This window comes from Mus caroli, chromosome 2 (genome assembly GCF_900094665.2).
Source record: "Mus caroli chromosome 2, CAROLI_EIJ_v1.1, whole genome shotgun sequence".
Taxonomy (NCBI): domain Eukaryota; kingdom Metazoa; phylum Chordata; class Mammalia; order Rodentia; family Muridae; genus Mus; species Mus caroli.
In genome coordinates, this window is record NC_034571.1 from 109,915,659 (window position 1) to 110,032,607 (window position 116,949).

Here is a 116,949-nt window from a genome sequence, read left to right on the forward strand (position 1 = left end):
TTCTGAGTTCGAGGCCAGCCTGGTCTACAAAGTGAGTGCCAGGACAGCCAGGGCTACACAGAGAAACCCTGTCTCGAAAAAACCAAAAAAAAAAATAAATAAATAAAACAGCATTTGCTAAGGTGCCCCGTGTGTATGTGTGTGTGGGGGGGGGGGGGGGAGGATGTGGGAGGGAATTACATCTTGAAACTGAATCCCCATTTTCAAGTAGGAGGCCTAAAGAATTCAAGTGAAAGTAAGATTTCACTAGAAGTGGTAAAGCTTCAGTACCAGTAAACTATGCTAAATTACCTGTGTCTGTTGGCATACTCTGAGGGGGGAGAACAACAAACAAACAAACAAACAAACAAACAAACATGAAAACATGCATTAAAAATACTACAGATAAAGCAAATCATATGCTTTAACGTTGTTAAATAATATACAAGAAGTCAAAGAAAATGAAAACTACGAGAGTCATAAATTCAGAAAAGCTAGAACTAGCCCAAACATTCTTTAGTAACCATGGTGCATCCATAACCACAGGAGGTTCCTGGGGTGGGGGATGGAGTGCGGGTCTGTACAGGTTATCCAGTGCTTAAGAGCAGACATAGCTCCTGCAGCAGACCCGGCTTTCATCCTCAGCAGCACAGTGCACCTCAGGAGCTTCTGTAACTCCTGTTCCAGGGGAGCCAATGGCCTCTTCTGTCCTCCAAGGGTGCCTGACGCATACATATTGCATACCCACAAGCATAGGTAAAATACTCATATACATAAAACAGCAATAAATAAATATCTTTTTAAACGTTGTTTTAAATAATGTTTTTAAAGAAAAAAACTGTTGGTACACACAGTTTGCAGGAAATTATGTTAGATTACAGAATCCAAACTGGTTTCATAGTCTGGATTTCATAGCTATATGTTGTCAAAATAACAAAATGCTATTTTTAAATTAATTAGTCTTTATATATTTGTATACAATATATTTTGATCATGTTCTTTACCTTGCCTGTCTCATCCAAAGTCTTCTCCACTTCCCTACCCTTCCAACTTTGTATTATCTATCTATCTATCTATCTATCTATCTATCTATCTATCTATCTATCTATCATATATCTATGTCTTAAAAAATTAAAAACAAAAGACGAAAGTAAAACAAAAAAACTAATAAATAACAAAAAAGAAAAAACCCAAACAACACATACATACAAACCATGGAGGCTATTTTGTTGGCCAACTATTCCTGGATACAGCTCCTGCACTGGAGTGATTGATAGACCTGGTGAAAACTGACTTTCCCTTTTCTAGAATGTATCAATTGCAAACTGTTTCTTAGTTAGGAGTGGAATCCTATACAACCCCTTCTCAGTGCTGGGAAGTTGTATGGTTTGAACCCATGCAGGTCTTGTGTGTGTATCGGCACAGTCTCTGCGAGTCTATATGTGTATCAACTCTGTCCTGTCTGGAAGACTCCAATTTTCTAGTCATCCCCGACTTCTGGCTTTCAAAATCTTTTTACTTCCTCTTTGAAATAAAGCCCTGAGCCTTGAGGGGAAGAGTTTGATAAAGGCGTGCCATTTAGGGCTGAATGCTTCAATGTCTCTCATTCTCTGAACATTTCTGGTTATCTCCTACTTCAAGAAGATGTTCCTTGGCTGAGGCTTGAACAATGCCCTCTGGTCTATGGGTATAGAAATATATCTTTAGGAGTCATTTCATTGCCAAGTTCCTTTAGCAGAAGAGGAATAGTAGCTTGTTCCCTAGAGCCCACGTCTGTGTCGTCTCAGCCTAGAGTGGGCCTCAAGTCTGATCAAAAAGTGGTTGATCATTTCTATAACCTTTTGCTCTGCTGTTGTACCAGTATGTCTCACAGCAAGTTGCTGTTGTAGGTTGAAGGGTTTGTAGCTGGGTAATACTGATACTCACTTTCCTCCTCTGGAAGCATGCTAAACATCAGTAGGGCTGACACATCTAGCTCAGCACCACCTTCATTTCTCCATATTCAGTGAAATTATTGGTTGACATGGGACAGGATGGTGGATGGGGGTGAAGTGGAGGGCATATTGTAAGGATTTGAATTTTTTTATCTACATATCTTGAGTATAATAATGGACTATGATGGTGACTATCTCTATTTATACATCATAAAATTGCATATAATTAAAGATATACATGTATATATGTATCTATATATACAAAGGAGTACATGTAAAATTGTGGAAATCAGAATAAAAGACTACAATAGGAATCAATGTCATCTTCCTTGTTGTGATAATGTACTGCAGTCACACAAGGCAGAGAAACCACGTGGAATGTGTGAGGACCCTCTACTATTCTCTCCAACTATGTGTGAATCTGCAATTATCTCAAAATTTTAAATTTTCTCAAAAATAAAAGTTTATGCATTCACACTTTAAATATTACCTATTGTGTTGGCATTTGCCTTTCACATATAATAGATGTTTATTATTTTAATAACACCTATGGAGACAAAGTTTTTATCTTAGCTACCAACGGTTGCCTTTCAGTGTTGGTGACAGAGCCAAGGGAAAGATATTTTGGGGCAGACAAGTGTCCTGATAATGTTCACATCTCATGATACTGGTAGGTGTCTGCTCCACCTAAACTACCTTCCTTCAGTAAATCAAAAGTAAAAGTCAATTCTTATTCATGTTGGCCTTATCCAACTTGTTACCTTTTTGTACATTTATCTGAGCTATGCCACTGAATGAGGCAAATAGAAAACCCTTATATTCTAATTTTCCCAATTTGTTTAATCAATCATAAGATGGGGAAAAAGGTCTATTTTTTTGTTTTGTTTTGGGTTTTTGTTTGTTTGTTTGTTTGAGACAGGATCTCTCTGTGTAGCCCTGGCTGTCCTGGAACTCACTTTGTAGGCCAGGCTGGTCTCGAACTCAGAAATCCACCTGCCTCTGCCTCCTGAGTGCTGGGATTAAAGGGTGCGCCACCACGCCCAGCGAAAAGGTCTATTCTTAAAAAGCTCTGTGTGTGTGTGTGTGTGTGTGTGTGTGTGCATGCGCACGTGTGTGCATTTGTGTGTCTGTCCCAAACATGAGACATAAATAGGAAGATTGAAAAGGTTTGTAAACCTTCCTGCCTCCCCTTCCTCCTAGCCACTCTGAAGGAGTCAAATTCCTTTTCTCTATTAACAATCAATCAACAAACATTTACAGCCTTTCCATCGAGCTTTCTGCCATTACTAGATCCTTCAGGTGAACCTCAGACACTCGAGCTCTTAAAGGGCATGAGGGATTTAGCTGAAGAAAGTAAAGATGAAACCACACACAGTAATGGAGTCCCACTCTGCTTCCAGACTGCAACTGTGGGTAGTTTTTAAAAATCAATTTGTGGTTCTGGACAAGTGGTCTAGACTAGCATAGGGGCTCAGAGCAGAGGCTCCTGGAAGGAGACCAGCAATTAGAACGTCCTTGTTATTGTTAGAATACTACTGGGCTATAATAGACCTCTTTTAAACTAGAAAATCAAAATGCTGAACTGGGAAATGAACATTCATCATCACTTAGGATTCTCGTTTGAGTGACTGAAAGTTTTCTGCAATTAGCACACTTGATAAACCTTCCAGGATGACACATGATCTATTCAGGATGACGAATTTATTAATTGCTTTGCATGCCTCTTAGTAATTCCACAAGTTAGAAATGTACTCACAAGTTTACATATATTTATCTCAAAGTCCTTGCATTTCCAAACAGGGACTTAGCTCATGATCTATATAAAGGAGGGCAGGGACTATATAAAGTATAGAGGAACTCTCTCTATTGTCTCTTCAATCCTATATAAATCTATTTTTTCTGTAACAGTTTATTAATTACAAAGCCTGAATAATTAACAAAGTTTGCCTATAATGTAAAGGGCTGAGTGGAAAGACCATAAGTTCAAGGCTTCACAGACCTACATATTAAGACTCTATCTCAAATAATAATGTAATGCATGAGAATATAACCACATCATAAACTGCCTTGTGGAAAGCCAGAGACAAGGCTACATGCAGATGTCAGTCCTTTCATTCAAATCCCACACTGTCTACCCTAAAACACAACTCCAGCAAAATCCATTCATTCAAGCTCGGGATAAATTCCTGAAATACAAAGCAATAACTAGAGGGAAAGGTCCTGAGACTGTCAGAATGGGGAAAGGAGACAAGCCAAGATGATTCTCCCTCAAGAGGAGAATAAGATGGGGTGGGCTGGCTGAGATGGATTATTCCAGAAGAGAACCCCAGTAGTGATCCTTAGGTACAGTGCCCTTTTGCTTTTTGTAGAAATGGTCATGTCTACTGGAATAAAGAAAGGGGGGAGCATTCTGTACTGGTATGTGGAACATTTTGTATCAGAAAGAGGGTAGACAAGACTGGCAGATGGTTCTGTGGCCCAAGGCCAGGTCCGGAAATACTGGTGTTGCCAGACAGAGATGAATGTGTGGGAATGACTGTAGTCCCTAAGTGCCCACCCCCAAAGGCTCTCCTTCATCAGAACAGAGGAAGGGATTGGGTAAGATGGATGTTCCCACAGGTCACGGGCAAGGGGGGGAGGGCAGAACAATCAATTCGCTACAGTAGGGCATCCCAGCTCTATCTCATGACTAGGGTAGCCCGAGGGAAATACCTGTTATGTAAGGAGTCACTGACATGATTCACCAAATCACACAGGATTATTAAAATGCTGCCTCCTTTGTCAGAAAATTCCTTACTGATTGTTTTCTTTAAGTAAATATACTTTCAGCAAGTCAGAAGATTCAAGTCACATTGGAAAGCGTTAAAACTTTAAGAAGGCTGAGGTCTAGCTTCCTTTCTTACAGTGCTGGAAAGGCTTTTTAGGACAGCAAACCACTTGCAAATCAAATCCTGAGATACACTGCCTTCTGGCTTCCACAAGGAGGGCCCTCAAAGGTTGGATAACCATGAACTGGAGATAATATGCCTGCAGAAACAGCCCCTACATCTCTGCTCCACTGTCGGCATTTTCTGAGCTGTGTAAATACAAAGAAAGAGAACTCCCAACTTCACAGAATACAGCTGAGAAGACAAGATGGTGATCTATAATAATAAAAGCAATTTTTAGAGTGATTCACATGGGACTTCTCAGAAATGCCAGTTCATTGTATTTCCCAAATCCAAAAAAGCCTAGAAGGGTAATTTCCTTTCACAGATCCGGGTAGAGGAAGCAGCATCTGGGGGTTTCCACAGTTCCTTCACAGTTCAAGGGTGCCACGACAATGCTCGGATTCCTAGCACCAAGATTCGGTAGCTGACTTTCTGTATTCTCGATGGTGGGTCATGTAGGAGTACTAATAGCCCTTCCAAGTAGAGGAAACAATGCCAAGACCCGGTTGCGTGTGTCTATGCTGTATCTCTGGATAGACTTTCAGTTACAGCTCATACCAAAGTCTTAGCACAACACAGACCTCTCCTTTAGGGTTTCCCGTGGTGCCCAAAAGATGGCTCTTAGTCTTCTCATCCTGTTGCCTCTAGATGAACCCAGCTCACCTACGCAAGTGCTGGGAGCAACAGGAAGTGCCCTTTGGCCATGGGCACGCACCTCTGGAATTCGTCTAGACTATTTCCCTTAGTGAGATTAAGAAATTTGCTTAAGGTCAGTGCCAGAAGCTGGCAAGACTGGGCTTCACATCTGGGGGGTGGGGGGGAGGTGCCAACCGCATAGCCTACATGTTCATGGATGATGGATTTGTCACCAGGTTCCCAACACCCACTTTCAGGGAAAAACTGTTCTGCCAGTGTGATTTGACAAGTGACTGGTCCAAGACAAGAATGACTCTATTCAAGAGCCCAAGTATAGACCACGAGAGACTCTCCAGCATGCAAGAGTTTGCGTTTCAATTGCTCTTCTCCAGAAGACATCTTGCAAATGGTGCATGCCTCTGGTTACTGAAGATCTGTCCTGAAACCAGTTACTGTGTTCATGGCAATTGCCTTGAGATCAAAGTGTAATAAACAGATTTCCTGTTTTCTAGCAACTCAAGCTTAGGGGGCTGGGGGTGGGAGTTCAGACATGAAAAATGAATCCGAAATGCAAGTGTGTGCTTCTCTGGCCAGGATAAGGTAAATGCCATGGGACAAAATCACCAATCTGTAGAAGGATAGGTACTACTAAAAGGATATTTTCTAAAGTCCCTAAATCTTTGAGCCCTAAGTTCATCTAAGATCATGCAATAATAACTCATATAACGGTTACTTTACCTCAGAATGACTTCCCTGGAAAAAGTCATGACTTGCTACTCCCATAAGCCCCTCATCATCCTATTTTTGAAAATTTCCCCACCACTGGTTTTTGTTGGATTTTTTTTTCTCCCTCAGAGTATTCTTGACATGTTAAGACTTAGCTCCGATCTTTTTTGAGAACGACATAATTGGCAGGAATGTGATCAAGGGCCCTATTCACTCACAACACACACATGCTGCATGGCTGAGTAGTGTTGGTTTCAGAGTCACATAGATGCAGCTTAAAGACACACACACACATGCAGAGAGAGAGAGAGAGAGAGAGAGAGAGAGAGAGAAAGAGAGAGAGATTGATTTCCAGATTTGCTGATTGTTACAATATGACTATTCTGAGCATGTGTCAGCACACCCAATCTATGCTGTTTAATCTTGTCTTTCAGAGCTGACTTTGAGGCATCCTATAGGTCTGATGATACTCAGAAGACAGACTGTAAGGCTGTTTGTTTTGATTCAAGTTTTGCAGTCACCATAGTCCCTGTGCTGTCTGCCCATCACCTGATAACCAAGGAAAGTCTCACAATCCTTTAGCTGTTGTGTTTTTGAAACAAAATAGAACTATCTTCCTGTCAAATACAACAGGGCTGCATACTGCTATTTAAAGATCATTTAAAAATAAGTTGGTCTGATCCTTTGTATCTGAAACTCACTGAAGTCACATACAAATAGAAAGTACAAGACTTTAATCTCCATTTTCATGAAATATGAAGATGCCAAACATTTTATCTGACTCCCTCTTTCTTGTGGTCAAGTGTCAAAGTCCTCCCTGAAATTTCAAACTAAAGAAAATTCTGCACCCACATATTCCCACCTTCAAGAAGCATGGGTCATTCAGGAACCCTGTTACTCAGAGGAATATGGGTCACCACTTCCAAATCATAAGATTGGCTCCAGTCTAAGCCAGGCAGTGGTGGCATATGCCTTAAATCACAGCACTTAGGAGACAGAAGTAGGTAGATCTCTGGGTTTAACTCCAGCCTTGTCTACAGAATGAGTTGCAAGACAGCCAGGCCTACACAGAGAAACCCTGTCTCAAACAAAACAAAACATAGACATAAACAAGCAAACAACAAAAAGATTGGTTCTAGTCAAAGGTGCAGAGGATTTCTTAATAATTTTAAGACTGGGTGTGTTTGTGGATTTTGATTAGTCATAATGAAAAAGAAAAGTATGCAATTTTTCAGAAAATAGGTTAAACTGGAGATTACTATGTTAAACAAAATGAGCCAGACTCACAAGAGCACATGTCAGGCTTTCTCTCTTGCGCATGGTACACATACACACATCCATACATACACATACACATACATGTATGAGTTTTCCAAGCAGATACAGTACCATGTGCAGTAGGAGGAAGGATGGTATCTAAGATGAGGGGAGGACATGAAGTTAGGGATGCTGAGATGGGGACAGAAATGGGTAGTGTGATGCAAATACTAATCCTCTTACTAAGAGCATTCCCCATGTCTCTCAAACACTTGGTTAATTCTAGGATCGTATTATCACAGGCCTGGTTAATCATTTTGACTCTTTTATTGGAAACAGTAAAGAACATTAACCATGGAATATCACCTTAAAGTATGGCTTCACAAATGAGACTGAATTAGATCTACCTATGTCAACATACATCCTGCCAGCCCCCTGTGGAAGAGAAGGGCAGCACTGGCAGTTTATCCAGCTGTGAGCGGGCATCAAATAAACATCAATGACCAACTCTAAGTTATGTTCAGAGTACCATTCCCTAGAGGTCTCCAGAGAAGCAGAACAAATGTCTATACATCAAGAAAGAGTGTAGCCGGGCGTGGTGGCGCACGCCTTTAATCCCAGCACTTGGGAGGCAGAGGCAGGCGGATTTCTGAGTTCGAGGCCAGCCTGGTCTACAAAGTGAGTGCCAGGACAGCCAGGGCTACACAGAGAAACCCTGTCTCGAAAAACCAAAAAAAAAAAAAAAAAAAAAAGAAAGAGTGTATGGTCAGGATGAGGTAGATTGATTTTTAAGGTTCATATGAATATGAAGCTGAGCAAGCACTTGCAGTCCAGTCTGAAGAGAGTCTTCTGGAAGAACTCCATCTTCTCTGGGGAAGATCAGTTTTTCTATTCAGGCCTTCACCTGGTAGAATGAAGCACACCCACACTACAGTGTCTGTAAACCTCAATACTGATTGCAACCAAAAATAATTCCGCAGAAACATTCAGAATAAGATCTGACCGTATTCTGGCTACTACGGACAAGACAAACGAACACCTTCAATGATCCATTCCAAGACTCTAGTGGTCCAAGTGGATGGGATGTCTTTCTACTTTTCATTGTAAGGAGGAGGTTTGTTTCTTAATCCTGAGGACAGAGCATCCACTGCTGTATATTGTCATAGCTTCTCTGGGTGGGAACACAACCCCCCTCCCAGATGCTTTCTGAACACACAAATCAAAGCTCATGTGCACCACAGTTCAGAATGGAAGGGTAGCAGTTTCTGGAAGCAGCATGTTTGGAAGTCTTCCCTCTGTCAATACTGTTGTTCTTGGAGGAACAGGGCAAGAACTGTTTTCTTGTCAAGGACATTTTATCAGGGAAATAAATACCTTTAGAACTTGACAGTTCTAAGAAGCCATAAACGCCAACAAAGGAGCTGAAAGTCTTCCTCTCCCACTTATTAAAAAAGAAAGAGGAAACACCTCATGGAAGAGGTTTGCCTGGTAGCTCTGTGCTTTTCTGAAGAGGTGTGAGTCATAAGGTGTAAACAAGGAGCGGATGCCGCAAGGTCAGTCGGGTGGGCTGCACAGAGCCTCCTTGCGTTTGTGATACCTAGTAAGTTCTCATCAGTATGACCACTTGGGACTCTAATTCACAAACCTCTTCATTAATACTCAAAAGGGAAGGGTCATTTCCTATCTGTTTGTCCAGTTGCCCCTTATTCAAGAAAATAGGTAAGGAGATTAAAAACAAAAAAATTCCAGAGAGTATAAGAAACTTTCTGAAGACATTCTGTCTAAGGCCATATCTGTTTTGTTGCCTTCTTTCTTAGACACTTATAGCTCAGAGAAGTCCAGTGTACTTAGTAAAGGTAAAAGAAAGTTCTCAAAGTCAAAAATTGTAGAGACTATTTGATTCTGCACTTTCCTCTAGATAGAGCAAGAGATAATAGATGTAGGCTCAGCAAGCCTTAGAGTCCAACAAGGACTCCTGTGTACACAGTAAAAGAAGCAAGAAAAGGTTGGAGCAGAAAAGTCTGCCAGTATCAGCTCACGTAGGCAGCTCTCAAAGCCAAGACACAACACACATTGCAAGTCCAGTGCAGAGGGCTCAGGGATAGCTCACTACCAGAAAGCCATAGCATTATCACCTGGTTGGATCCAGATCAAGAACTGACTGCTCTCTGTTCTAAGAAGCCTTGTTGTTAAGGATGTATGAACAAGTCATCATGGGGGCAGAAAACAGATGGCTCACTCAAGGCAGAGGGATGATGGCAAAGGAAAGCCAACAAAAGATGGAAAAACTAAGCTTACTTTAAAAAGTAAAAGTAACCAGCAATGGCAACCAGAAATCCAAAGCACAAGGGAAGGGAGTGAGGGCTGAGTCCTACTGCAGCCTGCACTATGGGAAGGGACCCCAATGGGAGCCACTGACAAGCTAAGACCTGGAGGGAAGAGGGCAGTGAAAATACTTTATTCATCTCTTTTTCCTTCTGCTCTCTGACTTCTTGCCAACCCTGACCACTAGCCAGACCAAAGCAAAAGCCAGAGGCAAGGAACTCAGTTGATCAAGTCCAAAGCAGTCATCTTCACAGAGCCCAGAGTGGAGAAGGGTAGTAAATAAGTCATCAGGGACACACAGAGTACACAGTGAAGCTGGCCAAGGACAAACAATATATACTATCACCCAGAATAAGGTGGAGGTCTTAGGGGATCTGATTTTAGAATTGAGCCTGAGTCTTTTTTGGGGGGCAGGGGGATTCAAGCCAAGTACACACTCATTAAGAAAAGAGCAAGCTAAGAATTCTTTTGTGTTTTCAGGTTCTTGAAGGTACCCTCCCTTGCTCCTTTATCCCAAACACATCATGTCTTCTGGTTATACTCCTCATGTGCATGCTTGCTGGGGTGGCTTCTCTTTTCACCTTCATCTGTGTGGGTTATTAAGTTATTTTTCTAGAAGTCTTCTTTCCATGTGAGCTTCAATGAATATACTCAACTATATCTAGGGGAAGGTTTCATTAAAATGTTTTAATACCTATGTATTATGTTTACATATATAAACATAATCCAGAGAGAAGAAAACACAACCCGGAAATATTCAGTTTTATCTTTACCCTGAGGATGGAATGCTCCAGTTTGTTTTCTGCTATAGTCGTTGAAGAGTAATGAGACTTTGATCGTTTTCATCTTGGAATGTATTGCAAAGATGTTGACTTTGGGATCTAGTCCTCTTGCCTCCACCCCACCGGATATGGTCTCATAAGTTTTGTTGACATGAATGAATAGTTTTGTGTGCACAGCACAAGGATAAGAGAGACAACTGAGGGATCAGAGTGGTTATTTCCTCCCTAGAAGCACGAGGAATAAACTTCGTCCAACAAAGCAATCAGTAGTGTAACGATGTGTGCTGTTGCTTTTTTCTTCATTCTATAGGGACCTGTTGTAAGTTCACTTAATTAATAGAATCTTTTGTGTATCGCATTCAGAAGAGCCTTCCCCTTTCAAGGAGGAATCTAACAGCACAGCAAACATATGCATTTCTGGCTGCATTTCAAGACGTGTTTATTAACTAAGTGCTAGGGTGGAGGAGGGTTTTCTTGCCAACAGGATTCATAGGACAGCACTTGAAAGCAGATCAAGGAAGGAAGCAGTTCTGCGACAAGCATAATCCTCGCTTATAACTCCAATGGAGTCAAGACTCTCTGCACTGACCGCATAAACCACAAGCTAGCTGAAGAACTCAAGGCACCTGAGTTTAAACACAGTCTCCCAGTATATGAGGTGCTGGGACCAATCCCCAAAGCCACTTGAGTTTAGAGAAAATAGCAGCTGGTCAGATGGAGGCCATTTCCGACTTTCCCCCACCATTTTGGGCACTGAATTTGGAGCTGAGCACTTTCATATCCTGTTGCTGGCAAGGAATAGTCTATTCACCAGTAGACCTACTTCACTTCACACACCCTTTGCAAAACAACATTTTTGGAAGAAATCCAATGACCTATGAAACCAACACAGGGAATATGCCAGGTAATTAAGACACAGGCAGGTTTTCTTTGGTGCCTTTCTGCCCCTGCCACACTCCCTCCTACCTCTCTCAGCTTCCAAAATCAGAATCTCTCTCTCTCTCTCTCTCTCTCTCTCTCTCTCTCTCTCTCTCTCTCTCTCAGCACTCCCCCTCCCTTCCACTCCTTGCTGAGTGTGTGAAGACTAGGAGATTGGAATAAAAAGGGTTCATGTCAGGTGACAAAGCTGGCACATGTTAAACACTTAGCATTATACAGCCGCCCCTTCAGAGTGCTCCAAATCCATCAGTCATCATGGAAAAATTAGAAGCTTTACTGGGTTCCTGCCTCTCCAAACAGATCTTCTCAGCTCCTTAATGCACTCCATAATTCAGCATTTGAGAACAGAGCCTCAGACCAACAAGACTGTGTCTGTAACACACTGTCAGGCAACTTGGAAAAGACAGAGGGGAACAAGTCAAAACCATCAGCAATTTCATTAAGGGGATAAGATTAATCTTGAATGATGCCCAAGTCTGACTCACATTGTCAATTATATATGATCTCTGCAAGCAGGCCATTTCTCAACTCACTGAAACATCTGCACATTTCAATGGGCTGAGCATTACCCTATCCACAGCCTCTGGCTGTTTTTGTTGTGGATTATGTAATTTACTGAGTGAGCAGTAAGGAGAAGAATGCTTTCTACCTGCACTTTCTACATGAGAATATCCAACGATTAGGGCAATCGGCTAAATAGCCCAGAACCTTGGATTTCAACACCCTAATTTGCTCTGTGACCTTAGGCCTATTACTTCCCCTCTCCGGCATCTGCTATAAAATTGATGTGAAACAACTCTATTTGCCTCTGTCATCACTGGATCTGAAACAAACTGTAACTGCCATTCAAACATGGACTGGTCCCTGAAACAAATACCCAGAAGATTTGGGCTAAGATTCCTGGAAAGTGCACAATGGATATTATCTCAAACAACAAAATGTTACCACTATGATTTATCTTTTCATTTATGTGTAAGAAGCTATATTTAAAATGGGAACTTAGAGGTAGATATAGAAGAAGGAGGTGGAGGAGTTCAAAGCCAGTCTCAACTGAATTGCCAGCTCAAGAACAGCCTGGGCTCTATGAGACTCTGTCTCAAAAAAAAAAAAAAGTTGTAAAATAAAAGGAAACTTACATTTTTATCTACCAGTGTCAAGTAGAGCAAAAGAAATTAGAGATCCTGGGTCTGTTAAATGCTAATAAAAGTCACTTAAAAAAAAACCCATGATATATTCCACAAGATTAAAAATTATGTCATAAAGATACTAGAAGGAAGTAGGTTAATATTTTTATAACTTTATAGCTTTCCTATGATACCATAAAATTCAGATGCCACAGAAGGAAATCTGATAAGTTCACTACAGAAAACAGAAAAACTTCTTTGAGAAACCAAATACATATAAAGCCAACATATCAAAGAACGCGAGGCAACATTCGCATTTGACATGCCAGAAAAGACAAATGTCTCTAACATATGACATCTTTTAAAAATCTATACAAAAATTAGGAATACAAAAATCAAACAAAAGATATAAACAGGCCAACGGAAGAGAGAGAGAGAGAGAAGCAAAAACTGACCAACATGTGGGAAGACCCCCATCCTTGTTCCCAGTGCCTACAAAAGGAAGGTTAAATCAGTTATGTCTTCTTGCTTGTTAGACAGACTAATACTTCAATGCTTCTGCAACTCCTGACTAGTATAGTGTGGACAATGGCCTTTCTATATCCTAATGGCTTGTGTGGACACTCAAACGATAAACAGGCAGGATATATTAAATTTCACTTAAAAATTTAGTAATTCCTTTTCAAGATTTTGTTCTGCCGACATAATTCCATATATATATATATATATATATATATATATATATATATATAATTTACTTTAGCATTGTTGGCAATAAAACCTGGGAGCATCCACATGGTACAATACTGATTCTAGATCATCAGAATTATAGTGGGCCTATATATAACATGACCCAAGCTGTTGCAAGTGTGCCTTTAAGAGAATAAAATAATGTCCAAATTAATGAATATAGTACACATCATGTAAAATTAAGAAAAGGATGATATATAGTGTACTGGTTAGTTTTGTGTCAACTTGACACAGCTGGAGTTANCACAGAGAAAGGAGCTTCAGTTGAGGAAATGCCTCCATGAGATTCATCTGTAAGGCATCTTCTCAATTAGTGATCAAGGGGGAAAGGCCCCTTCTCTGGGCTGGTAGTCTTGGTTTTTATAAGAGAGTAGGCTGAGCAAGCCAGGAGAAGCAAGCCAGTAAGGAACATCCCTCCATGGCCTCTGCATCAGCTCCTGCTTTCTGACCTGCTTGAGTTCCAGTCCTGACTTTCTTTGGTGATGAACAGCAATATGGAAGTGTAAGCTGAATAAACCCTTTCCTCCCCATCTTGCTTCTTGGTCATGATGTTTGTGCAGGAATAGGAACCCTGACTAAGACATATAGTATGAGAGTGAGGGCAGAGTTGTATAAATGAACTTTTGCTGTTGTCTTAGGATCTTGGTTGTTTCAACACTTACAATAGTAAGTGATATTCACCCAGCATTCTAAATAGCAGTCTTTTATATTATCATCCAAACCTTCCTTTCAGAGAAAGAAACCCTATGTAGTGTCTCTTAGCACATCCTCCACCTTCACTCTGAGAAGGTATTGGAGACTGGCTGATCAGAGAAGGAGAGGGGAGGCTAGAGAGGTGCCATTCTCATAATGGACTTAGTGCTCCATGGAGGTTCTTACATCCAGAGAGAGGCTGAATAGAGAGAAAGAAAAAGCTCACTTGGGAGAGGATGGAGGCTCACCAGAGGGAGACAAGGCAGTTCTCCCACCTCTTTGTCTTTGACAGTCTCTGAACACTCAGAGCTTGCTGCCTGCTACTGCTGCAACAGCATGGTGAAAAAATACACTAGTGCTGGAGGTTGACCAGTTGTTCCCTAGAACTTGGCGCACTTATGGGTTCATACACTGTCTAGAAAGAGGCTAAAAGCCCCACAGAAGACATTTTAATTACTTTCCTTGTTGCTGGGACAAAATACTGACAAAAGCAACTTAAGGAAGAGGTTTCTTTTGACTCATAGTTCAAAGGATGTGGTCCATCCTGACAGGGAAGGTGTGGCTTCACCACTATGAAAGTGACTGGTCACATTGTATCCACCACCAGGAAGCAGAGAGCAATGGGGATTGACACTCAAATCCTTTCTTCCTCTGTATTCAGTCTAGGACCTCAGCCCAGAAACTTGTGCTGCCCACATGTAGAGTCTTTCCACCTCAATTAACCAAATCTACACACTCACTCACAGCCATGGCCAGAGATTTGTTTCCAATTCTAAATGTCATCAAGTTGACAATCGTGACTGGGCACCGCGACGCCATTCCTTGTCAACTTGACACCCAAACATTTCACCTTTAAGGCATAACCTTGCACTCCTCGTCAGTACTATCACTGGGGCTGTTAGCAATGACCTGCTGTGATAGAACAAAGAATAGGGACCCTGGTGGAAACAAGGACTATGGAGCAAAGTCTCCAAGCCTTTCCAAAGAGCCAAATGATCATCCCAGAAAGTAGTCACATCTATACTGTAGAAAATTCCTTGCTTCAGTTTGTGGCTTGTGTTAGCAGGGCTATCTCGGGAGGAATTGTGTGGGAGCTGGAGAAGTGTAAAAATCTATTTGGAGAGAGTCCTTAGAGGCTTGGAAATCTCCTAAAACAAACAGTTCAAGAGAACTGAAAGCACTCCCTGGATCTCTGGAGTCCATGAGAAACCCACAGACCCACCCCTTGCAGGCAAAAGCCAGAGCACATAATAGGTCTCCAATTATGGCCACTTTTGGGTGAGGCCTTATCCTTTTCTTTATGTTTTGTTTGGCTTTGTTTCTGTTTTGTTTTGTTTGAGAAGATGTTTCACTCTAGCCCAAGCTGGCCTGGACCTTGCAGCTATCCTCCTGCCTCAGCCTCCTAACTCTGGGATTATGGGCATGAGATACTTTGTTTCAGTAAGACCTTTTCTTTTTTCACTTTGTCTCCTGCCCCTCCCTCTGTCCTGAAGGATCCTGGGATCAGTATGGGTACAGTCATGTGGAAAAGCAAGGTTAAGAAGAGGAAAGCCAGACGCTACAGTTCCTTTCTCCCTTTCTCCCTGAAGGTTTCTAAATCAAGCCAGACCTAACCTCTGGCTATAAACAGGAGGTAGGAAGGTCCCTAGAATTTTATTTTATTTTTATTTTTAATCAAGAAAAGGGCAAGTGTTTGAACATCCGAACTAGTTGGAAAAGCTTCAGGAACTGACTGAGGTACTTACAACTCAGGGCCAGTGCCAAGAGGAGTGCAGAGTGAATTTGAAAGGTTGGATTAGAGAAGGAAAAAAAGGTGACCTTCCTTGTCCTCTCTTTCAGCTTCATTTAATGTCCAATTTAGGCCTGTGCTAAACATTCCTAAAAGGGCCAACAAGAAGTAGTTAACTGTGCTTCAAGGTACAGGATTAGAGTGTCACACAGGAAGCCTTTTTAAAATGCAGACTTTGGGCACCTTTTAAAAAATGACTCACTATTTAAGATAGGATAGCTTTAATATGGAGCTAATACATATCTTGTAGCCAAAATAATTTTCCTGGGGCATTTTAATATCATCCTTCCCAGAATCTTCTCCTTCAACTTTTACACCATCAACTACCACCTACTTGGCCTAACTGACTAGTACTAAGTAGACGTCTCTGGCTGTCTAGCTGCCCTTACAAGGCACTAGAACCTTTTGGCATCTATCCCTGCAGTGTGCTAAAAAATATATATATATAAAATTCTCAAGAGGGAGGTCCCAGACAGCCAGAGCTGTGGATAGCCAGACTTACCTAACCAAGGGCATTGTAGAGCATTCCTGAAGTCTTCAACTGTTGTCAGGGCTCCTGACACATTTATGAAGTCTATGCATTCCAGTACATTTCTTAAGCCTTGACTGACAGTTGCTGTCAGGGCTCCTAACACATATGTCACACAGCAGAAGGAGGTCCTGGTATGAACAAGGCCAGGTCTAGAGAGTTCAATGGCTGTCACTAGGATGCTCATTAATTCGCTTATCACTGTCAGTCAATAGCTAGTATTTTGATTGATTATTATTACCATGCCATGAAGTAGAGAAAAAAAAGAAAGAAAAAAAGAAAAAAAAATCTGGCAACGCTGAGGAAAGAAAAAACGGCCTTGGGTGGTTCTTTTGCCTATGAGCGATGTGGTTGCTAAGGTGTGCTTATCTCCATGTCTAGACAGTTGGGATCCAGAAACAGCCAAGCTCTAAGGCCTATGTCACAGCTTCAGGTCTCATGCAGCCATATAGCACCTCTAGATGAGTGCATCTTTGTTCCTGCTTTCCACTGAGGAAAACCTTGTTGTTCTCATTCTCTCAACTTCTCTAAAAGCTGTAGCTAGGGAGAGAGTTACATTCTCTAGGCTGGGGAGAAACAGCCAAAGAACTTTCCATTTAGCCCATGAAGAAAAGAAAGGCCTACGCTGCCATTCTGCCTGGCTTCTAGCTATGAGGTGATCTTTTTGGGGCCTTCACCTCAATGTTACCAGGGTTTTTCTGTTTTGTTTTATTTTATTTTTTATTTGTTTTATTTTTTTAATCCCAAATTGAGCCACCCTTCCTCCAGAATCACCCAATGAAAACATCCAGCATCTATTGAGTAGTGAAGTCAAACACAGAAGTCAGAGGCATTCTTGCATATCATCTCTCATCCTGTTGGGGTCATGAGGTTATGAGATACAGTGTAAAACAAAAAAGATAAGGGTCTGAGTAAGCTAAAAGGGGAGGAACATTCATGTCTCTTCTGAAAACTGATAGAGATGTATGTCTTTTTGATATTTTCCTGGTTCTTTTAATGCCAACTGCCATGGTGCTTGCAGGAGGAGTCATTTGTGAACACAGAATTACAAGGAATTTAGAGGTTGTCTGGCAGTCATTGTGGTGGCCATCTTTGTTCTAATCAGTTTTTGGCTAGCCCACCCAAAGAGGAACTTATGGCATTCAACCAACCTGTCCTCAAAGATAATCATGATTAGGACAAGGTACCAGGACACTGCCTGGGCTTTGTCACAGCCAGCCACCTCTCCAAAGCACCTACCAAGTTAACTTCTTAGCAGCTGTCATCAGGGCTTCAGTTACAGCAAGATGACAGCCATCAAAGCACCATCGATAAGGAGAGCCAGTTAGGACCACCTAGGAGTAAGCAGTACAGGCTGAAAAGAGCATACTGTGGGTCTTCTGGCTTTAAGCAAACGACAGCAGGAATGGTCAGGAACCAGGATGACACAGATCATTAAGTCAGGGTCAAGCAGCAGGAGGAATAAAGACAGAGAAAGGAGCAGTTCAGTAACTTGACTACTTAAAAAAACAAGATGGGGGAGGGGAGCTGAAACAAGGAACTGTATTTCCAGCAGACAAAAAAGCTAGCTTCACTTCTGGTAGAATGTTAGGGTATGTAGGACCTTAATCAGCTGGGCCATGCCACGGGGCTCTGGAAAGTTAAATGACTGACAGGAAAATTAACCTGGATTTTGGAATGTGCAAGTGAAGATAACTCTCTCTGGCCAGTTACCACAAGACTGCCAGGAAAGGAAGTTGCACAAGACAGAAATGTAACAATTAATTAACAATGCAAAAGAGCCGGCTCTGAAAGGGAAGGACAGGAAGCTCTCACAAACCTATAAATTATTCCTGCTTATTGAGTGCTAAAAGCACAAGTTCTAGATGTATATAAATAATATATCCCTGTAAATAATTGAAAACACAAGGCAAATTACATAAGCAGAAGCCAACTCTAAATTTAGCAAGGCCAGTGGCTCTTAGATCCCTTACACATTCTCTAAGGCCCAGCACCTTGGCTGGAGGTGGGGAGGTGGGAATGGGGGGGAGGTTAGGATCCTACCCTATCATAGAGAAATGACTACAGTATTTTCTTTCTTGGACTTTGTAGCTGCTATATCTTTTTTTTTTTTTAATATGGACAAATGAGCTGTAAAATCTCTTCCAGACTTGGCTTTCTGTTTCTGTGTTTTGTGCAGATACTAATGTCTTGGAGCATCCCAAACACCTCTGAGTTTCAAGTTTGTAATTTATGTTGGGATTGGTCCTTAAAGCAGCGCTTCCTCTAGTGACTTGGAAATCTCGACTTGCTGGTTGTGAACTAAAAAATGACTGTCTTCAGCAAACTGTTCTGTAGCTACCACTTTTGTTCATGAATTAGCTAATTGTTGTTCTCTCCTTGGGAAGTTAGCTTGTTGTCTGTTTCCTTTGGAGGAAGGCTCCACCTGGAGCCAAGAGCACTGGTATCAATTAAAGAAATAGGCTTCAGTTCCTTCATTGTGCAAAGTACATGGGGAACAAGAAGACCCCATGCTGCAGTTTCCTCTAGTTCTGACTGCGGTCTGCCTTAGGGGCAACTTATCAAATTGCCACCTGATTAATGAGAAAGGGAAAAGTTAGATGCAGGAGGAGTTTGGCAAAGCTTCCTTTATCCTCAATTGTTTAGATACAGAGGTAATGACTTAATCACAACAGCTGTTATTTAGTATTTAGGGACCCGGTGATAAGCACACACATTATCTCTGGTCTTGTAACCACTGAGGGAAATAGATATTATCATGAAACTCAGTCTCAAAGGTTAAGTAAATTGTTTGTGACCACATAAGAGACAGAAATAAGAACCAACCAGGCTCTCATCTGACCTTAAACCCCGTGTTTGGTTAATCACATTGATTCTGAGTCAAACAACACACAATGTCTTAGCCTACCACGGTGGTACAGTTACTCCCCAAGTTCCAATATTGTAAGCTTATATGAAGACATTATTTCAGAATCTTGGACACTTCTCTCTTATTGTCCTGAGTTTACACTTGTTTTTACCCAGTACTGCAGCTTGAATGTTTGTATCCCTCCACAATTTATGTTGAAACTTAATCTCCAATGGGGCATGGCCTTGAGGAACTGACCAGGTCATGAAGGATCCTCCATTCTGAATGGGATAAAGGGCCTAGAATGGAGATCAAGAGAACATTGAAATTTTGTTCTGGCATCTTATACCAAATGAAGGGACAATGTTTAACAAGCCTCTTTGGAAGCAGAAATCAGAGACCAAATGTATCTTGATTTTGAAATTTACAGCCTCCAACTGTAAGAAAAAACTTCCAGCTATTCATAAATTACTCGGGCTCAGATGTTTGTATCTGAGAGCAAATGGATGAAGACACCTAGTAGTACAGAGTTGTACTTAACCACAATTTAGGATGTCTCTGCTATCATAAAAGCATTTTCATGTTATAGAAGAGGAATACACTAAGCTATGAATCTTACATCTTATCCTCATTTGTATCTCTCAGCAATTTATATACTCCCTTAAGTTGATCATAGTTATTAATCAGTGCAAATTTATATGACCATTAGCCATGCATATATACAACTTAGAAACCAGATATAGATATGTAACTTCTTGTTTAATAAAATAAAATACAAAACTTCAAAACAAGGGGAAATGCCTGCTTGAAGATTTCTCTCAGAAGTCAGTTCTGTTATCCCAATTGTAAATAGTCTAATCTAGCCTGGGGTGAACACTAAATCAAAGGGATCTCAAAAAGTGAGTGTTTTCCAAATGAGAAGCAGGCATTTAAAGCTACCAACCACAGATCGAAAACTACTGGAAAAACTGAACGGCTATTTCCCTGTTGGAGTTTCCTTTTAGTATAGAATGACTTTGCAGAATTGAACAAAGTCTTTGGGGCACCAAAAATTGTTTAAATTTCAGGCATTGAAACAGGATGAAGTGTGTTTGGTGTGTGATAGTAAAAGAAATAATTCTTAAAGAAGAAGGATGCTGCACACTAGTATCAAAATCTGCAGCCCCTGCTGGTCATCAGCACTGTGATTTACTGATCTATGACCCCTTTGTCTCCAACTCCATCCTCTGATTGCAACTGTCACTGAGTCACACAGCCTGCTCTAGGAACCATGCCAATTTGATTACAACAACTGCTTGTGTGACAGAGAAAGTTAGTTTTCAGGGTCCTAGCAAATGGTTCACCCAGGCTCCTGGTTCTAGGACATAAAGTTTGGCTGTCATTCATAAGATGAAAAGTTAATGGCGCCTAACCTGATAAACCAGCGATCTGAAAAGTCTGTGTAAGCCCAGACTTTTATAGACAGACAGACAGACTGATGAGACCCTTGGCTCTAGGAACCAGATATGAGCACAGTGACATTTCTCAAACGCTCAGTGACCAGGAGCTCAACACCTTTACAATCCGGTTTTTACTCTCCATGGTTACAGTGTGACTTGCTCATTTTTGAATCCCAGATGTCTAGTGCCTGGTATATGTACACACGATATTTATTTAGCTAAAGTGGAATAATTAAGTCACCTAGTTACCCTCTAGCTTTATTCATTCCCAAGTCTGTTTGTGATTGGGGAACAGACCCCTGAGAATTTTCATATACCTTTAGTCTTTACAACTGAACTAAGTCACTTCATATTCAACCAAGTTTTTTTCTCTCTGTAGAAACCAAATTTTCAAGAGGAAGAACAAAGCCAGGCCTAGTAGCACATTCCTTTAGTCACAGCACTAAGGGGGCAGAGACAGGTAAATCTCTGTGAGTTTGAGGATAGCCTGGTCTACATAGTGAGTTCCAGGGCAGCCAGAGCTACATAGTGAGACCCTGCTGAAAATAAATAAATAAATAAGTAAATAAATAACAAAATCTTAGTAAATAATATCATGTTCTATTAAGGAAAAAAACCACATACATATGCATGTAAATAAGTCGGGCTACCACTATAGCAGCGCTATTAAGTACATTACTTCATTTTCATGTTTATGTGCTGATGTTGGTTTTTATTTAAAACATAAGTTAGGACACTAAAATTATCCAAGCCCCAGGAAAGCAACATGCCTCTATTTGATCTACTACCCCCGTCCCATGCCACTACCTGATTGATAGTATACTTGTTTCATTTAAATAGCTTACCCAATAAATTCTTATTAAGTTGCATAAACAGGTAATTATAGGAGTAAAAAAATAAATAAGCAATGATATCAGCTGCAATGCAATTAACATTTCTTTGTTAATATGTGGGCATACATTAGCTCACTTGGTTATCACAGTAAAACTCTGTGGTGTCACTGGTAATCTTCAAATGTGAGGAACCTTAGAGAGATAAGGGATGTGTTCAAGGTCATTGTCTAATGAGTAGCTCAGCTGAAGTTCAGCCCAGAGCTCTTAGGCTCTGGGGCTTAGTTAATACAGAGACAGAATCAACAATATGGATAGTCAATGGGATTTCGGAGCCTGACACTACTTGTAGAGTCCTAATGGAGAAAAAGACAGACTGGGCCAAGAGCCCCGCTTTGGTGAGGACAGCAATGACCACACAAGCAAAGTCCAACTTGGCAAATCCCAGTAAGTATGCTCCCAGTAAGAGTCTGTGCTTTGTAGTCATCACCACACTTCCTTCGTCTAGAACATTCTTCTCCCTGTTCTGCCACTATCTCTCTTTCTGTTTTGTAGCTGGGGTGTTCGCCACAACATCCTGCACACTATAGATTTTTTTGCTCTCTTCCTCTTGGTCTGAGTCAAAGCTGAGATTTTTTTTTTTTTTTCAAAAGCTGTTCTATGAAGAAACAAAGGGACAGAGGCTTGGGAGATGGCTCAGTAAGCAAAATGCCTCCCATGTACTATGAGGACCTGAGTTTGATCTCTAGTGAAGGAGCTGGCCTCTAATCCTGGGCACTGCAGAGTTGAAGATAAGAGCATGTTTGAGGTTTGCTGCCCAGCCCGATTGGCCAAACGAGTGAATTCCAGGCTCAGAGAAACACCCTGTTTCTAAATATAAGGGTGTGTGTCGGGGGGAGACTTGAGGAAGACAGCTGACAACAACCTCTGCCCTCTACATATATGTCCACCTGCAAGTAGAATCCATGGAAATACCAGGTAGGTGTGAGAACCTATAATTCCAACTTCAGAAGACGGAGACAACTGGCTAGTCAGACTAACGCTATCAGTGAGCTCTGGGTTTGACTGAGACTTTGCCTCCATGAATCAGTTGGAAGAGCAATGGAGGATGGTTCCAGACATCAACCTTGGGCTTCACATGCCTAGACACACATGTACATATACCTACATACAAAACAGAAAAGTCAATTAACCAAGCTGGGTGACTATTATTACTTTACAGAGAAGCAAATCACTCAGTACTAAGGGAAAATGATAGAGCCACCCCTGCTTGGCACAAACAAACATTACATTCTTGTCTGTTTCAGTTGTTGGAGAAGCTCTTCCCTGAAGAAGGATAAGAAACTAGGATTTCAGCACACTTCCTAAGATGCAGTATATGAACGTTCCCACTGAGTCAGGCTATATTGGCCCTATCTGTGACCTCAGGCAACAGTGGTAAATACTGGGAACACAAAAGAAAAAGGAGAATCTCTCCGAATCCCCCATGTTAATGCACCCAGATGGTCATGGTGCTCTCTGAGGTAGGTGTGTCATCTGGAAAGGAACCAGGGCTGTCAGTCACTTCTGAATCGCAGAACTGCAGATTAACAGTTAGGGCTGGAACAGCAGGAACAACCTCCAGAGATGGATGGGACGTGCTTTTGCAATGCTCACCTGCAGTCCGTCTGCTGCCTTCAATGCACTCACTGTGCAAACAGCCCCCAAAGTGAAATCTTTTCCAAACAGACCCTTTCTTTGGAAGAAATACCACTTGTATATTAAAGCAAGTTCTATAAGGAGATGGATAAGAAGTAGCAAGAACAATCCCAGAGGAGAAGAGAGGGGATGAAATGATTAGAAGATGAAGGAGACTTTTATAATGATACCGTTGGTGTGGGGGAACTACCTCATTGAATAACATATAGATAGTAATCAAAACTGGCTCCAGTGACCTGAAGGATCCACAATGGCCTTTTAAAACAAGACTGTTCGGAACATAAAAGTTGATTAAACACAAAACTATTGATGGGTACCAGTTCCCTCCTTCCCTTTCGTCCTTCTTGTTCTTTTCTGTGGCACGTAGGATCAGACCCACAGTCTTCACTGCCTAAGCAATATCACATTACTAAGTTACATATGTAGACCAGCTCTTCAATGGTAAGTTAAGAAAAACTGGCACGTATTTGACTTTAAAGGATCACACTATAAGCAAAATTAATGTTTCCCTTACTAAGTTCATATGAGCGCTAGCCTCTTCTATTATGGATCTTTCTAGCAATAGTTACAATATCTTGGGTGGAACTTGATTATTTTACCTTCAGCAGGTTCTTTGGTTTATCCTGATGCACCTCCAAACCCAACAACTGTTGGCACTTTGTTTAATCACTACCTACCAGCGTATTATAGATACTGATATGTATAGAGATATACCTCTCTGGGGCATTTAATGTATGTTTTCACTATTATAAATCATGATACACAGTCCACCTTCATAAATCATAATCACCTTCATAATCAGCATTCATTGAGAGTTTCCTATGTGCTAGCTAAGTTTATGCGGTCTGGACAAATTGTTAAGATTTACTGAGATAAAAATCTGTGTATTGTAAGGGTTTTGATGCTTATTTCCAACCGGCTACAGCAAAAGATTAGCTCTATGGACATTCCACACTTTTTATGATGGAAAAACACTGATGGTTATGTTGCATGGTGACTAGCATTCAGCTTTCCACTCGGTAAGCACCCTCAAACAGCTGCTTATTCGAGAGACTTAGAAAAGATAAGGCCCCGTGTCCTGGCTCCCACTTTGGATCTTAGCTGCTATTGTTTCTAAAAGTAGCACTCCTGAGTGGTTGCTTCCAGGAATGTCTACCCAGACTGAGCCGCAGAGACGGTTGGCTGTCTCTGGGAACTGGCACACTTCACATGCTGCCTCATCCAGGACCCACCAAGGAATATAGCTGCAGTCAAGGGAAAGCAGTAGTGTGGAATTACTGGGTTCAAGATTTTTTTTTCCCAAATAAAATCTGATAGCAGATTGAAAAGTGCTCTGATATGAGAAAAAATTGTAATGACCTAAATAAATGGCCAAGCGATGAAGAAGTTAATGCAAGCCAAGAAAATGTAGCAGTCAGGCACAGAGGAGTTATCCAATAAGGGAAAAGATATTTTTTCTTCTGTAGTGGTTTGAATAAGAATGGCCCCATGGGCTCATAGGTGTGAATACTTGGTCCTCAGTTAATGGAACTGTTTGGAAAGAATTGGGAGGTGTTGCCTTGTTGGAGGATGTATGTCATTAAGATTGGCTTCCCATACTACTTCCAGTCATCTGCCTTAGGGACCACTGCTCCGCACCACTCCGGTCTGCCTGCTGCCATGCTTCCTACCACAGCAGCCACGGACTAACCCGCTTCAGCAATGAGCCCAGATTAAACACTTTCTTTTATAAGTTGCTTTGGTGCTTTTTCGTAGAAACTGAGTTACTTTTTTCTTTTCTCTTCCTTTCTTTTCTTTTCTTTTCTTTTCTTTTCTTTTCTTTTCTTTTCTTTCTTTCTTTCTTTTTTTTTTTTTTTTTTTTTTTTTTTTTTTTTGGTAAGACATCTTCTTATCTTATTTGTAAATTTCTGTTGTGCATCATTTATGGAGAACTTCGGTTTCTGTTTATCTCATATTTACAATACCAGAGCCATGAGGTGGGCCAGAGAAGTCACTTTGAGGTGTGGTGTTTACCTATGTAAAGTCAATGGAAGGTAAGTTTTAGTCACCTAAAAAGACATTCTTATTTGATAGGGGCAAAACCTTACAATATTTATTCAGAGACAAAGCCACCACATTTTCAAAGAAATCATGAAGGATTTGGTGCAGAGAGTAAAGTGTGGGTTATATTTCACTTCGACTTGGAGCAATGCTATGAAAAGGAATTTTTTTTTTGAAACCTGGATAAAATGTCTACTTACAGGACTTCTGAAAACCGTCAGTGAACACAGTAAAAGCTAAGGCACCAAGAAGCTGGGAACTGAAAGCTATGACATCTGACTGTCACCCAAAAGCTGATTGCCTACATGACGTTCTTCTCTTTCTCTCTTAGCCCTTATAATCAACTCTCTAAGAACTTGCAATCTCTAAATAGAAATGTTCTTTCTTTGAGGCAAAGTACTAGATGGGATATATAATAATTACTAAGTAAAAGTGTATTCTCCTCCTGGATGCCTATAATGTGCCTACAACTGGATGCAATATAATACTTACTGCTAAAAGGTACATTTTCCTCTGCTCTGCCTACAATATGCCTCTCACATTGTGTAAATGCCCTCATCTTTCCAAAGGTTAAAAAAAAAAAAAACAAACCTCAGCTGTAGGTGTTTACTGTTGGTCTCATGGCTTGCTTGTCAGAGCAGTCTGATGTTGGAATCAGTTGACATGTGGGGACACAATAGAGAGGCAAGGGAACAGGGTGCTTCCTGACATTTCCAATAAGGAAGGTTATGAACCATGACAAAGATATATATGTGTATATGTATGAAGCTGGCTAGCATTGAGGCTACAAGACTCATTAGACTAAGCATGTATGAGGTGCTGGCTTGAGTGCCTACTGCTGCAGTGGCCCAGTGGAGACGATGGAACGATTATGAATATGGGGAATCAGAAGAGCACTGGTTTGATCTAAGGAGCAGTACAGGCAGGATCAGACATTCTGCTGCTGGTGGTTTGTTTTGTTTTGTTTTGTTTTGTTTTGTTTGTTTTGTTTTGTTTTGTTTTGTTTTGTTTTGTTTTGTTTTACTGCAGCCACCTTGCCCACCTGAAACCAGGATGTGGTCCTCAGTGAATGTTCATGGTGGCTACTGAACAAAGACACATGTACCTGAACCTCAGGACACCTTCGATCCAGTTCTGCCTTTCACTCTCACTGGCCTCGGGGAACCCACTCTCCTGAGACTCTTCCATCACTGGGACAGGTAGGGCATGGACCAAGTGATGTCTTTGGCAAGTATGAATGCTTACGTTTGCCCAGCTCTGGCTCAGCACGGGAACTGCCCCTGTCCAATTCTAGCATCCATGGAATTACAGTGAGACCACACAACTTACCACCACGTTGGTCAGGCAGAGGCATTCCTAAGCTGAGCCAATGGGAGAGCTTTGTTTTTCTCAAGGAGTTTCAGAACTGGAGAGAAAAGGATTCTGTTGGCCTCTTTCTGAAGCTGAGACTATACAGACCAGCAACTTGTTGGTTGCCACCTTCAGCGATTTGATATGAGTGGTAAACAGAACTGGGAAGGAAGGGAGGAGGGAAAGAGGGAAGGAGGGGAGGAGGGCATAGTCATTAGATAAAATAGGAAGACAGATGACTTTCAGATCCGTGATCCCAGTTAAGTCTGAGAGCTGATGCATCCCCAGTCTTTATGTAACATAATACTACAGAATCCTTATGCTACTATTAAACGCCTCAGTCAGAAAATTAATTCAGCCACTTGGCAAATAAATTATCTATTAATTGAGATAAAAAATGGTTATGTCCAATACATTCACACATCTCTTTCAGGCCCAAGTGTTGAAGATTTGAAGGGTTGTGAAGGCTTAAGGGGAGGCGGACAAGAACATTCCATACCACAGAAAACAATTTAACAGATGCTGACTTAAAGAGAGAGTGCCTTCCCAAAGGCAAGTGCCTAGAATGGGGACCACAACTATACTTTAAGTTAGGATACATACCAGGAAGTTAAAGGAAGCATTGCCCTACCTGAATGTGTAAGTACACACAGAAAACAGGCAGCCATTTCCACAATCCCGGGAAAGCTGGAAGGCAGGCACCCTCCCTGTCACTATGTAACATTTTGACATTTGGCTTCATGTGTTCTCTTTAAACTTTACTTTTAATTTTTAAAAAGGAGTTAAAATATTTGTCAACTGCCTCCTTCAATTTGAGCTTGAAGGCCACACTTGAATACTTCAATGTGAGGTGAATACCACACTGGTTAACTTTGTCCCAGGTCTGAAACAAGGTTCTGTCCTCACAAAGGGTCAAAGCAAAGGTCTTCGTAAAAAGTGCACAGGCACAAAGAATAGGTGCTTTAGAAATACGTTAGGCTGAACAATATCAAGTAACTACACAGAATGTTTATAGTTTGCCTTCATGCTCGCAGTTCATGTCCCTAGATTCTCTTCACTGGGTAGCAGAAGAGCTTTGCATTTACTACATACCCTAACAAACTGTCTGGAAGCAGCGCTGGAACGGCGGATTCTGAAGCCTATTTCATGGGACTCTGAGATAAAGGCCTTTGTAATGAAGTCCGGGGAACCCTTTGATGTTGTGCTGTGGGTCTGAGTTTTCATCCTGATGGCTGTCAAAGAGGCAGAAGGCCGGCTTGCCTGCCACCCTGCACTATTCTGTGGCTGAGAACCATGGCCTCCTGTTACTGGCTCATTTGTCTTTATGTGTAGGTCTGTACTGTGATTGGCATCTGTCACTGATCTGTCAAGGAGACACATTTAATGGGGCCTCTGAAGAAACACAGATGTCCTAATTTGACACTTGCAGCAAAGAACAAATGACCCTATGACTCCAGTAATCTTCTAAAGAGGGTGAAAGAGTCTCAGGAGGTACACAGAGGAAAAAAAATATAAGAACTTACATTTTTATTTGGTCTTCATTGCATTCATTTTTTAAAAAATTCTACTTTAGAATTTTTTAAAAATTAAAATAATATATTACTAGAGCAATGTATTTATACTATTTGTATCTTGATTTACTTCATTTATTTTAAGGTTATCAATGAAAATATCATTTATTTTTTGAATGATCTTGGGGTAGGCAAAATCATACTGTGTTATAATGCTAGATTTGGCTAGAGCCAGAGGGTGCTTATCCAAGCCCTACTGTGCTTTTGACTCATTTACGAAATCTTGAGCAAACCCTTCACCTGAGTTCTTAGTTTTCACATTGGCTAAATGTATTTATGGGGTTTCATGACCTTTTGCATGTAGGACCGAACAAAATTTTAAATAGTGTATAAATTTCAGTTACTACCACTAAATACTTCTTTAAAATTCCCTATATGAATATTCTAGGCTATCACTAATAGGTACGTTAAGACGTATATTCAAATCTGTAAAATAAGTTTTGTTATGGCAAGAGACAGTCTAGTCTAATTTGAGGGTAATAATTATTCCTCTCACAGTTTCAATAGAAGAAATAGTTTCAATAGAAGAAAACTTCTTCCTTTTGCTATTGTTATCTTAACATCTGCTCTGTTTCATTTTAATCCATGGCTTTATACAGAGACATCCAAATAATATCATTCACAAAATACTCTCCAAAGAATTCCATGGCTAAAGAGAGGAAATGCTGGCAGGGAGCTGCACCCAAATTCATTGGCTCGGGCTATTATACTACTTCTATTTTGCATTAATTTTTAAAACGAGTGGTCCAAATTTAGGCCAGACAGGAAGGATTTGAAAGAAAAAAAAAAAACCAGAAGATGGATAGAAAGAAAAGCTCTATGAGTCCCTTAATCTTTGTTTTGAGACAAATTCCCATACAATTAGAGTGAGACTAGTACCACTGTCTCTCAGAAAGTGTAGTTCCATCCTTGATGCTGCTGATGTCATCAGGCAGATAATTTGCTGCTGCAGTGAGGGGCTGTCTTTAGGAGTGTCTCTGGACTCTTCTCACTAGATGCCAGTGACATTCCCTCCCGCCCACCCCCTGAACTATGACAACTAAAAATATTTCCAGACATCATCAAATGTCCTCTCTCTCTCTCTCTCTCTCTCTCTCTCTCTCTCTCTCTGTGTGTGTGTGTGTGTGTGTGTGTGTGTGTGTGTGTGTGTGTGTGTATGTGTGGTGGGGGCTGGCAGAAAGAAACTGCTCCCAGCTGAGTGCCACTTGGATGAAGTGGTTTCCTATTTTTCTTTTCTATTGTGATAAGTGGGTCCAATGAATTAGTTAGACTCTTTCAGAATGTTTTTAAGTCTAAACTTTCTACTTATTTAGGAAGTTTGTATTAGACCTATAGCGCCTGTGAGGTGTAAGTGCAAACCCTCCTTTGGAAGAGTTCAGGTCTTGGCATTTCTGTGGACTGTAGCATGGGGGAGGTGAGACACTTGCTCTTTCTCTTGCCTCTCAGCATCTACTGTCTTCTCCCTTCTGGTTTCCTCCTTGGCCCTCACTTTTCTCTTTTCTCTGTCTGTGCCCTTGTCATGGTTTCTTTCCCTTCTGACACTGCTTTAGTTACACTCTGGTCATGAAGACCTAGGGCTGTGGTTACAAAGCCAGATGGCCTGACTTTGAAGCAGAGCTTTGCGACTTTCTTGTGAAACCTCCTCGAGCTTATTTAACCTCCATCTGCTTTCGTTTCCTTCCCACTGAAATGAGGGTGATACCAAGAGTCTCTCTCTGTGGTGGGATGAACGTGAACAGAGATGAAGCAAGTGAGACTGGGCAGGAGGCGAGCGGCCAACAGCATTGGGTATTACAGTCTCTTCCTTTCCACCAGCATAGATTATATGGCACACTTTCAGAGTCCAGCAACGCCCATCTGCATCTCTCTGGAGAATTATTGTTCATTACTGCTTCAGGAAAGAAGAAGTGGGTACCAGCTTCTAGGAGCTGACAAAACTGCTCTGTGCTGGGACAACATTACAACAAATGTACTGGGGTTAGTTCATTATAAGCTAAGGATACAGCTCAGGAAACTGAGGCAAAGAAATATATGAGAAGAGGGTAAATAGTAGAGCTCTCTGGAGAAGAACCATGAACGACATTAAAGCTGGTAATTAGGGAAGTACAAAAACAAAACCAGCAATAGAGTATTTGCGTAGGGTGTTACAATTAATAAAAATTAAGAAAGATCATTATCCTTCCTTATGTGGGTGAATATAGAGAAAATGGTACTGTCATTCGTTACTAGTGAGAAAATAATTGTTTAAAAAAAAGACATACTTTAGAGGGAGGATCTTTAAAATGTTTATTCTCAAGTCAGCTGTAGTATTTTACATTCAGGAGGCTGAGGCAGATAGACTCTGGAGTTTAAAGCCACAGGCTACAGAGAAGGCAAGACCCTGTCACAAAAATACAGTAAGTCAGCAAACAAATGAACAAATTCTTCCTTTTAACTTAAGAATGCGACTAATGTAAAGTTTCCTGAGAGAAATCTTTACGTTTAAGTATAAATATACTTACTTTAAGATAAGTTTACAGGGTGTTCACAAAAGTGCTATTTCTGACAGGAAAAGATGAACACAGTAATAAGCAAAGATTGATGTAGAAACAGATCAATAAACAGATGCAGGTAACGTCCTGTATAACCACACCACAAACTACCATGTGACTGTTTCAAAGAATAAACACTGCTATAAAGCATGCACGAGGCATGGTGCCATTGTGGCATACGCAAACCCATGTCTACTGCCTGCACATTTGGGTATACAGCAGAGAGTCTGAATTCATATGTTCTCAATTGCCAACAGAAGTCCCTTGTGGACATGGAGACTTGGTGCCCTCTGACTGCAGAAATTTATGACAGAGTTCCTAGTGCTTATAAAGAACACTTGATCTAATTTAAAAAGCAATTTAGTATCATATTCTTTGCTCCCTGGGACTCCTGGGAGTGCTGTGTATAACTTGGTTTCTTTTTCCTGTTTCTGTGAGAAATGACTCTGACAAAAGCAACTTAAGGGAGAAAGGGTTTCTTTTCCCTCACAGTTTCAGGATCCAGCTTATCATGGCCAGCAAGTCCTAGCAGTCGGAGGTTGAGGCTCCTGGTTCCATCACATCTGTACTTTGCAAGCAGAGAGATGGTGCTTTCGATCAGTTCATTTTCTTGTTTTGTATGGTTCTGGGTCCCAGCCCAGGGCATGGTGGGCAGCCCTTCTCATTTCAACTAATCTAAGCAAGATGATCCCTCACTATGTGCCAACGGCTTCTCCCCTAAGTGAGTCTAGTCTTACCAAGTGGACAGTTAACACTAACCATTACAGGATGAAAAACTCAGGTAAATGTTCAAGTCCAATGGGGCTCAGTTGAGGTGACTACATTTCTTCCTCTGATATTATTTTGTGTGTGTGTGTTTTTAAATTACTGTTTAGAGTTACACATGATGCCTCAGGTTACAGGCTCTTCCTTCAGATATCTAGTTCATAACACAGGATTTCCATGTACTAACGTTGTCGAGATATTTAGGGAAGACAATATATTTTAAGATATAGTTTACTGGTCTCTTTTTATTATTCTTTGTGGGGAGAAGGATGGGGTGAATCAGAGTCTCAGTCTGGCCTCAAGTGTGCATGCACCGAGGCTGGACCTCATCTCACTGTAAAACCATGGCTGATTAAAAGCTGGCGGCATCCCCTACTGCTTCAATCTCCAAGTACCGGTCACTATGCCCAGCTAAAGCCTCCTGGATCCTTAATTTGATATTGAGAACATATACTGGAAAGTTAAGAACATTTTTCTTTAAAGGATAAAATAGAGATCGCACAAAGATACAAGTAGTAAAGAAATTTTCCATGCACCAAGAAGAAAAGAGAAACATTAGCCAAAGTGCAGAGTGTGCGAGATAGATACAGTCGAGGCCAGGCTGATGGCCTGGGACGATCAAAAGGGATAAGAAAGACGAGTACTGGTGGCTAGGTTCTCGGCATCAAGCAAAACCACATTCAATCATGTAAAAGGCCACCTTCTCTGGGAGTTTGGGTATAGATTAGGGATTGCTGGGCTAAGCCAAAAAGGATGGATATGACACACAACTGCTAGAAAATACAACCGAAACAAATATAAGCTGGCTCTGTGCACACTTAGGAGGTTACTGTGTGGTAAGTGCCCCACTGGTTTTCTCCAGTATCTATCTTTATTTCCTCAGGGCAGGCTGCAGGGGAGGTGCTTTGACAGTCTTTTTCTGTAGGGCTTCACACTCAGGCCTTGGTGTACAAAAGCACAGGAGAAAACCGAGAACCACACACTTGTCAGATCTCTAGGCTCTGGCTGGCCTCTGGGAAGCTGAGTCCACACAAACAGCAGTCAGCACTTTATGTTCACATTCTCTGTGAACACATGGATGAAGTCAAGGTCAAGGATGTCTTTCACTTCCTTGTTCTTATTTATGTTTCACAATAATGCTTCATGGTAACCTGCTGTTGTCTTTACTGTGTGAAGCAAAGCTGGCCGCTCCCATGCAATACTTCACTCATGGCTCTTCACTTATAGCTCTTACCAGGTGACCTCTCCTTATCAGGTGACCTCTCCTTACCAGGTGACATCTCTCCTTACCAGGGGACATCTCTCCTTACCAGGTGACATCTCTCCTTACCAGGTGACACCTCTCCTTACCAGGTGATATCTCCTTACCAGGTGACATTTCCTTACCAGGTTACCTCTCCTTACCAGATTACCTCACCTTACCAGGTGACATCTCTCCTTACCAGGTGACATCTTCACTACACTGTTTCTTGACGTCAAGGAATGTGTTTATTTCATCTCCAGTATGAACCTGGTATTTAAAATGAATATCCCAACAAATGAAGATTTTCTTCTGATAGGGAGATCTGTGAGTTTATACAGATAAACCAATCCTTTGAGAGTTGAATCAAAATATTCTTGATAGTGAAGTCCAGGTGGCTGGAATGTTTTCAGAAGAGTCTCCATATTCTTTAATGAGTACTTCAGTCTTATACTTACTGTAAGAGATGAGTGGTCTTCCTCGTCCTCCCTCTCCTCTTCTTCCTTGGGTTTTTAAATAGGGTTTCTTTGCATAGCCTTGGCTGCCCTGGAATTAGCTCTGCAGACCAGGTTGGCCTTAAACGCAGAGATCTACTTGCCTGTGCCCCCTGCGGGCTGACATGAATGGCATGTGCCACCACGGCTCAACTACCTGTCAGACTTTCTAATGACAGCCTTTTACTTGAATGACTAGGAACTCCCAAAATATAGTTATAAATTAAAAGTTGCCTTATGAAGGGTAATGAATTATAACACTCATAGTAACCTCTGAAATACCTATCTGATATCTCATTTCATAAGTTATCATAGCAATAAACTGATACATCTGAATATTGAAATTTTATGAGAAGGACAGATAGCTAATTATAGACTCTAAGCAAATAGAATTAAGAATACTACCATGGTCCAAAACAAGAATAGCTACACACTGCTTAGACGTAGGCTGGGCAAATATTTGCAGAAAGCAAATTTGTTTTCCCAAATCAATTCTAAACCATTTTGTAGAAACAGTCAGGAGATGTAAATCTGTAAGCACAGCGAGGCAGGTAAGAAAGAGGCTGCTCAAAGGATGTGGACTGGCTTGGCAAGGGACCCAGAAGGAAGTCTGGGACAACACAACAAAGGAAGGAAGCCTGAAATAAACAAAGATTGGCTAAAACCCAGGAGGCAAAGAGGGTGTGAAGTGGTGTAGGGCCTTTGATAAAGAGGTTTGGAGCCCAGGGTGGCTCTCTAGTGTAAAGGGGAGACAGTATGTGCTCAGCCTTTCAGCCTTGGGAGAATGAAGACAGTTCTTTATGGTGAGGTTGGTGACAGGCCAGCTGTCACTACAACTGGAGAACTTATGATTTGTCTTCAGCTTTTTATGAGGCCTTTTGTTTGTTGTTTTGTGTTTTGAGGCAAGGCATCTCTATGTATCCCAGGCTGTTCTGGAACAGGCTATGTAGACCAGGCTGGCCTGGAACTCACAGAGGTCTACCTGCTTCTGTCTCCTGAGTGCTGTGATTAAAGGCCTGCACCAGGATGCCCAGCTTGCATGAGTAGCTTTATTATATAAAAGTATGTATAATAATACAATAGATTTCCAAAATGGACACATTTGAGGATGTTGCATTTGTTTCAACTAAAAAAAGTCATAACAGTTATTACTTGCTAGGCGTTCATTCAGTCAGGTGGCATTGTTTAGTAACTAGTTTGCCTTGTGTCTACAGACCATGGAGTCCTCTGTGGACCTACAGCAGCCCTATGGATCCTGCAGACCGTGGAGTCCTCTGTGGACCTACAACAGACCTGTGGATCCTGCAGACCTCGGGGTCTTCTGTGGACCTACAGCAGCCCTGTGGCTCCTGTAGACCTCGGGGTCCTCTGTGGACCTACTGCAGCCCTGGATCCTGCAGACTTCAGGGTCCTCTGTGGACCTACAGCAGCCCTGTGGATCCGGCAGACCATGGAGTCCTCTGTGGATGTACAGCAACTCTGTGGATCCTGCAGAGTGTAGATTCCTCTGTGGACCTACAACAGCCCTGTGGATCCTGTAGACCTCGGGTCCTCTGTGGACGTATAGCAGCCCTGTGGCTCCTGTAGACCTCAGGTCCTCTGTGGACCTACAGCAGCCCTGTGGATCCGGCAGACCATGGAGTCCTCTGTGAATGTACAGCAGCCCTGTGGATCCTGCAGAGTGTGGATTCCTCTGTGGACCTACAACAGCCCTGTGGATCCTGCAGACCTCGGGTCCTCTGTGGATGTATAGCAGCCCTGTGGATCCTGCAGACCGCGGAGTACTCTGTGGACATACAACAGCCCTATAGATCCTGTGGCACACTGCACACAGTTACCCTCTTTTCTTGAGCTTCAAGATCCATGAGCAATTTTTTTTTTTTTTAAATCTTATAGACATGTGCCATCACACCTCGCTGCCTCATTAGAATGGCGTTTTCTGCTCTTCAGTCCTATAGTGTAACTATGGAAACAGGAAACTAAAGGGAAGGGCAGGCAAAATGGCTCAGTGGGTAAAGGAGCTTGCCTCCAAACCTGATGATCTGGATCCCATCCCTGAGATGCTGGAAGGGGAGAATTCCCTGGAGTTGTCCTCTAACTGCCATATGCATTCCCCCAACCCCAACAGACACAAATAAATGAACATTTAAAAGAAAAGATTTAGATAGTGAAGATGTTATTCAAAAGAAATAACTTTTTCTCAAATAATTTCTAGCTCTTCTTTCACCTGTATCAATTAAATGTATATATTCTGAAATTGAATTACAATTGCATATATATACATATACCTTGTCTACCAGGTAAAGCGATGTTACATATAGCTTGTATGTTGCACACAAATGAAGAGTGTTTAAGATTTTTAAAAAGTTTAATAGTCAACTTAACAATTAGAACAAAATGGAGAATTGTAAGAACCCCCAAAACAGTTGTGTTAGAAGTATTGAGCTTTTATGCAAACCCAGACAGGAGTGAACAAGTTAAATTCTAAGGTAACATTACAGAGGGAGCTGGACAAAAAAGAATGGATTGTTTGTTTTTGGAAGTCAGATATGTTTTAAAGAACAGAAGGAAGAAGGGACTGTATTAACTCTAGGACCTATTATTAGGTGAGGAGAAAAACCAGACCACAGTTACTTAGGGAAGGAAAAAAAATATTTCAGATCACAGTTTCTACAACCCATCATGGCAGGAAGGCAGGGCAGCAGGCATTTGAAGCAACTGGTAATATTGTATCCACAGTCAGGAAGCAGAGAAGGACCAGGGCTGGTGCTCAGCAAGCTTTCTCCTTTTTAGGCAACCCAGACCCCCAGTCCAGGAATGGTACCATCCAAGCTGATGGCAGTCATTCCCATATCAATCAGTCCTCACGGATGTCCCCAGAGGGCTGTTACCTACTCTGAGAAGCTGACAGTCAATCCTAACCATCACAGGGAGGCAGAGTTCCCAAACTGAGTTGTAGGTCTACAGGAAACTAGGTAAGCAATGTGCCCACCAGAGGTGAGCTAAGGTAAGGCGCCAAGGTGTGAAGTTACAGGCTGGAAGGAAGTGGGTAACGGGAGCGAGGGCAATGGCTCTGTGTGTTGGGACTAGAGAAGGAACCAGATCAGCGAGAGGACTGATGACCTTATGTTTTTGTATTCTTTGAGTCTGGACAGCTCTGAGACACAATGTTAGCAAAAGACAGCCTCACCTGCAGATTATCTTTTATCAGGCCTTGCTAAACTCCAATGTGCAGATGAGTTACCTGGAAAGTACTGTTAAGTAAAAATTTCAATTCAAGAAGGATGGGGTAGAGGCTAGAAGCCTAATTTCTAACCAACTCAAGGTGATGCTTTGCAGCTCTGAGTAGAAAGGATGGACACTTTTCAGAAAGTATTTTCAGAAAACAAATAAATTAGTGAATTTATGTTCCCCAACAGAGATATCTCCTGTGGGTTTATCAAAGACCTTAACTATGAGATTATTCTCTCTTTCACCTTTAGTAGATAAAAATGAATAGGTAATCATTTATCAAAAGGCAGAAGTCCAGTGTCCTGAATCAAGCCAGTGATAACACATTTGAAAGCATAAACATTGTTACACGTCCATTTTAACAACAAGTCCCTGTATTATTTATAGCAATATACATCTCTACACAAAAGTGTCCAAGACAGCTTTCCTGTGATAATAGAAATGTTCTATAGTTAAGTATACACTAAACACATGTCTGCTGAGCATTTGAAATAGCCCTAGTACACCTCAGGAATAAATAGCCACACATGGCTACTTGCCACCATGTTCGTTAATGTTGTTGACATCACCCAAAGGTGCCAGATACCCAGATGATTTTTCCTTCTGATGAGGTATGCTTGCTACTAAGACTCTAATTTAGCTACACATTTATAAAAAGAGATCTCAGAAGTCTCTAGGCCCTGCCCTGAGAGCTGATGGATTATAAAGAAACTTAAGGACCATAGAAGCCAATTGAAAACAACCAGGGAATTTAATCCCCCTTCTATCTAAAGGTAGATGGTTTCGCCTGCCAAACCAGCATCCAAAGGAGTAATGACTCAAAATAGAAGCATGTGCTACCTAGGAGCCTGTGTTTGAAATATTCTATAAAACACTGAAACACATAAACAGGAAGGAGCAAGGGGGATGGGGAAGAGAAGGCGGAGGGGGGAGAAGAGGAGGGAGCTGGGGAGGGAGAGTAGTAAAGGTGCAGCTCTAACTGTACAAAACCCAGACAAGTAGCTTAACCTCCCTGAGGTCTAATTCTCAAGTCTCTGTAAATTGGAGTTGGTAATGGTCCTTACTGGGCAAAGACATTAAGAAGCTAAGGTCCTACAGGACACTAAAATCCTATACAAAGGTTATTACTCACTAAAAGGAAAGTTAGTGCTATAAAATGACAATCTGAGAACTACCTAGAATCTTTTCTTACTACTGTTAATAATGTTTGTATTGCATGCACATAGCCTTAGAAGTCTCTTGTGATGCATATTTGACCCTTCATGTCTGCCGTAAGGGAGCACAGCCCTTATGGAATGGGAAAGCAGCAGCCATCTGGGAGGATGGTGGTAGATGGGAGTGCTTTATTTAGTAACAAGGGTCTGCTAAGCATCCTCCCTCCCAAGATTACACTGAACATAAAGGAAATCGCAGACTGCTCACTTCCCTTGTACTCATCCCAATCTTGTGGAAACTTCCTGTAAAAGGCAGTTATACCATTAAAAGTAAACTGATTTCACACATACCGGATACAACCAGACTAACAATTGCAGTCCCTAGGGAGAAATAGAAAATAGCACACTTGCCTTTCATACTTTACATCATTCTGGAAGAACACGGAAACTCAGTGAAGAAGAGAAGCAGGCTAGAGGCAAGGGAACTATTTAGAAACGCAGTTACTGTTTTGTAATTCCACTGAGGGGTAGGGCTCATTAGCCACTGGATTGATTATCCTACAGAAAGGGAGAGAGAGAAGGAGGGAGAGAAGGAAAAAGAAGACAACAGGGAGGAAGATGAGAAGGGAAAGGGAGAGAGAAGGAGGCAGGGAGTGGAGGAAGAAGGAAGGGGAGAACAGGGAGGAAAAAAGAATGAGGAAGGGAGGGGGAGAGAGAGAAGAAGAAGGGGGAGGGAAAAACATTATACAAAGCATATTGCACCATGAAAATAGAGTCAAAGTGTGAGCATTGATGCCTAGCAGCTATGAGGGAGCAATGCTAAAGTAAGGGTGGGGGTGGGGTTCAGAGACAGAAGGGAACTAGTCCTTTAAGTACTAAGAGAACCTCACGTGTTGGCATGGCTCCCTCCTCTTGGGCTTGCCAAGTGTACAAATATCTGCTGAGAGCAAAGAGTACCAGACATGGCGTGTGTGTGAAATGTGGAACCACTATATATCCAAGTGTGAGGAACTTGTGGTTCCAGCCCAGAGTCAGGCTACACAGCTTTACCTTTATGTGTAGATAAGACCTTGGCACAATCTTCTACCTCAAAAGCTCTGTTATCAAAAACCGCTGCTAAAAAGAACACCAAAAAATATGAAAAGTAGCCTGTTTCCTCAGGGAAACCAATGTACATTCATAAAAAGATAACTGCCAAAAGGTCATTAATACATTAATAATGTATAACTAGTAAAGGCTGAAAGGAGAGATAGATGCTCAGAAGACATCTTCATAGGAAAGATGGTTACTATGGAGTGCAGTGTGGGGAGACTGTGAGGGGCAGAGCATAGGGAACCATTTACTGTCCTTGCCAATTTCATCAGTTGCATCTCATACTGCTGTGAGAAAATAATCCCCAAAGAAATGATTTAAGAAAGCAAAGCTTATGATATCAGGTTTTGCCAATTGTGCTGGGAAAGACATAGTGGCAGGTATTTGCGGCAATGCGTCCCATGCCATCTACGAGCAAAAGGCAGAGACCGATGGGCGTTGGTCCTCAGTGTGCTTCCTCTTTTGTTCAGTCCAGGACCCCAGCCTATGAGATGCTGCTGCCCCCAGGGAAAGTGGGTCTTTCCACCTCAGTTAACTAAGTAGAAAACCCCTCAAAGACCTGTCTCTTAGGTGATTATAGATCCTGTCAAGTTGGCAAGCAATGTATCAACCACATGTGAACTATTTTACCTGACTCCACCTATGATTTAGCTTTTCTGAAATGATCCCATCCTGGTCTCACTTGACAATCATGGTTTTGCTCCTCTCTTGTTGGCCCTTGGCACTACTCATAATTATTCCAGTTTCCTGGAATAATGGAATATATGACAAATATAACCAAAAGCCATCTAGGGAGAGAAAAGGGTTCATTTGACTTCCAGGTTACAGCAATGACCCCAGTGGTTCTCAGCCTTCCTAACATTGTGACCCTTTAATACATACAGTTCCCCAACCATAAAATGATTTTGTTGCTACTTCCTAACTGTAATGTTGCTATTGTTACAATCTCTGATAACTGTAGTTTTGCTACCGTTATGTAAGTACCTTACCCTCAGGCTGAGAATCCCCTGCACTACCTTGCAACTCGTTGGTGTTTGGTGGCTGTGGCCAACTTTAAGAAGCCGAAGACAAAGTACAGAAAGCTTGCCAACTGTGGGAACCAACTATTGTGGCCAGCCTTCTTCCTCAACCCCACCCTCAGAGAAAAACAACCCAGCAAATACAAATGTCCCCTCCCTTGAAGAGCCAGAACCTAGCCTTAGAATCCTTGACTAGTAGCAACCGCCAGAGCTGGACCTTAAGGTGTAACTGTGATGTCTGCAGCTTCTCACATACAGGAGAGGCTGGTTTGGGGTTTTGGTTTGTTTGGTTTTGATGCTGGTTAGAGCGATGGCTTTAGTTACGAATGTATGAGGAGAAAGGATGACAAGGTGCTTGCAAAGAAAGCGGAAGACTGTGAAGGACTCAAACAGTGGACTTCTGGAAAAGGAGAGCTGTTGGGCATACTACAGCCATGACGACCAGAGCCTCGAGCTGAGGGCCTCGCTACTCAGAGCTGGGGGGTGGGGGGAGAGTCTAAGGCAGAGCTCTTGCTTAGTTCACACAAGATTCTGGGTTTGATCCTCAGCACTTTGGAAAAGAAGTACAAAAAGAGGCATCCACAGAAGATGAGTGGAAAAGACCTTTATAGAGAACATTTCGGTATAAAATAGTGAAGGAAATATACTTACTGTCTTAGTTAGGGTTTTACTGCTGTGAGTAGACACCACGACCAAGGCAAGTTATAAAGGGCAACATTTAATTGGGTCTGGCTTACAGGTTCAGAGGCTCAGATCATCATCATCAAGGTAGGAGAAGGGTAGCACCTAGGTAGGCACGGTGCAGGTGGAGCTGAGAGTTCCACGTCTTCATCTGAAGGCTGCTAGTGGAAGACTGACTTCCAGACAGCTAAGGTGAGGGTCTTAAGCCCACGCCTACAGTGACACATCTCCAAAAAGGCCATACCTCCTAATAGTGCCACTCCCTGGGCCAAGCATATACAAACCATCACACTTACCTATAGCCAATCTTGAGTTCTCAATCTCTTTGGTCTTTTATTTTGAAGTAACTGGCAGGGGCAGTTCAAATCAGGGGAAGACTCTGCAGGCCCTTTAGCCTGGTCTTCAAAGGTAGTCCCATGGGGCAAGTCTGTGGACTTACATGCAGATTCTTGAGACAGATGGACTGGGTCACATTGTTGTTCGGTGTTCACTTTGGAGACTACTGCTTGAGATAAAGCCACATGATAGTGGACTGCAAATGCTACCAGGTAGATGAAGATGTTGCAAGACTCTGCCATCAGACTTCCACTGATGAAAGAGTTCTACCAGCTCACCCACTTCTCCCACCAATACCAAAGCAGGTTCCGAGGCTAGTGGGACTGCTCTCAGGCCCACACAGTAGCAAACTCTGCATCGAGTCATCCAGTGTCCTGGAGCTTGGGCCCCTGGTGGACGCTTAAAGAGTTTGCAGTAGCAGAGGTCTTCTTGCCCCACGCCACTGGGACATATCTTTTGTATTTTTATACTTCAAGACCCAGGCACTAGGCTCTGAGCATCCTTGTAAGATCACTTCTGTTCCACAGTTAAACAATATTTTAATGTACAATATATATTAAACTGGTTCTGTAAGCCAGGCAGTCCTTGAACTTTCAATCCTCTGACCTCAGCCTCTATATCAGCTGGAATCATAGGGGTGTGTCAGTCAGGCCTAGAATGATTGAAACTTGAGTGGGCAATATATAATATTAAAGGTAAGTAAGATCGTCAACTACTGGTAAGTGGTGGGGACTACAAGGTCCTCTTAAGATGGACACAGAAGGATCTTAACTAAAAAGAGTTGGTAGCTTGACCACCACCTACACATTCATTTAGGCTGTTGACCAGTCTCTCTCTCTCTCTCTCTCTCTCTCTCTCTCTCTCTCTCTCTCTCTCTCTATGTATGTGTGTGTGTATGTATGTATGTATGTGTGGACAGCACATTACTTGGTGTAGGATAAAGACAGTTTTCTCATCTTACCCAAAAGTCAGTTCTGATGATTTCTGGGCTGCACAGGAGCCTCAGACAGCTGTGTCTCCTCAAAAGAGAAAGCTGCCTTTGCAAATGGCTAACTTTGTCCTCAATCATAACTCTGATGGTTATCACTGTTGATGGCTTACCAAGGGCCAGGCCATGTGTCTACTGGGGTGCACAGGAAACGACAGATGGTTATTTGTTGAATGACTGCACAATGCCGAGTGCTTTTCAATTAACCTTCACATGCCATCACTTTGACATGGGCTTTAGAACTTCTGTTTTATAAAATTATAGTGAGAACTGGACATACTACCACCTCAGAATTTGTACTAAGTGCTTTATGTGTGTTGCTAGCCCATTAATCCATATAAAAGCTCTGTGAAATAGATGCTATTAGCCACATAAACTAGACAGAATTTAAGTGAGTTACTTAAGAACAGACTCTGGGCGATCAAGCTCTCCCCTCCCACCTCAGTATTGGGGATTTAGCTGAGGGTTTTATGTCTACCTCCCCCCACTCCAACCCTGGGCCTTCCACTAACAAGGTTAGAACTTTGGCCCCTTTTTCATTTTAAATTTTTATATTGAGACAAGGTTTTGCTAAATTAAGGAGGCTAGCCTTGAACTGGTTCTGTAACCCAGGCAGACCTTGAACTTGGAATCCTCCTACCCCAGCCTCCACATTAGCTGCCAGTCTGGCCCGGATTTAAACATGAGTGGGCAAAGCCAGTTAGTACCTGGAGAACAGACTAGCACCTACACTCTGGAGTTCAGGTTCTTCACATCCTAAGATCAAGTTCAAAATGGTAGGGGTGGAGATCTCTTCCCAAGCTCCACTCACTCACTCCTTTTTCCCATCCCCACTTGTTCCTACGATGAACAATCCTGCAGACGTGGCTGGACGTTATATAAAGAAACCTCAGTGATCCACGGTATGGGTTTTTGGTGCACGGCTGGCTGGGTTAGCGCCTTTATTCCTTCGTCAAACACACATTAGGCACTCTTATGTGCACAGTACTGTTAGCACATTAGTATGTGCTCATTCGGAGAGCAGCAATTCTGAGGATTCCTGGAAACCCTTGGCTGAAGAGTGACGGTTTCCTTAGGAGGCCCGCCGGACTTCTTCCCTTGGAATTGTTCTACCTCTCAAGGTGGCTGGAACAGGAAGCTTCCTTCCCAGGAGGTTAAGTAAACTTGAGAACAAAGTGAAAAGCCTATCGCAAAACCGCCTAGGGAGACGCCACAGGAACTTAGGAGCGCTAGGGAGTCAGTCCCCCAGGCCATCTTGTGTATAGGCTGACATCTTAAGAGACAAGATAATAGAATTTATAGAGCTAGGAGTTCCTAGCCCTCAGGTCACAAAGATCCCAGGCTCCAGCCCTCAACCTTAGAAGGTTCTTGTGCAAAAAAGATCTTTTGGGATGATTGCATACATTGTCCTCTGACAATGCAAACGTGACAGCTGCCTATCCAACAACCGTTCCGCCTCCGTTCGCCAAAGTTCGTGCCACACAGACTTCTCCTGCGCTATAGTTATGCAACCTCGCTCGCAGCGGGAGTTATTTCCTGTGCTGCTGGATGCGCCAGATTCATGTAACCCGCCTACCCCGGGCTTCAATGGAAGCCGTTCTCCATTAACAAGCACTCGTGCTTCCAGAGATGAATGCCCAGCATTGCAAGCTGTTTGCGCAGTGAGAATCGCGCTGCGAGGAATTGAAACCAACTCTTTCTACACACACACACACACACACACACACACACCCCACACACACGCACACAACTACCCTTGTGCAAGAAGCAAGGGAACTGCAGCAATGCAACTAGAGGGACAGCAGGAGGAGCTCGCTTTGCAGTCCTGGCCTGTAACCCCCACTAAGAGATGAACTCATGCCAGTTCCATTCTTTGCAAGAAAAACACAACACACGCGCGCGCGTGCACGCGCACTGAGCAGAACGGAGTGGCCTCTCGATTTCTTCCCCGAGCACACGGTGTGCTGCCCGCTCGTCCCGGCAACCCGGATATTTCAGGCCGAGTAACGGGGACTTGCGCGTCGCAACAATGCCAGTCCCGGAGCAGCTCGGCTCACAGCTCCCACCCCCGCCCCCTTTCCTCGGCGTGCCAAGAGTTTGGAGCGCGCGCACGCACACGCGCGCGATGCAGTGCAGCGACATATCCCTCCGCCACCCTCCTCGCCCCGCTCCCGCTGCCCGACGATTTGGGAAGCGAGGGGAGGAGGGAACTACTTTTCTGAAACTTGTTATGCTGCCCACGATCCGGAGCTGCAGTGATTCGACTGCGGGCCGCGGCTTTTAGGTTCCCCCCCCCCACCCCTCAGAGGCCCCGCGCCTCCGGCTCGCAGCCGCGCCCCACGTCCGCCCGACCGCTCCCGCGCGAGCCCCGCCGGCCCAGAAGTCGCGAGGGACTACTTCGCCTGCCTCTCCCGCGGGCGCCCCCGGTTCGAGCGGCGGAAGGAGCGGGCGGCGTGAGCGCTTCCGCCGCCCCCCTCGCGGCTCCCCTCTCGCGGGCGTGAGGAGCGGGCCGCCGAGCAGCGCTGATCTCGGCCCTCCTCGCCTCCGCTCGGCACTGTGCCCTCGGGCTCCGACGCTCGCCTCGCGCCCTGCCTGCTGCCCCTCAGCTGGAGCGCGTCCGAGGCAGCCCCTGAGGGCCGACCAGGCGCGCCGCGCGGGCAGCCGGCGGCCAGGCGGGAGATGGTGCGCGGCACCTCGGCGGGACCGCGCCGCCTCCCGCAGCCAGCGCTCGGCTGCCCCCCGCCGGCTCCCGCCGCCCGCCCGTCGCCGCGCCCCTGAGAGCAGCACCGCCTCAGCCACCGGCCGCGTCCCCATCAGCGCCCGCAGTCGCCCGCGCCGTCTCGGCTTCGCACCCGACCTCGGCGCGGCGAACCGCTGGGGTCGCCACGGCCGCGCTTGCTGCCGCCGCCCCCCTGCGGGGGTGGCCGGGCTGCCCGGCTCGCGGGGCACCGCTCCGAGTGAGGCATCCACCATGGTGAGGCCCCCGAGCCGCTGCCCGCGCGCCCCGCCGGCCGTCGTCGCCCGCCGCCCCTCGGTGCCGCCGCTGCCGCTGCTTCCCTGCCTGCTGTTGCTCCTCCATCTCCTGAGCGGATCACGGTGAGGGAAAGATGAGCGAGGAGACGGCGACTTCTGACAACGAGTAAGCGAGCCCTGGCCTGGTTGAGCCCGGGGGGCAGCCCCCTCCCCCCAGCCCGTCCCGCCCGGGAGGTGATAGATGCCCGATGTGTCGGGCCATTTTCTTTAATGGCAGCACCCCTTTCCATTCGTGCATTTTCGCCTCTCTGCTTGGGGAAGGGTATCGAGTGCAGTGCAGAGGCGGCGTAGCAATCGGACGTCTCCGAGACGGAGTAATAATGTGGGTAGCTCAAAGTGGAGTAGAAACTACCCTTTGCCTGCCCTTCACTCCGGCGTCAAACTCGCCCCCCACCCCCCCTTGAACATCCAGCCACCCTGCCTTTACAGCTATTTCGCTCAGAAACTAATGTGTGGGAGCACCTCCAGCCGCAAACTGCTCTTGAATCCTAATTCGATGATTCAGTGACTCCTAAATACCGATTAAGCCTTCGCCCCCCGCCCCACTTTTTAAACTTATGACCTATACTATTCTAGTAAAAAGATAGGGTTAGGGAAACATTTTAAGAATTAAATAGGATTAAGGACACCTGGAGTGTGGGCGATGTTGAGCTATTGTGTTTTTTTTTTTACCTTCCGAGAGTATTGAACCCGTCTTAATCAAGAACAGAGTAATTAAAATTTTTGAATGCTAGGGTTTGGCTTCCGTCTGTGAAAAAGTACGGTTTACATTGCCGAACACATTGGTGACTTCATCAGAGCTTGATCCATAAGTTTTTGCTTATTTGGACTGTCCTTAGGTTTTCCAAACGAATCACCGTGCCTTTTAAATATTTTGCTTTAATGTAGCAGCCACTTGAAGGAATAATGGCGCTGTAAGAGTTTCCTGTTGAGAGTTAATTTGGGGCCGAATTTTGGTGTCTGTTTTTTCTGTAATTGAATTCAAGTTTTGTTTGTATTTGGAGGGCTATGAAGAAAATGAAGTCTAGTCCTTAGGATGCATTCCTTTAAATAAAGTGCATTCCTCAAGTCAGATCTTTTCGAGAAGGCTTTAAAGGCCAGTGTCGAAGCCCGTTTATCATAAAATAGCAGAAAAATGCCGAGCAACGTCCCCCCCTTTTTTTGAAAAGCACGCATTGAGGAGCGGGTGTGGAAGGAGGTGGATTGCTGCAGTCAGTGCAGTCTAGAAGCAGAAGTGGCCGCCATGTTCTCTCTTTTTGTGAATCGCCCTCATTTGCATAGCACACTTCATTCATAAAAAAAAATAATTAAACATCCATCACCTTGGACAACTTGAAAGGATTTCCTAAGAAAACCACTCGAAGCTTGTTTGTCCTTGTGTAGATTTTTGGGTTCAGTAAGTGAGGAGAATTTGAAGTTTTAGATTAAAATTTGGAACATACGCGCGCACACACAAACAACTACCCCAGTTCTCAGAATGTTGACACAGTTATGTGGGAAATATCAGTTCGGGGAGGTGCTGGGATCACGTGATCGCCTCCATTCATAAAATACCTGGCTGTCCATTCACAGTGCAGTACACTGTCACTGCCTTCCGCAGACTAGATCTATTTTGAGCGAGATCAAGAACCCTGTCTCAATGCTGGGCTGGGAGAAAAACTGCGGAAATGCTGAAGGGAATGACGGGAACTTTTATTAGTATCTTGCAATAAAGCAGCTGGGAAAAAAATCTTAAGATCTATTTTAGAGTTGGGGAAAGATGTCTTACCATTTTAATAATTTAGAAAGTAGTATTGCCTTACTACAGCCAAAGAACAAATGATGGATGTGGATTAAAGCAAATGTAGAATATATTGTTTCCAAACAGGCCTTTTTTTTTTTGGTACTATAGTAAATTGAAAGTGCAAGTCAGTGTATGAAAGAGATCTCAGTGGATAGAGCCGTTGTTGAACTAAAATGAAAAAATATTAATGATTGTTTTAATTCTCAAGATACCGATGCTTTCAAACAGCCCCCCTCCCAAATGTACTTATGGGCAACTGGGAAATTATTCATTCAGATTTTTAAAATTGTTTTCACAACGATATACTGCTATATTAATACATTGTCCTGAGGAGCCTTGTAACTGTTAGTTTGGGTAGTAAAAGGGTGATCTCTGAGAGCTTTTTCATGGGGCAAAAATGGGTGGTGGTGGTTAATGAACGTGAAGAAATGATTATGTTCATCTGCCAATCATGGCTGCTCAAGCTGACACTGCTTACTTGTGCCTTAGCTCAACCACAAAGTGGATTTCTTGGAATGTCCCTTTTAATCTGGTCATTGTAGATCTCATCTTTAACATAGGAAGGAGGTGAAGTTTTGAAATGAAAACTCATTATTTGTAATCACACATTAGGAAAAAACAAGAGAGATTCAGTAGAGCCCTTTTGGGCTTAGGTTTGGTTTAAAATGGCCTTGTTTTAATTTTTTTTCTTTTCTCTCTTTTCTTAAACTATCCTGCATAGGGATTTGATTACAGTAGAAATTATTCTTAACACTTTATTGCTTCATCTTTTTCTTTGTTTCTAGCCTTTTTAAGAAGATGACTATAATCAATTTCTCAGAAGATCGTGTTAACTTCTAAAAATTGATAGCCATTATGCTAAAATGTAGTAGGGCCTTTTAGGGCCCTCATTTTGAAAAACCATTATTTGAATTTAGATTTTGTGTGTGTGTAGAAATAGGTAACTGAGGTTCTTACATATCTAATCAGGAATTAGTGGAAGATGTATTATATAAAAATGTAAAGGGCATCTTAACAGTGATAAGTCAAATGAGGGAAAAATGAATGAGGATAGGATGAAGCCTTAGATTGTTTCAAATTCATGTTTAAAAATAAGATTTTTTTAGGCAGGTCAGATGGCTCAACTGGTACAGGCACTTTACACCTTGCAACCTCATGACCTGAGTTTCATTTCAAGGACTTACATGGTCGAACCTGCTCCCACAAGTTGTACTCTGACCTCCATGTACCCCTACATTCAAAACAACCACACAAATAAATGTACTAAAACATTTTTTAATTAGATTTTTCAAAAGACAGTAAGCATGCTCTAGAAGTAGACTGCTTTATGCCACAGATAAAGGAACGAGCAATATAATTTTATTTTTGAGGTTAATACTTTATTTTCTGATGCTCCAAATGTTTCCAGTAAAGATGTACCTTATATATAATGGATTAGCCTTTAAAATACAAATTTGAACTCTTAAGTATATATTATGGAATGCATAGGGCCTTGGTAATTTGTTGTTGACTGCATATAACACTGCATAGCCTTTGCCAGTCTGACCAAAGCGCTGGGAGGAGTCAAGTAGCTGAGAAACCAAGCATTTTGTTTACTGTGTGCACATCAGTCAGAACCACCTGCCATGTCAGAACTAGGCTTTTTAATAGCAAGCTGGAATTTACAGTAATTTTAGACTAGGTTAATTAAAATTGGATCACTTGAGATAAATTTGTGGTAGTATAATCTGTGTTAGAACCATTTTTCCTGTCAAAAGTAAAATTTGTGGTTATATCTATCATATAGTACTTCGTTAAAAATGTACCTCGCAGTGGCATTATGTGAGTATGTGTATTTAATTCCATTTGTCTAATATATGTATATGATTATGCATACATTATACATATAGTTAGAAAGTATTCTAGAGCTTAATAGAAGGAAACATTGGGAAGCTGTGTAACAATTATTCAGGTAATTATGTTCATGTGGGTATCATGGATAGATACATAATGTAAAATTTGTTTAGAAGTCAGTGGAGCTCAATGCTTGTTCATCTTCACTTCTCCTTTCTGATAGAAGGCTTTTGATTTTGAATTGTATGTTTTAAACTATGCTAACCTAACATGCTCAAAAAAATAAAACAAAACAAAACAAAAAACTTGTGGAAATAATTTTCCTCCAGAAGACTCAATTATGCCGTGATCTCCAACACTCTATCGTCCTGTATTATTGTGTACTTGATCCGTACTTATAGTCAGATTTCAGAAATCATCCTCATTTACACATTTTTATGTCTGTTATTGCTTCTTCTTTCATAATGCTTGTTATACACTTGTGTGTGTGTGTGAGACTTTTTACATTAGGGATCATTTGGCTTTGTTAGAAAATAGGCCCAAAAATTATGGGAAAATAAATTATATTATCTTTTAAAGAAGATTTACCCTTTTATTTCCTAAGGCCAAAATTGGCTTCATTTTTGACATGTTATATTTTCTCAAGTTCTAGATATAATAGTTGAGACCTAAAACTATTCTGGATACTCCTGGATAATCATTGTGTTGGGCTCTGAGCTATGCACTGTATCAACAAAAGGTACTCATTTATCTGATTGATTTAAAAGATTTGAAAGTTTCTTTCTTTACAGCTTCTCCATGGTGCCAACTATAATAAACTGTTAGGAATAAAGAAGCCCATTGTTGGGGAAAGGGTAAACAGTATAGGCTTCCTCACTGTATGCTGTTGCTGGTGGAGGGAGAAGACTGTGGGGGGAAAGAGGGACTGACAACCTAGCTCTGATTAGGGTAAGGTGACTAGTAGGTCTCACTAAATGTTGGGAAGGTTGATACTCAGAGGTCTACATTTCTTCTCTAACCTTCAAAACTGCCAATTTGGAAAATAGTTTACCCACTCATGCAAGAAAACTAGTTCAGAGACAACTTATTTGTTGTGCTACCATGAGATAGCAAGGACTAACATTTGTTATGTAATTGTGTCCTTTACATATGACAAAATATGATGTTCGTATTTTGGATTTTTTTCACATCATTTCAAGCACTGTGTGAAAAGCTTTATTTAAGAATTACATAGTTAATATTTATACACACACAAATGCAACACACCCTCACCCCTTTTCTGAGTGGAATTTCATAGTTGAATGATACGGTAGATTAATATATGTGAATATTTTTGCTATGTTTGAGTTATCATTCTAAAATGTTACTTTTAGTTATTATTGTATATCCAAGGAATGGTATACATTAATGTTTACTAGTCTAATATTGTTGGAATTTGTTCTGGTTTTTTTTTTGGAACAGTATGGAGATTGACCTTTAATTTTTTTAATCTGTATCTGCTGTTTTATCCTTGAGATTGTCTAGGAAGGTCACTTTTTTTAAATTAAATTATATACAAAAGAAAAAATAGTATATGAGAATACTTAGGCTTTGAAATGTCTGTTCAGTTCTCTGAAAATTATAATACCAATTATAATACCATTTTTATAGAAAATGAAATTTTATTCAGATTTAAAATGTGCTGGGTGGTAAAGTAGAAATGATTTGTTTAGAAAAAATGTTTTAGGTTAGCCAGAATTTTTGAAATACTGCATTATATTTAGGATTAAAGTGACCATTCAGAGGTCACGTGCGTATGTATTTAATTTTTAACTGTTTTGTGCCCTGAGAGACATGCTTTTCTTCTAATTCTGTGACCGAGGGTGAATGAAGCTGGCTTATTTGTAATGGAAGGAATTTGAACTAAGCATTATGGGTTCTTCTAATGTGCTAGTAGTGCATGATTTGTTTAAAGTTATCAGTGGGACATATACTCTCTTGATTTTGCTAATTATATTATTTTTGACATATTTAAGCAAATGCTGCCTGATACCATGGCAACACAAACACACGGATTTTGAATAAAAAGGAATAAAATTTGCAAACAACCAGATAGGTACATTCAGAAACAAGTTGGGATTACTAACCGTTTTATTGTCATTAGGAGGAGAAGTCCTCCTATCTATTTATTCCAGCTTCTTCTCAGACTTGTTTGGTTTAAATAATCTCTATACCCTCCAGTTAGGTGGGGACAATAAGGGGACTAGCATCCGACCCCATCAGCATGGATTAGTGAACAGAAAGCTACTGAACTTGAATGCTAACTTCAGGAGCTCCATAAGGAACCTGTTAACATCATGCCAGTCTCTAGAGCTTTACTTACTGACCAGGAACACCAGGAAGTCATTCTTACTTGGTCACTTATCAAAACCCTGTTAATCTAACACATTTAGTTTCAGAAGTTAACACAGAATACAGGTAAAATGGTATATTATTCTCCAGCATTTAGTTATTTTCTATGACAGGTTTGGTATCCTAACTGTACCCTAACAGTCGCGAACGAGAGTCATTAGATCAATGAAATCTGTGTCTGTGATACTTGGAATGAGGACTTTATTTATTTATTTATCTTCTTTCGAGAGAGGCAGTGTCTCATTATGTAGCCCTGGCTGGCCTCAAATTCACAGAGATCTGCCTGCCTCTCTACCTTTTATCTAACAAACAAATTAATGCTAGTATACTGTGAAATTTTGCTTTCATGTTTTGAGTAAAGACTGGAAAGAAGAGGCAGATACAGAACATGTATTGGGAAGACCAGAGAGATAAAGTTCTAGTTCTGTATCGTTTTTTTGTTTTGTTTTGTTTTTGTTTTTGTTTTTTTGCTTCATTAAAGAAAACAAGCAGAGGCTTGGTGGTACATGCCTTTGATCCTAGCACTCTGGAGGCAGAGGCAGGTGGGTCTCTGGGTTTGAGGCCAGTTCTGGTTTACAGAGGAACAGGACAGCCCAGACTATACAGAGAAACAGTGTCTGGAAAAACCAAAAACCCGACCAACCAACCAAAAAACCTAAAACAAACCGTTACCTATCTATAAAAAGCTTTTTTTTTTTTTTCTGGGAGCCTGTTAAAGCTTTGGATTTGGAACTGATCTCTTCTCTCTTCTCTTCTCTTCTCTTCTCTTCTCTTCTCTTCTCTTCTCTTCTCTTCTCTCCCTCCCTCCCTCCTCCCCCCTTCCTCTCTCTCTTTTCCTCTTTTTCTTTCTCTTTCCTCCCTCCCTCCCTCCCTCCCTTCCTTCCTTCCTTCCTTCCTTCCTTCCTTCCTTCCTTCCTTCCTTCCTTCCTTCGAGGCAGGGTTTCTCTGTATAGTACTGGAACTCGCTCTTAGACCAGTCTGGCCTGGAACTCAGAGATCTTTCTGTCTTCTCCCACAGATTAGAGGCGTGTACCACCACTTCCTGCCTAGGGGCTCTTAAAATGGGCTTACTGCCTTTCTGAGCTCATCATTTTAGGTGGAAAAGGACACGTTTTGTACAGTTTCAACTCAAGAGCGTTCAATATCCCAGCATAGGGGTCAAAAGTTGACTTCCTTGGCAGAAATGGTGCTTTTCAGTTTCGGTTATTTCAGGAGGTAAACAGTTCATGTTCTTGTAAGCTGTGATCCAGCGGAGATCTTTTACTGGGAAGAAAGATTTGCGAGCCAGTTCACTGTTATTGGTTTAATCTGTTAAAATTTTATTTTTAATTGGGCCAACCAAAAGTCTGTCAACTTATATGTAAGCTGCCATTTTTGGTCATAAACAACTGTAGCAAAAAAAATTAGTATATATTATCATTAGTTCCTGATATTTAGCCTGCTATTCTGATATAATTAATTTTTTAACTCAAGAATAACTTTCTTAGATATGTAACTCTGTGCTTGCTTTAGGAGTTAATTGGAAGTTTATTGATAAATTAGGTGAATGTACATACTTTGAGGCTTGTTTGACTAAAAAATACTAGGTAGAAGTTGAGAACATGTAGCAAATAACCTTAATAAATGCATCAAACCAGCGTATAGTTTAACTTTGTGTTTGGGGGGGGGAGGGAGGGAGGGAGGGAGAGAGAGAGAGAGAGAGAGAGAGAGAGAGAATGAATGAAACCTTTAGCCACCCTTTGTTTTCCTTGGCAGCTTTTCTTCTGAGTCTGATATTTCACATACAGACTGGACTGCTTTGAGTCTGAATCTGTAGAGTGTGTGCTGTGTGTCCTCTGGTACAGATCAAAGGAAAAGGACAGTTTGTCTTGTAGTTACTGATTAACTTCAGCTCATCCCATTATTGCATCTATCCTGCCTTAGATGCATTTAGTTGATACATTAGGGAAGTATAGGCAAAACAGTTCTAGCAAGATGCAGACTTGCTGGTGGATCTCTGAGTTTGAGGCCAGCCTGGTTTACATATTTGTTACTCTGTCTCCAAAAGAGTAAGATAGATATTTTTAAATGACTTTGAGGACAAGAGCAATTAAAGTGAAGAAAAATCTACTAAAAAAAGTAACTATGAAACCTCTATAGACCTTTCATATACATAAACTTTATTTGAATATAGTTTTCTTTTTAAATGTAAATATAAAGTTATTAACATTAGATTTTAATAGGTCAAAAAGCAATAGAGTTATTTATTAATTCCTACTTGATACATTTAATATAAAGACTGTTTCTTTGGTTTGGTTTGGTTTTCCAGAGACAGGGTTTCTCTGTGTGGCCATGGCTGTGCTGAAACTCATTCCTTAGACCAGGCTGGCCTCCAACTCAGAGATCTGCCTGCCTCTGCCTTCTGAGTGCTAGGATTAAAGGCNCCCCCCCCCCAGCTATCTGTATATTTTTAATAGTCCTCACTAATACTGTAATATTTCATCATATTGTATAAGAGGCTGACATATCTTATATTCTCCTTAGTGAATGCTAGGTTTCCAACTCTTTAATATTACAAATAACATCATATAGTTGGTGTACAGCTGGGATCCTAGAATTTACAAGGCTGAGGCAAGAGAATTTTAAGTTGACAATTGCAAATTTCAGGATAGTTTTTGCTGATAGTAAATTCCAGGGCAGCATGTCTCTGTCTGTTTGTCTCTGGTGACCTCCCCAGCCCGCACCCTCCCCCGTGTGTGTGTGTGTGTGTGTGTGTGTGTGTGTGTGTGTGTGTGTGTGTCTAGACCAGAGAAGGATGTGTAATGTTCTGCTCCAGCATTCTCCATCTTATTTCCCCATTGACCCTGGACCTAAGCTGTCAGGCAGCAAGCTCTGAGGATCCTTCTCTCTCTCTGCCTTCCACAGTGCGGGGTTATAGATAATGTGGGTAGACAGACTTTATGCAAATGCTAGGGATTTGAACTCAGATCCTCATGCTTTGCACAGCAAGCACTCTTATTCACTGAGCCATCACCCCAGGACTTTAATTTTTTTGAAAGCCTGTGAAAGGGTGTTAATTTCCAAAGAATACAAGTTTCTTTTAATGATAATTCAAAGCCTTAGATTCATTTTGTATTTTTCTTGCCTATTGATTCGAAACGAGGCTTGGGAAAGTTAAGAAACAGTAAAACTTCTGAGTTGTTAGTACTAAAGGTACGCACCACCACTGCCTAGTTCTTCTGAGGAAAAGAAAAAGCAGCCCCCCCACCCCTGAAATAACTCTTAAGTGGTGTTTACCATTAGTCCTCCTTTAAAAATAAGGAAATTGAGCAGGGTGAGGTAGTGTATCCTTTGTAGTTCTAGCCAGTAAGGAGCCTGAGCAGAAAGATCACAAACTTGATGCTAGACTGCTTTCTACTCTGTCCTTAAGTATCTTTGTTTGTTTGTTTGTTTGTTGTTTGTTTGTTTTTCGAGACAGGGTTTCTCTGTATATCCCTGGCTGTCCTGGAACTCACTCTATAGACCAGGCTGGCCTTGAACTCAGAAATCTGCCTGCCTCTGCTTCCCTAGTGCTGGGATCAAAGGTGTGCGCCACCACTGCCCGGCTCCTAAGTAAGTATATAGGAGCTGGAGAGATGGTTCAGCAGCTAAGTGCACTTGTTCTTGCAGAAGACGCAAGCACTGTTCATAGTATGTCACAACCATCCCTTACTCCATGGGAAACAGTTCAGTCTCCTGACATCCATCAGTGCTAGCACTTAATGTATACCTGCAGATAAAATGCTCATATATTTTACCACCCCACAATATGCTTAAGTAGGGCTTCATTGCTTTGTGATCTCTATTAAAGGAATATATTTACTTACGTGTTTATCATAGATTTGTAAAAAATATTTTTAAAGATTTATTTATTTATTTGTTTATGTGTATGAATATGCTGTCTTCATGCACACCAGAAGAGGGCATCGGATCCCATTACAGATGGTTATGAGCCACCAGGTGCTTGCTGGAAATTGAACTCTGGAAGAGCAGCCAGTGTTCTCTTAACCCCCATAGACCTTGATTTTGTTGTTGTTTTTTGTTTTGTTTTTTGAGACAGGGTTTCTCTGTGTAGCCCTGGCTGTCCTGGAACTCACTTTGTGGACCAGGCTGGCGTCAAACTAAGAAATCTGCCTGCCTCGGCCTCCCAAGTGCTGGGATTAAAGGCGTGAGCCACCACGCCTGGCTGACCTTTTAAAACTCCCAATAGTATATTATTATATATACTACAGTATATATATGGTATCTATTTTATAAACATCTTATGAAGGTATTAGATTTTCTAGACTGAGTCACAGGCAGTTGTGGGCTGCTTGATGTGGGTACTGGGAAGAGAACTCTGTAACAGCACTGCGCACTTAACCACTGAGCCATCTCTGTAGCTGCGTACTTAAGTATTTTTAACATGCATTTAAAATTCCTTGGTGTTCTTATGTAACACTTCTTTTGTTACCACACTGTATTTTGTTTCCCAAGATTATTTGAATTATTTCCAAGTATTTGCTGTCATGAATGTACTTGTTTGTGCTCCTGGCACATATGTGCTAAGTGTTCTCTTAGGATATATGTAGGAACATAGGTTGTTAAGATAGTGTGAATTTTGAAGTCTATGAAGCAGTGTCCCCCTCCCCCAAAAGAACAACAAAACGAATGTGTATGTCCAAGGATTCAATTTATACTTAAGAGTGGTCCTTAAACATTGCTGTGATTTTAACTGGTATCTTGAATATCAGATAATGAATTTTGATAAAATTTCCCACGAGTGTTTTTCCAGGTACTGAACTGAGCAAATTAATTTATGAAATCAATGAACTCATTTAATACAAGGAACCCTATGGTGTAGGTACGGCGAACTCATTGTATGGATGAGGAAACAAAGCCTGGTAAATCATAGTTAGGATTTAGACTTGGTTAGGTTACACAGTAGACTCGGGCTTCCGCCCTGTGATGGTTTTCCTTTGTCCAAATTACTGATTTTTTTTTTTTTTTTTTTGGTTTTTCGAGACAGGGTTTCTCTGTGTAGCCTTGGCTGTCCTGGAACTCACTCTGTAGACCAGGCTGGTCTCGAACTCAGAAATCCGCCTGCCTCTGCCTCCTGAGTGCTGGGATTAAAGGCGTGCGCCACCACGCCCGGCAAATTACTGATATTTATATTTCCTAATCTCTCTGTCTTTTCACCTGCTTTTACTCATCTCTTGGCCTGTATGTGTTCATGATAGAGCATTGTCTGATGCATAGTTGTCTTTTGAAAAGAATTTTTAGAATTTGTTTCCTCAGTGTTAGAATGGGTAAGGTGACTGTGATGATTTCTAGAACGTTTCCAATTATTTTATAATCTGACTTAATCTCCTATTCATTGCATCATTAATTTCAAGATATTATTTGTTTTATTTTGCCTTTTTTAAATTATAAAAATGTAAAACAGTTGAGAAAGACTTATTCTATTATATAAATCTGATTACAGTTAATTACTTTTATGGATTAACCATTTAGGTTATTTAAAAACCTGCAGTGATTGACACACATGCATTGCTTTATATTAGGTTAAAAACTAACCTGGACTTGACATGTATTAACTCCAAGTAAGTGTTTTGTACACCGGTAACTGGGCTGTTTCTTTAGCACTCTTGGTGGTTCTCTTGAGGTAGTCCTTTATGAAGCCAGTCATCTGTATGGTCTTCTGGGTGGTCAGTTAATAATGGTGAATTGTGTTTTATTGTTGTTTGTGCGCATTCTCTCTCTCTTTCTCTCTAATTTAATTTCATCTTTATTTGTATGCCTGTCTATGGGTGCCCACTCAGGCCAGAAGAAGGCATCGGCTCTCCTGGAGCTGGAGTAACAGGATTGATTGTGTGTTGCCTGTTGACATGGGTGCTAGTGACCAAACACCAATCTCCTCCAAGAACAAGTGCTCTGCATCACAGAGCCATTTCTCCAGCACCAAATTTTTGTTTACTAGTTTTTAAAAGTAATTATTTCAAAAGTGATAATGCTAACGTTGGAAGAATTTAACAAATTCTAGCAAAATGCTAGAACCCAGTAACAAATGGCAATCCCTATGCTATGTGTGATAATCTAAATGTCAGTAGCATTTACATTCGGGTCATGTGAAAAAAAGTTTGTCTGCTTCGGGAATGAAATGTCGTAATCTTTCCATATCTTAGAGGTCACTAAATGTTGCAGTGCAGAAGACCCGAAGAGCTTACTCATTTGTTGCATTGGAATGACATACTGGTAGTAGCAGCCAGACAGATGGAAATGAGGATGCTGCTGTGTTTATTATTCAAATACAGTTCATCTCCCACAGTTTGCATTGCTTCTAGGCTTGGCACACTAGTTAGCATTGACACCGAATGAGGTAACAAACAAGCATTTGTTGAGCATTTATGAAATCCTGGAGGAAGGAAGGGAGTTACTACTTTTGAGGCATTAACATAATAAGCACTAGGCATGTAGATAAATAGAACAGGGTCATTCTCAAGCAGTTCTCCTCAGGTTTACAAATAATTGTTAGTTCGTTGTAATGCATGGCTTGGAGATAATGATTTAACTATGAGGAGCAGTACAAGTCCCCCCCCCCAAATTAGAAAAAAATCATTTATAAGAGAAATTTTTTTCATGTGCACTCACTTTCACAGTTCTAAAGTCTTATGATTTAATGTAGCTCCAATCTTTGCTGACTGGAATATCTTGAAGTTCACATGGCAGGATAATTGTTATCTCTTAATTAGTAAAGGTTAAAGGGTTAGTTTGTTATGGCTTAAAATAAAGGAGCAAATGAGTACTGTGGAAGTAGCCTTTGTACCTTTATATTTTATATGTTGTGGATGAAATTTTGTGAGTATATCTTGGGTATTATATATATTTATATACTGTCTGGTGCTCCTTCCCTAGAAAGAGCTTTGACGTGAAAGATTGATAATTGTTAATTGTTAATGCAAGGCAGTTAGCCCAGTTGGGCCACCATTGGAGGTAGTAATAAGTAGCATGATGAGGTGCTGCTCTAAAAGTCATGCTCCAAAAAGCTGCGTTTTCTGGTCAGAAGACAAAGGGCTATTTAGGATGAAGAGCAGGGTTTGCGTCGTAGACTTCTCATCGCTGGCTGTGAGCAGATTGAACTGTATTTTCTTTCCCCTTTCCATTTAGTTATCCTGAAACTGAAGACTTTAGGGATAAAGATGAGGTAGAAATAGTGAAGAAACAGGCAGTTTCGTTCATTTGTCATTACTTCTCATCAGCTTACACATTCTAAGGCTGAGTTTTATTTTAGAGAAGAGAGCTATTGGTAATTACAACTACTCATATTGCTGTCTTGCTTCAAAAAAGTTGTATACTTGAGTATCTTACATTCAGTGATGAATTTAATTCTTTTTAAAAAATTATTTTCCTCTTTTAAGTAGTGATCCAAATATTCTTTGCCCTTAGCTTAGACCCAGAATTCTACAGTTGACAGTTCAGTTCTTCCTGTAGACTTGGTGTATTTGAGTGACAGGAAAGAGCAAGTGTCTGCTTCTTGCAGCACCAAAATCCAACAAGTGATGGGAGCTGCTAACACTTCCCAGAATCTCAAAGCAAATCTGTGGGGTTGAGGAAATACTCTCTTGGGAAAGATATTAGACCTCAAAAGGTAGGAATCAACTTACAAAGACACAGCATCCTTAGTCAGTATCCTAAAATGTTAGTATATTGCATAGCCAAATGCAACAGTTAACATATAGATTATATTGTCTATGAACAGTGTGACTATCTACTAATATTCTTGAAATTTCACAAGTTGCCCTAATTCAGGATGTATTTCATGATTGTATGTTGCAATAGGTTGTCATGTATTGACAAATTAGTCTCCTGTAATCTGAAACATCTCTTTAATTTCTTTTTTTATAATCTTGACCCTTGCCTGAAAAGTACTAGGCAGATAATTTGCAGAATATTCCTAAATTCAAGGTATCCATTTTTGGCAACAATACCATGTTACAAATGGTAGTGTATTCAGTCAGGAGGTTGGTAAGATGAACTGAACATTTTGCTAAGATGCTGACCATGTTTCTTAACTGGTTAAGTTCTTTTTGTAATAAGCAGCTTATGAGGGAGTTTTCTGAGGCCTGAAAAACACTGTTATCTGGCATATATTTACCATTTTTCTCATTTATTGATAATTCTTATCTATGACAATTACTGTGAAGCTTGCCAAATTATTTTTCTATAACCATGGTTTCTCTCACTTTTAATAATTTGGTATGTGGTAGAAAGGCTCTCTCTTCTCATACTTACATACATCTTTAGTATGACTTGTAGTGCACTGACAGTGTAGTTCCCCTGGAGCCACTGGGAAGCACCAACGTGTTGTTTTCTATGTCCCTCTGACAAGCATTCTCGAGGCTCAGGAAGTGCTTTGCTCGTCCTAGCTTTGGAATCATTATTTCTTTAAGGAGCACTGGTTGGTTGTTTTTTTTTGTTTTTGTTTTTGTTTTTTGTTGTTGTTGTTGTTGTTGTTGTTTAATTGGAGATTTGTATTTAAAACCTTTCTAGCTGTGCTCATTGGCTTTTGGAGTAAGGTCCATGGTAGTATTTAGCTTATACTACAGATGGAGAAAGCTGAACTGAAGTTAAAGGTGTTTACTCATAATATCCAATAAAGTTGTAGGAAGAGTTGGAATATGAGCTTAGACTTCGCCTATCCAAAGGTGGAGCTTGATATTCCTCCCTTATATTTGACCTTCTTTACTTTTTTTTTTTGAAATAGGGTCTTTCTCTCTCTCTCTCTCTCTCTCTATATATATATATATATATATATCTCCCTGGCTCTTCTGGAACTCACTGTCTAGAATAGGCTGGCCTCAAACTCAGAGAGATCCGTTTGCCAAGTGCTGAGAATAAAGGTGTATGTCACCACTCTCTGCTTCACATTTTCTTTAATAATAATTTTGCCTTTTGCCTTTCTTGGACACAATATAGTTAAAGTATATTAGAATGTGTTTGCTAATAGTATAGCTTTTTTGAAGCAGAAAACAGTCATTGCAGTCCTAAAAAATATTCACACATTTGCTCTGAGTAAGGCTGTGTGCTAGATCTTGGCAGTTTTGGATTGCGCATGTGCATGCTGGAGACACTGCTGAGGGGGTTTTGTCCACTGTTTTTTAAGTACAGGTAGGTGGTGCGATGATGGTGATTACTTCATCTTCTGTGAACTTAGGTGGCTTTGATCTGCATGTAATGTATAGAAAACATGACACACAAACACATAATAGTAGATTTACTTTCGTTTTTGTGTTTACCTTGCCTCCATTTGGTGTCTTGTCATTTCATAGGTGATATAATATAACCTTGCTAAACATTTGTAAGCATTTTATATTTGTTGCTTAATTTTCACTAAATGCTGTTTTAGCACATAGATTTCAGTGATTTGTCAAAGATGGGACAGTTTGGTAAATGAAGGCGCATTTAAATATTTTTACACTGTCTACTGTGAAATACTGGTTTTGTTGCTAGACTTGCTAACTATTCCTTCTTAGGTTGAAACTTTCTATTTAAATATACATACATGCATGCATACATACATACATACATATATTTTGACTTGCACTTTTGATTTTATCTTATCTCAACTTTTACGTGATTGATAAAACAGTATTGTTTATCATTAAATAGTCTCTCAGAATAACTTTTTATGAAGCATTTCACTGGGCAGTGTCTACAAAAAGACTTGTTACTTTTTGTAGCAGTAGACTGATGCTTGCTTGCTGAGCATTTCTGAGCATAGCAGTTGTTGTATTTTGTAAGTCTCTTTGCACACATACAAAAAGTATGCATAAAGCTTAATCGTTAGTAATAATGAAAACAGATCTGAAGACAAAAAAGCTCACTTTTGTTAATAAAGAACTCTTTAGGAATCTTGTTCACAGTTAGACTAGCATGTAAATATATGTACCATCTATTTGTTTTTTTTCACTGTCTTAGTGAATGTTAATAAGCTAAGTCTCCTGAGGTCTTCCTGGGGATGGTCATAGCTGTTGTGACTCAAAAGTACAATAAAATAAAGTCCAGCCCAAAAGACCCAGTCACACAGCAGGTATCTTCACAGTAGCAAGCAGTAAATGTTTGTTGAAATTATTACTGGTAGTAGTAAGCCACCACAAGTAAATGCGAGCACGTTCTTACTGTAGAATAACCTCTAATCAGCACATGCTAAATATCTATGGAAACCATGGAGGGCAATTTACAGATCTTTGCTGTTTCACAAAAACATGAAGAAATTTGGAATGGAAAGGGATTTGTATTAAATAGGACTGTCAGAGTTTCTGTTGATGAAACACCATGACCATAAACAGCTTGGGGTTTAGTTTGATCACATTTCCATTTCATGATCTGTCATTAAAGGAAGTCAGAGCAGGAACTCAAGGTAGAGCTAGGAACCTGGAGGCAGGAGCTGCTGCAGAGGTGTTGCTTTTGTTCTCCATGGCTTGCTCATCTTGCTTTATTATAGCATCCAGAACCTTGTGCCAATGGGTGACATCACACACAATGAGCTGGGCCCTCACAAATCAATCATCAAGAAACTGCAGACTTGCCTTCAGGCCAATTGTATGGAGGCATTTTTTTCAGATCTTTTCTTCCCAGATGACCCTAGCTGGTGTCAAGCTGACATAAAGCTAGCTAATTCAAGGAACTTATTTGAATAAATAACAATACTAAAGCCTGGGATTATAAGATTTGTAGCTCAGACTTTTATAGTTCTATTGTGTCTGCCTTGGTGGAAATTTTATCTTCATTATTGTCATTTCAGTGTTGTCCCCACTGAAAAATGTTACCCCTGTATCACCCTCCCTATAAAATCGGTCACTTTTCTTTGGGGGAGGGGTCTTTTTTTTTTTAGGTCTATACTGCCTAGCCAAATTCTACCTTCTGTAATTTCCCATTCCAAATAGACTCATTATCCATGATAACACAAATGTCTATACTGGAAAATAATTTATTTGGGGTAATCATCATCTCTTGTTTTTAGGGCTGGATCATAGATAACAGTAGTTAGACCTGGACTTTCTTAAAGGTATATATAGCTTCTAGTCAGAATTTCTGCTAATCCCTGCCATAGGTCCATGATAAAAACTGTAAGAGCACTATTTAGGCATTCCCAGTAGCTAGGCAAGTTCTCAGTGAGAAGTTGAGTACCTCAAGTCATTTGGTCAGGTGCTTATGTATTTTATAGAAAAAAAATTTTAAATAGAAGAATGCAGAGATGATAAGACATCTATATTCTTATTATCCAGTGAATCACTGTTACCGTCTTCCTCCCAGCTTTTTATCTAAATCTCTTACTGTTACCGTGATAGTGGTTACAACGGAGTTGGGCTGTCAAATCTGTCTTTTCTAGAAACATGGAAATGATGAAACTACATGATCTCTACTTTGGGTTATGGAAGATTGGTGGTTAGCAATGTATCCACCAAGTTAGTGAGTCTGTGTGTGGACTGCAAATTCCATTTTCTTGCACAATCCAAAATAATTATTGGCAGAACCAAATGATTTAGAATAACCCAGTGCTAACTTAGTGTCTTACAAGTAAAGGATGCACTTGGATTGTGAATGTGTACCGGAAGCAGTGGTTTCCCTGGTGGTGAAGCTCCTCGGGGAAGAAGAGGAATGGAGAGAGCTTATTCTGGCAGCCAGGAGGCCACTGGGACTCTGAACAGACAGCAGTCTCAAGTTGGCATACTCAAAAATCTATGATGAGAACATCCTTGGGCAGAGAATATAGTAGTAAAAGGAGTAGTTTACCTCTAGATTTACTTAAAAGTGTGGAACTGTGCCCATTTCTTCCTAGGTTACCTTGACATTTTTCTGACAGGGTCTTGTCTTGTGAAAAAAGCAAATAAAAACCATTTTAAAGTGAATTTACAGTCATTTATGGATCTGAAGCTATTTGCGGGTGGGGGGCACAGTTAAATGATGATCTTGGAAAGTACAGGCCATGGCTTCTAACAGGCTCTATTGCCTTTAATTTAGGGAGTATAATACACATAGAAAGAATGATGTCCCAAAGAGAATGTGATGGATCGTTTGTAAGTACGTGTGCCTAGCCTAACCTGCTACCTTTAACTCAGTTACTAGTTATTCCTTCTAAACACGCACACACACACACTGTTGTGATGAATCTAATCTGCCAGTTTGATAATTAGAGAGTAGATTAAATAAAGACAAACAAGTTGTAGGACCTACAACTGGTCAAATGGAGCTTTGAGAAAACTTGATCAGTGAACTAGCTCTAAATAATGGGAATCTCGTGATTTTTTTTTTTCACATGGTAAGAATAAGTCATATTCTGTTCCTGAGAGTAAAAGTAGAATGAACAGATGGAAGTTTTAGGAAAGATAGCAGACTTTTGTTCTATGTATAGAGACAAAACTAAGTTCCTAATGCAGTTTGTCTGATGGTAGAATAGGTTGTCTTGGGGAGTCGGAAATCATAGTTTCCAAGTGAGAGAGATTGATCGTCTGAATTTTTTACAAAATCAAGTGCTAGGTTTTAGTTAAGTTGGTCTAGATCTTCTAGAGTTCCGTGTACTTGTTTAGGGTCCATGCTTTTATTGTTTGTTTTTGTTTTTTGTTTTTGAGATGGGTTCTTCTGTTTAGCCCTGACTGTCCTGGAATTTGCTTTGTAGATCAGACTGACCTTGAACTCACTGAGACCTACCTGTCCCTGCCTCTCAAGTGCTTAATATGCTTCTCTATTTGTTCAGGTTTGCACCCCCACAAAGTGAATGTTTGTATAAAAATGAAACAGTGCAACAATGCTTAGCTTTAGAGAAAGGCTCTACAGTTTGAGATTTATAAATGGAGAAAAAAATTGACCTTCGGTAGTTGTTTTTGACAAAGAAAGCAATATGCACATTTGGTTTGTGCAACAGAAATTTCGAGCAATTTCTTCTTTCCCTTCCTCCCTTCCTCTCTTCTTTCTTCCTGGCATTTGTTTGCATGCCTGCCAGAGGTTGAAGTGCCCACTGTCTTCCTTGGTCACTCTCCACTTTATTTTCTGAGACAGGGTCTTTTACTAAACCCTAAATTCACCAATCATCTAGTCAGGTTAGCCTATCTAGCCAGTTTGTTTCAGGGATCCTGTCACCACCTCTGAAGTGTTGTGATACACATGTGCCCTGACATTTATATGGGTGTCTGGGATCCAAATTCCGTTCGTCTTGTTTGTGGGCTTGTGCAGTAAGCATTTATTCATTGATAAGGCAACACATATTAGTTCTTTGTTTAGCTCGGTGCCTGGAGAAAAATATCCTGTGTTTAGCAAATATGGGCCTGGGTTCAATCCCCACTGCAATTTTTTATCAGCATATTTTTCTTATGTAGACTTATTTTCTGGATTGTCATAATCGGGTAGGCATCAGCATTGCTGCATTCATACTGTTCCACACTGTCATCTACATGATCTGCAAATACAACTAAGGAATGCGTTAACAATTCCCTATTCAGATGTACAAACCATGATTGGTATCTTTGGTTCATTCCAGTTTTGTTTGACATAAAAGCTGCTGACCTAAATGGATAAGCAATACTAGAATGATTTGAATTTGTGGGTCTTGGAAACACTTGGAATGTGTTATCTGTGTCTGTTGATTCGTAGCTGTGGAAAAATGTGTTCTGTATGCCTGTAGTGTAATTTTTGACTCATTAAAACTTCAGAAATGAAAGCTTCATATACTTAAATGCTTATTTCTAGTACTGGCTGTTTTTATTTTATTATGCTATACTCAGAAACCCTTCTGAGGAATAACTGTGGTGGTATATAAGTACTTCATTGTCAAGCCTTTTTGTTTTTAAACCACATTTCTCTTGCTGCTCTGCATGTGAATTATGAGGCTGTTTTGAAGTCAGTATTGATCCTAGTTACAAAGCTTGTAGCATCTAGTGTATTCCAGGAAATTGTTGGTGGCTGAACACTAAGGGGTTAATGAGAATTTCAGGGCAACTGAATGGTAACAAGGTGAATGAATGCATTTGTGGAGTACAGTGTTTTAAGGTTGTGATGGTTGGGGTCTGATTATGGAATTGAAATTTTTTCTGTAGATGCTACTGTTTTCTTACACCAATAAAATTGCAACTAATAGAGAATATGTACCCCAGCCAAAGATTACTTTCACATAAATCAGACCTCCTTTCTAGGCACTTTAATTCAAAGCACAGAGCAGAACAAGGACACAAAGACAGCGGGGATTTAAATCCTCACTTAGGCTCTTAAACAAGATGTAGTCTTGTCAGTGGGCATTATTGTCAGAATTGAACATGTCTTGAACCTAGTTTCTCAGGCATAATAGGCTACTGAAGTCTTCAGCGCTGAACGAATAGTTTAATACTCTTAGAGATCAAATTATTTTGTTTCATTGTTTTTGCCATTATAAAAGAAGAAAACAAAAGTAACCTCTCTGTTTTCTGACCATGGTGACATGTTGTGACTCTTCCTTAGGAGCAATTATCCTTGTAGAAAGTCTCTCAAACTGAGATCCTGGCTGTTTCGAAGTCTACTTCCTTGTACTTTGTCAGTTTGTATATAGTTTGCTTCACAATACTTAGTTATAGATTTACTTTTAGCCTCTTGCTTATGGGCCTCTAAGTTCCTTCCTTCCTTTCTTTATTAAAGCTTTATGCATGCAGTCTTGAGGATACCTCCATTTTTCTGGAATTGATTTCTAGATGTAAGATGTGTGGATAGCCTGAGTTACAGTCTTTTTCATAGGCTTCTGATTTATTTACAGAGCCTCTGTTAAATACATAGAATAATTCCATCAGAATAAAACACCTTAGAAATTTGATGGCAATTTATAAAATAGTAAAAGAATTTATTATTCTCCTTACATTATTAAAATTAGTTATTGTGAATACTTTGATAGAAACTATATATTATTATGTTGGGAACTTGATAATAATGTATTTTGTTTGTGTGGATCTGTGCATAGATATATAGAGAGACTAGAAATCAATATCCAGTGATCAGTTTTTATTTTATTTTTTTTTGAGACACAGTCTTAGAGAACTTGGAACTCTATAACTCAGCTAGATTGGTTAGCCACCAAGCCTCAGTGATCTTCCTGTTTCTGCTTCCCCAGTATGGGGATCACAGGTGCACACTACTGTGCCCACCCATTCATTGCTGGGTTGGTTACTGGGGATCCAAACTCAGGTATGTGGCAAGCACTTTACCAAACAAGCTTTAATGTACCATTTTATTTTTAAAAATCCAGTGAATTTGATTTCCCAATTGAAAACAAACATACATGTCCTATGATTGGCTTGGTCACTCAGGCTGTCTGTCGCCTTTGGACATTATTAGCACTCGTGTCACTCATCGTTCTGTTGCTGCTTGACTTTGTTGTTTTGGGCCTGTGGTGAGAGGGGCGTGTCATGGAACAAAGCTGCTCACTTCTTGGGAGGAGGAGTGTAGGATACGACAGGGTTTCCGCCATTTCCCAGTAGCACCCCAGCCTGGTGACCACACCCTATAGTACATGGCCTTTAGTAGTAGACAGTGGCGATCCAAGCCATAATACCATGCCGAATGCTTATTCCGGGTTAATAGCTTCTCTGTACCTTCTGATCTCAGTCCTTACAGGTTTGTAGTCTTGGAGATCATCTGATTCCTGTAGGTTTTGTCTCACCCTTTGTCTCTTAATGCTTATTCTCCATGAGTTTTGTTAAAGAGAATAGATCTAGAATTCTACTTTCTAGCTCTTTCTATAAAGACACTGCTGTATTCCCAGGTTTCAAAATTAAAATAGTATCAGAATTCACATAGCATCTTCTTAGCTGCCTTTCTATCTTTGCTTTCTTCTGGTTATTCTAAGCTTTCTTGATTCCATTTTTTAGTGTATTTATTCTTAGATTTTCATCATATTCCTCAGCATAGAAGCCTAGAATAATTTTATTTTTTAATATATAAGGCCATCTACCAGTAAATTCCCAGGTTGAACTTAATTTTCTTGTTGTTTATACTCTTCCAGCTCATGCTTGGATAGTATATATGTATTTTAAATCTTGCACCATATTTGTAATTAAGTCTCTGCCCATGTTATTGCAGTGTCCATTTATAGTCTTAGTCTGTCAGTGCGTCTTGACTCTTCCCTGTTGAGACCTCCTAACTTCTCCTTAGGGTTTCACCCCGTCTTCACTCTTAGGTCTTCTCATTAAGTGAAGGTGCGTTTGGTTCAGGATTAGCGACTAAACTAAGACAGACAAGATAATTATACTGTGGAACTCAGTGCCAAGATTTCTGAACACTTCCAAAAAGAGAAACTTAGTTGGTACTCTCTAAGTAAGGATTTCATGAAACTTATGAGGTGGAGGTCATTAAAGAACTCTTAGAGCCAAATTTAAAATGAAGCTCAGTTTATTTTAAAGATAAGAAGCCCCTTTGCTTTTAAGCCTTTTTGCTACACTTATGAACCTCAGTTGCAGAGAATTGTGTGAAATTTCTCACTGGCGTTTGTATACTTTGTCTACACATGGATAGTTGTGTTTTTTATACTAGAGTGCAAGAGAGTCCTCTGTAACTTCTTTAAAGGAATCCATCAGCCCAGAGCTCTGAAGGATTAGATAAAAGGGTTTGTTTTTGTGCATTGCTAGAGTATGTGTAAATGTAAATACATTCTCTTGATTGACCTGGGAGACTGTTCAAAGCTTTATGCTGTCTGTCTCTTGTGAGTGTGCTGGGGGATGAAACCCAGGGCTGCTGGCTTGATAGGCACATGGGCCACCACTGAGCCACCCAGACTTGCCTGAATTTACTTAGGAACACTTACATGTGAAATTAGGTGTCAGAAAATATAAGGCTTAATTTAAGGATCTCTCATTACTGTAGTCTACAAGGGAATACAAGAGATTGTACTGTACAACCCAGAGAGTCTCTTTTCTTTAAAACAGATCAGCCATCGGACTGTCCTTCGAAGCTTTGATTCACGGGTGGGGTGGGATGGGGCGGGGCGGGTGTATGTGTGTGTGATTGGTATGTGTCCTGGCTTTTCCATTCTTAAAATCTGCTACCTGTCACCTGGCCAATTTTGTGAAAACTCTACCTTGTTCTCTGCTTTTAGACCCAGGATACATATTTGCTGTTATTTCAGAGTCTTGTATCACAATCTCCTTTTTCCTCCTCTTATTTTTACCTCTTCCAGGGACTTTTTTTTTTTTTTTTGAAACTAGGTTACATGTAGATTGTGCTGTGACTTGGCTAAGTGGTCAGAGCTGACCCTGAATTTCTGATCCTCAAGTATTGGCATTATAGGTGTGTGTTACACATGCACACACATTATAGGTGTGTGTTACACATGCACATAGTCAGCCTTCATTGATTGTGAAGAATATCTTCTTTGTTAAAAGTAACAATGATTAATAAGTCACCATGAGGAAAATGGGCTGGCAAGATGGTTCAGTGAGTACAGACAGTTGTTGCTGTTCCTGGGGACATCATTTGATCCCTGGACCTACATGTAGAAGAAAGAAGTGACTCCAGCAGGGTGTCCTGACCTCCAGGCATGTATGTGGTACAGGAACTCCCACACACAAATGTACACACAAAATAAATGAATATATCTTATAGCAAATATTAAAATAAAATCTATGTGTGATAAATGACTATTTTCTACTTATGTTTATCTATATATCATGCATGGATATCATTAAAATTGATACTATATATAATCAGGCAGTGTCCATGTTCTGAAAACTGATATTAATAAAATGAACCACAGTGAGGAAGTACTTATTTAAGTATTTGTAAGGAAGTACCTGTTTATTTAGTGGCTTTTTTGTTCTAGATAGCAGTAAACTGTTAAACAAATCAATTCTTTGTGGAAAATGACTTTGAGTGGATTTTAGCTCTGGTGTGTGGATATTCAGCTGTGTTATTGGGTGATATTTTGTCTGTTGATGAACAGCATGCGGCTGGGAGGACTGGGTGACTTAGACGTGCTGGAAAGCCAGAGTTGCTTTCTTCCCTTGTTATGACTGTAGGAGTATAAACGATATTTTGGGTCCTCGGTAGAGCGCAGCTTTTACCTACTTATGCATCTGCTTACATGGACTCATTTTATTAAACTAATTTAATAACTAAAAGTGCCATAAATAAATAAATAAAGCAAGCAAGCAGCTGGCTTTTCTTTTCTCCTCTCTCTCTCTCTCTCTCTCTCTCTCTCTCTCTCTCTCTCTTCAGACTACAGATCAGGTCGATGGTTTTTTGATTATTTAGTTTAGCTGAAAACAGTCCATTAAGAGTGAATAAATAGCATCAGAGGAGTTATAAAACTGTTAAGATGCAGATGTTAAATGCCTAAGAGTTCATAAATCAAGCCAAGATCTAAGGTTATATGTCAGTTTGTATATAAAGAAATGAACATTCTACTAGAGGAAATACAAAGGCAATATCGATTCACTTATTTATGAGTGCATCCGTTTCTAAAAGTGTTCGAACGCCTTCTTTCTCTGTAATGTCCTTTCACATTGAAGGTTTTTTTTAAATTTTAGTGTATGCGTGTCTCACCCATCTCTCCAGCCCCTCCCCTTACAGTTTAAAAGAAACTTCCAGTATTGTACCTATTAATTTACTTTCATGTAATTACAGAGCAGCCATCAAAATTGACATAGGCTACTTGAACTTAGTAATGCAGACCAGGATGACCTTGATGATGATAGCTTTTTTCTCTCTCTCTTTCCTTGACTTGGAGTTTACTTGATCACTGCACCCATGTGATTCTAACAAACTTGATTCTGGGTACATTTTACTCAATCTGTTGGTGTTTATATTTGAAGTAGCATACCATATTCAGTGCTGCCCTCTTTAGTTACATAGTTTGACTCTGTTTTTTATTGGACAGCACTGCTGTAGGACAGTGAAAATTAAATCGATTTATATTGCATTTAGGTGGAAAGGGTATTTAAAAATTCAAAGATTCCACAGTCTTGCAGTTTCTATTTTCTGATTAGTGTGGCCTCTTAAGAGGAAGTTTGCAAACTGCCTTCTGTGGATGAAATGTTAGGATTATGTAACCATGTAAATACACTAAAGAGTTCTGGATTCTGACTGAATTCTCATTTGGCTGTTTAAGTCACCTTGTAGGGCCCACACACCAAAGTCACTATGGAAGGTAAAGAATTTTTAGCTACTTTTAATGTCTCCTTTATCTGTTTTTGTTACTCTTACCTTCACCTATTTAGGTATTTATTGGATACTTGGAGGTACCTCCAAGACTTTCACATGTTGACCATGGTTTAGAACACCCAGTCAGTGGATTTTAATACTCAGTGTGAGTTTACTCTTAACTTTTCCTCCTTGTTATTTGATGAGTCTGGGTCCCTGCCACTGACTCCATGTCTTTCTTGTATCCCCAATTTGATTGCATTACCCTTAAGGATGGCCTCTTACAGCTTACTCCACCTATCTGCATTAAGTGCCAAGATGTTATGTTGACTCTCAGCATGCATATAGCTAAATATTGCCCCTACATGAGTTTGGTAAAGCAAGTGCTTTTCATCTTCGTTAAATGAAGTCATGTGCACAGAACCTCGGAGGGGTTCACAGTGGCTTCAGAAGGTCTAGAAGTTCAGTGTAGCAAGTTTTGCTGACTTAGCAAAAGCCACCCTCCAACCTTGAAAGTAAAAGGACTTCCCTTCTTAGGATGAGCCCCAAATTTCCTTGAATGGCGATCTATTACTAAATGCTCTTGCTACTGCCCCATAGAGCCAGGAAGTATAGTAAAGTAGGATACTACTTTATCCTACGTATATATAAACCCACAGTTGCCATTAAAGTTTGCTGACATAGATAATACAAGTAATGATGGCTGAGCAAATTTTTTTTTTTTTTTAGCTAACAACACAGAAATGAGAATAGACTTGTACCTTCTTCCTAGCTGGCAAGAAGGAATTTCTCAGATAGATTAAGTTAGGAAGATGGAGCAGTGCCTACTTTTGCTTTAAGTATTATTAACCACACTAGCCATTAACCATTAAATGTTCATTATCCGAGTCTTGGATTCACACCCTACTTGATGGGAACATTTACAAAATAATTTCCTCTCCTGCCTGTGTCTTCCTAGCTCCTCTCTCAGGAGGTGTCTTTACACTTTTTTCACAACCCACAGGAGAACATCAGCCTTCCTTTAGGCACGACCTTGCTTGAGTTGCCTATTTAGTTTCCACAGAACAGCTACTGAGTCTCATGAGATATGCCCAACATCTTTGGAAGGAGCACATGTTGGTTGTTCTAAAAAGGAGTGTGGGAACGTCTGGAACATCAGCTTTTGTTGGAGCAAGTTAATGAAACACGGGGCATTATAAGTAGTAAAGTATCAGTTCTTTCAAGTTGGTAGAGGATACGCGCATTATGTAGGAAGTAGTAGGTTTGGACATCATGGAAGAAAGAGAGCAATTAGATTTGCTGAGTCAAAGAATGTTCATATTTTAAATTTTGATGGATATTTATAAAGTACCTTAAAACCTATTTACTAGCTAATATTTCCATATTTTCTGTCTTCTGAGCTAGTAAATGCATTGTTGGCATTTGATTATCTCTAATTTGCATCATTTTTATTATAACTAAGATTCTTTATTGTTTAAGAGGAGTGCCTTTGTTTGTTTGTTTGCATGTATTATTTGTGGCAAAGAGAATAGATAATGTACTCAACACTTCTCCCACCAAAGGCTCTTACCCTAAACTCTGGGACTCGTAATAAATACACTAGTAACCTTCAAAGTTTGACTGAAGTTAGCGCTGTAGTGGAGAGCTTGTCTTGGATTACCTCAGGCTAATCCCATAGGTTTCTAAAAGCAGTGCTTTTCCAACTGTGGAACTATGATCAGAGAGAATTAATTTCAGGAAGATTCATACAAAAGTAAACCAAACCCTAACCCTAACCCTAACCCTAACCCTAACCCTAACCCTAACCCTAACCCTAACCCTAACCCTAACCCAAGGGGCTGTAGACTGAAGGAATGTTAATGGTCTCTAGGAGCTTTTTCTCTCCTAGAGCCTCTTGAAAGGAATGCAGCATTGCTAATACCTTTATTTTTGCTAAGTGAAACTGAACTTTCAAGTCAAAGAGCTGTATAAATTTGTGTATAAACTACTCAGCTGGCAATGTTTGGATTGTGCCAGGCTTTTTACATGGGTGCTCACATGAGACTTACGTCCTCACGCTTACATGGCAGGTGCTCTGTACTCATCTGTCTCCCATGGCTCTCTTACAGTTTTTTTGAAGACAGGATCTCATTAGGAGATCACTGTGTTCTTCAGATTTGAGATTATGGAAATCACGTGCCAGCTGTCGAAGTTTTAAGTATGTACTCTGGCATGTTGATGATATTGTCAATTAGAGCTTTGAATGTTCATTCAGCACCTAGTCATCCTTCAGATTAAAAAACAAAATTCTGCTTCTCTTTGAGGACTTTCCAGATATCTGACTTGGTTAGATGTGTTTCCATTCTGTAAACAATTGGTGACAGACTTAGAAAATTGATTATTGATTCTTAGCTATGACTAATAATCTTTACTCAAGGTTTTGAATGGGCCTTGCCTCCACAAAACCATAGTAAATACAAAGCAAGACATTTCCAGAATATGCATAGTAACATTAGAAAGTTAATTTAATCAGATCATTATTAGCCACCTGTGTCTGAGTAGACTCAGTGCTAAGCATGTCATATTATGTCTTTGTTTACTTCTTACAACACTTTGGTAATAGGCATTACTTTACTTTATAGGCCAGGAAAATGGAATAGGGAAAGCCTAAGGTTATCTCACTTTTAATCGGTGGGATTGCCTTAAAACTTTAAACAGGTTTTTAATTGCAAAATACAGTTTTAAAAATTAGAATGTGGAAACAATTAAAAAATCAGATGTCTGGGACTAAATTAGATTCCATTGGACAACAAAGAAGCCAGAAATATAAACTGGATAAAAGACAGCATCTTCAACAAATGGTACTGGTCAAACTGCACGGCTGTGTGAAGAATATAAATAGATCTGTATTTGTTACCCTGCAAAAAAACTCAAGTTGAAATGCAGGATAAGGCCAAGATACCCTGAATCTGATAGAAGAAAAATAGGAAATAGTTACCCAGGAAAAGGGTACCTCAATTGTCCCATAAAATTGGCCTGTGGACATGCTATGGGGCATTTTCTTGACTCGGAATTGAGGTTGAAGGGCCAAGCTCACAGAGGGTGGTGTCATCTCTGGGCAGATAGTCCTGGTTTGTATAAGAAGCAGCTTCCTTCCATGGTCTCTGCTTTATTCCTGCTTCCATGTTTCTGTCTTAAGTGTTACCTTGACTTCGCTTGATGACAGATTATAACCTATAAACCTAATAAATATGCATTTTCATACCCCAGGTTGTTTCCAGTCAGTGTTTTATCATAGCAACATAAGCCATATTAGAGCACACAGACATGACGTGTACACAGATACATGCATATAAACAGCATTTGGTACTTTGGATTGATGGCTACTACCTGGGAAATGTTTCTTTTACCTTTAAACTTACTAGTGTAGAAGAGTAATTAGACTTAAAACTTCCTAATTGTACTCAGTCCTTCATTTTCTTATTCAAGTGAGAAAATAACTACCCTCAAGATTAGTACAACAAGGTTCTGAGAAAGATCTCTGAAAAGCACAGACCAGTCTCCTCCCATGCTTACTGCACTTTGCATTCTTTTATCTCAGTAATGAGTAATAATCTTACTCATAGCGTGCAAGGCTTAATTACTGACTCGTAAGCCAATGTGGTGATGCTTGCCTATCACCCCAGCACCCAGGATCTGAGACAGGTCTCAAGTTTGAGGGAAACCTGGGCTACACCCTGAAATCCTGTCTCTTGCCATCCCCCGAATAAAGGGGATCTGAGCAATCTCTTTGTTATGTCTTTACCTGAGAGGTGCAAAGCCTCTACAGGAAAGGGAACATAGTTTCTCTATTTTGTGTATGTGTGTGACTTAAAAAATAGTGCTCACCAGTTAATTGACTAGATGACTGAGTTGTAATGTGCTGGTTTTCTCAGTGTTTACCTTAACACTTTGAATGGTAAGGGTGTTCCTGAAATAGGCCATAATGAATACTGTAAAAATAATAATTAAGAAATGTTGCAGTAAATCTCCAACCTAAAAAAGCCCAGGCAAAGAAATCACAACTCAGTTGATATGAATAAAAGCTACATGTCAGATTGGGCAGATCTACCACTACACTACTATATTCCCCATCTATGAGACCCCTTATAACTTGCAGTTTCTCCACACCATGTGCTTCTGCTCCATTGTCCTTCCTTCCTTCCTTCCTTCCTTCCTTCCTTCCTTCCTTCCTTCCTTCCTTCCTTCCTTCCTTCCTCCTCTTCCATCGCCCTCTCCCTTCTCCCCCAAACTTTTCAGCTCCACCTTCCCTTCTACTGCCCAATCACCAGCTCTAGCCTTTAGTCACCTGTATATGTGACTCACTCCTTGTCTGCAGTCCTTCCCAGGAAAGCAGAAATAGCATCAAAATACAAGGCCAGGGATAGCCGCAACAAAAAAATATTTTGTCATTGTAAGCATGAGGTGGGGGCATGGACAGTTAATTTGTGTACTGAACACAACTTACGCGGTTCTAGTTTTCAATTTGTGGGGAAGAGGGGCAGTTAATTATCTTTTATGGTTAGAAAGTGGTAGTTTTCCTCTCCTGTGTATAGACAACTTCCATATCATCAAGACTTTTCCTCATGCTTTTCTATTCATTTCCTGTTGCTGCTGGAACAAATTGCCACAGCCCCAGTATCTTTAAGGCAATAGAAATTGTTATATTGTAACTTGGGAGCCAGAAACTTTAATAAACTATTTAGTAAGCTCACATCAAGATGTATGTCAGTTGGTATATTATAGAAGAGGATAGAGGCAGAGGAGAGGCAAAATTAGGAAAATAATTTATTTTACAAATGTTAAGGATAGTCAGACAAAGCATAAAATATAGACAGGTGATTGCAAATACTTAGCAACACTTGAGAGAAGCCATAGCAGAACAAGAAATTCTATTTTATGTAGCTATGGTTGAAAATACATTAATTGAAAATTTTGTGGTTAAAATTATATGCTATCTCTATAAAAGAAACATACATCTGATTAAAGAGCAGTATAGGAGTGTGTGTTGTGGGCAGGTGTTAAGCTGAAGAGATGACTCAGTGACTAACAGTCTTTCTACTCTTTCAAAGGACCAGATTCAGGGGGTCTGATTCCCTTTTCTGGCCTCTGTAGACACTGTGTGTGTGTGTGTGTGTGTGTGTGCACGCACGAGTGCGCATGGACACATATGTCCCCTCACTGATGCGCATGTGCACATATACATAGTATTTTTAAAAAGTACAAAGAAACAGAATTTTGGGAATTCATAGTCCCTTCTAAGTTATACAAATGGGACATTAAGGTTTTTTGGTCTAAAGAGCAAATTTCTTAATAGGTAATATTCAAGCTCCATCATTAGGATAATAGTTCTTCACTACTTAACTAAGCTTACAGCATTCTTTTTAAAATAGTCTATTTCTTCTGGTGAGGAAGTTCTTTGCTATGGCATGGGAGTGGAGGTCATAGGAAAACTTGGGAGTATGTTTTCATCTTCTATCACATGGGTCCTGGGGATGAAACTCGGTTGTCAGCTTGATGGTAAACGTTTTTACCCATTGAAAAAGCTCTCTGACTTCAAGAAGTGATAGGTACTGGAATTCAGCTTGATTTATGTAAGAGCCATGTGCATTTTTGTAAACAGTTGGGTCATCTTTTCACCCACTTTAGCATCTTAAGTAAACCGTAATCTTACTACACTTGCAGGAAAGCAAAACCGCAGTAATGTTCCAGGAAGAAAAATAAAACTGATGCTAGCCAGTTACAGTTCTGTGAGTCAGTCTTGTGCCACTGTGCTTGGTTACTACTTTTTCCAGTTGCTTAGTTAACAGAAAATAAATATCAGCTGATGATAATAAGATAAAATACAGCACCTTAACATGAACAGTAAACTGTGCTGGTCATCTTCCCATTGCTGTGAAAAATACATGAGGAAAACAGCTTTAAAGGAAGTAATCTTATTTTGGCTTAGAGTTTCAGAGATCTCAGTAGGTGATGACTTGGCTCAGGCACTTTGGGTCTGTGGTAGGGTCAATAGTATGCTAGGGAATTCACCCCCTCAAACAGCTGCTTAATCCCTACTGGGAAAGGAAGCAAAAAGGGGAATGGAACAAGGGCCTTATATGTTCTCTGAGGGCATGATCCTATGCCTTACTGTCTCCTGCTAGTTCCACTTTGACTAAGAGTGATATCAGCTGAACAGCAAGCCTGCAGCATGGACGCCTTTAGGGGCGGTGCTCTTTTTCTGGAGATCACAGGGTTTAAGAGAACATCTTGACAGAGAACTGGACTCTTAGGAGACAACAGTTTCCTGTTTCTTGATCTACGACTTTACAGTCTGCATAACTATGGGAAATAAATGTCTGTTCATTAGACATTGCTCATCCTTGTGTGTTACTGTGGTAGCTAATTCTATTGTTCTAGAGTTGTTCAAATGAGAGCAGAGATCTGATGTTTAGGTACCATATTAGTTTTAAATAAAAACAAGGAAGAAACAAAGAAAGTCCTTTAAGAATGGAAGTAGCCCTGTGACTTTGAGAAGTTCTGAGGAGAGGATTGGTAGAGACTAAAGAGCGAAGTACTAAATAGTATAGATATAGTGGTTCTCTGTAAAGTCAGTGCCATCCAAGCAAAGAGTTGGATTGTCTCGGGTGATAGAAAATTACCACTGTCTGGTTTAAAATAACTAGAATGGCAACTTCAGTTTTAACTGTTTCTGTCTCATCTACTTAAATACAATGTTTACTGTGTGTGAGACACTGTTTGCTTGTAATAAAGATGGATACTGTTAATTCAAAGATGAGGCATAGAAGCTTTGGTATCTTATCAAAGTCTCAGAGCTAGTATGTGGCCAAACCTACATCTAAGTTAAGGGCATTAACTAGAATCCTCACTTTCTTCTTTTTCCTTTCTTCTTCCTCTTCTTCATTCTTTTTTCCCCTCTTATACCTTCTCCTTCTCCCCCTTCTTCCTCCTTTTTCTTCCTTCTCCTCTCTTCTCCTTCCTCCTCCTTCCTCTTTCTTTTTCTTCTGACAGGTTCTCATTGTGCAACCTTGGCTAGCATAGAACTTGCTGTGTTAACTAGATTAGGCTGGCTTCAGTCGTACAAAGTTCCATCTGCCTCTGCCTTCTAAGTACTAGTGTTAAAGGTGTGTGTTATCACAGTTAGGCAAATCTTCACTGTTAACCATAGTACAGGCAGTATAATAATTTTTTGTCAAAAGACTTGTGTCCAGAATATATAAAGAACTTCTTAAAATAATAAAAAAAAAAGACTATAACTTTTTAAATGGGCAAGTTAGGCATGGTGGCACATACTTTTAATCAAGTACTCTGGAGGCAGAGACAGGTGGAGATCTGTGAGTTTGAGGCCAACCTGCTTTACATAACACATGCATTCTGGGCTAGCCAGGGCTACAGAATGAGGTCCTGTCTTTGAACATTAACTTTGTACATGGTTAAACACGCAGCTGTCTTGAGACCTAATAAATTTCATTCCTAGGTAATGAAGAGAAATGAAAGTATTGCTTGTATAGCTCCCTGTCAGCTACATAGTGAGTTCTAGGTTGGCCTGGGTTACCTTAGACCCTCTCAAAAACAGGAATTAAAGAAAAGAAGGTCTGTAACAGAGCTCCATCATGGCTTACAAACTGGAGTCATCAAAGTTTCTCTTGTGTAAGAAGTCAATAATGATTCAACTAGGAGACTATTTAGTAAAGTTTACAAAATGAACTTCTGATACACTAAAAAAAATATAGCGAGTAAAAAAAAAAAAAAACTATGATGATAATGCTCCTTGCTTCAATTTCTATGAAGTCTTAGCATGGGCCAAACTACATATTATGAATAAAAACAGAAGGCAAAGGGAATTCTCTGGTGTAGCAGAAATGGTATATCTTAATTTCCATGGTGGTTCTTCATACCTTAGTCTTTTTGGGCTTCTGCAACACGATGAAGCATAACTGGGTCGTCAATAAACATTTCTTTCTCACAGTTTTGGAAGGATAAGAACTTCAGGATTAAGTTGTCTGCTGAGGGTTCACTTTCAGGCCCATGGTGACTGACTGACCCACTTCTAGTGCTCTGTCATCACATTGGGGAGTGGGGGAGTGAGGTATGAGGACTGAGTTTGTTTTCTAAGGCTGCTTCATGGCCCAAATACTCCACCTTTGGGTTTAGATAGCAATGCATTTTTAAGGGACACAAACACATGTAACAAGCTTCACATTTAAAGATTTTGATAGTGCCTATATATTTAAAATGGACTCATGTTACTGTGTATAAAGTTACCTCAGTAAGAAATAATAACAATTTATACAAGAGGAGCTGAAGGGATACCAGGAAGGGAGAAATTATACTTTACAATTTTTAAGAATTAAAAGTAATAGTGGAAACAGCAACTGAACCAAAGAGGAACTTTGGCACCAACATAATGCCATGTGAATAACAAGCAGCAGTTTAAAGCATGCAGAGACACAGAACTGTTGCAGAGAACCTCAGCTGATGAGATCCTAACTAACACAGGCCTAGATCATAGTCAGTATTTTTTCAAAATCTGCATGATCAGTAAAAGTTTCAAAAATAAAGGCTTACATGTCAGTTGTATAGGACGCAATGCATTAAATGAATTTCCTAGATTTTATGTAAATACTCATTGCTAATTTGGTGAGAACATTATGGAATGGAACTAGTCTCTTTTAAGAGGAGAACCTCACAAAATGACAACATGAAAGATTTCCACAGATAAGTTTGATTGAATAAGCAGGACATTTACCCCTCTATTATTTATTAAAATGGTATAGACTTCTCACTGGTAGAAGAAAATTTGAAATGTGGGCTTCTAAGTTTATAATATATTCCAGAACAGTTGGGAACTTATAAGCAATTAATAAATATAGCAATAATTTGTTCTTGTCTTAACGTTGAAGCAAATGTGTGCACCCATAGGGTAGGTGACAATTTTTCTATGGGATCCATGATCACATGTTCAGGGTGGTCCAGATACGCTCTCTCTACTAAAATGAATTGAAATAGGAGTCCTATAGTCTTACTGTAGGCTGAATCTTCAAAATAAAGAATAATCTGTAGTGTGTGAGTTTTCCCTTAAAGTTAGGGTTTTCCCCCATGTATTATTATGGCTGTAAGTAATATACACAGCAGTTACTACATAGTAATTAATGCTGTCTTTGGCTTTTCAAACAAGACCAACAGATTGACTTTCTTGTTGTTATGGAAGACCTAATTCCTCATCTTTGCGTCTGTTTTAGTAATAGTTATGCACGAGTGCGAGCTGTGGTGATGACCAGAGATGACTCAAGTGGTGGATGGCTACCACTTGGAGGGAGCGGACTGAGCAGCGTCACTGTCTTCAGAGTCCCTCATCAGGAAGAGAATGGCTGTGCAGACTTTTTTATCCGTGGAGAGAGACTCAGAGACAAAATGGTAATGTTTAATATAGCTGTCACTGTAATTTTATGGTACTTTCTGAAAAAATGAATTATCTGTTTAAAATTCTCACTGATACATTATTTACGAGAGAATTAATTTTACCTGTGACTCAGTGACTATTTCTTGGGAATTGCTTTTATATTTATGTTAAAGATGTGACTTTTTCTAAGTGGGTCTGAGTTATTGCAAGGGGCTGCCACTTTACTGTTTAGTTTAACTAGGAATGTTCACAGATAGCTCCCTACCCTCCCTCACTTTCTCCTTGTTCCTTAGGCCAAAGGTCAGCAAATCCTAGTCTGAAGGGCAGATTCAGGCATGCCACCTGGTCTTTTTATTGGTTTTTATTCAGGCCACAAGCTAATGAATTTTGGGGGGTGCAGGGGGTTATTTATTTTAAACATTTTCAATGAGTTGATGCCTGTAACCTCAACTGTTAGGAATCCAAAGCAGAAGGATTATGATTTGAGGTCAGCCTGGAATGCATAGTTCTAAGCTACCCTGATCTGACCTACACAGAGCGACCCTATCTCAAAAAACAAGGGCTGGTAAAGTCAAAGAATTTTGTGACTCATAAAGTTAGGTGAAATCAAATTTTAGGGTCCATAAATAAATAGTTTTTAATAAAAAAATCAATTTATATGTATATAGATGTTTTGCTTACATATTTGTCTGTTTACTCCACCCATATCTAGTGCCTTAGGAAGCCCGAAGAGGGTATTGGATTCCTTGGAACTAGTGTTACAGATGATTATGAGATGCTATTTGAATTCTGGGAATGAAACCCCGGGTCCTCTGGAAGAGCAGTCTGTGATTCTAAGTGTTGTGCCATCTCTTCAGTCCCATGCCAATTGTGTTTTGAGTTTAGCTGAAGTCATTCATTTATATTTGTTACTGTTTTCATGCTATAAAGACAAGACAGTAGTAGCAACAGAGGCCTTAAGTGAATGGTTCTCTGCAGAGAAACTTTGCTTATTCCTGCCCCTTAGACTTTTGGAGGTCTCAGGTCTCTTAGTTCCCCATAAATCTTTTTAGCCACATAAGATAATAACCAATCTGATTACTAGATTCACTGGCCAATCTGATTCTTAACACAATCATTTTCTACCTTTGTTTATGTTTTTTTATATAAAAATATTTTAAATGGCAGTTTACTGTTTGATTTTAATTGTCATTTTTAATTAGTGTGGAAGGCTTATTCTCATTTTATCTGAGAGCCCAAACCTAAGTATCTGAAGTTGAGTAGCATTAATGTCATTCTTGTATTAAGGAAATAGCATATACATAGAAGCAAAATAGAAATTGTGTTGAAAATTCCTAAGTTCCTTTAAAGTAACTAGAAACCCTTTAAATATATTTGTAGATGAGTTAGTTTTATGAGAAATATTTCAGATTTAAATCATTTTTTTTAATGCATGAACATTTTGAATGCAACTGGGATTTGGATTTCATAACGTTTTTCACTGAATCATTTCAATAGCATAGAAAGTTGGTAATCTAAACTTTGGCCAGATTTCTCCCATGGTTAGAATTATCCTAAGTGATCTTGAAATACTCCATTGTTTTGTGGGCTTATGATTATTTCCTAATGTTACACAAGGCACAATGAACCACAGTTAACTAGAATATATTCAGTTTTGTGGAAAACTCCAGTTGAAATCAGAGGATAATAGAATAAACTTATAAAGTTTATAAAGGTGATTCTGTACCCACACAGAATGGTGTCTGCACATTTGATGCTGTTTGAAGCCTGGCGACACTAAATAGCCACCATGTTGTAAGTAGTCTCTCATTTGACAACCAGGTTTGTTGAAAAATAAGTTGTAGATGTTTCCTGTGAAAACTTGAGTAATAAATAGTTTTTAAAAACTAGTCAAATATGGAATTTAAAATTGGAGAAATGTTTTCTAGTAAAAACCATTTTAATGTTAATTATGGAACCCAAATGTATAATTTGAAGTGAGGCTGCTCTGAGGTACCTCACATTGATGGAGACAGTGAGTGTTTAGTATGTAGCTTAGCAATACAATGCAGAAAGTGAACCTGGGATTCAAAGGAACAATCTTATTACTGACAGGACGAGAGAGAGAGTGGGGAGATAAGGAAAGCACATCCGCAAGCACAGTGCCTGCTCCTGGGACAGGACCACCCATAATGCTAGTGGGAAGAAGAGAGGGTTTCTGGTAGGCTGACCAGGAAGCGAAGCACGCATTGTTTCACCTAACTGTTGGCTGCAAGGAAATAAGCAGAGCAAACCTAACCTCAAGGAGACTTCACTTCCAGTTGGAAGGTTGCTGTGCTTGTTCAAGAGATACACTGTAATGAAGCATTTTTGGTTATAGAGGCTTAGGGACAAAGGTATAGGCAATAACTCAGGAGTGTATAACTTGGAAATAGGAAAGTATGCAGTCTCAAGTCAAAGGAGACAGAAGCATTGAAATCAAGAGATAATATTTAAGGATGGCAGTGTCTTTCTGTGACTTGTTTTGTTGATTTGTTTTATTTATTCTAGTTCTTTACCCCCTTCCCGCCCCCTGGGGTCTAGTTATTGTTTTTTCAAGGTTTTCCGACTACAAATCTGGAAATCCTTAAAGTTCTTTCCAAATTAGTAATTGCTTTCTTTTAAAGATTTTCCTACTAAATAAACATTATATTTTAACAGTTTTCCATGTGGTAATTAATTTATTTGCTAGACAGTATCCTATATCTGTTTCTGGGCTGCATCTTCAATGTTCAGTTCCTTAGATGGATTACAGAAGTGAAACTCTTGCTCTTCAGGCTCCTGAATGAACTGTAGCCTTTAAGAAAATAAATACTAGGAAGAGGTACATAAGGCCACTGCTGACTAAGACACGTACTGGGCAAGACTAAAGGATGCTTATAAGACCCCTGAAGAAAGAAGTTTGTTGTTTGTTTGTTTCTGGTTTCCCCCCATGATTTGGTACCCTTTTTCTGACCTTGTGCGTCAGGCATGCACAAAGTACATAGACCTGTTTACATGCACATAAATCTTTAAAAGTTTAATTAACAAAAAATCTGGCAGGAAGGAGACTGTAAATAGATGCTCACATGTTTCCAAGTAATGGTAGAGAGCAGATCTCCATTCTGTTGCCACAAACCAAAAATAGAATTGGGTGAGATAGAGTACTTTGAGAAAATCAGTTTTGCTGTTAATAATTGGAATTGGGACAAATGCCAGCAGTGTTCAGCCAGTCCACAGTTAACCTGTGCATTTCAGAGTCTAGCCACAGATACAGAAATAAGTTATGTATGCTCTTAGTATCTTTCTGAATAGGTGTAAGTAAGCTTTGTGACTTTGTTTCAGCAGTAGTGTTACAGCAGTTAATTCTTTAACACAGCTGATGTTCCTTGAAGAGGAAAAACCCTGCTGGTGACCATTACTGTTTGCTGTCTTCTGAAGGCTTGTGGTACCCAGTGCATGGAAGTTAGGATTGGGAGTTACCAGTTACCCTGCCAGCTGTCAGACAGCTTCACCTTTCCTACTGTAAATTTTTTTGAGCCCATGCCTCCCATTTCTTAAGATTCAGTTGTGTGTTTTAAATGCTATTGCACTGATTTATGCTGATATGGTGTGTTAAACTTATCAGTTATGTTGATGTTATCTTTCTCGTTGTTGCCTAATCCTGGTATTTTCCTACTAGTTCTCCTGTCTTGTTCTGTTCTGTTCACCTTTGAACTGTAGGCTGTTTCTTCTTTCACTTTCTTGGTGCTGGGGATTGAATTCAAGACCTTATATTTATTAGGCAAAAGTTTTACCACTGACCTACACTTCTGTCCAGACTACTAAATGTTGATACCGTCCTAACTACTGAATTAAAGTCTAATCTTCAACTGAAATTATTGGCGGTACATACTAGCTTTCTCCACTACTTTTTTTGTTTTTGTTTTTGTTTTTCGAGACAGGGTTTCTCTGTGTAGCCCTGGCTGTCCTGGAACTCANAGAAATCCGCCTGCCTCTGCCTCCCAAGTGCTGGGATTAAAGGTGTGCGCCACCACCGCCCGGCTCTCCACTACTTTTTAAGATGCTAAATAATAACCTGACCATCTACACTTTTAGTTGGCTGGTTAATTAATGTTAATCCTGTCTGTATTTAATCACTTACAGTTAGAGCCTTTCTATGTGCTGGGCTTCCTGCTCAGGCTGCCATAATACATTATTGATGGATGCAAAAATGTATGTCTTTGTAGTTCTGGATGTCACAGAGTCGGAGATCAATGGTGTTACCTGCTTAGTTTTTGATGAGGGCACCTCCTCGATGGCAGACTCTATTCACCAAGTCCTCTGGTCTAGAGAGAAGAGTGCTGTTAACTCTTTCATTACAAGGGCACTTGCTTCATAATAATTTAGGCTTGGTCTGTATGGCCTCATTTGACATTTGCCGCTTTTTCACAGGCCCTGTCTTCAAAGAAAGCCACATTGTAGGTTGGGCAGTAGCATAGGAATTTGCAGGGACCAAGTTCAGTTTCAGTGGCTTCCTGCTTAACTCTTGGTTGGTAGATTTTTAGGCAAACATACTTTACTATGTTATCATAACTGTGTATAGAGGATTTAGATCTTGCTGGCAGTAGTTGTCCTCGTTGTCTATTACTTTCTCTTTTTTTAATTTTATTTTTAATCTTTTTTACACTCCATATTCCATTCCCCCCACCGCCCCCCCCCATCCTCCTACAGTTCCACATCCTACACCTCCTCCCCACTCCATCTCCATGTGGATGCCCCCCATCCCCCATCCCACCTGACTTCTAAACTCCCTGGGGCCTCCAGTGTCTTCAGGGTTAGGTGCATCATCTCTGAATGAACACAGACCTGGAAGTCCTCTACTGTATGTGTGTTGGGGCCTCATATCAGCTAGTGTATGCTGCCTGTTTGGTGGCCTAGTGTTTGAGAGATCTCAGGGGTCCAGATTAATTGAGACTGCTGGTCCTTCTGCAGGATTGCCCTTCTCCTCAGCTTCTTTCTGCCTTCCTTACTAGACTGCTCTTTTCTGTCAGTGCTGAGTCTGTGCTAGCTAGCTCTTCCTGGGAATCTGTAACTATGCACGTGCTTTCTCCCAGCCTTTTTTTTTTTAACAGACTCTTGTAGAGTTTTAAATTTTGATAAAGTTCAATATATCTTTTTTTCTTTTACTAGACTGTGGTTGTAATGTCAAATCCATGAACTCTTCTCCAGCTGTGGTTTCTGAGTCTATATCCTGTAATTTGTTCTATGAGGGTTATAGTTTTGTAGTTTATATTTAAACTCATGGTCCTTTTTAGACTAATTTTTAGTTAATGTGGTACTTAAATCAAGATTCTCTGTTTTGGGGCAGGATGTTAAGACTGTGGTTGTTGTTTTTCTCTGTAGCATGTCTTTAAGAGGTTGTCCTTCCCCCTTGAGTCACCCTCTGTCTCCTTTCAGATGAGTGAAGTAGATTTTGTAGGCTCTCTCTCTCTCATTCTCCTGCTCCTCCAGTCTTTCTGCAGACGCTGTATCCCATGCTGCTGTCCTAGGAGAGGGAGCCCTCTCACTGTTGTCTTCTCTTCTCAGGATTGTCACAAGGACCACAGCCTTTTCCTTCTGTGTAAATTCTAAATGCTGATCTTTCCTATCTCTAAGAAGCCTTACTGGGACCTTCACAGAAATTGTTTATGATGAAGCATCTAAAATCTTTCTGTTTAGATCTCTAAATTCTTAAAATTTAAAAAAAGGCATATTTATTTTGTACATTAGATATTAAGTTCTTTTGGTTTTTGTTTTCTTTTTTTTTCCAGTTTTTTTTTATTAGATATTTTCTTTATTTGCATGTCAAATGCTATCCCGAAAGTTCCCTATACCCTCCCCCAGGTTTTTGGTTTTCTTATCTGCTAAAATTTTTATGCTCCAAACTCATTTTAAAAATTCAGCCATGGTTGCCCCAGATAGGCTCCACACCCCTTCTCCACCCTTATTTCCCCTGTCATTCTTAGAGTTGTCTGATTTTCATGCTCATTCATTAGGCACTTAGAAGTAGTTGTATATTTCACTAAAGAGTTAGGTTATTTTCTAGAGAGTACAGTCTCTGTGATTCCTTTTTTAAAATTTCTTATTTATTTTATGTATATGATGAGTACACTGTAGTTGTCTTCAGACTCACCAGAAGAGGGCATAGGATCCAATTGCACATGTAGTTCATGGGAATTGAACTCAGGACCTCTGGAAGGACAGTCAGTAGTACTCTTAACCACTGAGCTATCTATCCAGCCCTGTGTGATTCTTGGCCAAGATATATTTTATGTTGTCAGTAAATTCATTTAAATGTTATACATCTTAAAGACCATCTTTCATGCATTTGTTTGCATGTGTATGTGGCAGATGAAACTTTAATCTTGTTCAAGTCGACTTTACTTTTCCTACTTGGAATATATTTTCTAGATCTCCACTTACTTTCTCCATTTTATATGATCCAAGATCTTGCTCAGGGCATGGCCCTATCCACAGTTGGGACAGATCTTCACTCAATTAATGTAATCAAGATAGTTCCCCACAAGTGTGCTTGGGGCCTGTCTCCATGTGAAGTTTAGATTCTATAAAGTTGAGAATTAAGACTTAACTAATTCAGTAGCACTCTGAATACTTTGTGTGTTACCTCAGTTACTCAACGTAAGCTGGACAGTAAGTAGAGATAGAATGGGGTCCAACAGGTCTTGGGTGCAAGGCCCACAGACTTAACAAGTTATTGTATCAAATTTCTTTTTCATCATCTTTCTTCTTGCTTTGGAAGTGTGGATATTATATTTCTGTGTATTATGTTTTTCATAACTCAACATTGTTATTTTGGACACTTCAGTAAGAAATATTAATGCTCATTTAATGCTCATTAATGCTTTATGTGATGAATATACATGAGTGGATTTGGATTCACTGAGGAAACCCTTCTGGGTCTCTGAGAGTGTTTCCACAGAGGTTTAATTAAGGAGGAGGAAAAATAAACCCAGAATGTGGGCTACACCATCCTGTGGGCTAGGGACCTAGGCTGAAGACAAAAGGACCAAGTAGCTCCAGTCTTCATCTTCATGTCCTTCCTGACTGTGGACTCTGTGTGTGACCAGCTGCCTCATGCCACTGCTGTTTTTCCTGCTGGAATGGGCCTTACTCCTCAGACTGAGTCAGAAACAACCCGTTCTTTCTCAGTTATCTTTGTCAGGCATTGTGAGAAGATAGCTAATATACTACCTCCCCCACTTTCTTTTAATTTGTAACTCTGCATAATAGCACAGAGACCTTGTTTTTTCTCTTTTTCTTTAATATTGAATTTTAATAAATTAATGGTAGTAGTAGGATATTTTTCATTCCAGAGTTTAGTACAGTTTTTATAATTAACATCTATTTACTCTTAACAGAATAATAGGGATAATACATTTTTACTTTCCAACATATGTATACTTATTAATAATCAAGATTTCAAAAAGATACTAATTACTTTTTAATTTGTTCTTTGCTAACCAGCCACATTCTAAATGGATCAGTCACACATCAGTTAGGGGTTATTTTTGACAAAGGCTGAGAGTATCTCCCATATTAAAGACTTCATATAATATGTGATTCTAGAACCTTATATTAGAAATTTTAAAAATGTTATCAGGCATGATTAGAATATAGACTGAGGTAAGTGACATAATTAGAATTAAAACAGATAAAATGTTTCCATGTTAAATTTAATTGCATATAACAAACAGCATTGTCTTAAGAAACACTTCCAAGTATTGAAGAGCAATGGGACATCAAATTATAGCCTCCATAGTACAGTTCAGATAACATAAACAGAAGTGTTCAGTGAGGTGTGTACTTCTGTGGCAGACTACTCACGTAGCCTGTGAGGCCGTAAATGCAAAAGTAGACAAACAAATGAAGTGAATGTATAGAGAGAATGTTAAAGATAAAAAGTAAAAGGAAGAAACGAAGTTTACCAGTTGTTACTTACCTGAAACCATTTCAGAAAAACAAAACAAAACAAAACAAAAAACAAAATAAAACAAAGATACAAAGCTGTGTTGTCCTGCAAATTACATGAAACTATTACTCACTCATTATAGGATCTATTCAATACTATTATTGTATTTTTAAAATGAGTATTTTCAAAACGAGGAACCAGAGCTTTGAAAAGTTATGTACCAGAGCCAGGCATGGTGGCTCATACCTTTAATCCCAGCACTTAGGAGGCAAAGTCTGAGAGCTTGAGGCCATCCTGGTCTACCTAAGAAGTTTCAGACCAGTCAGAACCTTCTCAGGGAAACCTTGTCTCAAAGGAGAAAAAAAGGTTTATAACCCAGCTATTATAATGGCAAACAAGTGATCTGCTTCTGTAGTGGATCTCTTCAGAAATTTAGAGAAGGAATGGCTGGAAGATGTAATTAATGGGGACACTTGTCTAGCATGCACAGGCCCGTTGGTTAGACCACCAGAACCACAAGGGAGAAAGGTAGGGTGATTTTTGAAATTTTCTCGTGTCTGTTCCCCAGATTCTCTCAAAAATATTTCTAAGTCTATTCTTCTAAGAGTTTTGTATGCAGCACTGTGTTTATTCTTTTAAATTACAGTATAAATATACATTTTGTTTACGATCTGTATGGTCTTTTTGACCCCGTCTTAATTTCTTTATCAAGTTGACTTGGTGAAGATTATAATCGAGGCCTCAATTTATTTAACATGCTCATTGTATTTATAGTCCTCAGTGTTTGTTAAAAGCTACATTGGATGCATCCTGTGTGTTCATTAACTTTGGCACCTGACTTTGCAGGTGGTTTTGGAGTGTATGCTTAAGAAAGACCTCATCTATAATAAGGTCACTCCCACCTTTCACCACTGGAAGATTGATGACAACAAGTTTGGCCTTACCTTTCAGAGTCCTGCTGATGCCAGGGCTTTTGACCGAGGCATTCGAAGAGCTATAGAGGATATTTCTCTAGGTAGGTTTCATTATTATCTGAATATTATTTATAAATAGTAGATATTCTTTTTTTGAACTTTGACCTAAAGTGGTTGCTGTCCTTTAAAAGGTGTTTAATAATAGAAAAAAAAAAATGTTCCAAGAATAACAGTCAGTTTGTGGTAAGACTCAGTAGTCGAACATGCCTGTTAGCACAGTGCTTAGGGACTGAGGCAGGGGGATTGAGAATGTGAGATCTTCTTGGTTTGGGTTATTTAGTAAGCCTGTATTTTAAAAAAGCAAGGAGACAGAGAGTAGGAGAGTACAAGGTGCTGTTTTCAGAAAATTTGAAGGAATATAAACTACTTACGAGGAAACTAGAGATGAGCATGGAAATGCTTAATGCTAAGTGTGTTTTCATACTGGGTGAAGCTGGTTAGTTTTGGCATATTTTTTAAAGCTCTCAGTTGATTATATTTTTAGGTAAGTTTTATAAAACAAATATTTTAAAGAGAAAATTATTATTCATAGCTGTTAAGATGAAAGTGATACATTTCAATTTGGTTTGACTCTCAAGCCCGTATTTATGCCCTTGTAAGAGAACACTTCTTTTTCTAAGATGGAGTAAACTGGGTACACAGTGCTGAGCCAGTTTTCTGTTTAAGGAGGAATTGCACATACGCCTCACCAAGATAGTATTGCAATGTCTTGTTAAGCATTAAATGTCATTATCAACAGTGTTCTCTTTCAACAGATTTACTAAATTTCTGTCACTTAGTTTTTATCCCCCAAAATAAACTAGACTACTTTTTACAAAGGTTACATTCCTTATCTCATGCCTGCTTCATGATAGCCATGCTTAGAGCATAAATGCAGAATATTCTGCTACCGTACATCATTTTGCATTCACTTATTATAACTAATGGCACTCTTTAACACCATACAAGCTTATGCAGACATGTGCATGCACTGCGTCAGGCAGATGGACCTTGACTGCCCGTAGTAAATTAAGACTGACTTCATTTTTTAACTTGAGCAGCTGAAATTCTGATTCTGAACACATATGTTTCCTGGGTCAGACAATTTAGAAAAAATTGAATTAGTCACATTTTGACATCACTAAACAACCAGAGAAATGTAACACAGCTAGAAGCTTAGCCGTGAGAGAAAGTAAGTGGAAACCTGCCAAGAGATGATGGAGACAGTCACGTTTTATTCTAACAGAGGAGGAAATGTAAGAATCTGCTTTTTGAATGTTGCCAGGCAATACAGAAGTCAGTCAGTCATATACAGAAATGCTATGCTTAACTAACTTTGGCCTCTTTTCTTAGGGTGCCCAGCGTCAACAACTGAGGCTGAAGGAGGAGATGATGATTTACAAGTAAGTGGTTTGGCTTGAAAGGAATTTAAAAACATTTTCTGTAGGAAATGATTAGAATTCATAAGTAAATTTCAAAGAACCTGTATTTACCTTGGTCTTCCAGATAAATGGAATCATGTCACAGAAAAGTTTGTCTTGTAAGGAGTTGTACAGGTTGCAAGTATGAAATCTTTAAGTAGGCAGGCTGACATTCTGGAAGCTAGACGAACCCATGCTGCGTCACTGAGCTGAATTTCCAGCCCCCTCGGGACATCATCTGTGTTGATGAGGCCTCCCGTGTTGAGGGAAGGCTCCTTACGTTCTGTACTGGCTGGTTGTGTGTCAACTTGACACAGCTGGAGTTACCTCAGAGAAAGGAGCTTCAGTTGAGGAAATGCCTCCATGAGATCCAGCTGCAAGGCATTTTCTCAATTAGTGATCAAGGGGGAAGGGCCCCTTGTGGGTGGGACCATCTCTGGGCTTGGTAGTCTTGGGTTCTATAAGAAGGCAAGCTGAGCAAGCCAGGGGAAGCAAGCCCATAAGGAACATCCCTCCATGGCCTCTGTATCAGCTCCTGCTTCCTGACCTGCTTGAGTTCCAGTCCTGACTTCCTTGGTGATGAACAGCAGTATGGAAGTGTAAGCTGAATAAACCCTTTCCTCCCTAACTTGCTTCTTGGTCATGATATTTGTGCAGGAATAGAAACCCTGACTAAGACACGTACTGTATATTGATTACTTGTAGTCATATCCAAAGCATAATGTGTGGCAAAGTTTAGATTAGTGTTTATATGATACCATATATGATTTGGCAAGCCAACAAAATTAACAATACACACCTGTTCACTACTTTCCACTTAAGAAAGTTTATAGAAAAAGGAATTGCAAATTGTTAGTAACGTATAGTCAGGAAGATGGCAGCCATATCTCCATACCAAAAAGTCCACAACCGTGGCTTATACAACAGAAGAACATTCCAATGGGAAGTTGATTTGGCTTAATGGTATTTTTAAGTTTGTACATCTTTACTTTTGTACATCTATGTTGTCCCCAAATTTCAGACTTAATTTATGACATGGAAGCTCTTTTAAGCTGCTTTTTTTTTTTTGGAGACATCTTATATAGTGAAGTCAAACCTTCCTTAAAATGAGTAGAAAGGGAGGCCTTACTTATATTTTATGTGTGTGAGTGTTTGCCTGCATGTGTCTGCACAATATACTTATAGTCCTGAGGAGGACAGAAGAGAGAATCTGCCCTTGGAACTGAAGTCACAGACAGTCATGAGCCTCCATGTAGGTGCTTGGAATAGATACCCTCACACCAAGATCTCTGGAGCATGGCAGACAGTGCCAGTACTCGGAACAACTGGGCTATCTTTTCAGCCCCAAGATAGCACTATTTTAAGAGTCCATGTCCAGGGTTGAAACTGCAAAAGAGAATTCTTAAATTCACTGTAACACTGTACAGTTTATCTAGTGGTATGCCAGAGTTTCAGAGAATGAATGAGTGGGGGAGAGGTGCATGTGTGTAATAGGGATTGTGCACCCAGTACACATGTAGAAGTCAGTTCTTCCACCGTGTGGATTTCTAGGGGTTGAATGTTTGTCATCAGGGTTGGTGGCAAGTTCTTTTATTCACCGAGTCATCTCATTGGCCCATGGTTACTTAATTTACTACAAGTTGTTTTCTGACCATCATTTGTAAAGACAACTAGAATATAGAATATAGTTTAAAAGTATAACATAACCTGTTACTCAATTTTTCAGCTTAGTAGAAGATTCAAATTTAAATGAATATTTTGAGTGAAGATTATCAAATTTAAATGAATATTTTGAAAGGATTAAATGTCAAAGTAGAAATCTCCATTTTGAGTATTCATTAACTTCTTCAACAGATATTAAAATCTCTGCCATAATTATTAGATACAGGATTATTTGGCAGAACATCTTCCTGTTCTGAGCAGTTTACTGTCTTGTAGTTGCCAGGAAGCTCTGGGAAGAACTTTCTTTTTCAGTTACCTTTGAATGATCTCAGAACTGGTCCATGGTTTGGGTTTAAAGTCCTATCTTGTTTGTATTTTACTTCTAGTGTCAACTACAGTCCTGATTATAAACATAGTTGTTACTTAAAAACATTTAAAAGAAACATTTTAAAGAAAGATGCTAAATTTAAAGTTGGGACTTCAACAAAAAACAAAAACCAGCTGTCATGTTCTTGTTTTCTTAGACTTTTCTAGTAAAACAATTAAAGTTTGTTTGCTTTTGTTTCTTAATTCTGGTTTGTGTTTGTTTCAATGTCATTTGTAATACTTTTCCATCCAGATAAGACAGAATATTGGCAGTTTTAATTAAGACAACCTTAATTGAGATAAACACAAAATGCACCTTGTAACAGGCTTGAGATTGCACAAAGAACAGATCTTAGGTGCTGTACTTCTGGGAAGAAAGAAGACCCAGCTGTCAGAAGTTAAAAGGCTTAGTTTGTTTTACTATTGAGAAGCAATCAGCTTTAATTTTTTTTTTAATTAGATGCCATAACCAAAATGACTAAAAAGTCTCATTTATATTAATTGATTAAAATAATCTTCACACTGTGGGGCATGAATTGTTGGTGTGCCGATTTAGAAAGGTGTTTAATACAGTTCTGTTTCAGAGTTGAACACCTGCCTAGCTGGCCTTTAGTCCGTGGAAAGTGCATGTATTACACACAGCCATCATCTCTTAGACCATCACATAGCTCTAAAAGTTTCCAAAGCTTGTTAGGTTGCATTTTATTATCCATACGTCACATACATTTTTATTCAAAGTTTTTCTTAAGGTTTATTTCTTTTTATTCTATGTGTATTGGTGTTTTGCTTGCATGTATGTCTGTGAGGGTGTCAGATCAACTAGAACTGGAGTTACAATGGTGAGCTGCCATGGAGGTGCTAGGAATTGAACCCAGGTCCTCTGAAAGAGTACCAGTGCTCTTAACCACTGGGCTCTCTCTCCAGCCCTTTATTCAAGTTAAAGTAAAGTGTAATCTTGGGCTAGAATCTTAGAAATAAATAGGGTTGTCAAAAAGGGTTATATGAAGATTTATGTGGATAGCAAGAACTATATAACTATTGCTTATTATCTCAAAAATAGATCTAGGAACAGTAAATAATCTCTGCAGACTTAAAAGTACCTTTACGTCAAATTAACTTTTCATTGGAATATTTTGTTAATGTAAGCCAGGACATGGACTGACTTTTCTGCACTGTTATTTTTCAACAGATATTATGTCTTGACATTTTATATTCCCTCCTTACTGTTTCATCATAATTGCTATGTTAAGGTTGCTTAAGTAGAATAATCTATGCTAGTGGTGTTTCTAGATAAAATTCTTGAGGGAAACATGGCAGCACAATACCTTTAATCTCAGGCCTACAAGAGACTGACAGATCTCCATGACAGCCTAGATGACATGGTGAGTTCCAGAATACCAGGGCTACATATTTAGTTAGACCCTGGAGTGCACGTGAGGAATCTAGTTTATTTCTAGTCATAAAAAGCACCTGAGGAGATCTGTTAACCAGAGTAGGAGTTGATTGTGGCCATATCTAAACGGAATGTGTGTGCTTACGTTAAGGTGAAAGAATTAGGAATTTGTTTTTTGTACTTTATACAGTTTCTGACTGCTATAGTTTGTATATGTATTTATATATATTTATAATTAAAGTTTTGCCTTATTGGATATCATCTAGCCACGTATTTAAAATATTGATTTGTGATAACTTCAAGGATGAAATTCTTGAGCAGTGCTTTTAAGATAAAGTTGAACGTTGTGAACAGTTGTTTCTTTCCCAGTGCATCCCTAGGAGCCAGCAGTTACTTAGCCTTAGCAAAGTGTTTGGGGTTCTGATTCTTATCCTCCCCACTTAGTGTGTGCCAGTCTCTTATAGCCTTGGTAGTTGGGACTTTACGTAGAGCATTGAAATAAAACCCAAAAGGTCTTTATGAGAAATGATGGACAAAGTCTGAAAGAAGATCAGCTTGAATCCACATTAAAGTCTGATAGGCAGGAAGGATACAGGAGATGGGGAGGGGTGTGGGGGGTGCTTTCAGTCACACAGTGGGTAATGAGAAGAGGAAGTAGACTGGAAAGTGGCTGGAAAGGCTCACTGTTTAGAAAGTCATTTTATGTACATAAAGACTTAATCTGACTCAATTGGGAACATCAGGCCAGGGTGTAGAAAAAAAGATATATTATTTAAAATAATGGTGACTAGTTCACTGGTAGAGTATATTTGTATTATACTTTAAAACATTATGATTATATGTCAGAAGTAAGGAGAAAAGCATAATCTTAATAATTTATGAAAGAAATTAACAAAAATTATCAAACTGGTTCATCTGTTCAGCATTGTATAAAATGTTAGTTTGACTTTTTATAATATATAAGTAATACATGCTTTGTTATACATTGTATGCATAGCACTTTCAAACACTTGTTTGGTCATTTCTCATATCCAAATGAGACTTTGGGTTTTTAATGTCTGAGACCCATTTAAGTATATACTTACAAATTGTTGCTCAACTTCACAGAACAGAAATACAGAATTCTACCCAGGTCATCATAGCAAGCTTAGACAATATAACTGATCTGTGTTTGTTTACATACATAATTTACATAAGACTTACTGTTTTGGAAGAAACATTTTGTTACTTCCTTACAGTGCTGGGGATAGAACCCAGGACATTGCCTGGCTATACAAGGGCTAGTACCCAACATTAATTTAGAATTCTTAATTGACTTCTCAATTAGGCTGTACTTCAGTAAAAGACAACCTAATCAAAAAACTTGATATCACTAAAGATAAAGTTATCTTATAATTACTATTGCTGCTCCAACTCATGGTTAGGATTTTATAAGTATCCCTTCTAGCTCTAAGGCTGATATTGTAACCAGTTTATAGTAAAAAGTTGGTCATATAAATTTTGTATCCTATTTTAAAAAGTGAATCAAAACCTCCGGTCCTTTCTCTTAACCATTTGGTTTTCACATTGTCTTAAATTTCATTTGTATGGGGTGGGTAGTTTTAAAAACTCTTAAACAAATAAGCAAGTTTCTGTTTCTCCTTTTCTTTTCTTTTCTCTTTCTTTTCTTCTTTCTTTTTCTCTTTCCAGTTTTTAAAATGTGTACTGAGTAACAGTGTTTAGCCAACTTCCTTTCAATAATTTAACATTAATTGTCATTCTGGGGCAACTGTTAGAAAAAGAGGTCACAATATAAGATAGCTGGTTTTGACATAATTGGCTTTACTTGGCAGTAGGTCCTGTATATTTTAAACTTTAATTGCTTAATTCCTGGTATGATGACTACTTTTCACTTAAATGTTACAGTTATTTTCTAACTTTAAAAAGTGAGTTCTGGAGAAATTAATGGCTGGAGACAATTGTTACAGAGGAAAAAGTAAAATTAAAAGATCCTAGTTAGTTTATGTAATTTACTTGTTCACTGTAGAAGTAGCATTAACAAACTCTTTAAAATTTATTTAAGAAATGAAATATATCAGCCACCAAACTCACACACTATTGCACAATGCCAGAAAGATTTTGCTGAAGGGACCCTGTTATAGCTGTCTCATATGAGGCTATGCCAGTGCCTGGCAAACACAGAAGTGGATGCTCACAGTCATCTATAAGATGGAACACAGGGCCCCCAATGGAGAAGCTAGAGAAAGCACCCAAGGAGCTGAAGGGGTCTGCAACCCTATAGGTGGAACAACAATATGAACTAACCAGTACCCCGCGAGCTCATATATCTAGCTGCATATGCAGCAGAGGATGGCTTAGTGGGCCATCACTGGGAAGAGAGGCCCCTTGGTATTGCAAACTTTATATGCCCCAGTACAGGGGGATGCCAGGGCCAAGAAGTGGGAGTGGGTGGGTAGGGGAGCAGGGTGGAGGGAGGGTATGGGGGACTTTCGGGATAGCGTTTGAAATGTATATAAAGAAAATATCTAATAAAAAATAAATAAATGAAAAAAAAGAAATGAAATATACATTTTGAACCTTTACTAACACTATAAAGGTTATTCTAAGTTATTTTAGAATAGTTTGGGTCATAATTTAAGCCAGTGAAAGTACTCATCCATTTCTACTTGACTGTCAAATTTTCTTCTCAAGTGATTGCACATTAATGGAGATAATAGCAAATAGTATAATCTACACTGAAAAGAAATGGGAAAACCTAGGATTTGTTTTAAAGTGTGCCACATTACACTTATGTAACATTTTATAGTCATTTTTGTTCGTGACATTTTGGAATGGTGTTTCTGATGACTGATGTTAATTAATTGAGTATATTCTCCTAAGTGTGATGGTATAAGTGTCTATAAGCCATCAGCAAGTTCAGGCTCATGTTTAACTTAACATAATCATGGACCACTGTTGTTTGTGTATCAGTATAGTTTTTACTGTGTGTTTTCTGTTTTTAATTTGTAAATTGTTATATATTATATATATATTTGTATTTCCCTCCTAATGTCTTCATCTTCCATGTCTTTGTATTACTCTCAGTATAATTAGATAAGTCATCATTAGATTTCTACAGAACAGAAGTCTTCATTTCTTTAAAGTCGTTACTAATAAGAAAGTCTATTTTGTCCACAAAGTTTGTGTTGTAAATTTCTTCTTATCATGTACCTTGAGTTCAGGGAATTGCCTTTCATAGTGATGGCAATGGCTTAGACTTACTAATTGTGCTGACGTATCTTTCTTTGTTGACGTTGTTCCCATCAGACAACTGAAGAAGACACTTCCCGTCCCCTAGTGAAAGATCACTTTTTCCAGCAAGAGACAGTTGTTACCAGTGAACCTTACAGAAGCTCAGACATAAGGCCCTTACCCTTTGAAGATCTGAATGCCAGAAGAGTCTACTTGCAAAGCCAAGTCAGCCAGGTGAGAAGACGAATAATGTTTCCATGCATAGCTTATATAGAAAAGCTGGGTGTGCTATAGAAAACCACCACTCTTTTCCATGTTATGAAACGATATAATGGTTACATAGAGGGAGCCTAGAACTTCCACAATTGATTTCAGGAAGATACATGCAGTCTTTATTACAGAGCGTACCATGAGCAAAGGTGTCTGTGATTTGGTAGAAAATCACACATATTAAAAACAAAGGAGGGGGTGGAGAGATGGCTCAGTGGGTAAGAGCACTGACTGCTCTTCCGAAGGTCCTAAGTTCAAATCCCAGCAACCACATGGTGGCTCACAACCACCCATAATGAGATCTTCTGGTGCATCTGAATACAGCTACAGTGTACTTATGTATAATAATAAATGAATCTTTAAAAAAAATTCAATTCTCAGCTGGGAGGTAGTGGTGCACACCTTTAATCCCAGCACTTGGGAGGCAGAGGCAGGCGGATTTCTGAGTTCGAGGCCAGCCTGGTCTACAAAGTGAGTTCCAGGACAGCCAAGGCTAAACAGAGAAACCCTGTCTCGAAAAACAAACAAACAAACAAAAAAATTCAATTCTCAACAACCACATGAAGGCTTACAACCATCTGTACAGCTACAGTGTACTCACATACATTAAATAAATAAACAAACAAACAAACAAAGGAAAAGATGCAGAGAACTGGCACTAGGTCATTGAATGTTCATACTGTGGAAAACACCTTGGAGTTTTATCTAGTGTGTTTTTCATAAAATTGAGTACATAGTTTTCTACAGCGTTGTACGAGAAACCAAAGACAATACTGAACATTTTATACATTGTCAGTTTTAATCAAAAAACAATTTGAAATAACCTTGCCATCTGCATTCCCACAGGCAGTTGACATTTCCTAGAACACTTATATTATTCTTCTTCTTTTCTTTTATCCTGAAGTAATCAGTAGGTGGAAATAAATAGTATTTTGTTGTGATTTTAAGTTTTACTTTTCTGATTACTAGTGTGTTGAGCAAGCTCATATATTGAGTTGTCTGGTCTTCTCTTACTGATTTGCAAGGATATTCTTGCATTATTTTGGAACTAAATCCTTTGTTAGGTAAATGCCTTACAACCTCCTCATTGTTTAGTGTTCTGGTCTGTAAGTTATGTAATACCAGAATTTACCTCCAAAAGTTATGAAATTATGGTAATAAAATATGGTATGTAAAGCACTTTGGAAAAGTATTTTATTAAATAAAGAAAACAGTATTATTCCTGGTCTTTTATAATTGAAATGTGTCCTGATCTCCAAGATTGTAGACAGAATAAGACAGGTAATGGTCTCAATTAATAGGAGTTAAATTTGATGGGTTAGTTTCCTTTAACACTATATATTTGTCAGGGGTTAGTATATAAAATTATGGGTTTGATAATGATGTTTTTATATTTACCAAGAGTGAAACAACATCCACACTTCTGTAGTGGAGCGTCATTGTCTTTATTCCCTACATAGAACTGATTTGTTAGAGCCTCCCCTACTGGTGCATAGTGCCTTGTGTCACATACCAAGTTTCCCTGTCTGCCTGGGTCTGCTTCTAGTGTTTATGATGTGTCTCTGCGCCTGGACCATTCTCATCTTTACTTTAGAATCCCAGCTCTGTAAGAAATGTGGATGTGCAGCAAGTGTCGTGACTTAGCAGCTTGATAACTTTAAGTTTAATTTTAAGTTTTTTGTGTGTTTTATATTTGAGTTGTTTTGAATCTGTGCATTAGCTTAGGGAGACTTTGGTGTTACTCATGAAAGTAATATATCCTCTACGTAGTTCTTCCTCTGTTTCTTATAACATTTTCTCCAAGAAAAGAGTCTGTATGTCAGATTTACTCCTTTATATTTATTTGCCATTATGAGTGGAATCCTTTTAAAAGCTCTCTTATCACTAACTTTAAAAAAGCACTTTCTCTGGTTTTCCAACTGATAAATTATCCTAAAGATTATAGAAATAGTATGTAATTTCCAGTGTTTTCAAAAAAAAGTACCACTTAATTGAGGTGTATCTTTTAACATCATTGTTAAAAGAGTATAAAAGCAATATTCTCCATTTGTCTTTTCACTTACACATTGCATGAGAGAACAGTATCTCTTTTATTGATCCATCAGTGTGGATAGTTGCAGAGTGTGAATGTGTTTATATGGGTGTGTGTGTGTGTGATTTTTTGAGATAGCAAAAATAGGGATAGTAAGTGAAAATGGACATTTTTACTTTTAAAAGACTATTCCTACAAAAAAATTTACAGGAAACTTTGAGGTTTTGTTTTCTGGGTAGCACTGTGGATTGAAGCCAGGGATTTGCACATGCTTGCCCCAGAGCTGTATTCCTAGCCATTAAGAATATGTACTTAGTATATAACTTGAGGTCATTATACTCAAGCCAAAAAAGTTTTTCTCTTAATTCTTTCTCTGTAATGCTCTTCTATTTACTGTTGTTTTAGTTTTAGTTTCATTTTCAAATTATACTTTTATTAAATGTGGCAAGGTTTGGATTCAGAATATTTCAGTGCAAACAATAAAAAGAAAACAGTGACTGAAACACTGATGGTAATGATGATTGATATGGGAATTCTAAAAAGTAATTCTGATAAAATTCTAATAAAATTTTAACCATAATCTGTTTCTATTCTTTTTTTTTTTTTTTTTTTGGTTTTTCGAGACAGGGTTTCTCTGTATAGCNCTGGCTGTCCTGGAACTCACTTTGTAGACCAGGCTGGCCTCGAACTCAGAAATCCACCTGCCTCTGCCTCCCGAGTGCTGGGATTAAAGGCGTGCGCCACCACGCCCGGCTCTGTTTCTATTCTTAAATGTTCTTTACAACTCTAGCTAAGCAATCTATCAGGACATTGACTGCCCTTCTGCTTTTTTTTTTACAAAACATAATTCATACACTAGAAAATTATTCTTTTTAAGGTAGTTAGCATTCGGTGTTTTGATATATTTACAAGATTGTGCAACGGCCATTACTCAATTCCAGAGCATTCCTGTCACTTGGGATAACCCATTAGGGATGTTGTCTCATCCCCCACTTCTTCCCCCCTAGCTGCACTGTTGTGACACATGCTGATGCTGAAGAGTACTCCCCACACAGAGGTCTTCCCATGGCATGCTGTGTTACTTATGTTCAGTCAGCAGTGGACAGATAATTGTTGCTCTGACAGGATTTTACTTTGTAGTCCAGACTAGACTAGTACTCCCATTTTGTAGGCCGGGTTGTCCTTAGTGGTCCTCCCTCAGAAGCCTCCAAAGCACTGGGGTTACAGGCATGGCTTGTTTGTTGCAAGATGTTACTTGCTAAGTTGGATTTTTAAATGCATTTTTTTTTTTACAACAATTCTGTTCAAAAGTAAAATGGGGGAAATGGTTCTGCTTTTCTTTTTTTAAGACTTCTTTATTTTGTGTGTATGAATATTTTGTGTACATATATGTTGTACATCACACAGGTTTGGTGCCTGTGGAGGTCAGAAAAGAGCTTGGATCCCTAGAACTCAGTGACAGATGGCTATGAGCCACCATGTGAGTGCTGGGAACCAAATCCAGGTCCTCTGCAAGAGCAGCACGTGCTCTTAACCACGGCGCTATCCCTCCAGCCCCTTACCTGTTCTGCTGTTTATTAAACGAGGGCTGGGGGGGGGGGCTGGGCCTGGGGGCTTGTTAGACATGACTTTATAGTTTTGAAATGTATATTGGACTTGGTTTTGTTGAAAGTAGGAAATTTATACTGCTGTCACTTAATATAGAAATTATTGGAATTTTAGATACCATTCAGTCAGCAAGGCCTAGACATTCAGGGCCGAAGTATGGAATATGTACAGCGGCAAATATCTAAGGAATGTGGGAGCCTAAAGTCCCAAACTAGGGTAAGTAATGTTCATTTATCTCCTGGTCTGAAATGCCGCAGCTTAGCATCCAAGAGTGTATCTGCCTTCTGTATGCCTAAACTCTATTCAAGCTGAGTGGCTTTTGAATTGCATCATCAGATAGGACAAACAGGAACTGGAATGTTGTTAATTTAGCGTATGCATCCCTTCCCCTACATACAGTAGCATGCACCTGCATCCAAGAGTCCCAAAGGTTTATACTGCTCCAACGTCTACTCTTCTACTTTAAGTCCTAGTAAGTCTTAAGCTGTCATCCCACCAAAGTGTGGGTGGCCCTTGGGAAATGATTGATCTTGAGACAAAATTTCTCTCCAGCTGTGAACCTGTGGAACCAGATAGAAGATAGCTTCTAGAGTACAATGTTAGAAAAGCATAGGGTAGAAATAGTCTCATCACAAAAGTGAGGCTGAAATGAAGGTGCCACAGCTCACCCTCAGGAAGGCAAAACCATAATAAGCATTTCATTCCATTTTAGGACATGGAATTAATCATCTTTGGGTTTGGGTTTGTCCTATTTTGCTCTTGATTTGGTAGTCCTCCACGCTTCTGCCTCACCCCATGTCTCATTGCTGCTGTCAGGGTCTTAGAATACCAAAGCATGCATGGTCTACTGAAATAGGAGACTAGGCTGCCCTCTTAAACTGCAGAAGATATCTCAGCCTTCAAATTCAGGCTTCTTTACTAGAGAGCTCGGGCATGCCTGGAGCCACACAGTGCTCTTGGCATGTTGTGAAGAGATCCAGAGATTGAACCTTCTGTCTTCACCCTGTCCTGGCTGCTTTCGTCCATGTTGGCAGCATTTTGCTTTATCCAGCTCTGCCTGGTATCCTCTCCAGTTCCCCAGTGTTTTTAATAAAGTGTTACTGGAGATTATTCAATTGCTTAGCAAGTCCTTCAGTTTGTCCTTGCGTGTGTGCTTAAGACACACACACACACACAGAGAAAGGATATTATAAGCAACATGAAGAAAACTGCCACAGCTTCAGCATTTCTGAATATCTTTACATCCAAGTTTTATCTTCCAAGTGTACCAAACATGATTGATTTTGCCACTTCCATTTTCTTTCTCCCAGTGTCCAGTAGTATGTTTTTTTTTTTTTTTCAGAGTCCTCACCAGGAGGACCTTATAGGCCATATTCTTCCTGTAGTTTCTCTGAGGCTCTGACACATATCATAAAACACTTTTAGTTAAAAATTATTATCCATTTCTACATTTTTAAAGCTGTATTACAGTGGCACCCAGCTTCTTGGCACTAAAAATCTGTGAAACAGCACCACGGATGAGTAGATGGAGCTTCCGTTTTAAGGAATTGGCTCATCCAGAAATGGGATACAAATCCAAAATTTAGTCCAGGTCTCGTGGCGCAGACCTACAGGGCCAGCTACTCCAGGCTGTGGCAAGAGGAATGAGCGCACAGGAGCAGCTTTGATAGCCTCGTGAGACCTTACCTTAAAATACAAAGGGCAAAGAGAGATAGCCGATGGAGCTCAATGGTAGACTGCATATCTAGCAGGCATAAGGTTCTAAAAACTTAGAATCTTTAATCTTCAGTACTAGAAAGAAAGAAAAGTGAAATATGCAGGATAAGCCATTAGCATGGAATGAGGGGAAAACTGGAGCTTGTGTGTAAAGGCACCCTGCTGGCAGAACTTCCTCTTGCTCTACTGGGAGGTAGTCTTTGTTTCAGGTGTTGTCTGATTGGCTGTGGTTCAGCAGCTGAAGTGTTGATCTCAGTTAAAACTTGGTCACAGAGCTCCTTGAATGAATCCCTAGGTGGGGGTCATCCTACCACACTGACATAAAATCAACCACCATCGTCCTTACTGCAATTTTTATCTTGTCTAGGTCCCTTTGAAGTCAATCAGACATGTCAGCTTTCAAGATGAGGATGAGATTGTTAGAATAAATCCTCGAGATATCTTAATACGTCGATATGCAGACTACAGACATCCGGACATGTGGAAAAATGACTTGGAGAGAGATGATACTGACTCCAGTGTTCCATTTTCTAAACAAGACAGTAAAAAGTCAGACTATCTCTACCACTGTGGGGATGAGACTAAGCTAAGTTCTCTGAAAGACTCTGTGGTATTTAAGACACAGCCTCCCTCGTTAAAATTTAAGTCAAAACGAAGAAAAGAGGATGGGGAACGTTCTCGCTGCGTGTACTGCCAGGAAAGGTTTAATCATGAAGAAAATGGCAGGGGGAAATGCCAGGACGCTCCAGATCCTGTTAAAAGATGCATATATCAAGTTAGTTGCATGCTCTGTGCTGAGAGCATGCTATATCATTGTATGTCAGACTCAGAGGGAGACTTTTCTGATCCTTGTTCGTGTGACACTAGTGATGACAAGTTCTGCCTAAGGTGGTTAGCCCTGGTAGCCCTGTCTTTCATTGTACCATGTATGTGCTGCTACGTCCCTTTGAGAATGTGCCATCGCTGTGGTGAGGCATGCGGGTGCTGTGGTGGGAAACATAAGGCTGCTGGGTGAAGCAGTCCAGGGCCGGCATGAGCTTAAACCTTCATCTCCAGGAATTAGCTAACTTGGATTTGTGGAAGCTGTTGGCAAGCAATATGGAATCTTGCCGGTATCATTGGGGCCATGCGTGGAGGAAGCAGAACTCGTCAGTTCTTGTGATTTACAGATGCCAGCCATGCCTGTCCCTGAGTGCATGGCATGTTCTGGGACAGATCACAGAGCATTTTCAGAAGGCAGTCATTTCTGGTTATTGACTACAAAAGGTCAACCTAGAATAGGATCCAACTAAAAGGGATTAATTTTGGCATTTTCATATTTATGCACTAGGTGATGGGACTTTTTAAAGATTTAAATTCTTTAGGACATTAACTAAAAAGTGCACTAAGGGACAGTGATTTCAGTACAGAAAAGTTAGTACTTGGGAAATTAAAAGAGATAAGACAAGTGCAACTAAATCATTAGTTGTTTTTTGAAAGCAGTTTTATGTATAAATAACAAATGTTTATATTTAACTAAATGTAAGGTACGAACTATGACATATTAAACTTTTCTTGCCCTTCCTAGTTCTGAGGTAGATGTGCACAGACATATCTGCCACCACATTCCATATGTGTTGAGTATTTAACTCATGTAGTTAATAACGTTTGTATCCATGTGAAAGATTCGGTAAGTTCATCCTCAGTTCTCTTGGGCTGCAGTTTATATTGAGTTATATCTGTACATTCTGGAAATCTAAAATCTTTAAAATACTCTAATAGCCTTGAGTGACCAACCTTTTTTTTAAAGCACAGATGTACTTGTCTAATGTTCTGATGGAAATGTAACACTTATTTTTATATAAAGAGACTGAGTAAACAGAAGAAATTGAGGGTTCCTTTAGTTGTTTTGTTTCTGTGGTATTCAGCCAGCAAGTTGTTTTCTTTCAGAGTGTCCTCCTTCAGAGAACTTAACTGCATTTATAAACGTTTTACAAGGCAGAAGCAAGCGTTAACTGGATAGTTAGTGTGAAACAGTTTCCGCCTGAGATCTCCATTTCTCATTCTGCTAAGCCAGAATGCGCACAGCTGTTTTACTGATTTTCTGTGCTTACTACTCACATAACAATGGTAATTAATACCTTTCGGTTGCATTTTATTATATTTCTGGAGCAAAGTTACTTTGCATTAACACATATGCAGAACTCTCCCAGGAAAGTATTTAATCCGCCATTGTGAATGGAAATCTTATACACCACATTCCTGTCGCAGAGCATTTGTATCATGGGATGTTTGATTTACAAAGTAGTGTGATACGCTCCAGCAAACAGGTTAAAAATACTTTGAGGTCAAATTGTCTTGTTTTTGTTTTTTTAAAGTGTTACTATTAAAACTCTTGTGAGGGATTGTTTCAAAATACTCCCTCAGGAAAGAAAGCAGTGTGCCTTTTTTGCCTTTTTTTTTTAATGGCTTAAACTTTCTGAAGTGATAAAAATGAAAATCACACTACCATTTGAAGTCCATTCTCCAGGTTTTCAGTGTCATTTCTGTGCAGTCCGTTTTATGTGTCACACTTTGGCTTGTGTTGGCTTTCTTTTGCCCCAGATCAAACTGAACAATGTATATGTATAACACTATCTGTCTGTAAAATACTTTTTTTAAGAAAGCATTTATATTTATATGACAGCTTGAACTGACAACATTATGTATATAGATCATCTTGAAGTATTATTTCACATTGAAAAGAAGAAAAATATATTGATAACTATAGATGTTATGAAGAAGAGGCTATTTCTAGTTTTGTACTAAAAATCAATTGGATGAACTAAATCCAAAACCGGACACTGTAGCAGCAATTTTCAGTCTTATTTTTACTGTTTCTACATTGGAGGCTGCTGCACAGGTAGATGATCTTCGTCCTTGCTGTTTTCAGAGGAGCTTGGTTTCCTAGAGCAGACTGTTACCTTTCAGGATTCCTTTTTCTTGCTGAATAGAGTCCTGGTTTTCCTTATGAGTGATTATTCATATTGTAAGTTCTGGGTTTATAATTCAGGTTGGAGCAAGGTGTGAATAACTAAAGAAAATAACTTGCTGGCCATAGGAAATGCCATGGAAATGAACTGTGTATATACTTCTGAGAAGAACAAAATTAATCACTTTTTTTTTCTGTTAAGCACTAGTCACTATAGTGCATCTCCTGGTTCTGTACTGTATTTTATACGCAACGTACATGCTTTAATATTTTAATGTTTGTGCATTAATATTTTCAGTTTGTTTTAACCACTTTGCTGCTAAGATTTTGCCATCCCGTTCCCATTTTTTCCTTTACAATTTTAAACATTTCTCTTCATTAAAAACTATGATAATGAAATTGTTTTTTTTAACCTTGGATTTTTGTAATTAGCACACATGAATTCAAGCCAGTCCAGAAAAGAAACTGATGATATAATGTTAATGAGTCCCTTTGTGAATTAGATGGACAGTTTAATCCAATTCCCAACATGTACGTGTAGGTGGATTCAAGAATGATTTCTTGTTCACCGTAGAGATTGGGCGCTGCCATTGGGCATTTTCTTTAAAACTTCTCTTTTGTCTAGAATGTAAGCAGATAGCTCAACAAAACTGGTGAAGTCAAAGTAAATATTGAAAATGAAATCATCTGAATGGCGTGACCCGAAGATTCTCCAGCTGCTTGCTCCTGATCAGTAGTTCTCAGAGGATGCTTGCAGCCTGTGGGGAAGCCTTTGATTTCCTGAGCAGGAGTGCTTGTGGAGCTGCAGTGCCACCTGCTGGATGGCTTTAGACCAGCACTGAAAAATGGAGATGGTGTCCCCAGTAAAGAAGGGCTGTGGGCTGTTCAGGGTGGCCACTGCCCACCAGAGAAATCAGGGGTCGAGGAACAGCACTAAGGAGTGTAAGTAAGTCTTTCCCCAAATGCATATGGTTGCTGGAAGAATTGAAGCACTTGTCCCTTACACATCCTGATTTAAAATATTTATTGAAACTTGGAACTGGCAATCAAACTTACATATGTACTGAAGCATTTATACAACCAGTTTCTTCAGCTCAGAAGCCATTACCAAAATGGTATTCCTATTTTCTTCCCAGTACCAGTCAGGGAGATTTTTTTTTTTTAAAAATAAACATAATTGCCTGTATTTTATCATGACAACTCCAGAGAGTGTGTATGTTTCTGAGTAGATGTTGATGAGGCAGGACTTAAACTGAAAGAGGGAAACTTGAAACTACCTATTTCCATTGGTGATTCAGCGGTGCCTAAAGTGAGCTTCTGAGGTATTACAACGCACTTTGGATTCATGTGCACAGTGCCATCTGATTCTCTGGGTCAGCCGTGCTTTTCCTCTCCCTCTCTCTTCTCCCGTAGCTAAGTGGCCCACAGGCATTTCTTAGTGTTCATGTCGGTCTTCAAAGTGCAGAGAACATGGTGGAGAGAATTTTATGGATCTTTTTTTCTGTTAAAATTGAATGTCTGATTATATTTGCAACATGTAACTTGGATTAATGTGTTTTAAAGTAATTTTAATTGTAGTCCAACAGTACATTGAGCAAGTGTAACTTTTCTGAAAAGTAACTTGGAGAACTTTAGTTAACCGATAAAACCAGTTCATTACTAAATGTCGCTGATCTTCCTCTTGATTTGATCCAGATTACACTTCTGCGTCTTACAGGGAACACCAAAACGTTGCTAGTAAATGATAGTAGAGAAATAGGGGAGTCAAACAGAAAATATTAAAAATATGCACACACAGACAAGCAGAGGTGGTTTATACAAACCAAAATGAGGGTGGGGAGGGAAGGAAAATTACAGGGGGCTGTAAAAGGTACCAGTTACCGAGCAGCTGGGCAATTAGAAAACTTTCAGCTGCTTTGGTACACTGTTATCCATTGTTCCCAAAAGCTAACTTTGCAAAAGCTATTAGTTTTATTTCATTTTTTCAAGAATTACCTAGTCGAAAGCCTTTGTATTAAAGATGCACAGGTTTTTGTGTGAACAGGTTTTTTTGTGAACAAGTATGTTGTACATTTGCTGTTATCTTGACTTCGGAAGTGCCTCACTTGTATATTACCCACCCACCCCCACCCCCACTAGGAGCCTGACTGCATCTTTCTAAAAAGCAATGGAAGCCCGCTTAACTCCTGTCCTAATGCATCTTCCCACATAGAGCCAACTAGCTGAGAGCTGTGAGTATATCATGTAAATACGCACATAGGAGTTTGTAACTGCTTTTGTTCCGTCATATCATGTAATTGGACATATCAGATGGTAGACTATTTGTTTCAGTGATTTCTCCTCCCCTGGAATTACCTGATTAAACCAAATTGTGAAATTTAAAAGGGCTTTTCTCACTTCTTCAGAACATATAGCTGTGTAAGGTCCTAATCACTGGAGAAGAAAGCAGGGAAACTGGGCACTTTCACCTGAATGTGGTTTCATTCTTATGAGCTGTGTTCTCTAACTGAAAGTTTACCTACAGTTCGACTTCGGCACCTCACCCTTGATTCCAGATGATTGTTAGTTGTTAGTTTACACAGTTCCTAGTTTGTATCCATGCTGCAGGTGCAATAATTAGCCACCTTAAGGGTGTGTGGCAAATGTTTAACAAACTGAAACTTTGTGTGCAAGTGTGTATGCACTAGGCACTAGCCTTTGTAATACAGGGAAAATAAGGGCAGAATCAATTGTGATAACATCTTGATACCCAAACAATGCTTTTAGATTATTGTGTTGTAGTTATTTGAAGAATGAACTGTACCCCAGTCGTGTGCCATGGCACATAGTTGTGATTATTTATAGGCTTTCAGAAAGTTACTTATGTTGTTCACATCAAGTCGGTACCAAGCTTAAGAACAGTTTTAGAGCAGGGAAGTTGAATAGGGCCCTAATACAGTGGTATGTCCAACAGCATTGCTTATGGGGACAAACAGATGGCATCCTTTATGGCTAAGGGTGCTTGCTAACTCTCCTGGGTGACCTTAGTGGTCCCCAGTACCCATTCAGGCTGTTCACAATGACGTGTAATTACAGTTCAAGGGGATCCAATTTGCTCTCTGATTATGGAGGACACATACACACATGGCATATATTCATACAGATACATGCACATCAATAATTAAAAATCAGTGAATGTGTAATAGCTGGAGTGAGTTCCTTTAAAATTAACTGCTTTGAGATCTTAGATCCTTGAAATAAGTGATGATTCAAAAATCTATGTAATATTAAGTCTAACAAAATAGAGGGTTGGTATTTTGTGTGTGGTTTTTTGTTTGTTTTTTTGTTTTTGTTTTTTAATCACTTAATCCTTACTTATGGGTCTCTGCTTTCCTAAGAGAAAGGTTTAGATTTGGGAGATTAAAAAGTGCTCCTAAGGAACATCCTGGCTGCTACCACGTTTCATCTGACTAGAGTCCTGGCGCAGTTCTGCATGTGTGTCGGCTTCACAGGACAGGAACAGTTAAGTGAGATCAGGTGCTTACTTGATATACCCTACAATTAGATCATAAGAGGATCATGTTTTATATTCTTCTTTACTTCATTTCTGGGCCCCTATTCAACCACCTTACTGAGGCATGGAGAGTCCCTTAAAAGTGACAGCATTGGATTGCAGTAGACCACTGGAGGACCCTTGAGGCCTGGCCGCTCTACCTGGTCCCTCACTGTAAGACGCTCTTCACTGGTGATGCTTTCCTACAGGGGTTCTCATTCACCAAAGCAGTAGCAGATACTGCTTCCCCTTGAAGCCAAGGAAAAGCAGGATCTCAAGTGAGTCGCTATTGTTCCTCAAAGAATGGCCGGCCATTCTTATGTCAGCTCTCCCATAAGCCCTGTCCTTGCAACCAGATTGAAGTTTATAGTGGGGGCTGCTTCTTAAACATGGCAAAACTACTGTCCCTCTTTCCTCAAAGTTAATGGCTGTACTAAGGAAATAACTTAATAGCTAAGAGGCTATGAGTCAGAAAGAAGGGCAGAACCAGTTGGAGATTTGCCTAATTTTCTGTTACTTGCTAACTCATTGTCAGATGGGAACTGTCACCTTAAGTTTCTTTAAGGGTGTGTCACCGATCTTTGTGTCCTCCATACTTTCTTTCCTACTTTTTCCTGCTTTGAAAATATTTCTTCAACTTAATATGTGGAAGAATTAATAAAAAGGAATTTTAATGTTAACTTTTATACACAGGTGCACACACACACACAGCCTCACCTCCTGTTGTTCTTAGAAAGGCGACATCAATGCAAAACACACAGCTGTTGCACCAAAAAGAAGATGAACAAATTATTCTTAGCCAAGTATGAGTGAGTATGGCCTAGGAACATGGATTCAGGTTACCCCGAATGACACATTCTGCTGCCGAAGCTATTGCATAGACTTTTATGGTCACAGAACAAGTCAGTCATGAATGCAGTCCCCACATACACTTGAGGGGACCTTAGGCAGATGTGTTATAGTGGAAGGACACCATTGCTAAAGGTCTCAGATGCTGTGTGGTGACTATTTTTTTTTTTTAAGCTTCATGGTGGAGTCATGATCTGATCTGCTAAATCAGTACATTCCAAAGGTTCCAACTGGCAAAAGAGTCTCAGACATGGAGGAGGCATGATAAAATTCTTAAGGAATTCTGGTGGCCCAAGGTGATTCTGATTCCTGGTCTGCAACATTAGAAGTCTTCATAATGACAACGTTCTAATTAGTTTGTAGAATCTGTAACAGATGTGGTTTTTTCAAGGAATGTCACGTCATACCAAGAAGGCCTTTTGTGGGAAGTCAGTGATTTTACTCTGCCTTACAATGTAAAAGAACAATTCATGAGCTTCCTGCTAGTTAGTAAATCTTATTCAAGTATGAAAGCAACATACTTCTAAATGATGTGTTGTTACTGCAAGAAGATGGGAATTTAAGAACAGTTACTTAAGGAGATGCTGAGGCATCATTGGGTTCACTCAAATTACAGGGATGTAAGGTCCCCTTTACATAAGCATGTCCCATTTAACAGGTCCAAGGAAGTTTACATATTTGTGCAAGGCTACTTAACAACCTTCATTAAATTTAACTCAACTACCCAGGTGTGTCTCTTCCAGAAAGTTAAGGATGCTCCAGTTCTCAGTGATTGCCCTCATCTCTCAGACCTTTGTCCTTGCTCTTCTCTGCCTCGATGGACCGCTGCACCACTACCCATCCAGTTGGCCTAGTCATCACCCTGAGCCTTGCACTGAGATGGGAGTGGTGTAAGGCTCAGGTATGCACAGCTCCCATCTCAGAACAAGGCTCGGGTGTGCTCAGCTCCCATCTCATCAGCACAGCCTCTGGTGTGCACCATTCCCATCGCTTTCCAGGCTCAGGTGTTTGGGGATTTTTGTTTGTTTTGTTTTTTTGGTTCTTCTCCACTTATGTAAGTGCTCCTTGCTTCCATTCTTTGACCTCTGCCTTATCCACAATGACACTGAAGCAATATTAAGGTTGCAAAAGGAAATCGGTGCAGGACTGGAGAGACGGCTCAGGGGTTAAGAGCACTACAGAGAGTCTAGGTTTGTTCTCCAGCTCCTGCATCAGGCAGCACACAGTTGACTGTAATTCCACTTCCACAAGATGCAACACCATCTTCTGACTCTTGTGGCCACCTGTATACACATGCATATAAATTTCATACAGGCACACATAAATAAAATTAAATCCTGACTTCAGTATTAAGGCCACTAAAAGAGTTATGCTTTGAATGTTTAGATGACAGTAGAAACAGGGTGAGCCTCTACCATGTTTGTGCAATGCCTTAGATTCTAACAAAGAGGCCTCTGTTTGCTTCCTGGTCATAGTGCAACTTCAAGTCTATTGTGCTGTGTAAATGTGGGCACCCATCCATTACTTCCTGCACCTTGATCTGCGATTGATTAAAATCATTTCCCTTTGGAAAGAGAAGGTTATTAAAAGTTGGTGCTTCTGAGAATGAGCTCACTGTCCTGAGCACGAGAGGCAGGCACTCCCAACAACCTGTCTACTGGGGTGTCCCGTGTGTTATCTTAGACTTACTTCCTTAATGTCTGAAGCCCCTTTCTTCTAGTGAATGGTTCTTTTCTTAGGGCTTTAATTTGTTCCCTGCATGATGGTTAATCTTGATTGTCAGCTTTATCATCTAGATTTCAAGGATCTAGGATCTCCATGGAAATGAGCCTCAGAAGTAACTGAGGTGGGAAGGAAGACCCACCCTAACTGGGTAGAATCATTCTGAGGTAAAGGGGGAAAGCTAGCTAACCTCCAACACTGACTCGTCTCCCTCTACTTCCTGATGCAGAGAAAGCATGATCAGCTGCCGCAGCTCCTGTTGCCGTGACTGCACCACCAAGAGGAACTGTATCCTTGAATCCTTTAGCCAGAGTTTCTCAAAATTACAAAAAAAATAAAATAAAATAATAAGAGAAACTATTTTCATATGTACCTAGGAAATTTATTTAAATGACTATATTGGGCAATACATTTCAAAAGACTTGGTTATAGGTACTTCTCATCTCCGTGAAGTTATATATCTAAGAAACATTAAAGGGCTTACTCACTTGCCCTGTGAAGCCAGGCATGGTAGCACATCCCAGGAATTCCAGGTCTCATACAGGGAAATAGGAGGCTGAGGCAGGAGAATCCCTGAAAGTTCTTGGTCCGATAGCTTGGCATAGACAATGTTGACCTCTGATCTCTACTCACTCTGTGGTACTTGGGCACCCACACAGGAACATATATATGCACACACAGAAGAAATATTAAAAATACTGCAGATTAATGTATTGTTAACAAAATACAATAAGACCTTTTAATAAAAATTTAAGATTAGGGCTGTGGAGATGGCTTAGTGGTTAAAGAACTAAGAGTTAGATTGCCACCAGCCTAACGATCTGAGTTCTATACCCAGGACCCACATGGTAGGACTGTCCTCTCACTATCATGGTTCTGCCATTGTGTGTGCGCTTATACACATACATGCACGTGCACATAATAAATAGGAAGGGGATGTTTTAGAGAACTTAAGATTTAAGTCAGAATAACAGTAATAACAGGCACCAAAACATAGACACAGCCAATGTGTACTTAAAGAAAATGTTAGACCTTTAACATTTAATTGTTAAAAGGAGAAAGTCTCTAGAAACACTAACCTTATTCTCCAGTGCAAACCATTCTGTTTGCAAACTCTTAATCCACATGGTTCATTTTCGCGGCATGGCTATTGCTTATGGTGAGAAACTCTAGCATGTAATAAAGCCACTGCATATATAAATAACAAGATTTCACTAATACAGTTCTTGTAGATTTTCTTGAATGAATGAATGAATGAATGAAACAGAAAGCGTGAGTTTGTTTCAGAGTTCACATCTTTCTACAAATAACTGGAAACTGTGCAGGTAGGAGGATGAAGGTAGGTATAAAGATCATAAAGGGAGCACAGACAAGGAGATTGGGTACCAGAGGAGAAAGGAGAGGAAAGAGATGGCAGGGGGGAGGGGAGGGAGGGAGAAGAAGTTCACATACACGTGCATGCATGTACATGTTCATATGTATGGAAGTGCATATTCTCTTGTAGGTGGAAGCTAGAGGTCAGTCTTGGGTATCATTCCTCAGGCACCGTCCAAAAATAATTTTGGTGGGAAGGGGACAGGGTCTCACTAATCTGGAACAGGAGAGGTAGGTTAGGCTGGCTGCTATGGAGCAAGCACATTCTAGCACACTCTTAAATAAAAGACAATCAACAAAGCCATGGGATATGAAGGTCAAACCTGGAGCCCTGTGCATACAAGGCAAGTGCTCTACTGACTGAGACCCCCACCCCCACGCCCACCCCTCATTCAGCAGACACTGGAGGATGACACTGGCTTGGGGAACTTACAAATGCAGGTGGCACCATCTCTGTAGTGGTGGTTCACCTATTTTTTATGAACACAACCAATGTTTCCAGTTGCCAGCAGACAACCACACCATCTTTCCTTACAACACTGTGAGCCAAGACTAACTCATGTGCTCCCATTCTGCCTGCGAGGTTTTTACGCGTTAATGTGGTTGGAAAACTGAGTTCATGACATGAATATGACTTAAAATTCAAATTTCATTGTAAAGTTGGCATTATAGAATGTGCGTTTGTGTTGACTGGATGCTTTGAATTGTGCACCCACCATGGAGTAGTGCTGGGTTAGCTCTCTCTGCAGCCCGCAAAGCACTATCTGTTCTCTGAAAGATTTGTTTTTAAAGGTGTGTGTGTGTGTGTGTGTGCGCGCGCACACACACACACACACGCGCGCACGCATCATCCAAAAATAATTTTAGGGGGAAGGGACAAGATCTCATGTGTCCTTTTGACTGAATTTGCATTAACCTATTTACTTAGAGAGGATCATTCAGTGACTCTGAAACTCAGAGATTCTACTAGCCTGCCTGGTCAATGAGCTTCCAGAACCCACTTCAGTAATCTACGTCCCTATCTCCCAGTGCAGGTTTTACAGGAGTGCTCTGCTGTTAACCTGCACAGCTTAGACACTGAGCATACTGGGGAAACATGGAGTGAAGAAATGACAGATACGTGTACAGAAAAGCTGGGATTGGATGGGCCATACCCTGTTAATGCTGATCCAACAGCAGGGAAACCCAGCCAGTTTATTTAATACACAGTAGGGAGGAGGAGGAGCTAGGCTAGCTAGTCTCAGTAGGAGGTCCTCATGAGGGAAAGTGTGGTTGGTAGTTTCTACACAGTGTCTGTGGCATCTCTACTGGGATTAGGGGAAGGCTTGGCTATTCTGAGCCTGACCTAAAAAGGCCTAACCATTCCCATGGGTTAGGGGCACTGAGGTCTCTGATAGGGCCAAGCTCTCAGAACTTCATCTGCTCACCATACTACCCGTTTTTATGTGGGTCCTAGGGATATGAACACGGGTCCTTGTGCTTTCAATATAGGCACCTTACCGACTAAGACATTCCCAAGTCCATTTTTGTTTGGTTTTATTTTATTTTTTGTTGAGATAGGTTTCCACTTATCCCAGGCTGCCTTCAGACTCATTATGTAACAGAACAACTTTACACAAATGATTCTGCTTCTTAAGTTCTGAGGTTACGAGCATACACAACCAAGCCCAGTCTTACACGGTGCTGGGAACCAAATCCAAGGTTTTGTGCTTGCATGCTTAACAAGTGTCCTAGCAGATGTGTTGCATCCCTTTCTAATCATTGAGGCTGATTTTAGGCATAGGAAGTCTGCTCTGTTCACCTAGCACAGCCTACCATCGCCTCTCTATTGAACAGGCCTCTAATACTCATCAAATTCCAGGTTGTAACTCAATGTGTAACATTCTAGTCCCTCTCTGAAGAGCTGCCCTGTTCTGACTCACCTGCTCACTCAACCCCTTTGAATTTTTCCCCCCAGAGTTGAATATGAAGGGAGGGCTGCTGAGGAGAGTGCTTGGTGTGGCTTTGGTCCCACTTGGAGAGAAAGGATGAGGAGACTGGGTCATTTCCATCTTCAATTGTCCTTATACTTTGCCTTGAACCACATGTCATTTGAAATAATCTGCATGTCAGCAAGGTTGACTTGTCATAATGGGGTTAACTTAATGTCATGTTAGGCACTGGGGATATATATATATATAGTTCCGTGAGTGAGAACACTTGCTGTAAGCATGAGGACCTAGTGAATCCTGAATACCCGTATAAAATCCCAGGTATAGCCATGTGCAACTCTAACTACAGTGTTGGGGCTGGGCTGAAATAGCCCAGAGCCAAACCCCCCCTCCAAGCCAAACATTGAGTTCCAGGTTCAGTAAGATGCTATGTCTCAAAGCAATAGAGGAGGACACCCTGAACACTTTCCCTGAGCTCTTCACATGCATCCACACACAGGTGTACATGTGTACTTACACTATACATAATTTAACTCCCTTACATTTTTTTTTAAATGAGGGCTGGCAAATTGGCTTGCTGGATAAAAACACTTGACATGCAAGTGTAGCATCCCTGGAACCCATGCAAAGATTGAAGTTGGTCACTGGCCTCCACATGCATGTGCCCACATATCCATGAATACACACACACACACACACAATAATGCATAGTTTTTTGTTTTTTTTTTGAGAGGCTTGAGATAAAGTTAATGGAAGAGAACTTTGTAGAACATACAGGATCCTGTGTTTAATCCCTAGCACTAGAATAACATATGAGAGTAGTATAGTAATTACCAGGGAGCCTGAGTATCAGTTGGATTTGTGCTTGTTTTACTTGACTGAAACCCTGGCTCTTCCTCCAGCTAGCTCTTTGGGCCTCAGCAAAATAAGTGGCTTGGTAGTAACTGAGAGCCAAGGTTCCCTCAAACCTCAGAGAGTCTAGGATTTCATAATGGGCTTAGCAGCTGCAGGTTTTTGAGGATGTGCCCAGAAATATACACAGCAATTGGATCAAGATTGTGAATGCAAGAATCTTCAAATAAGGGGTGCCTAGGAGTGATGAGAATTTTGCTGAGGACAGAATGAAAACCTGAATGTGAATAGACTTTGAATATGAAGCCCTGCCTATCTATATAAAGAGTGAAATGCCATTTTCAAAAGCTCCCTGTTTCCCTAACAAAAATGAGTATTTTGTACCCATGCTGGCTCAAAAAAGGAGAACACGTGCTGGACAAATATTCTTTCTAGAGAGGGCATAAGGGTAGAAGGCTCACTCCCACACCCCTGTAGTATGAGACTTCAGCTCAGGACAGACTTCTGCATTTATCTGTTCCTCTTGCATCCTGGGTACCTGGTCTGTTCCCTTCATCTGTCCCCTGAAACTTCAAATCTGCTGCAGTGGCTTCTCACTGTGCCTCGTGCAAAACCACAACTCCCTATTAAGGCTGCCAAGACATGGCTTCCTTAGCCTTCAGCCCCACACCTTGTCACACTGGCCTTCTCTTTCATCCCATGCTTCCTCCCACCATAGGGCCTTTGCTCATGAGATCGCCATGCCTGACATCTGCCACTGCTGGCTGCTCCTACCCGGGTAACAGCTACACAAACAAGCTCTATGTGAGGAGTCTACCATTGTGCCTGGCAAGAAACTCTTAAGTAAGATAGCAGGCTATGCCACACACATTTGATAAAGTGGATTCAGGGAGGTTCTGTGGGTGGTATTTCTATCAAGCTGCAGAAGGAGGAGAGAGAATTCTGTTCCTAGGGTCTCAGACCTGGATCAGGAGACCACTGAGGTAGATCCTGGCATGCAAGAAATCTGAAGCTTCTGAGCTCTGGCAGCCTCTCCCAGTCTGCAGCTCACTCTGCCTACAGTTGGGTTGAATTTCAATATTTTCTTCTGCTTTGTAATATTTTCAGTAAACCCAGGGACAACTTGGAAAAAAAGAAAAGAAAACACCCAGTATTTCCTCTTTCTTTGTCCCTACAATGATAGTTAGGGTTTTTCTGCTGTGAATAAACACCATGACCAAGGCAAGTCTTATAAAGGGCAACATTTAATTGGGGCTGGCTTACAGGTTTAGAGGTTCAGTCCATTATCAAGGTGGAAACATGGCAGCATCCAGGCAGGCACGGTGCAGGCAGAGCTGAGAGTTCTAAGTCTTCATCTGAAGTCTGCTAGTGAAAGACAGACTTTCCGGCAGCTAAGATAAATTCAGCTGAAGAATTACAGATGAACTGTATAAAACCCAAGGACCCAGAAAAAATATCATAAAGAAATTGGATCTTACGTTTTTGGGTGCCATCTATCTCAATAAGGAGGACTAAGAGTTCTTTCTAGCTTCTGGCTATTATAAGTAAGGCTGCTATGAACATAGTGGAGCATGTGTCCTTCTTACCGGTTGGAACATCTGGATATATGCCCAGGAGAGGTATTGCAGGATCCTCCGGTAGTACTATGTCCAGTTTTCTGAGGAAACACCAGACTGATTTCCAGAGTGGTTGTACAAGCTTGCAATCCCACCAACAATGGAGGAGTATTCCTCTTTCTCCACATCCTTGCCAGCATCTGCTGTCACCTGAATTTTTTATCTTAAGCCACTCTGACTGGTGTGAGGTGGAATCTCAGGGTTGTTTTG

General features: G+C 40.2%; 1 protein-coding gene across 1 annotated transcript; it reads left to right on the forward strand.

Moving 5' to 3' along the window:
- The first annotated feature begins 44,158 nt into the window (after positions 1-44,158).
- Spred1 (sprouty related EVH1 domain containing 1) lies at positions 44,159-107,247 on the forward strand. Its single transcript, XM_021156206.2, has 7 exons — positions 44,159-44,839; positions 79,153-79,327; positions 88,108-88,276; positions 89,568-89,617; positions 96,363-96,521; positions 100,312-100,413; positions 102,281-107,247. The coding sequence occupies exons 1-7, from the start codon at positions 44,808-44,810 to the stop codon at positions 102,926-102,928; spliced, it is 1,335 nt and encodes a 444-aa protein (XP_021011865.1). The 5' UTR covers positions 44,159-44,807; the 3' UTR covers positions 102,929-107,247.
- Positions 107,248-116,949: the final 9,702 nt, after the last annotated feature.

What these genes read in the sequence shown, in the direction of transcription:
- Spred1 (XM_021156206.2), top strand. Translation starts at nt 44,808, where the DNA reads ATGAGCGAGGAGACGGCGACTTCTGACAACGA. An exon ending in TATAGAGGATATTTCTCTAG is followed by an intron (nt 88,277 to 89,567) that starts GTAGGTTTCATT and finishes CTCTTTTCTTAG; the next exon opens with GGTGCCCAGCGTCAACAACT. An exon ending in GCCTAAAGTCCCAAACTAGG is followed by an intron (nt 100,414 to 102,280) that starts GTAAGTAATGTT and finishes TATCTTGTCTAG; the next exon opens with GTCCCTTTGAAGTCAATCAG.